Source organism: Phascolarctos cinereus, unplaced genomic scaffold (assembly GCF_003287225.1).
Source record: "Phascolarctos cinereus isolate Bilbo 61053 unplaced genomic scaffold, phaCin_HiC Scaffold_2;HRSCAF=192, whole genome shotgun sequence".
Lineage (NCBI taxonomy): Eukaryota > Metazoa > Chordata > Mammalia > Diprotodontia > Phascolarctidae > Phascolarctos > Phascolarctos cinereus.
The window spans coordinates 316,929,362-317,071,421 of record NW_027555625.1 but is presented as its reverse complement, the minus strand read 5'-3'; the positions used below and the strand labels follow the sequence as shown (position 1 = coordinate 317,071,421).

The 142,060-nt window shown below is 43.7% G+C and overlaps 1 protein-coding gene across 1 annotated transcript; it reads left to right on the top strand.

The window, feature by feature from the left end:
- The first annotated feature begins 52,262 nt into the window (after positions 1 to 52,262).
- Positions 52,263 to 135,393, top strand: VSTM2L (V-set and transmembrane domain containing 2 like). The gene is given in 5 exon segments (XM_020990758.2): positions 52,263 to 52,812; positions 105,017 to 105,186; positions 114,718 to 114,768; positions 133,298 to 133,492; positions 133,494 to 135,393. Coding segments are annotated over 5 exon segments (657 nt in total). The 5' UTR covers positions 52,263 to 52,694; the 3' UTR covers positions 133,617 to 135,393.
- The last annotated feature ends 6,667 nt before the right edge of the window (positions 135,394 to 142,060 follow it).

Here is a 142,060-nt window from a genome sequence, read left to right as displayed (position 1 = left end):
ATTTTTTAATGATGTTAACTAGCATTTATTAAGCTCCACCTCTTATGTGCCAGGCACTGTGCTAAGTGCTGCTTGAAGCTAGGAATTTATACCTGCAGAGTCAAGGAAGGAGGACAGTATGGAAAGTCTGGGCAAAAACCCAGAAATGAGAACTCTGATGCCAGACATGGGGGAATAGCAAGTAGACCAGACTTGCTGGAAGGCAGTCTGGAGTCAGCCTGTGAAAGGTCAAGCTTCAAAGGTCATGCAAAAAAGTCTCTATTTTATCTTAGAGGTAACAGGGACTCCCTGAGGCTTCTTGAGCAAGGAAGAAACATGGTCAGACCTATGCTTTAATGATTCCTTGGTCATTCTGCCATTTGTACACTTGTTTATCCATATTTCTATTTCCTCTGCTTATGATCCTTGGTCCAGACCGTGTAATTAGGTGTCCATGCGTGTTTATGACTCTGTCCTGTTAGAATTTGTCTTGCTTCATCTGTAAAAAATGACTGAGTCTGACAGACTCAAGATTGGAGCATATCAGTGTGCAAGGTGTGTGGATGGAATGGAAAAGATAAAGACTTAATGCAATTAGGAGGCTATTGCAATAATTCAATAAGAAGTGATAAGAACCTGAACAAAAGTAGTGTCTATGGGAGTGGAGAGGAGACAGGACAGATGTGAGAGAGGTTGTGGAGGTAGAGTTAGCAAGACTTAGCAACTGACTAGACAGGGAAGGTCCAGAGACTGAGGGGAAGGAGTCCACATTAACTCTGAGGCTGTGAACTTAAATGACTGGAAGGATGGTCTAGCCTTCTGAAAAACAGGGAAGTGAGGAGGAAGAGGAAGTGGAGTAGTGTGTGGTATAGTCATCAAATATTGAGGTACCATAGAGTATTTGTGACCTATTCTTTGTTAGGAGAGAAGATCCCAGCAGGAGAGTAGAAGGACTACTCACGGGGCAGCTAGGTGGCACAGTGGATAGAGCACCAGCCCTAAAGTCAGGAGGATCTGAGTTCAAATTCGGCCTCAGACTAAACACATGACACTTACTAGCTGTGTGACCCTGGGCAAGTCACTTAACCCCAATTGCCTAAAAAAAAAAAAAGGACCACTCACAAGTGAGAGGGGCAGCTAAGTGGCGCAGTGAACAGAGTGCTAGGCCTGGAGTCAGGAAGACTTCTCTTCCTGAGTTCAAATCTGGCCTCAGACACTCACTAGCTGTGTGACCTTGGGCACATCACTTAACCCTGTTTGCCTCAGTTTCCTCCTCTGTAAAATGAGCTGGAGAAGGAAATGGCAAACCACTCCAGTATCTTTGCCAAGACACCCCAAAAGGGGTCCCAAAGAGTCAGACGTGATTGAACAACAATAACAAACAAGTGAGAATGAACAAGCTTGGGATATGGGACTGCATGGACCCAAGTGTATTTCTGGTAAGTACTCCCACTTGAGTCATCCCATAAAAATCCTCACAAAAGAAAGAGAGGCAGGACAAGAATTAGTGTCCCCATTTTAGAGAACAAATAACTGAGGTCCAGCAAGTTGGAGTGAATTGATCAAACTCACAACTACTAAGTGGTAGAGTTAGGATCTGAACCCCCTGCTCCTTACTCCAGTGCTCCTCTCACTGTATTACACAGCCTCTTAGGAAGAAGAGAGTTAAATACAAGGTGGTAGCATTATTGTTTTGTTCTTAAATACAGTCTCAATAAATTATATTTTCTGTGATGAATCAATAAACATTTACTAAGCACCCACTATGTGCCAGGCATTGTACTAAGCACTGGGAATAAAAAAAAAAGGCAAAAGACATACCTGCCCTCAAAGAGCTTGCAATTTATTGAGGGGAGACAACAGGCAAACAACTACATACAAGGATTAATGGGAAATAATTAACAAGGGGAAGGCCTTGGAATTAAGAGAGGTTGAGGAAGGCTTTCTCAAGAAGGTAGAACTTTAGTTGAGACTTAAAAGAAGCCAGGATGGTCAATAGTTGGAGCAAAGGAGGGAGAGTTTTCCAGGCATGGGAGGACAGCTAGAGAAAATGCCTAGAGCCAAGAAATGGAGTATCTTATTTGCGGAAGGCCAGTGTCAATGGATGGAAGGGTATGTGCTGGGAGAGGGGGAGGGGGCAAGGTATGAGAAGACTAGAAAGGTAGGAGGGGGCTAGGTTATGAAGAGCTTTGAATGCCAAACAGAGCAATTTGTATTTGCTCCTGAATGCAATAGGAAGCCACTGGAGTTTATTGAGTGGGGAAGGTGGGGGTGTGTGTGACATGGTCAGACCTGAGCTTTAGGAAAATCACTTCAGTGACTGAATGGAGAATGGATTGGTGTGGGAGAAACTTGAGGCAGGGAAACTCACCAGTCTATTACGATAATCCAAGCATAAGGTGATGAGAGCTGCACCAGAATGGTGGCAATGTCAGAGGAGAGAAGGGGGCATATTTGAGAGATGTATAAAGATGAAATCAACAGGCCTTGGCAACCGATTGGATATGAGAGGGTGAGATATAGGGAGGGATCCAGGTGAGTCCCAGGTTGTAAGCTTTAGGGACCGTTACTAAGGTAAAATGGATAGGCCTTGGCAACAGATTGGATATGGCAGAGTGAGCAAGAATGAGGAGTCAGGGATGGCACCTAGGTTGTGAGCCTGGGTAATTGTGAGAATGGTGGAACCCTCAACGGTAATAACAAAGTTACAAAGGGGGGAGGACTTGGGAGCAAAGATAGTGAGTTTAGTTTGGGACATGTTAAGTTTGGGATGTTTATGGACTATTTCATTTGAGATGTCCAACAGGCAGCTGGAGATTTAAGACTGGAAATCAGGAGAGAGATTAGGGCTGGATAAGTAGATTTGAGAATCATCAGCTTGATAATAAAGAGAGTATCAGTTGATCACTGAAACCACGAGCTGATGAGATTATCAAATGAAATAGTATATAGAAAGAAAAGAACCCAGAACAGAGACCTATGGTATTACCTAGATGAGGATTCAGGAAAGGAGACTAAGAAGGAGTGGTCAGATAGGTATAAGGAGAACCAGGAGAGTGTGGTGGTGTCATGAAAATATAGGAGAGAATATGAAGGAGAAGAGGGTGGTCAACAGTTTCAAAGGCTGCAGAGAGGTAAAAGAAAAATGAGGAGTGAGAAAAGGTCACTTACTTTGGTAATTACAAGATTGTTGATAACTTTGGAGACAGCAATTTGGGTTGACTGATGAGGTCAGTACCCAAACTGTAGAGAATTAAGAAGTGATTGAGAGGAAAGGAAGTAGAAGCACCTGTCACAGACAGCTTTCTCAAGGAAGCCATCCACAAAAGAGAGAAATAGGATGACAGCTAACAGGCAGGGATAGAGTGACTGAATGAAGGTTTTTTTGAGAATAGGTGAGACATGGGCATGCTTATAGAAAGTAGGGGAGTAACCAATAGACAGGGAGAGACTGAAGGTGGATGAGAGAGTGGGAATGATAGAGGGTCAATCTGCTGGAAAAGAAGGGATGGAATGGGATCACTTGTGCATGTAGAGGGGTTTGCCTTGACAAGGAAAAGGTCATCTCTTCAGGTGAAACAGGTGTTAAGGTGAAGATAGTGGCAGAAGACATCTGGGACATGAGAGTTGAGGAGGAGGGGAAAAGAAGCTCTTAGTGAATACCCTTCATTTTTTTCAGTGAAATATGAGGAAAGGTTTTCAGTTGAGGAGGGGAGGGGTGAGTGACTGGAGGTTTGAGGAGGAATGAAAAGGTTTGGAAGCGATGATGTGGTGACTGAGAAAATGAGTCAATTAGGGAGAAGTAAAAAGATTGCCTTGCTGCAGTAGGACCTAGTTAAAATTATGTAACATAAATTTATAGTGGATCCGGTCAGCACAGTGTTGTGATTTCTCTTCAGCCTTGTTTGGCAGCATGGAAGTAGGAGGGAAGGCAGAGGATGGTGGAAGTAATCCAGAGATGATCAATTATTGCTGTTGGCATGGCAAGATTGGCAATAGGATAAGGGGGCAAGGGATTCAAGAGAAGAAAAGAGCATAGAGTCGAACTGATTCATGAAGATGGGGATGGAGTGTGTCCAGTGTAGGGATGACGACCTGGAAGATAACCAAGGGGTCAAGGGAATGAGGTCATGGTGAAGAAAAAGGACACGTTTTGGGGTTGCAAGACAGAGGGAGAAATGGAATGACAACAGATTGTGATCAGATAAGGAAATTTCAGAATTCATGAAGATGGAAAGGGAGAATTTGGGGGTGATGGCAAGATTAAGAGAAGGGCCATTTCTGCGTATAGCTGAGGTGGTGAGGAGGAGTATGTCATTGCTGAGGAACTGGGAGGTAAGGGTGTTTGAGGGAGTATCAGTATGTATGTTGATGTCCCCTAGTATGAGGGTAGGAGAGAAAGCCTGTGAGCCAGGCACTGAACTCATTGAGGAAAGAAGGGGAGTTTCCTAGAGGTTGGTAGATAACAGCTACCAGAATTTTGATTCTGTGGTAGATATAGATTGAGTGAATCTCAGAGGAAGAGAGGTTACTGATTAGTAGAGGGAGAGCCTACAAATGGCAATGGGGTACAAAGAGTATTCATACTCCCCCGCTCTAAAAAGTGAGTCAAGGGGAATGGATAAAGATGCAAACAGTGTCAAGAAGGGAGACGAGAGAGGCTGGGTCATTAGGCTGGGTCATTAGGAGGCAGTCAGCTCTGGACAACAACCCAAAGATGAAAGGAGTGGGAAAAGAAAAGATTTAAGATTATTATTAACTAATATTTGTATAGAAGTTATTATGTGACAGGCACTGTGTAAGTATATTACAAATATTACGATCCTCACAACAATCTTGGGAGGTAGGTGTTATTATTACTCCCATTTTACAGTGAAGAAACTGAAGCAAACCAAAGTTAAGTGACTTGCCTAGGGTCATAAAGTTTAGGAAGTGTCTGAGGTCAAATTTGAACTCAGGTCTTCCTAACTCCAGGCCCAGCACTTTATCCAGGGAGCCACCTAGCTGCCTTATGAAAAATACTCATTACCTACTGAGCACCGAATTCCAGTGGGCAGAGCAGAAGGGTTGGGTAGATTTAGAGAGGGGCATTGGAGGGGTTTGGATGGATGGACATGAGAATAAGGGAGCAGTAAATGCAGGGATGGATAATGGTGTCTCTTTAATGACAGCTGGCATTCAGGATCACTAAGACCGCAGAGTGTGCCTAGGTAAGAGTTTGATAATCATTGCCAAATGAGTCAGTAGTGCTTTCAGCATCACTAGGCCTAGGTTTGGGGTCAGGGTAATATTGTCTCAGAGTGTGAGGCTGCGCAGGCAAGGGGACCAGTTGAGGCAGCTGATGGAATAATCATCATCTCCTATTTGTGCAGGCAGTCCAGACCAAGAGATGGGCAGAAGGACCAGCAAGGAATGGTGTCTCTGTGTCTTCTGTGGGCAGGAGTCCCTGTCAGCGAGAAGAGGCAGCCCAAGGGACCCATGCCTGCTGGAATGGCATCTCTCCAACCTCCTGCAAGCAAGAATGTACTATAGCAGAAGTAACTGTTCCCCTCCCTCCCCATTCCCACCCACCCCACAGCTGATTCCTGGGCAACTCACACTGTGACCTCAGAGCTATCCCTCTCCAGACCAAGTCTCTTCACCAACAGAACTATCAATCTATCAATTAATCCACTAACATTATTAGGGGGGCCACCTCTAGTCATCCTGATCTATATCTCACCACTGGACCCAGATGGCCCTGGAGGAGAAAGTGAGGCTGGTGACTGCACAGCCCTGCCTCACTTAAATCCAATTCACTTGCATGTCATGGCATCAGCCTCCCTGAGTCACGGTCCTCTTCGAGAACAAAGGACAAACAACAGCAATGTTATTAAGTAACTCCCATGTGTTGAGCATCCTGCTAAGTGCTGGGGTTAAACTAATCAATCAAAATCAACAGGCCCTGCTCTCAAGCTCAATTTTATTAGGGAAAACAATATGTACACATAGAGGAGAGGAAGCATAGAACTGGGGAAAGTCATGGTTTTTGAATTGGAATGCCTGGGTTCAGATCCTACCTCTATTACTTTCTATCCACGTGACCTTGGGCAACTCATTAACCTCTCTGAGTCTCTGTTTCCTCACCTGTAAAATGAAGGGGCTGGACTCCATGGCCCCTAAGGGCCCTACCTAGCTCCGTGATAAGTAGAGACAACATATATACAAACCCATTTCTACAGAACTTTAAGGCTCATAAAACACTATTCCCTAAGTAGTCCTATGAGAGAGAAAATGCAAATATCTCCATTTTACAGATAAGGAAACTGAGGCCCAGAAGAAGGAAGTGACTGGCCCAAGGCTAATTAGTATACCTAGACCAATTCCAGCATACTAAGACTGATGCCAAATCCAAGGATCTTTCCACTACAGCCCTCTTCCTCAATATAAATAATGAGAACAGGAGTCTTGAGATATTTCCCCACAGGTTCCTGGGCTGATTGACAATGGCGGCAAGGTAGTATGGCTTCATGAGCCCTGGACTAGGAGTGCAGAGAGCTAGGTTCTGCTCTCAGCTCTTCCACGGCTCACTTTGTGGCCTTAGCCAAGTCTGGGTTGCAGTGTCTTCCTCTGGCGGAAGAGGGAGTTGACCTCTCAGTTTGGACATTTGCCTTGTCTCTGGGGGTAGCAGAGTATCTAAAAGCCCACAAGTTCTGGCAAGGACTATATGCTGTCACTGCCTCCTGGGTGGTTCTGGGCTACTCTCATTTTAGGCTGCCTCACCGGACAAAGCCAGGCCCCAGGTGACTCTGACCTTGAGGCTCTCCCTCATCCTTAGCTGTCTTTCTGGGCTGATTCTTGAAGCTTGAAGTTGTCCTGATCTTATGCTTCCCTTGCTATTTTCCAGATTGGGGAGGAGGGGCAGAGTGAGGAGGAGAGGGGAGATACGAAGGAACTTTTAAAATATATTTTATTTCCCCCCCCCAATTACATGTTAAAACATTTCTAAAATTTGGTTTTTTTGTTTTGAGTTCCAAATTCTATCCCTCCCCTCCCTACTCCCCTCTCTCCTTCCTGAGACAGTAAGCAATTAGATATAGATTATATATGTGCAAATCATGTAAAACATTACCATATTGGTAATTTTGTGTAAGAACATTCAAACAAAAGAAAAAGAATGAAAAAAGTGAAAAATAGCATGCATCAGTCTTCATTCAAACAATATCAGTTCTTTCTCTGGAGGGAGATAGTATGCTTCATCATGTGTCCTTTAGGATTGTCTTGGATCATTGTATTGCTGAGAATAGCTAAGTCATTTGCAATTCTTGATCAAACAGTATTGCTGTGACTGTGTACAATGTTCTCCTGGTTCTGTTCACTTCACATCAGTTCATGCAGGTCTTTCCAGATTTTTCTGAAATCATCATGCTTGTCATTTTTTATAGCACAATTATATTCCATTACAATCATATATTGCAACTTGTTCAGCCATTCCCCAATTGATGGGCATCCCTTGGATTTCCAGTTCTTAGCCACCACAAAAAGAACTGCTATAAATACTTTTGTACAAATAGGTCCTTTTCCCTTTTTCTGGATGTCTTTGGGATATAGACCTAGCTATTGCTGGATTTGCTGGATCAAAGGGTACGCATAGTTTTATAGCCCTTTGGGCATAGTTCCAAATTGCTCTCCAGAATGGTTGGATCAATTCACAACTCCAACAATTCGTTAGTGTCCCAGTTTTCCCACATCCAGAAAGGGGCTATCTTAAAGAGATAGTATAGTACAGTGGAAAGAGCCTCTAAGTCTGGAGTTAGAAGCCCTGGCTTTGACTCCTCACTCTGACATTAACCATGTCAACATATAAAAAGAGGGGCATTTCAGTAAATACCTTGCCATTATGTTGAAGTTTGAGTGTAGCTTTATTTGTCCTTTGCTTCTTAGATGCTTAGCACTGGTGAACTATGACCAGAGAAGCAAGGAGTAATAGGGCTTTCACAAAGAACCTTGGGAAGGCGGGAAGAAGGGGGCAGGAGATTAACATGCAAGCTCTCATCTCTCCTGCTGATCCCTGGACTGGGGACCCAATGCTGCCTATGCTTATCCTGACCCTGGGCTGACCATATTGCCCTAATATTGTAGTTGTGAGAGGGAGCCAAGTTCCTCCTCAACCAGTCACATCTTCCAGGACTGAAGACTCACTGGTCCTGTGAGGCTGGGCAGGTTTTTAGCACAACACACCACAGTCAGGCAGTCAGGCAGGGAGTCAACTGACATTTATTAAACACCTACTATGTACCAGCACTGTGCTAAGCTCTGGGGATGCAAAGAGAGACAAAAGACAGCCCTTACTCTCAAGGTGTCCACAGTCTAATAGGAAAGACAACAGGTGCCAACCATAATGTACAAAGCTATAAACAAGATAAATTAGAGATAACTAGCAGAAAGTCATTAGCATTAAGCATATTAAGTGGGATCAAGAAAGGCTTCTTGTAGAAGATAGAATTTTAGCTGGGACTTGAAGGAAGCCAGGAGATAGAGATGAGGAGGGAGAGAGTTCCAGGGATGGGGGACAGCCAGAGAAAATGCCCGGGAAGAGCAAGGAGGTTAGTGTCCCTATGTAGGGGTGTATCTATTCTCTCTTTATTGACTTCAGGGACAGGGGCAGTCAGAGGAGCTTCGGGCAAGGAGTCGTTAGGATCTCAACCCTGGGAACTGAGGGAAAAAGGGAGATGTCTTATTTGGGCCATGGGCATTTGGGAGTGTATGCTGCTGGGGTTCTTCCTTGAAATCCCTGTACTTTTACCAATTAAACTGTTTACTTTTTACTAACCTAGGAGTTGAGGTAATTTTTGGACAAAATTCTGTCTCTAAAAGGATAGAGTGTTGCCAGAAGGTAAGGGGCAAAAATGAGGTAAAGGAGTATCTGAGTAATACGGACCACTCTCAAGTCGAGGTGAAGGTGGGGCAATCTATTTCACCGTTCCAAGATCTTTAAAATGAGGATCGTAATCGGTTTTTAAATTATTGCCATATTTTGTTTTCACATTATCTTCATTTCCAAATATGTCCTTCCTCTCCCCATCCCTTGCAAAAAAGAATTAAAAGAAAAGGGGAGGAGGAGCAGTTTAGCAGACTCACCTACATTGGTTGAGCATAACAGCACATTCAATGTTCCATGACAGAGTCCTCCACCTCTGCAAAGATGAGAGGGAAGGGCGTTTTCTCCTCTCTCCTTGGTTATTATTATTACGTGATTCATTTTCTCTGTTGTTCATTCCTCTGACATTATTGTGATTATTTACATCCTAGATCTGCTTACTTCATGTTGTATCAGTTTATGAGTCTTCCCAGGCTTCTCTATTCTGCATATTTGTTATGTCTTAAGGCACAGTAATATTCCATTACAATTATGTTCCACGATTTGTTTGGCTATCCAGATAATCATATTTGCATCACGTGCCTCAGAGGTTTGCTATAAGGAAAACATTTTATAAACCTTCAGTCACCATGGAAATGAGAGCTCTTATATTCACCATGGCTCCCGGGACATTGCTTGGAAAGTATGGCACTAAGGCTATGGTGAAGGCTGGCAGCCTGAAGGTCAGGGTGCCCTCAGTGAAAGGCACTTTAGCTGGAATGCTGCCCCCACCTCCTCTCCCTAGCTAGTCCCTCCACCCCATCCCAACACCTCATTTGGTGGCCAGCAGGCCTCGAACCCCAGCTGGGTCCTGAAGGATAATGGGGAGGCGCCGGAGCGTGTGGGGAGCTTGAACACCAGCGCTATTGCATCTCATGCTGCTGCCGTGTTTTCTTGTCTCTGATTGTAAACAGATTTGACTAAAGAGGTAAATTAGAAGTTAATTAGAGGGAACATGATTGATGAGGTACTTTGCTGTGATTGGGAGGCGTGGAAAGCCTGGCTCCCAGCACAGAAAGAGAGGGATCTACTGAGTGAAGTGTTACATCCACAAGGGACAGGGCCCAGAGGTTTCAGGGCCTGAGATCTCCAGGCACTGGTGGGCCCGAAAGCATTCGGGTGGTGGCTGGAAGAAACGTTGTTGGGGTAGTTTTCCTTCCATATATTCTACGGTTAAATCTCCCAGCTCCATGGAGCCTCTATGGTCAGTTTCCCTAGGGGTGAGATAACCATGGGAGATCCAACATTCACTGCCCACCCTACGCTCCTAGAGCCTGCTCAGCAGCAGAAAGCCAGCTTCATGAGTGACAACAGGAAATGCAACTATGGATACCAACGTCTTGCAGCCTGTACATTCTCTTCCCAGGATGTGGAGAGAGGTAAGATGGCAGATGGGACAACCCTGATTCTTCTAATAACAATAAAAATAATAATTCCTATTTTGTAGCGTTTTACAATTCCTATGTGCCTTGCGTATGTCCTCATTTGATCCTCAGGCAAGGATTACTCTCCCCATTTTGCAAAAGACGAGTCAGAGAACCAGAGAGGGGAATAATAGATGTCAGAGCTTTCACATAAACTCAGGAGTCTTTTGATTCCCAGGTATGATGGTGCCGAATGTTAGAACAAATAGTATCTGAGCTAGGAGGTCTTTAGAACATAAAGTGTTACAGCTGGAGGGGACCTTAGAACAAAAAAAATATGTCCCAGCTGGGACTTTAATAGAGTGGAAAGGCGGATGGCTTTAGAGGCAGAGGACTTGGGTTTGAATCCCATCTCTAACACTGCCTGGGTGACCCTGGGTTGATTGTTTAACTTCTTTGGGCCTCAGTTTCCTCATCTATAAAATAAGGTGTTGAGTTAAATGGCTTCTGAGGGTCCCTTGCAGCTTTCTATGATGATATGACCTTCCGAGGTCATGTTGGTCTGATCAGCCACAATCAGACACCCTGTACCTTGACTCTAACATGGTAATGATATTTTGGTCCTTTTCGAAAATGAAGGACAACAATCAACCTTCTATTACAGATCATAGGTCATAATCTATGACCTTAGAACATAGATTACAAATTTAGATCTGGGATAAACCTTAAAGATGGACTCTAATGCTCTTCTTTTACAGAGAAGAAAAGAATTTCTCCAGATCCATCCCACTTCTGCTCCATCTGCAATGACAGGCAAGATTCCCTGGCCCCTGACCTGCCAAGGGACCCACCAGGATGCCCCCGGGCTACAAATGATTGTTTAAGTGGGGATGGTGGGAAGGAGGCCTCACTGGGGCAGCTGCTTAGGAAGGGAAGACTGGTGCTATTTAGAATCAGGTCCAGCCAAGCTATCTCCTGTCCCCACTGCCGCTTGCAGTGGAGACCTAGGGAGGTGCATGAATAATTATTGAATGTTTGATAGAAGGCTTTTCAGAGAGTCGGTGGCCTCACTGAGGCTCTAGTGCAGTAAATAAACCTGACTTGTGACTGGGGGAGGGGGTGCTTCAAGGAAAGGGGAAAGAGCTTTAGCCAGAGAAAGAACACATTCTTCTCCCACTTGGGACAAGGATAAGTGCCCTAGGTTGTGTGAAAGCCTTTATTTCTCAAATGGTTGATCAAGAGAATTCATGTTCACATATTCATTTTTTGTTTGTTAGTTTCTGTCAGAAGTGGGTCTGACCGGGCCTGCTCCTGTTTCTGCTGCCAGGGAGCCTGAGCTGTCAGCCCCGAGGGAAGAATAATCTCTGAGTCTACTGAACAGCATGAAAGAGTGGCAGAATGGGCAGTGGAAAGGGTCCTGGGCATGGGCAGACCTGGATTCCCATCCCAGCTCTGCATGACCTCGGGCAAATCACTTTCTCTCTCTGGGCCTCAGTATTCTCAATCTATAAAATGAAGCCATCTGGGTGTCCTCAGAGATCCTTTCCAGCTTCTGTTTTCCCTGGCTCTGGGTCAGCATAGGGAAAGATTAGACAAGAGGTGATAATCTTCATCCTGTAAATTAAAGCCAAGCTATCCCTTGATTTTTCCCTGAACTGGGAAAGGGACCTGATCTTACCTGGCAAGGGTGAGAAGCATGAAATGTCCTAGCTAGAAGGAGCATGGGTCATAGGACAGACTTCAGAGAACAGGTAGTGCAACTCCCTCATTTTATTAATGAGAAAACCAAGTCCAAAAGAGGTGATTCGACAGAAGGGGACTAGGACTTAGCTCTTCTCTCTTCTGGTGCAGGGGAATTTCTATTGTACCTCATTGTCTCCCTGTTGACCAAGAGGCAGGGCAGGAGGAGAACAGAATAGTACACATCTAAGATCTATGTTTAGGGGGAGAATTCGTAACCAAGCCAGAGCTTGGTTGATCATAAAAGATAAATTTAATCGCATAAAATTAAACTGCTTTTGCATAAACAATACAAATGTGCCTAGGATAGGAAAGGAAAGGTAGGTAGAAAATCTTTGCATCAAATATCTCTGATGAAAATTGTTTTTTGACTCTGAGTCAAGATACATAGAGAATTGAGAGAAAAATATGACAAGACCCATTTCCCTACAGAGAAATGGTGAAAGGGTATGCAGATTTCAGAAGAAATGAAAATTATCAAAAACCATATGAAAAAAAATGTTCCAAAGTCACTAATAATGAGGGAAATGTAAACTAAAACAACAGTGAAGCCTAGCTTCACATTCACAAAATGGACAAAGATGATAAATGAAAATAGAGAGTGTAGGAGAGGTCATGAGAAGGCAGGTGCACTAATGCACTGCTGGTAGTCCTGGAAAACAGTTTCAAAGTGTGGAGCAGCTAGGTAGTGCAGTGGATAGAGCACTGGCCCTGCAGTCAGGAGGACTTGAGTTCAAATCTGGACTCAGATACTTGACACGTTTTAGCTGTATGACCCTAGGTAAATCACTTAACCCTCATTGCCTCGCCTCCCAAAAAACAAAACGAAACAAAAAAAACCAATTTCAAATTGTTCTAGAAAAGTCACTAAGCCATCACTTAGCAACCCCACAACTGGGCATATGCCTCCAAGAAATCAATGACAGAAAGAAAGGTCTGATATATAATAAAATATTCATGGCAACACTTTGTGATGGGAAAAAAATGGAACTAAAGGGGATTCATCAACTGGGGGATGTCTACACAAAATTATGGTATTTTAATGTAATGGAATATTATTGTGTCATAAGAAATATCAAATGTAAAGAATTTGTGTTTATTATCTGATAACCTTTTTCTCAGTCCTCTTCCTTCGTGACCTTTCTGACACTGACACTGTCATCCAAATTCTCCTCCTGTATGTCTTGTTCAGTCGTTTCAGTTGTGTCTAACTCTTTGTGACCCCATTTGGGGTTTTCTGGGCAAAGATGCTGGAGTGGTTTGCCATTTCCTCCTCCAGCTCATTTTACATATGAGGAAACTGAGGCAAACAGGGTTAAGTGACTTGCCCAGGGTCACACAGGTAGTAAGTGTCTGAGGCTAGATTTGAACTCAGGAAGATGAGTCTTCCTGACTCCAGTCTTGGAATCCACTACAATCCACTACACCACCTAACTGCCCTTCTTCTCCCACACACTCTATGGCAGGGGTGGGGAACCTTTGGCCTCAAGGCCACGAGTGGCCCTCTAGGTCTTCAGGTTCAACCTTTTGACTGAATCCAAACTTCACAGAACAAATCTCCTTAATAAAAGGATTTGTTCTATAAAACTTGGACTCAGTCAAAAGGCTGCGCCCAAGGACCTGGAAGGCCACACGTGGCCTCGAGGCTGCAGGTTCCCCACCCCTGGATGGGTTTTTGTGGCACTTCTCTCTCCTCGTTTTCCTCTGACTTGTCTGACCACTACTTCTCAGTCTCCTTTGCTAGAGGATTAGATATGTTATACCCACTAACTGTGGGTGTAGCTCAAGGTTTTGTCCTTGGCCTTCTTTCTTTTCTCTCTACACACTTTCTTAGTGACATCATCTCAAAGCAGCTGACTCCCAAATTTATATATCTAGCCCTGGTCTCTTTGCTGAAGTCTAGTGGATTATCACCAACTTCCTATTGAGCGCTTTAAACTGGCTGTCCCATAGGCATCTCAAACTCAGTGTGTCACTACCTTTCCCCACCAACACTCATCCCTTTCCTAAACTTTCTATTTCTGTCAAGGACACCACCATCCTTCCGGTCGCTTAGGTTTCCTCACTTTTTATCACCCTTCATAGCCAATCAGTTGCCCAAATTTTGTTAATTCTAACTCCAGGACATCTCTGGTTATTCATTCCCTTCTCTCCACTTGCACAGCCACCACCCTAGCTCTGGCCCTTATTACATCTAACCTGGACTATTGCAATAGCCTCTTAATTAGTCTCCCTGCCTTCGGTGTCTCCTTACTCCAATCCAGCCTCTGCCTCCACAGAGTTGCCAAAATGATTGTGCAGGTCTGATGAGCTGCTAAAGGAAGGATTCACTATTCAACAAGAAATTGCTGGGAAAACTAGAGATGAATCTAGCAGAAGATGGATTTAGACCAACATGTCATATCATAAACAAATTAGAAGAGCAGAGAAGCATATAATTTTTAAAACTATGGATAGCAAACGAGTCCTTGGCTCAACAAAGGATTAAGAGGAGTATAGGAGGTAAAACAGACATTTGAAACACGTTTGCACAAATAAAATCAAAGCAGTTAAAAGAGAAATAGTTAACTGAGCAAAAAAAAAGCTTTATAGTCATTTCTCCAACAAAGGTCTCATATCCAAGTGAACTGAATAAAATAATAATGACAAAAACTGTTTCCCAATAGATTATGAACAAGAAGTTCTTAAAAGAAGGAAAAAATATCAACAGTCATAGGAAACAATGTTCCAAGTCACTAATAAGAGAAATGCAAATTTTAAAAATTCTGAGGTTTTACCTCACACCAGTCAGATTAGCAAAGGTGTGTGGAGATTAAAATTATCTAACCTACAATTAAAGAGACTGAGGCAGAGCTCTGAGCCAATGATACTTTATTAAAGGGTCCATGGTCCCCTCTAATAAAGTGAATCTTAGATCTTCATCATGATATGAGAACCCCCTTCTTCCAGTACTTTGTTTTTATAGGGTTCGACATTCGCATATGCAAAAGAGGCACTGTAAAAATACAGAATCTCATTGGTTGATAGACCTTGCTCTTCAGGGCCCAAAATGACATATTAGCGGGGGGGAGAGAGGGTGAAGCATGGAGCATCTTCACTAAGTGGTCATAAAATGGTCACCTGCTTGTGTTGGACAAGAAAGAATGGTCTGGAAGCACAAAAATAAGTTGGGGGACTTTCCAAAGTCAAAGCATTCCATCCATGCCAGGTTTGGATGTGGAACTTGAGTAAAACAGGATGGAGATATCTTTGTCAGCATTCTTGTGGTTGCACAAGTGAGCCTCAACTTGGTAAACAAGTAGTGAACATTACATTAAAGTTTGAGGCCCATTATAAGAACCTATCTATCCCTATATGATTCATGTAGAATATCAAACTGATTCATACTGATTGGAATAGAGTAAGTGTCTAAATGAATTATTTCTCACATATGAAAAATAAGAAAATGACAGTTGTTGGAGGGGATGGTCCTGGAAGCAATTTGGAACTATGTCCCCTCCTCGCCCCCAATCACTAAATTATATCTACCCTTTGAGCCAGTAATACTCCAAAGAGATCAAAGAAAGGGGGGAAGGATTCATATGTAGAAATATATTCATATCGTCGCTTTTTTGTTGTAACAAAGAACTAGAAACTCAAGGGATATCCATCAGTTGGAGAATGGCTAAATGGTATATGGATAGAATAGAATATTATTGCACTGCAAGATATGGCATAAGGGATAATTTCAAAGAAAGTTGGTAGGGCTTACATGAACTGATTCAGGATAAAGTGAACAGAATCATGTGTACAATTTATAAATGATTCCAACATTGCAAACGTAAGAAGGCTTTGTTGGAATAATTTTATAAATTGCACTCATTGTTTCGTTCATTTTATTCTGCATTGATTCATATAAGCCCTACCTTTCTTTGTGCATGCTCTGATCATCTGAGATTGGGGGCCTTGCTTCTGGGAAAAGACATTCTGGGATTCTCTACCATGTGGGTGGAAGCAGCCTCTTTCCGCTGTCTGGGTAGTCAAAACTAGTTGCATCTTTAAACTATTAGAATGGGACAGTCTCTCTGTCTCTGTCTCTGTCTCTCTCTGTCTCTGTGTCTCTGTCTCTTTCTGTCTCTCTGTGTGTGTCTCTCTCTCTGTCTCTGTGTCCCTGTCTCTCTCTCTCTCTCTCTCTCTCTCTCTCTCTCTCTCTCTCTCTCTCTCTCTCTCTCTCTCTCTCTCTCTGTGTCATTCTGTCTCTATCTCTAGCTGTGTCCACAGGGGTGAAGGCCCTATTCGCACACAGCATTGGCACCATGAACTGAGCTGGGTGAGGATGAGGCCAACTCATCCTTCTTCCCTTCCCTCTTTAGATCCTCTGGCTCCAGGAAACAGGCGTGGAGTTTTGGTCTGTTCTGTTTTGTTCGTCCTTTTAAGTTCGAGGTGCAGGCGACAACGTCCCAGGCCAGATGTTGCTGCTGGTCTAGCAAGGAAACCCTGAGAAGCCGGGATATCTGAGTCTTAAACCCAATGGGAGCTTTGGATTACAAATGTGTAGGACTATGCAATTTAGGAGCTAAGCTAAGCTGTGAACCTAATTCTGCTCTCCTCCTCTGAAAATGAGGTGGTATGGGGGGTTATGTCCTCCAGATGCTGGGGGAGGTGGTGATGGTGTTTTGTTTGTTATTGCTATACCTTTGAAATAAGTATTCCTTTGTGAAAGTTAATCCAACTGTTAAGTGGTTACTTGGAACTGGGGTGTCGGGGACCCCCTCTACAATTGGAAAGACACACTTGAGCCAATGCTACAGAAACTGGACACCCCACCCCCCGACCTCCTTAAGGGGATCAGAGAACCCTATGGGAGGGGTGAAATATAACATATACGGCTTTCAGGCAGTAAGAGCCAATGTAGGCACTGTCACATAAAGAAAAACACATTTGAAAGACTTAAGAACCCTAATCAAGGGAAAGACCCACCACAAATCTAAGGACTGATGATGAAGCATAGTACCCGCCTCCTGACAGAGGCGTGATGGATTAGAGGTGCTGAATGAAACATGTATTTTCAGACAAGGCCAAAGTGGGGATTTATCTCGCTTGACTACACATATCGATTACCAAGGAGGATGTTTCTTGGGGGAGGGGACAATTGGAGGGGATAGAAGGTATGACAGCGATGTAAAAAAGGAGAGCAAAGAGTAAGAATGGCAATGTGAAGTGGTTTGTTTTTTCTTAAAGACCCAGAAGAGGAGGTTTGGAGAGAAATACAGACAAGTAGGAAAGCTGTGCAACCAATGTGTTAAATGCATTGTATTCTTTAATGGAAAAAAAAAAGAGCCAAACTGTTTACGGTGGAACTTTGTAGTTTCATGTGTAACAATCCCATTTTGATGTTCTTCTTTGTATGTGCAAGTGTTCGTGTTTGCTGGTGTTTGGTAGCTTCCAAATATTAAAAAAAATTTAAGTGCAGATCTGACCATGTCTCCCCACCCCTGTATCTCTTACTCAACAAACTACAGTTTATTGGCTGCCCTGTTTCTTCATGGATGGAATATAAATTCCTCCATATGGCAGGTAAAGCCTTTTACAATCCGGCTTCCTTCCAGTTTTGTTACATGTCACTTCCCTTCCCGAACTCTACGGTCCAGCCAAACTGGTTTTCTTGCTATTCCTCACACATAACATCTCATCTCCCATCTCCTTGCCTTTTCACTGGCTGTTCCTCATGCCTGGTATGCACTCTCTCTTTACCTGCACCTCTTAGAATCTCTAGTTTCTTTCAATGCTCACCTCAAGCACCGCCTTCTATATGAAGGTTTCCTCGATTCCCCCTAGCTGCTAGATCCTTCCTTTCAAAATTAACTTTTATTTATTTTTAATATATGTACAAGTCATAGCTTGACTATAAGTTTCTTGAGGGCAGGGACATTTTCACTTTTGTCTTTGTAGCCTTAGCACTTGTCACAGTTCCTGGCACATAATAAAGTACTTAATAAATGCTGGCTTATTGACTGGTTGAATTCAGAGATACACGATGAGACTTGGACGAGTGCATAGTGAAGAAAATAGAACCAAGAGAACCCCATATACAACAACCACAATATTGTAAATTAAACCAACACTAAGTCAGCTTCACTTAATATTAATTGTAGTGAACCAGCTTGATTACAGAGTGGAGAGGATGTAACAGGTGGGGAATTCTGGGTGGGGAATACAGCATAGACTGTCTGATTCCAGGAGCTTTGTTGATGCGTTACACACAGCTCTTTTTCTTGATTGTAAGGGGGATTTCATTAGGTTGAGGAGAGTGTAATGGGAAGCTACTTTGGAAAGAAAAAAAGACATCAGTAAGAAATGGAGAAATGGAGAAAAAAGAGAGTAGGGAGTTTAGGAGAAAGAACATCTAACTTGGAACCAAAGGATGTGAATCTCAATCCTAGTTCTGGCCCTTGCTAGCTAGAACAATATGAGTTGCTTGAACTTTTAGCTTCATTTTCTTTCTCTGCAACACAGGAATAACAGCATCTATACCCCATATCTCAGAAGAAAATGTACCATAAGCTGCAAAGCTTTGTAACCATGGGAGCTTTTATTATTATTTTTGGAATCTGATCATGGTTGCTCTGGTGCTCCTTCTGTCCAAAAAGCTTGGAATTTTCCAAGGAGCAAAAAATTTTCCCTCAGAGGCCATAAAGTCCAGCCTATGCACACAGAGAGGCTGCTGACTTCTTAGAATAAACCACAGGCCTTTGACAGAAGAAGAAGTTTTCAGTAAAACTATCTGCTGCTACCTAGAGCTAGATGGCCTGCAATCAATGAATTAGTCAATGAATCTTTTTAAAAAATCTTATTTAATGTTTTTTATTTTAAACTTAAATACAAAATGAGAAAAGAAAAAAAAAACATTGCCATGTGCACAACAGACCATAAGAGAGAATTCAATATAAAACAATAAATTTCCATTTCAAGAAAACCTGTATAATAAATACTACATATTGTTTTCAAAGCTGCCCAGCTTTTCTTCACTTCCTTGTTGGTTTTCTTTTGTTCTCTGCTGTGCACTTTTTACTTTATTTTTTCCCTTTCCTCCCCCAACCCCTCACCCTAAAGAAGGCTACAACTAAGCATGGAGATGTATATACATATATACACACACAAACACACACACACTCATGCATTGATATCTATAAACACATACATATACACTCATACACATATATATCAGACCATACTATGCTTATTTCCATCTGTCATCTCTTTCTCTGGAGGTGGATAGTATCTTCCTTCATAAATTCAAGTCTTTCCATCTTTTTCTAAATCAACCAACTCATCATTTCCTACACCACAGCAGTATTCTACCCAATCACATCCTAAGAGACTGTCTATGAAAGGTTTTTCCCCCAATTTTCTGCATTCCTTCTGTTCTTGGCTATCTAGTTTTTATTTATACAAGAAAATTTTAATTTAAAATAATCAAAATTATCCTTTTTACACTTTAACAGTGATCTCCCTTATAATATAGTTTAATGTCTGATGCTGCTGAATCTAATTCCTTTATTTCTTTTTCTTGGTTTCTTTGAAGTTCCTGACCTTTTATTCTTCCAAATGAACTTTGTTATTTTTTTCTAACTCAGTAAAATAATTTTTTAGTGATTTAATTGGAATGACATTGAATAAATAGATTAGTTAGGTAAAATTGTCATTTAAAAATTGTATAGGCTTTACCTACCCATGAACAATACATATTACTTCAATTATTTAGAACTGAGTTTACTTGTACAAAAAGTATTTTATGTTTATATTTATATGGTTTCTATGTCTGTTTTGACAGGTATACACTCAGGTATTTTATACTGCCTAAGTATTTTAAATGGTCCAAAACAATATTGAATAATATTATTGACATATAGTGTAATTTTTCTATTTTTCACATTTGATTAAATCTATTATAACTTTGTCTGAGATCATGATTACTATCTCTGCTTTTTTTACATAATAAATTCTACTCCTACCCTTTATTTTATCTTTGTGTATATCTCTCATTTTTATAACGTTTCCTGAAAGCAACATATAGTTGAATTCAAATTTTTAATCTGCTATCCATTTCTGTTTTATGGGTAACTTCATTAGCACTCACATTCTAAACTACAATTACTTGTTGTGTATTTTCCTCCTTCCTATTTTTCCTCACTATCCTTCTCACCCCTATTTACCCTGTCCCTCCTCACTCCTCTGCTTCACTTCTACCCACTACCTTGCCTTCCTATTCCTTAACCTACCCACCCCTCTAAAAGTCTCTCCCTTATCCTCTCTCCCCCTTATTCTTTTGCCCTCTTATTTCTTTCTGAATTTAGAAGACTTTTATACATACATACACACATATATGTGTACATGCACACACACATGCACACATATGTAAAATCCCATTCCCTCTTTAACCCTAATTCCTAATGAAAGTAAGGTTCCAGCACCACCCAACTTTCCCCCACTAGCTTCTTCTGTATCCAGTTTTCCTTTTATTCCTCATTTGTTTGAGATAATTACTTCTTTTTATCTCTCTCTACATGTTTTTTTTAGAATCACCCCATCATACTTAGCTCAGCCCAAGCCTTTCTTTCAAACTTCCCAAGTAATGATGACAATCATAGCAAGCTTGCTAATATTTTCACATACACGAAGTAAACAATTTGACTTTATTGAGTCTCTTATAAATGGTCTTTAATGTTTACATTATATTTTGCCTGGATTTTATATGTCAAATTTTCCCTTAAGTTTTGGGGGTTTTGTCACAAAAACCTGGAAGTCTTTCAATTCATTTAATATACTTTCCCCCCCCCTTGCAGGATTATACTTAATTTTGCTGAGTTAAATTACCCTTGGTCATAATCCCAGCTCTTTTGCTCTACAGAGTATAGTATTCCAAGATCTGTGGTTCTTCAAGGTAGTAGCTGCTAGGTCTTGTGTAATCCTTATTGTAGCTCCATGATATTTAAATTGTCTTTTCCTTTTTGCTCCCAGTATTTTCCCCTTAACCTAGGAGCTTTGAAACTAGGCTATGCTATTCCTGTAAGTTTTCTTCCTGGGTTCTCTTTCAGATGGTGATCAGCAGATTTTTTTCTATTTCTGCTTTGCCTTCTTGTTCTAGAACCTCAGGGAAATTTTCCTCGATATTTTCTTGTAATATTGTATCAAGATTTTTTTATAGTATCATTCAGGTAGTCCAACTATTTTTATATTATTTCTCCTCAATGTGTTCTCCAGATCCATTGTTTTTCTGATGAGATGTTTTACTTTCTCTTCTATTATTTCATTCTTTTGATTTCATTTTATGATTTCTTAGCATCTTAGAATGTCACTAGCTTCCCCTTTCCCAGTTCTAGTTTTCAAGGAATTATTTTCTCCCTTAAGGTTTTGATTCTCTATTTCAAGTTAGTTGACTTTCTTTTCATAATTTTCTTGATTTTCTTGGATTGCTCTTATTTTTTTTTCAATTTTTCCTCAATCTCTTTTATTTGATTTTTTAAAAGTTCTTTTTAAGTTCTTCCAAGAATTCTTTTTGTGCTGGGGACCACTTGATGTTTCTCATTGAAAAAGAAGTGGCTGTTTTAGCTTCCTTATCTTCCTCTGAATATGAACTCAAATCTTCTCTATTCCCATAGTAACTATCTATGGTTGGGTTCTTTCTCCTTTGCTTACTCATTTTTATGTACTTATTTTTTGTTTTATTTTATTTTTAGCAGCTGTTAGTGTAATCGAGTTGTAGCCCTGAGGTATGAGGAATGATGTCCCAAGTCTCAGGTCCTTCTTACTGTTATTTTCTGAGGTCTGTCTCAGGGCCAACCTTGGGCTTTTCTCTCCACTCCTAAGGCATGTCTAGGGCCCACAGCCACACTGTCCTGCAAATGATCTTGCTCCCTGCCATCCCTCCAGCGGCTGCAAACTACAGCTGTCCTCTCTGCCCTGGAACTGAAATCAGGGACTCTGCTCCCTTGCAAGTGCCAATAGCCAGCAGGGTCTCTGTCCCTCGCTATTACACTCCCTGGGTGTGTGCTAGCTCCTTCTTCCAACACCCACAGTCTCAGGTTGCATCTGGTCAACACAGCTGTGTTTGGCATCCCTCAACAGTGGAAAGTCCTTCAATCTTCTCCCACTCAGTCATCAGACCCCCACATTACCCACAAAATGAAAGCTTCTAAGGCTGAAGCTGCATCCTGGAGGTGTTTGCATTTCACTCAAGCCAAATCTCCACCTTTGGAGGTCGGGTCTTTCCTGGGGTCTTCTCAGATTGTCTTAGAAGGACAATTGCCCCTTCTTTATTTCTGCTGCTCTGTGGCAATGTTCTGTCTTTTTTAGTGGAGGAGATTTGTAGAGCCGAAAGTTTTCTGACCTATTCCACCATCTTCCCAGAATTCCCTCCCCAGTAATTAATCAATCTTAAGAGCTTACTATGTGGGGCAGCTAGGTGGCACAGTGGATGGAGCACTGGCCCTGGAGTCAGGAAGATTTGAGTTCAAATCTGGCCTCAGATATTTACTAGCTATATGACCCTGGACAAGTTGCTTAACCCTGATTGACTTGAACAAACAACAACGAAAAGATCTTACAATGTGCCAGGTATTGGGCACAAATCAAGTACAAAGAACAAAATAATCTCCACTCACAATGAGGTCACATTCTAATGGGGGAGACTAAGGTGTGTTGCACAGCAAGCAGGTCTGGCCTGGGTCTGTCCTCTGCCTGGTAAGCTGGTGGAGTAGAACTGGACATTGGGGTGGTGGTAGTGGTGGTGGTGATGAACGGTGGTCCTTGGTAAGCAGAGAGCATCTGGGCCAGAGAGCGGATTTGGCCAGGACCTAGAGGGTCCACGTGCCCCTGTTTTCCTTCTCCAGAATGGCATTGCAGAGATTAGTATCTTTTGTCTCTCACTTGCACTTAGATATACTCCTGGCCATCCCAGGTGTCAAGGTCAGCCAGCTGGGGTTATCAAATATCTTAGCGCCCAAGCCTTACACCTTTAGCCCTGTACACTGCAGTGGCTCAGAAAATGTTGACTGCTGATTATACTGGGTGGGTTTCCATCTTCTTCAGTTCTCAGGAAAAATGATACCTTACACATATAGAATGTTCTCTCTCTCTCTCTCTCTCTCTCTCTCTCTCTCTCTCTCTCTCTCTCTCTCTCTCACACACACACACACACACACACACACACATACACGTGTGTGTGTGTGTGTGTGTGTGTGTGTGTGTGTCTGTATACAAGAGCAACTAGTTGGCACAGTAGATAGAGCACCAGCCCTGGAGTCAGGAAGACTCATCTTCCTTAGTTCAAATCTGTCCTCAGACACTTACTAGCTGTGTGATCCTGGGCAAGTCATTTAACCCTCTTTGCCTTAGTTTCTCATCTGTAAAATAAACTGGAGAAGAAAATGGTAAACCATTCTAGTATCTTTGCCAGGAAAACCCCAAATGGGGTCATGAACAGTTGGACACAACTGAAATGACTGAACAACAATACATACATCCATATACTTTATATATAGATACTAGAGATAAATACTTCGTATATACATCTACATGTACATACATAGAACAAAATAAACTCCACTCATAATGAGCTTATATTCTAATGGGGGAGAGCTGGGCCTGGCCTGAATCTGTCCTCTACCTGGTAAGCTGGTGGAGTAGAGCTGGACATTGGGGTGGTGGTGGTAGTGGTGGTGGTGGTGGTGGTTATGGTGGTGGTGAATGGTGGTCCTTGGTAGGCAGAGAGCATCTGGGCCTATGTCCAGATTTGGCCAGGACCTACAGTGTCCAGGTGTCCCTGTTCTCCTTCTCCAGAATGGCACAGGGGAGGCTTCCTTTGAACTGTCTTAGGAAGATTCTGATGATCACCAGGCAGGATAAGATACCAGACATTGAGGTCCTTTCTTGAACTAAACTGACAAGTATTCAAACTCTACTTCAGAGAGCACAACATGGGCTGGCCATGTTGTTCAAATGCAAAATGTACGCTTGTCAGGAAGACTATTTCATGGAGAACCCACAGAGGGCAAGGTGGTCAGAAGAAGCGATACAAGGACACCCTCAAGGTCTCTCTTAGGAACTTTGGAATTAATTGTGTGACATGGGAGACAATGGCATAGGATCAGCCAGCATGGTGTGCCCACATCAGAGAAGATGCTGTGCTGTATGAACAAAACAGAATTGAAATAGCTGAAAAGAAATTCAAGATGTGCAAATTTAGAGAATCCGCCCCAAATACTCACATGGACTATTTGTGCCAACCTGTGGTCTGATCAGTCACAGTCACACATGCTGAAACTTGACTTTAGCAGAGTGATGTCATTTTGGTCCTCTTTGAGAACAAAGGACACCAACCAACACACACATACACACACACACACACACACACACACACACACGCATGTATATAATTGAATTTGATTTTCACATCAGGCAAGACAGATGCTATTACAGAATGAGGTGGCTCACCTATAGTCACACAGCAAGTGTACAGGAGAGTCTGCACTCAAGCAATTTTTAGTACTTCCCACTATATCATGTTTATTTATGCATTTTTATAAGCAAGGTCAATGGGGCTTTAGGGTTACACAAAGAATTTAGCATCCATTTCTCCCTGGGGCCCAGGACAATCTTCTGAAATGAAGTGTGCCATCTTCACTGGGGAAAGAGAGCCCACCAAGTAGACTCTGGGCTCAGTGCAGATTCTTTTAAATATAAGGACTAATTCTCCCCAGCTGGGGACAGCATGATATAGGAGAAAAGATCACTAGCTCTAGAATCAGAGGGCTTGGGTTCAAATTCCCCCTCTGAGACTTACTACCTGTGTGACCTTGGGCAAAAATTTTAACTTCTCAGAGCCTCAGTTTCTTCATCTGTAAATTGAGGAGACTGGATCAAATAGCTTCTGAAGTCCCTTTTAGCTCTGGATTTATGGTTCTTTGATGCCTCATGTCCCAGGAAGTTGATGCCTCCTCTCCAGAGTATGTTTCCTGTGATAGAATTTGAATACGGTCAGATGTTGGGACATGTTTAATGACCCTTTCCTGGCTTCTCCTTGTGGATCAGGTGGGCCTCTTAAAGTGGGTGCTAGAGAAGGGGCTGGCAGACTTTAAAACTCCCATCTACCCTATGAGCACTCAGCATATGCTCAGTACGGGTGAGGGAGAGAGTGGGGAGGAGGAGGAGGGAGTGAGGAAGGGTCAGGTGGCGCTTGAACAAGGCTGCCTGTGGACAGTGTGGAACTCAGTGACTCTGAAATGAAATAGGCTCCTTTTAGGGACAGGCCCTGAGTTGCCTAGTGCCTTCCCTTCATATAGCAATTAATTTACCAATTATGTTCAGATTGGAATTTCCCTGAGAAAGAGGGACATTTTTATTATCATCTACAGTTGCTGACAAGGTTTTCAAAGCCTCCAGCTAGAAAGTTTGCATGGAAGTTTGAGCACAAAGTGACCTGGTTTTTGAAGTTGAAACGAGCGCTCCTGAAAATAGGACAGGAAATGGTGGCTAGACCTGTGATTTCATTATAGGGATCTCCCAGATCGAGCAACTCACTCTTCCAAAGCAGGTCAGCACTTTCTCTGCATTTTTATAATCTTAGAAAGTTAACTAGAGCATTGAGGGGTTAAGTGACTTGTCTAGGATCACACAGTCAGTAGACAAGACTTGAATCTAGGTATTCCTGGCTCCAAGACAGCCTCTCTATCCACTATATCTCTGGAAAAAGGAATAAATAAGACAGAGAAATAGTAATAGAGAACAGAGAGGTAAGTGCATCAGCCTAATTCTGGGGGATGTAGGGAAGGTCTTGAGGAAGAGGGATTGGGAGGGCCAGACATCAAATAATCTTTTTGGGTTAGGAAGCACTGCAGACACTCTTTATTTTCTCCATCACTGGGGGGCAGAGTAGTGGAGGAGAATGAGAAACTGTTTGATTATGAGGGTGGAGAAGAGTGTGGGAGAAGGCCTCTGGGTCTGTGTGCATGCTCTGAGAAACAACATTCAAGTGTAGCTCACATTCTTTAGGGATGCCCAAGTCTCCTTCACATCCCTCAAGGACATTCAAGCCCCTCACATTTCCTGGGCCTCTAAGACCTAGGGATCACCCCAGGCCTATCAATCCTTCTCAGAGATAGCCCCGGGGCCCTCTTTTCTCCCTAAGAATAGCACTATGCCACACAAATTCATAGGGGAACCCCAGCCTCTTTACATTCCCCTAGGGGAAGGCTGAGCTCAGGGGTTTTCAGTGTGTGTATGTGCATGTGTGTGTGTGTGTGTGTGTGTGTGTGTGTGTGTGTGTGTGTGTGTGATGGCAGCTTTTGGTAGTCAGTGTTTTGGACAGTGTTCAGAAAAAATTTTTAATGCATAAAATAAAATATGGTTTTACAGAGGAAGCCCATTATATTGAAATACAATTGCTGATATATAAGGAAAACAAGTTCATAGACTCCAAGTCAAGAACCCTTGCTCTAGAGACTCGATGGGCTCCCCACACTCCCTAAGGGGCAGTTGGGTCCCTTCACATACCCTAAGAAAAATCCTTGGTCCTTGGAAGTTTGGTTTCAGGCTGTCCTGGCCTGTCCTCCTGCTTCATTTGCCTTTAAGGTAAATCAGCCTTCCTGGATCCTTTCTGGACCTTTGGGTCTTTGGGGACAGGGGTATGTTGGCTGCTGAAAGCCCAATTGTTCAATTTTCAGTCCTAAGCTTTTATACCTCCAGCAGCCAAATGTTACAAATCTGGGCTTGATTTATTATTTTGTTGATTGCCTGGACTTAAACAAGTAATGGATAAAGTGTTAATAATGCATATTAAACTTAAAAGTGTGCCCTGCTTACATTTCCCCCCCAGAGAACCCAGTTGTTAAACATTTACCAGCACACCTCTTCTGGGGGGTAAGGGTAGAGGCTATAAAACCATCTGAACATGGAAATGCATTCAGATCATTCAGCTGGAGATGTTCCCGGATTAGAGGGAAATTTATCCCCTCCCTGCTCCGCCGTGGCATGATTTAAAGGCCTCTGAGTGTGCGATAAAAGACTGGAGCAGGTTTCAGCCATTTAAATATAATTATACGGCATCTCAATCCAGATTTCTCAGATAGATCATTAATATGAGCAGGACCCAGATAGTGCCTGGCTGTTGGAAAGATGGAGATAGCTGCTACTCAAGGGACCAGCCCACCTCAGGAGACAGGACCACCTAGGCTCAGGTTGCCGTTCTGCCTAAGCAGAGTAAGCAGCCACTTGGAAAATGGGGACAGGAGAATGCCGCTCCCCAAATGAATGAAGGAAAAGCATTTTAAAAGCACTTGACATGTGCTAGGCATTATGCTAAGTGCTGGCTAGTCAAATGCAAAAATGGAGATAGTCCTTGCCTCAAGAGGCTTACATTCTGATTAGAAGGTACACTATATGGGGGTGGTGGTGGCTAGGAAAGAGAGTTTGGGGTTGGAGATCCATAGGGACGGAAAGATGATCCATGGCATAGTCAATGAACGCATACTTTCTGGAAGCAGTAAGATTGATTTGACTACTATTCCTAGAGCAAAAGGAAGAGAGAGGGTTGATAACCAGGGAGATGACAAAATACTCTGAGCGTGTAGCTCAGTGGGATATGAAACATGGTCTAGTTTGGGGCCAGGATATGAAGTTAGACTGTAAAGCACCGTGGAGGTCATCTAGGTCATCCCCCTCATTTTACAAATGAGAAAACTGAGGCTCAGGGAAGTGACATGAGTGCCAAATGTCACACAGTACATGGCAGAGCCAATGGGCTCAGTAAATCAGACCTTCTTCAGTCTCCAATCAAGTGGCCCAGAGCCCAGGGTAAGAGCCCTAAAGCTGAGTGAAATAACTTCCCCAAGAAGTCACACAACTAGAGAGTAACAGAAATGTAGCCGCCGCCCGGCTGTTGCTTCCTAACTCCCTGTTAAAATTCAGATGCCTCTAAGAAGAGAAACACATTCAGTCTTTTCAGACAGTCTCTTCCTTCTCCAATCTATTCTTTACAAACTGCCCTTGTAAGCTTCCTAGAGCACCTCTTTTGTTCAGTAAGTGAGCTGCCCCTGACTCTTTGTGGTCTCATGGACCATAGCACTCAGGCCTATTTATCCTCCCCTAACTCCCAAAGTCTGTCCAAGCTCATGTCTGTTGCTTCCATGACACTGTCCATCCATCTCATCCTCTGCCATCTTCTTCTCCTTTTGCCTTTAATCTTTCCTAATGTCAGAGCCTTTTCCAATGAGTCCTGTCTTCCCATTATGTGGCCAAAATATTGAAGCTTCTGCTTCAGTATTTGTCCTTGCAAAGAATAGTCAGTTAATTTCTTTAAGTATTGACTGACTGGATCTCTTTGCTGTTCAAGGGACTTTCAAAAGTCTTCTCCAGCACAGCAGTTCAAAAGTGTTGATTCTGTGATGCTCAGCTTTCCTTATAGTCCAACAGCCATACCTTGCTACTGGAAACACCATAGTTTTGACTACACAGACATTTGTCAGCAAGGTGATGTCTCTGCTTTTTAGTGTGCTGTCCAGATTTGCCATTGTTTTCCTTCCAAGGAGCGTGTCTTTTAATTTCATGGCTGCAATCAACATCTGCAGTGATCTTTGAGCCCAAGAACACAAAATTTGAAACTGCTTCCATTTCTTCTCCCTCTATTTGCCAGGAAGTGATGGGGCCAGTAGCCATGATCCATTACAATCATGTAACTCCTCTACCCAAAAATCTTCAGGAGCTCTCCATAGCCTGATTCTGGAATTCAAGGCCTTCTGTAATCCAGTTCTGCTTTATTTCATGCTTCTCCCCTCTAGTCTTAGCCAAACTGGACCTCTTGTCCCAATCTTCATTCTGCCTTTTTCCACCTCTGTACCTTCATTTACAACACCCTTCATCCCTAGGATGGAATCATCCCTCCTCCCTATCTCTGTCTGTTGAAAACCCTCCCTTTCTCAGGCCCAGCTCATAAGCTTTTTCCTCCATGGAGCTTTCCCTTAACACCTCTCCCTGCCCCATCCATTTCAGAGGAAAGCGATCTTCAATTTTTTTCCTCTTCATATATCTAATAATACTCTGCCTGAACCTGTTATTTGCACTTATCTCACTGTCTTTTGTGTCACAGTCATTTGCATATTTGTCCTTTATCATAGTACATGAGATACTTGAGAGCAGTACCTGTTCCCTAACTGCTTTTGCATCCCTGGCATAGAGCACGAAGTTGGGCATACAGTAAAGGCTTACTGAATGCCTGTTGAATTGAATTGAATTTTAACTGAGTGTGAAAGGACAGCTCAGATCTTTCCCTGAGCACAGGTTTGGAGAGGGGAGGAGGGGAGTCCAAACATCTCTTGGCCAGGGCAGAGACACAGGAAAATATAGATGCCAAATACATCTATTCAAGATCACAGAATGTAAACTCAGTGAGGGCAGAGATCATGCCTTAGCATCTCCCAGCTTAGGACAGTGCTCTGGAAAACCTGAGTCCAAATCTGGCCTTACATACTTACTAGCTGTGACTTCACCTCAATTTCCTCAACTGTAAAATGGGGATAATAACAGTACCTACCTCCCAGATTGTTGTGTGGTTCAAATGAAATGTAAAGCATTTAGCACAGTGCCTAGCATATAACAGGCACTTAATAAATGCTTATTCCCTTTCCTTCCTCCTTCCCTCTGCACACAGTAGGCACTTAACACATATTTGTTGAATTGAATTGAATCAACCTTGACCTTGGCTCCTTCTTCATCCAGCCATGTTAGTGAAGAAGATGTGGATGGTCCCTTGAACATGTGGAATATTTTGTCTCAAAATACTTTCATACCCACTACATAACTGGGCCCACAATACAGCAGTATACATCCATCAGAGCAGGTTTATCACTCCCCTCCTTTTATGGACGAAAAAATTGAGGGCAAAAAAGGTTAAGTGAATTGTTTATTGTTGCATAAGTACTTAGGGGCAAGGATTCCTAATTATTAATCCAGTCTGTGTCAGCACAGGTGAAAACTGGCTCTTGAACCTCTGGATTTAGAAACAAAGGTCCTGAGTTCAAATCTCAGTTCTGCTGAGAAGTGATCATGTCATGGCAAACCCCAACTTTATATTACTTCCATCATCTGTATCCTTTCTTCCTGTTCATATGTTGATGAAAGGAGCTGGAGAACAATCACAAAGTCAAGGTGACTGGATCTACTACAAATGTATGTTATATATACTATATCAGCTAGCCTGGGCCCTCACTGCAGCAAAGCAATCCTCTTATGCCCCCCCAATTGATTTTAAAATTAATTTTATTTTCCCATTTTTACATGTGTTTACATGTAAAAATAATTAACATTCATTTCTTAAAACTTTGTGTTCTGAATTCTTTCCCTCCCACCCCAGCCCCTTCTTTGAGAAGGCAAGCAATTTGATATAGATTATACATGTGCAGTCATGCAAAACATATTTCCATACCAAACTAATTTTCTACCCCACTCACCACAGTGGCTGTTCCACATCTTTTCATACCTCCTCAATCTGCCCAAGGCACTGTTTTCTCTTACCTTCTCGACTGAGGACCTTGACTTAATTCACCAAAATGTTGAGGCCATTTTTAAAGAACTTAACTTTTCTTCCTTCTCCTTATTTAACATTGCTCAGCCATCTTTCTTCACTATCCCCTTTAATTCTGTCTTCTTGCTAAGGCAAACCTTTCTTAATCCTATTCCATCCCATCTTTTCCAGCAGATTGCCTCTATCATCCCTAATCTTTCTAATCTTCAATTGCCCACTCTCTACTAGTTCCTTCCCTGCTTCTTACAAACATGCCTAAGTCTCTAATCCTTTAAAAAAAAACAACCTTACTTGATACTACCATTGCTGCTGGTTATTATTCTATCTCTTCTCCCTTTCTCAGCTAAAATCCTCAAGAAATTGCCCTTCCTCTCCTCTCAATGGTTTATAAACCTTTTGTAACCTGGCTTCTGACCTCATAATCCAATTGAAACTGCATTCTCTAAAGTTATCAATGATCTCTTTATTGTGAAATCTAATGGATTTTTCTCCATCCTGATCCTCCTTGATCTCTGCAGTCTTTGACATTGTCTATTCCTGTTACCTCCATGATATTTCTCCCTTTCTAGGTCTTTGGGACTCTCTTCCCTCCTGCTTCTCCTCCTACTTCTCTGACTGCTACTTCTCAGTCTTCTTGGCTAGATCTTCATCCAGGACACACCCACTAACTGTAAATGTTCCCCAGAGCTCTGTCTGGGTCCTTCTTATCTTCTCCCTCCATATTTTCTCATTGGATGATCTCATTAGCTCCCATGGATTCAATAGGAGCTCAATGCACATGGTTCCCAAATCCATACAGGGGTATCAAAAATCTGAGGTAAAATTTTAAGCTCTAACAGTTTAAGATTGTACTTAGACTTTGGGGACATTCTGTATATTGAACCCCAATCTTTCTCTTGACCTGTAGTTTTTCATCACCAAGTAATTACCTTCTGCTCATCTCGAATTGGATGTTCTGCTGGCATCTCAAATTCAATATATCTTAATATATCTTAAACACAACTCACTGTCTTTCTGCCTAAGGCCTCCTCTGTTTCTAGCTTTCCTATTAATGTCAAGGGCACCATCATCTTCTCAGTCACCCAGGTCCACAACTTAGATATTATTCTTAATTCCTTGCTTACTCTCATCCCACATATACAATCTGTGACCAAAGTTTGTCATTCCTACAGTCAAATGTCTTTGTATACATGTTTTTATCTCCACTTACATAACCAACACCTAATAACCAGGCCCTCATCATCCTGTCACCTGAGCTATCGCAATAGCATTCTGAGTGCCTGATTCAAGTATCTTCTTCCTCTAATCATCCACTCAACCACCATAATGATTTTCCCAAAGCACACATCTGATCATGCCACTCCCCTACTCAACAAATTCCATTGACTCCCTATTATTTCTAAGATCAAAAATAAAATTCCCTAGTTGACTTTTAAAGTCCTGGCATCTTCTTACCTTTCCACCTTCTTATACTTTTTTGTTGTTGTTTAGTTGTTTTTCAGTCATGTCAGACTCTTCATGACCCCATTTGGGGCTTTCTTGGAAAAGATACTGGAGTTGTTTGCAATTTTCTTCTCTAACTCATTTTACAGATGAGGAAACAGGCAAACAGGGTAAAGTGACTTGCCCAGGGTCGCGTAGCTAGTAAGTGTCTAAGGCTAGATCTAAACTCAGGAAGATTAATCTTCCCGACTCCAGGCCTGACACTCTATCCACTGTGCCACCTAGCTGCCCCTGTCTTACATTTCACTCCACTATAAACAATCTATAATCCAAGCATACTGGCCTACTTACATTTCCTCAAATATGACACTCCCAACTCAGCATCCTTGAACTGGCTGCCTCCCATGCCTGGGATGCTCTCCTCCCTCACCTCCACTTCCTGGCTTCTTAGGGACAACTCAAATCTCACCTTCTATAGGAGGCCTTTCCCCATCCTCCTGTCATTACTGCCTTCTATCTAAGATTGTTGTTCAATCATTTTCAGTTGTGTCTGACTCTACATGACCCCATTTGGGGTTTTCCTGGCAGAGATACTGAAGTGGTTTGCCATTTCCTTCTCCAGCTCATTTTATAGAGGAGAAAACTGAGGCAAACAGGGTAAAGTGACTTGCACAAGGTCACACAGCTAATAAGTGTCTGAAGCCAGATTTGAACTTAGGTCTCCTTGACTCTATGCCTGGCATCACCTAGCTGCCCTTCCCGCTATAATCACCTTCCAGTAACGCTGGATAGATTTGCATGTACATAGCCATTTGCATGTTCTCTCCTATTAGAATGTGAGCTCCTTAAGGGGAGAGACCCAGCGGAGTTCTGTTAAATGTTTAACAACCAGCTGCAGGGCCAAAGGAATTGTACAGGTGGAGGGGGGACACAGAAAGGGGAGAGCAGGGAAAGTATGCCCAACACATCTTTAAGCTTAATCTGCATTATCAATATTTTCTCCATCACTTTTTTAAGGCCAGAAATCAACAAAGCAATAAATCAAAGACTAATTTGTTGCATTTGCTGATTTCTGAGGTATAAATGCTCACACAGAAAATTAATGATCAATGGCTTTCCACCATGGACTGGCTCCCCAACACCCCTGGCAAAGGTTGTGTTTTTGTCTCAGTAGTTAGTATTATGCCTGGCACACAGTATGAGCTTAACAAATGTTTGTTGGCTGACTAAATGATCTTGAATCATTGAATTGAGTCATTGAATCAACCTCTCTGGGCCTCAGTTTTCCCATCTATAAAAAGGGGCTGGAATGAATGAGTTCCAATATCTTTTCCAGTTCTACATTATGTGATCATATGAAGACAGAAATGCAGTCGTTCCTTCAACTTTGCCAGGCAAAGATCTTGGCTTGGATGAAGTGGGGGGGGGGCAGGGTAAATCCTGTTGTGATCGTCCATCAACACTTCGCTGGCTCCCTTTTCTAAACTTGCTGTGTGTCCCCACTGTATCCTTTCCCTCCATTCTTTTGTAATTGCTTTTCTCTCTGTGTATATTCAAGGAAGCAGACCCCAAGTTGGCAAGTGTGATCCATTATTAAACTTCCTTTCTCCTTTTTTTTTACTCCCTTTAACTCTAGAGGGAGCAATGAACCTCAGCAGAGATCAATGCTATCTGGGCTGCATTCTTCTGTGAACTTTATTTGACATGAGAGAAACACTACGGAACATAGAAGGTCCTTAAAACTGATTCTTCACATTGGCATGGACAATATTACATGGATCACAGCATATACTGCTCTTTCTAACTGTGAGGACTCTTCAGTGGATGGAAAATACTTGAAAAATTCTGCCAAAGGAAGGAACTCTAGAAAGTTTAGAAGACGTTTATGTATTTTCCCTCCAAACTGCCCTTCACCTGCTTCCAAGGCTCATCTTCCTCAAACACTTCTCTCATTGTGTTGCCGTCCTTTCAGGTTTAATGTTATTTTCCCCTAGGTGGGATGTTGGATTGTTGAGTTGTGGGGAACATTTTGACATTTTATTCCTGGTGCCTAGAACAGTGCCTGACACATGTTAGGTGACTAATAAATGTTTGTTGAATTGAATCAATCGAGAAACATTGGTTAAGTTCCTATTACATGCCAAGAAGTATGCTAGACACCGGAGATAAAAGTACAAAGACTGAAACAATCCAAGAAGTACATATATAAGTAATTGCAGCTTGAATACAAAGTGAATAAATGGAAAGAAATACAAGGGAGTTAAATGTTACTACTAGAGGCAGCTAAATGGGGCAGTGAATAGAGTTTTGTGACTTGGAGTCAGAAAGACTTGAGTTCAAGTCCAACCTCAAATGCTCATTAGCTGTGTAACCTTGGGCAAATCACTGAACTGCAATCTGCCTCAGTTTTCTCTTTCATAAAATGAGGCTAATAATAGTACCTACCTCCTAGGGTTCTTGTGAGGTTAAAATGAGATAATATGTGTACAACACTGCACAAATGCTAGCTTTTAGATACAAGGTAGTTAGAGGGAGAACACTTAGAATTGGGGGGATCAGGAGAGGCTTTATGTAGAAGACGGTGCTTGGGGGCAGCTAGGTGGTGCAGTGGATAGTGCACCACCCTGGAGTCAGGAGGACCTGGGTTCAAATCCAGCCTCAGACCCTTAACACTTACTAGCTGTGTGACCTTGGGCAAGTCACTTAACCCCATTGCCTAGCCAAGAAAACAAAACAAAAACAAAACAAAAACAAAAGAAAACACACACACACACACACAGAAGAACATGGTGGTTGAGCAGCATCTTAAAGGAGGTAAGGGACTCTATGATATGGAGGTAGTGCAAAAGCATGGATGCAGATGGGAGGTAAAGTGTTTGGTATACAGATGAGAGAAGGCTGGTTTGGTTTGGTTAGACGGATGAGTTCAGTTCAACGAGGCTGGAAAGATAATTTGGGGCCAGGTTGCAAAGGACTTTAAAAGCTAATCAGGAACAGGGATCCCCATTATCTATTTAATAAAGAGTAAACTCTCTTTTCTGGTATTCATGTCCCTTTAGAGTCTGGTACCAATTTACCTTTTATTGTTAGCAATAATAAAGTAGATGGCAGCTAGGTTGTGCAGTGGATAAAAGTGACAAACCTGGAGTTAGGAAGATCTGAGTTCAAATCTAGCCCCAGGTACTTACTAGCTGTGTGACCCTGGGCAAGTCACTTAACCCTGTTTGCCTCAGTTTCCTTATTTGTAAAATGAGCTGGAGAAGGAAATGGCAAACCACTCCAGGATCTATGCCAAGAAAATCCCAAATGCGGTCACAAAGAGTCAGACATGACTGGAACAACTGAGCAAACAAAACAAACAGTAGCACTTCAACACTTATAAAGCATTTCCCCCACAACCCTGTGAGTTAAATAGTACGAGTTATTATCTCCATTTTTCAGATATATAAAATTGAGATTCAGAGACTTACCCAGGAGTCAGAGCCAGGATTTGAACCTCAGTCCTACTCCCTTTTCAAGCTTATATCCCAAAACACTTGCTGAATTGTAACAAAAACTTCTGCATAATTGGGGGATGGGATTTTAAAATGAGTACCATGATTTTATAATGAAAGGACCACCACCACCACCACCACCAAACATAGTCCATGAGGCACTTCTTCCATTTGGGTCTACGTATCTTTGGGAGTATCTTTTTCAGCTATGGTAGCCATTAAACCAAGTATCAATTAAAATGAACTTAGAAACAAACCTTTGAATCACCATATCACAAAGCTTTTTGTTGTTGTTGTTATTTTGAGGTAATCAGAGTTAAGTGACTTGCCCAGGATCATATGGCTAGTATATCTCTTAGGCTGGATTTGAACTCAGCTCCTCCTGACTCCAGGGCTGGTGCTCTATCCACTGCAGGACACAGCTGCCCCTATATGATACAGTTTTAAACCAAGCATTAAAAAAAAAAATTACGATGCATATCTAATTACATTGCCTTCACTAAAAAAGTTTTGAACATATAATATGACTGGAGAGATGAGTTGGAATCAGTTTGTGAGGGGCTTTAAATGCCAAACAGGATTTATCTTTGACCTTACAGGTAATAGGAGTGCATTGACATTGTATGACACTGTCCTACCCTGTGTTTTAGGAAAATCATTTTGGCAGCTGAGTGGAATATGGTTTAGAGATGGGGAGCTACTCGACTTAGGGATTTTAATTAGAATGGCATTAAGTAAGAGACGATAAGAGCTAAATTCTTTGTGGAGCAAAAACTGGAAACAAATTGGGCAGTAGTAATAAAACATTTTGATCATACATCCCTATTAGCAAATGTTTTGGTCATGTATCCTCAATATATGTTTACTTAAGTGGCACAGCAGATACAGCACAGGAGGACCTAGGTTCAAATCCTGTCTCAGGGACTTGCTAACTGTGTAACCCTGAGCAAGTCATTTAACTTCTCTGTGCCTCAGTTCCTTCATCTGTAAAATGGGGATATAGGTTATACATGTGCAGTCATGCAAAATCTATTTCCATATTAGTTAAGTTGTGAAAGAAAACAGATACCCCCAAAAAAGAAAATACAAGAAAAATAAAGTTAAAAATATGCTTTAATCTGCCTTCAGACTCTATCAGTTCTGTCTCTGGAGGTGGACAACATCTTTCATCATAAGTTCTTTGGAATTGTCTTGGATCACTGTATTGCTGAAGACAGCTAAGTCATTCACAGTTGATCAATATTGCTCTTACTGTGTACGAAGTTCTTTGGGTTCTGCTCACTTCACTTTGCATCAGTTCATGTAAGTCTTTCCAGGTTTTTCTGAAAGCATCCTGCCTGTCATTTCTTATAGCACAATAGCATTCCATCACAATTATATACCACAGCCTGTTCGGTCATTCCCCAATTGATGGGAATCTCCTTAGTTTTTACTTCTTTGTCACCACAAAAAGCTGCTATAAATATAGGTCCTTTTCCTTTTTTAAAAAAAAAATCTCTTTGGGGATACAGACCTAGTAGTGGTATTTCTGGGTCAAAGGGCATAGTTCCAAATTGCCCTCCAGAATGGTTGGATCAGTTCACAACTCCAACAACAGTGCTTTAGTGTCCCAATTTTCCCACATTCCCCCCTCACAACATTTGTCATGTTCCTTTTTTTTTAATCATATTAGTCAATCTTATAGATGTGAAGTGGTACCTCAGAGTTGTTTAAATGTGCATTTCTCTAGTCAATGCTGATTTAAACCATTTTTTCTTGTGACCAAAGATAACTTTGATTTCTTCATCTGAAAACTGCCTATTCATATCCTTTGACCAATTATCAGTTGGGGAATGACTTGTATTCTTATAACTTTGACTTAATTCTCTGTATATTTGAGAAATGAGTCCTTTATCAGATAAACTTATTTTTTCCACTTACAATTACTAACTGTATATTTCCCTCCATCCTATTTTCCCCTGTTTATCCTTCTCTCTCTCTCCTTTCATCTTGTTCCTCCTGAAAAATGTTTTGCTTCTGACCATTGTCTCTCCCAATCCACCTTCCCTTCTATCAGCCCCCCTTCTCTTATCCCCTTCACTTCCTACTTCTCTTTAGGGTATGATAGATCTCTGTGCCTAAGTCATTGTGTATGGTAGTCCCTCTTTGAGCCAATTCCAATGACACTAAGTTTCAAGCATTCTTCCCTTTCACTGTAAAAACTCTTTTGCACTTCTTTTATGTGAGATAATTTACTTCATTCTATTTCCAGCTTCCCTGTTTTCCCAGTGGATTCCTCTTAATTTTATTTTTAAAGATATCATCCCATTATAGTAAATTCACAACCATCCCCTCTGTCTATGTATATTGATTCTAACTGCCCTAAAAATGAGAAAGTTCGTAGAAGTTACAAGTGTCATCTTCCCATGTAGGAATGTAAATAGTTTAACTTTATTGAGTCCTTCATGATTTATCTTTCCTGTTTACCTTTTTATGCTTCTCTTGAGTCTAGTATTTGAAAGTCAAATTTTCTATTCAGCTCTGGTCTTTTCATCAGGAAGTCTTGAAAGCCCTCTATTTCATTAAATATCCACTTTTGCCCTGAAGGTTTATACTCGGTTTTGCTGGGTAGGTGATTCTTGGTTGTAATCCTACTTCCTTTGCACTCCAGAATATCATATCCCAAGCCCTTTGATCTTTTAATGTAGAAGCTACTAAATCTTGTGTTATTCTGACTGTAGCTTCATGATATTTGAATTGTTTCTTTCTGGATGCTTGCAACACTTTCTCCTTGATCTAGGAATACTGGAATTTGGCTATAATATTCCTGGGAGTTTTTATTTGGGGAGTTCTTTCAGGAGGTGATTGGTGGTTTCTTTCAATCTCTATTCTACCCTCTGATTCTAGGATATCAAGGCAATTTTCCTTAATAATTTCTTGAAAGATGATGTCTACTCTCTTTTTTTGATCATGGTTTCAGGTAATATAATAATTCTTAAATCATCTCTCCAAAAACTATTTTCCATGTCAATTTTTTTTCCAATGAGTTATTTCACAATTTCTTCTATCTTTTCATTCATTTTATTTTGTTTGATTGTTTCTTGATTTCTCATGAAGAGCCTCTACTTCCCCATTCTAATTTTTAAGGAATTTTTCTGAGCTTTTGTACTTCCTTTTCCATTTGGCCAATTCTACTTTTTAAGGAGTTCTTTTCTTCAGTGAATTTTTGTACATTTCACCCCCCCCCCCCAACTTGGCCAATTTTGCTTTTTAAGGAGTTTTTCTCTTCAGTGGATTTTTGTACTTCTTTTACCATTTGATCTATTCTGGTTTTTTAGATCTTGTTTTCTTCAGCATTTGTGCTTCCTTGTCCAAGTTGTTGACTCTTCTTTCATCATTTTCTTGTATCCCTCTTGTTTCTTTTTCCAATTTTCCCTCTACCTGTCCTATTTTATTTTTCAAATCCTTTTTGAGCTCTTCCAGGAATTCTTTTTAAGCCTGAGACCAATTCAAGTTTTTTTTTTTGAGGCTTTGCATGTAGATGTTTTGACATCGTTGTCTTCTGAGTTTCTGTTTTGATCCTCTGTTACCATAGTAATTTTCTATGGTTGTGTTCTTTTTTGTTGTTGTTTGCTCATTTTCCAGCCTATTTCTCAACTTTTAACTTTATGTTAAAGTTGGGCTCTGCTTCTGGAGTAGAGGGGGTGCTGTCCCAAGCTTCTTTGTCTTTGTGCTGCTGTTTTCATAACTAGTCTGAAAGTTTTCAGTTCTTCCAAGATGGCATGATCTAAGAAGAGGTGTAGTCACTGCTTTCCTGGCCTGTGCTCTGGTTCATGAGTGACTATAAGCACTCTTTTCCATCCTGGAAATGTGATCAGGCTCCTTGCTTCCCAGCAGGTGCACACTCCAGTGTGCTAGTGCTCTTCTTCACCCTCAGACCGAGACCTAGAATTGCGTATGGGCAATGCAATAGAGTCCTGCACACAATGCCAGCCAGTTGTCTGAACCCCTTACCGTCTGTGGGCTGGAAACCACAGGTGCTGATTCAGTTTGCTCCCAAGGCCTGCTGCTGGCTTGTTGGCCTATGGTGGATTGTACTCCACTCTTAGCCCAGTGCAACAGACCTTTCCTGCTGACCTTCTAAGTTGTCTTGGGCTAGAAAATTGTTTTACCCTGTCCTTTGGTTGTTTCTGCCACTCCAAAATTCACTTTGAGGAGTTATTTTAAAGCTGTTTGGAGGGAAATTTGGGAGAGCTAAGAAGAGTTTCTGCCTTTACTCTACCATCTTGGCTCCATTTTCATTTTTATTAATTATTAAATGTTACTAATAATGATCAAAATATTCAGACTATTTTAGTGATAGCAAGATTTTATACCATCAACATAAACACTTTTAAAATATTTTAATTTCATCTTTCTCTCATTCTTTTAAAATGTTTGGGTCTTTGTATGTCTTATCATTATTAATAATATTTTAATGAGAGTAATTTTTGTCATTAATAAATCCTTTTCAAAATGTAAACTTTTTATTTCATAATCTTATCCATATAAAATGTCCATTTTTTTACATTTTACAATGTACACGTTTGTACAGTAGTATATGTACATAATTTATAAACATGTCGGGCATTGCACGGACAAACTTTTTTTACTGATGAGAGTGTATGATCAAAAACGTTTAGAGAACACTGTCTCGCCTGATCAGCACCCCTTTTGTTTCTAGTCCTTCTTGTGGTGGAGAATGCTGCTGTAAGAATTTTTTAAGATATGGGACCTTTCTGTCTGTTGTTGAACTCCCTGGGGTACATGCCCAGGACTGGGAAGTGGGTAAAAGGTTTTGAACAATTAGTTGAATTTTTCCAAACTGTTTTCCAAAACAACTACTGGATCAGCAATGCACCAAAAGGTACATTTATATTCCCGCAGCTCCTCCAGCTTCGTTTCCACTTCCTCCCATGGCAATCTTTGCCATTGCCAACATCTTCATCTTATAGTAGAGGAAACTGATGCCCCCATGTGGTGCCCAAGACTGCACACTGGTAAGTGGCAGTGCTGAAAATAGCTAGAAATAGATTTACAGAATTTGTTCCTTTCAACAATCCTGTGAGGTAGGTAGTGTGAGTGTTCTTATCCTCATTTTATGATGAAGAAACTGAGACTCAGAGATCTCCCCAGGGTCATACAGCTGATAAGTGCTCTAGAGGCAGGATCTGAACTCAGGTCTCTTGACTCCTAGTCCAGAGTTCTTTCCGCTGTACTAGGATCCATCTACTAACCGTAATTTTTCCCATAGAGGTATCTAACTAATTACTCACAAAGCATTAGGTATTTAGACTGGTATTAACCGTGCCATTAAAGTCATCTCAGGATTTTAAAAAATGCTGCTGACTAGCAGAGCCCCATAATTGGTATAGATCACACCATCCCATTGTGTTCAATAAATGCCCTGCACAGAGGGTGAAGGTCTCACCATTACGCATTTGCTGAAGTCAGAGATGTCCCGCCTCTCGAATGTAACTAATTGCCTCTGACAGAAATTTTCATTACGTTTCTTGCTGCTACAATAGGGGGGAAACATGCACATGTCTCGATTTGTTTGCAGAGCTTGATCCAGGGGCTTCCATCTGAATCAGGGGAGCAGCTGCCTGGAACGGGTTCCTCTGAGCTGGAGGAGCTGAAGTCATCCAGATGAGGACAGAGAATTGTCTCCTTTCCCATCGACTCACTCAGCTGCTGACTTCAGGCCCAGTAGTGCTAGAAATCATCAATTCAGTTCAGTTCAGTAACCATTTACCAACTTCCTACAAAATGCAAGGCCCTGAGTCTGGGGCTGGGGACACCAAATAGAGGAGATATGGGGCCTGCTCTTAGGGAACTTACAGTCTGAGTGGAAAAAGCAGGTGTTCAATCAATTGCCATGTCTAGATGATTCTACTTCCACATCCCCCACATCTGTCCCCTTCTTTCCTCTCTCATAATCTCTGCCCAACTCAGGCCTTTGTCCCCTCTCCCCTGGACTATTTCCTGGATGTAAGGCAGCTGGGGGTGCGGTGTATAAAATGCTGGGCCTAGAGTCAGGAAGATTTGAGTTCAAATTTAGCCAAAGATACTTACTAGCCATGTGACCCTGGGTAAGTCACTCAACTGCCTGTCTCCCTCAATTTCCTCATCTGTAAAATGGAGATAACAATAGCACCCTCCGCCCAGTGTTGTTGTGAGGATCAAATGAGATAAATATTTGTAAAGTCCTTAGTAAAGTACCTGGCACAAGGTAGGTGCTTAATAAATACTTATTACCTCCCTCCCTGTTCCAATAGCTTTCCAATTTGCTTCCTTGCTGCTTGTGTGTCCCCTTTCTAATCCATCTTCCACACAGCTAACACATTAATATCTGTAAGACACAGATCTGACCATGTCATGCCTCTTCCCCAAATCTTTCAATGACTCCTCATTGCCTCTGGAGAAAATACAAATTTTTGCCCTAACATTTAATTTCCTCTGTAGTCTCATCTCCTTTCTTACCTCCTTTTTCCCAGTCTTGGTTTATATTATCATCCTTTGTGTACTCTCCACTCTAATAAAGATGGCCTACTGTCTGGTTCCTCTTGTCTATACTCTGGAATGCACTTCTTTCTCGCCTCCACAGAATTTTCTCTCTGTGACTCTCTCTCTTGATGACCTCATCATCTCCTATGATTTTAATTATCATCTATGCCAATAGATGATATGACAATATATCAATATACAAAAATCTACCAGTACCATCTATGTCAATCATATCATCTGTGATTCCCAGATTCATATACCCAGCCCTAGGCTCAGTCTTGAGTTCCATATCTGCATCACCAATTGCTGATTGGTCATTTCTAACAAAATGTTCTGTAGTCAGATCAAACTCAATATCTCTAAAATAAAACTAATTATCTTTTCTCCCAAACCCACCAATCTTCTGAAACTTCCCTATTTTTGTCGAGGGTATAGTAACCCTTCCAGTCACCCACATTGGAAGCGCTGGAGTAATTCTCAAATTCTCATTCTCCCTAAACCCACACTTGTAATCAGTTTCTAGGTCTTATCACTCTACCCTTCATGATGTTTCTCGCATATGTGCCTTTTACGCTGTCCACATAGTTACCGCCTTAGTTCAGGCACCTCTTGCCTGGACTATGGCAATAGCCTCCTAATTGGGTCTCCCTAATTCAAATCTCTCCTCTTCAAACCCTCCTCTGCACAGCTGCCAAAGTGATTTTCCTAAAGCAGGAGCCTTATCACATCATTCCCCTATTCAATAAACCCCAGTGGTTCCCTATGACTTCTGGGGTCAAAACCAAAATCCTTTCTATGGCACTTTAAACCCTTCCCAACCTGATTCCTACTTGTCTTTCCAGCCATATTCCATAGTAATCCCTTTCACATACTCTGTGGTTCAGCCAATCTGGTTTTCTTGCTGTTCATCACATATGATATCTCATGTCCCATCTCTATAGCTTTGCACAGGCTATCCTCACCACTGCCTCTCGAGCCGGGAACCCCCTCCCCAACCTCCTCCCCCTGCCTCTTAGAATCCATAGCTTCCTTCAAAGGTTGGCTCGAACACTACCTCCCCCGTAAGTTTTTCCCTAATCTCTCAGATGCTGATGCCTCCTTCCCAATTACCTTGTACTTAATGGAGTACACACATTTACATGCACATCTCTTCTCTCTATACAGAATATAAATTCCTTGAGAAGAGGGGCTTTTTCATTCATGTTATCTGTATCCCAACTGCGTAGTGCAGTGCCTGACACACAGTAGGTACTTAACAAATGTTTGAAGATTGACTGGTAGAAAACCAAGCTTCCCTTCAAAACACAACTCAGGTGCTTGTTTCTTACATGGTGTCATTATTTGGGACTTCTCTGACTGCCTTATCCACCTCACATGCCCCCATATTGGGTACCTTCCCCGATCCAGTCTCAAATTCTCCACTTCTTTTTTGTTTTATCTTCCCCATTAGATTGTAAGCTCCCTGAAGGCTGGGAATCTTTTTTCTTTTTTTGTATTTGTATCTCCTTAAGTTAGCGTCTGGCACATAGTAAGAGTTTAATAAATGTTTACTGAGGGTGCTGTTTCCTATACAAGACCTTTCTTGACACCCCTCCCCAACCAGGGGTAGAATTCTTTCCATTTTGAAATTACTTTAGGACTTTGGATATATTTTCTATTCACTCATTTCTGTAAATGGTGTGTCTTCCCAGTTGGATATAAGTTCCCTCAGGACGGGAACTGATTTGTTTTTATTTTCATATTCCCAGCAACATGTGCATAGTAGGGGCCTAACACATTTTTATCAAATCGAATCTATTGTAAGGGACAGTTTGACAAGTGTAAAGGAGAGGTCTTATCAAAGTGCTATGAGAAGTAAGAGATCACTTTATTTCTTTTTTTTTTAAATTGATAGATTTTACTTTTTACATCTGAGTTCTGCCTCTTTCTTCCTATATAACCTTGGACAATCTAATTCTCTGGGTCTCAGTTCCTCATCTGTAAGATAAGAGGGTTGGGGTAGATGGCCTCCAAGATCTCTTCTATCTTCAGATCTAGGACTTTTAAAAATCTAGTACCTACACTGTAATTTTTGGGGGGGAGTGGGACAAGGAAGAAAGAGTATCAATAGTCCACGTGTCCCTGGCATCCATTCAGAGCAGTGTGCAGAATATAATGCTATTTTGTAAAAAATGTTTTATGATTTTTAAAATAACTTTAGTGAACCTAAAAAAAAATCTAGGACCTAGATGTCCAAATCTATCTCACATCCCTTTTAACAACACTGCTAGGATAGGGTGTTGAATATAGTCAATAAGATCTGAGTTCAAATCCTGCCTCAGACATTTACTTGCTGTATGACCCAATGAACTAGCAAAGTGATTAAAATGTTGATACCCTTTGACCCAGAGAACTTACTTTTTCAAGGATGCTTTCCAGAGTGGCTGAACCAACTCAAAGAACCACCCACAGCGCATTAGTCTGCCTGTCTTCTAGCAGTACCTCCAACATTGACTATTTTCCTCTTTTGCCATTTACTGGTGGTGGGGTGAAACCTCAAAGTTGTTTATATTTGGATTTGTCTCATTAGTGGTCTGGAACCATCTTTCATATGGTTGTTAATAATAGTGTGTAATTATTCTTTTGAGAACTGTTTGTTCATGTCCTTTGACACCTTATTCACTGAGGAATGGTTCTTGGCCTTATTGATTTGTGTTAATTCCCTACATGTTTTGGCTATCAAATCCTTATCTGGATATTTGACTAACTTTTTTAAATCAATAGGTCCTCTTCTCATCCTGGCCACATTGATTTTGTTTATGAAAAAGCTTTTCAACTTCACATAATTTATATGATCGACTTTATCTTTTGTGATCACCTCTATCCCGGCTCGTCTGGCTATCCCTTGTATGATTAAAAACAAGGAGAGATCACTTTCATCTGGAAGAGATTTCAGGGAAGGCTTCATAGAAATGGCGTTCGAAAGATGCTCATAGGCCTTGAATGAGCAGAGGAACTTCCAAAGACAGTGATGGTGAAGCAGGGAAGTCTACTCCTAGCATGTGGGGATGGCTTGAACAAAGAAATAGAGTTAGGAGAGGGCAGGACAAGAATAGGATGAAGAGAAGTTCAGATTATCTACACTGCAGCAGCATGGGTACCATCTAAGGACAAAGCCAGGGCCAGAACTCAATCCAGGTCTTGTTCCACTTCAGCACATGGATAGTTTCCTTGGCCTGAATTTCTAACCAGAGCTGACCTTTTTTTCCTGGGGGTTCTCCAACACAGGGTAACTTTTAATCAGTGGGTTCTTTACAATAGCACTAGGGAGTCCATGGCCAGAGCAGTAACGGTGATTAGAGGTAGCTGTAAGTCCTTCATTTTATACAAATGCTGGGTGATAATTTATGAAATTTAATTAAAGGGGAAAATGGAGATTCTCAAACACCCGTGTCTCCTGTTACAATGAATGAAATACACTCAGGCTGTAAAAGCCAGTGCTGTGGGAGATTCAGCCAGCATGCTTTATTGCTAAGTTTTATTTACTGATGTAAACCTAATCGCTGGGAACTGACATGCTATTAGCACACATGTTTTCCCACATCTGGTGCCCTGAGATTCCTGTTTCCCCCAATTTTCCTCCCCCAAGTTCTTTTTGATGAAACACCTCCGTATGCTAGATATCAAAATGTTCTGGGGTTTCCCACCCTAACCCCAGGTCCCTGAAGAGGGAGGTCTCTGTGCCAAACCACAATGTCTACATAGTCTCTTTAGGCTTTTCCAACACCAGCTTAATACCCTTATAGTGCAGATAAGACTTTAATAGAATTCCATAGCTCACCTCAGGCTGGGTAATGCATTTCCTGAAATTAGGTAGCTACATACTAAAGCAATTGTTTCCACTTATGAATAGTCTCTGTTTCAGCTAGTGACCCCTCCGTCTCCCGACTGCGATAAGCTGTTAGGGAGCAGTTGCTCCACATGTTATTGGTGTGTTAAAAGGTCTATCTATAGGCTTACATTGCTCATTGTTAGAAGCTGATACATTTAAGTAGTTTTCCCATGAATCAGCCTGCTTGGTTTTTTTCCCCCTCTTGGCATTGATAGATGAGCGAAAGGAAGCCGTTTAGACTGTTCTATATAGGGCCCCAGCCCACACAGTGAATGATTTCCAATGCCTAGTTTAATTTATTTTTAAATGAAATTTGTTATTGATTCTGGATTAAAAGAACAAATCTTCGGGCTGTTACCACTGACAGAGCCACGGCAGCGAAAGTGACACTCCTCTCATGATAGGGAGGCAGGATGGGCTTCCCTGGGGAGCTGGAGCCAGGGGCACGAGGACAGGGCTGAGACAGCATCCAGGAACGACCCCACATATTCTCCTTTTCCCTCCTCACCGGTACTGCTCTGACTTCCTACAGCCCTTACCATCACAGCTGCACAGATTAGCAGTTGATTTGATACCCTTTCATTTGGCTCTAATTAGAATCATGGAACGTAGGATTTCAGGGCTGGAAGGGCCATTAGAACACAGAGCACTGAATGTCAGATCTAGAAGTGACTTGAGAACACAGAATGTTGGAATTGGAAAGAACAAGGGAACAAAGGACACAGAATGTCAGAGAGGGAAGGGATCTCAGGAACAGAATTTCAAAGCTAGAAAACCCATAGGACATGGAGTATAGAATATATGAACTAAAAGAGATCTTAAAAATAAGAATTTTACAGCTGGAAGGGGAAATAAGATGTAGAAGATAGACTGTAAGAGCTGGAAAATATCTTAGTTGTGATCTAGCCCAGCCCCTTCGTTTTGCAGATGTTTCAGACTTGTGAATCTTGTGTCTCCAGCTAAACTATGAATTCCTTAAGGAATGCAACTGGACATTTTACTTCGGTAAAAAAAAATATGTTTATTTATTGAGAGTGTAATCCATACAGAGTCTTGTGCTCTTGCCTGTGGGGGACAGAGAGATGAATAAGAATTATCCTTGCTTTTGAGGAATGTATAGTTTAATTGGGGAGATGGGACACAGATGAAAAGATCATTAATAATGCCACCTAACATCCTTGTGAGGAAAGTGCTCTTAAAACTATAAAATGCTACAAAATCCAAAATGTTAATATAAGAAGTATTGAATGAGCGGTAAAAGGTGCAATAGGAGTCAGTGGAAGGAGAGATCATTTTGAGATGGGGTGATCTGAGGAAGTTACTGGAGTTGGACTTTGAAGGGTGTGTAGGATTTGATAAAGTAGAGAGAAGGGGGGAAGGCACTCTAAATGGAGGGGAATGACATGGGAAAGGTATGGGAAATCCCAAGGGACATTCAGGGTCAGTGAGAAAAAGATTTTGGCTAGAGGAGAAGGTTCAGGAAGAAGAACAATATGAGATAAACCTGGAAAAGTCATTTGGGAATATATAAAATAAAGCTTTGAATTCCATACCAAAAAATTTGGATTTTATTCATTCACACTAAGGTATAAATGACTGATAATAGCTTAAAGTATTATGCTTTTCAATAACATTTTACATTTTAATAGGAATCAGCTAGAAACTAAAGAAATGAATGGTTTGAATAATGGAATAGGAAGGAATTTTCAGCATCAGTCAGTTGATTGAGAGGTTTTTTGGGGGGAAGGAGGGTGGAGGGGAGTGTCTTTCTAGTGTTCTTCAAATCACACCAACAGCCAGACCGGTTTACATGCTGGGCACACAATGATTAGGAAACTAATAAATGTCAACTTAGCCTTCTGAAGTTCTGATTTTGGAAGGACTAAAGATAATGTAACTTGTTAGAGCTGGAAGGGCCCAGAGAAAGACAATGCTTTTACCCAAGTCTCTAAGTGAGTTAGAGGCAGAGCCAGGAGTAGAATTCAGGTCTCCTGACTTGTAAATCTAAAAGCTTCCTGAAATCTAAAGGTCTTTCATTAATTCAACAAACATTTGTGCAGGTGCTTTCTTTGTGCAATGTACTGTGCTACTATACCCCATCTAGTGACACCAAAGTTGCTGGTCACAAAGAATCCTATTCTAAAAGCCCAGCAGAAGTTCCAATTTTTCAATTACTCTCTCTTCTTATCCATCTTCTAATTCCTGTCCTCTCTGCTGCCACCCTACAAGGATTTTCTTGCCCTTTGGAATGAGAAAGATGACTGAACAAGGAAGAATGAGGCTAAAGATGGTTTTCAGCTGGATATGACCACTAGGTGAGGGGGAAATCCAGTCCAGCAAAACTGCACAGGGAAAGTTAGTTTTCTGTGTCCTTTTGTAGACTGTTTACTTCTTCTACCTTCAAGAGGCCTTAAAATAAGGAATTTTGCATCTGGAAGGGGAAATCAGATGTAGAAGATAGACTATAAGATCTGGAAAATATCTTAGTTATGATCTAGTTCAGCCCCTTCATTTTGCAGATGTTTCAGACATGAATCAGAGGTTGGTGTGACATAGAAGATAAAGTGCTGGAATTGAAATCAGGAAGACATAGTTTGAATCCTGCCTCAGAAGCTGCGACATTGGACAAGATTCTTAATTTCTCTAAGCATTAGTGTGCTCATCTATGAAAGCGAACAATAACGACCACCTCATGGAGTTCTATGAGGCTCAAATGAGGCAATATATGTAAAGTGCTCTGATAAGCTGCTCATCATAGAGATCATGGTCTGGGGAGAGGATGGACAATGGAAAGGACTTCACTAGGAGTCAGGCTACTCTGCCACCAGCTCAATCTGTCCCCTTGGGCTTCTCTGAGCCTAAAGTCTCCTCTCCTTTGTGAGTCCCAACCTTATTCTTCACTCAGATGGATGCCTTAAACAGAAAAACACCAATCCAATCCCAACTTCACCTCAATAGGAAAGAAAATATTTCTAATCAGGATAGTTCCTGATGAGGAAACATCATGTGATGGAAAAAACCATGGGACTAAGAATTAAGAAACCTGGGCTTTGGTATTGGCTTGGTGGAGGACTTATTGTGTAACTGATGTCAAGAAATTCCCTATCCTCGTCCAAGCTTCAGTTTCCTTAGCTGTAAAATGTGTACAACAAATCCTGCCCTGCCCTTCTTTTGAGGTTGATGTGAAGCTCAATGGAAAAATGGATATTAGAGAGTCATATTAACCTAAGGGGTTATTAGTTACAGTTAGTTATAATTATATAGTTATAATACCATCAAAATATAATAGACCTGAATAGGACCTTATCTTAATAATATCTGCATCACTCATAGCACCTAGCACAGGCTTAGGCACATAATTAGTGATAAATCACAGTGTGTCAGAGCTGGATGGCACCTTAGAAATCATCTAGTCCTCACTTCACAGAGGAGGAAATTGAAGCCCTCAGAGGGTGAAGTTGAAAGAACACAACAGAGGGGCAGCTAGGTGGATAGATCACTCACCCTGGAATCAGGAGGACCTGAGTTCAAATCCGGCCTCAGACACATGATACTCACTAGCTTTGTGACACTGGGCAAGTCACTTAACCCCTAGTGCCTCTCCAAAACAAAAAGAAAGAACACAACATAGAAATAAAGGATCTTGATTTTAATGTCAATTCTACCACTTATTACCTATGTCACTCAATCAACAAGTATTTATTATGTGTCAGGCACTGTGCTCAGTGCTAGGTATAGAAAAAAAAGTAAACAGTCCCTGTCTTCAAGAAGCATACATTCTAATTGGGGAAATAAACATTCAAATAACCCAAATGCATACAAGATGTATAGCAAGTGGATAGAATGAAATATGCCCCTAGCAACTGGGGGAAGAGGGGACCAGAAAAGGTCTCCTGTATACGGTGGGATTTGAATTGAATATCGAAGAAAGACAAGAAAAATAAGGGGCAGAAGTAAGGGGGAATAGGATTTCAGGTATGAGCATATAATCCAAAGGCATGGAGTTGGGAGACAGAATGTTGTGTTGAAGAAATTGGTCAGTATAGCTGGATTATAAAGTTCATAGAGGGAAGCAAAAGGTAGAAGATTGGAAAAGTAGGAAGAGGCCAGGTTGTGAATGGCTTTAAATGACAGATGATTTTATATTTGATGCTGGAAGTAATGGGGAGCCACCAATGCTCATTAAATCAGTGGGACGATAGATCTGTGCTTTAGGAAGATCACCTTCACAACTGAATGGAGAATGGATTAGAGAGGAAGACTTAAGATACAGATACCAATTAGAAGGTTATTACAATAGTCCAGGTTAGAGGTGATGAGGGACCAAACTAGGGTGGCTGTGTCTTGGAGAGAAGAGGACATATACAAGAGATGTTGTGAAGGTGGAAGTGACAAGATTTAGCAAAGGACTAGATATATGATGTGAGTGAGAGTGAGCAGTCAAGAGTAAGACTGAGGTTGCAGATTTGAGTGACTGGGAAGTTAGTGGTGACCTCAGCTAGGGCAGTTCAGGTAAGAGGAGGAGAGATATGTTACGGGAGACAGAATTAGGCTTATTTCAGACATGCTGAGTTTGAGATGTCTATGAGACATCCAATTTGAGATATCCAAAAGGCTGATATGTACTGAAGCTCAACAGAGAGACTAAGACTGGATGATTGGATCTGGGAATCTTCTGCATATACATGATAATTCAACACATGAGAGCTAATAAGCTCACCAAGCCAGGTGGTATAAAGTGGAAAGAGAAGAAGGACCAAGACAGAGCCTTAGGGACACCCGTGAAGAATCAGCAAAGGAGACTGAGTAGTCAGAAAGATGGGAGCAGAACCAAGAGAGACCAGTATCATGAAAACCTAGAAAGGAACATATATCCAGAAGGAGAAAGTAAACAATGGTGTCAAATGCTGCCAAGAGATCAAGAATTATCATGATGGAGAAAAGGCACTGAAATTGCACGGACTCTGGCAAAGCAGTTTGCCTAGCGTTTCTGCCTCTTCCCCTTCTCCATGTCTGCCCCCCCCTCCGCCGCCCCCCACACTCGTGGAGTGAGAGGTGCGACCAGTGAGAATCCTCTCTGTTCTCCTGACTCTCTTCGCCCTACTGTTGGGGTTCACTACTTATCGTACCCGCTTCACCTTCGCGAGGCCTGGGAAGGTGATGGCTAGTGGAAAGAATAGTAGTCTAGAGCCGTAAGACTCCTTCCACCAACAACTCTATGATCTTGGGGGAAGGGCGAGGTATCTTAACCTTTCTGAGCTTCAATGACTCCATTTATAAAAGGCAAAGAGGAAACAACGCCTGCTATGGAGAAACTAGTGAGATGAGGGCAGGTGGAAGCGTTTAGGACAATAGTAACGTAAAAATTTTGAAGGTGTAGTAATAAGTGTTCTAAATTTGCAATCAGAAGACCTATGTTTAAGTATCGATTCTGACACCTAAATCTGACACTTCGGCTAAGTCACGTCGCCTTTTAAAACCCGATTTTACCCCATCTACCTCGCTGGGTTATTGTGAGCTCAGTTCGTGGTGATAACTAAAACATTACATAGGTGTGATATCTATAATTCCTCAGGATTTCACAGAATGTCAGATCTGGAAGGGCCATTAGACACCATCTAGTCCAAGCCCCTCGTTTTACAAAGTGGGAAACTGAGGTCCAAGGAAGGAAAAAGACTCATTTTACACAGACAACAAATGTCAAGATCGGGATTCGAACCCAGGCTTCCTGACTGTTAGGGTAACGCTCTTTCCACTCAACCAGTCTTTTCTGTTCAGTGGTTTCCGCTCAGCTTGCACAGCTGACAGCCTGGAAACAGCCCCATCACTCCGCTCTGAGGCCGGATGACCCAGGGTCGGGGAGCGTGGCGGACGCTCAGAGATCCAGAGGCTGAAAGCCAGCGATGCTATGGGCGTGTCATTTTCCCTTCCTTCGAAAACTCTTCTCGAGGGACATAGCCTGAAGTTAGGGACTCCCTGTACTTGAGGAGATGGTAAAATGTGCTGTCTCTCTGGCCCGGTGCCAACCCCGATGCAGCAAAGCCAATAAAGTGGAAATCAAAGCCCCTTCACGGATCGCAAAGCGTAATTACAGAGCGTGCCAGGTCCCCGGGACAGCCCAGAGCGCGGAAGGTTTATTGCTTTGGTCGTGACCTGTTCGATTACATTTTACCCTTTTGAAACGAGTGTGTGCAGCGGGATGGAGTGAATGCTCTCCACTGCGGGGCTTAGGGAGACGCCCCTGAGTTTCCCTCCCTTTATTCTCTTCTCCCTTGCCTCCTCTCTCTACCCGCTGGAGGCCAACTAGGGGAAAGTTGTTGGTACCGCTTTAAAAATTACAGCCTTGGAAAAACTTTGATGATAAATCAAGCCCCAGATCCCTCCGCCGCCTCATTGGAGGCTCTAGGCGGGACGCGGCGCCGCCGCCCGAGAGCGGCGTGGCCTTCCGCTGGAGGGAAGAGTCCCGCAGTCTAAGGGGCGGCAGGCGGGCTGGGCGGACGGTCGGGCGCGCATCCCCAGAGCTGCTGGAGCTGCCAGAGGCGCGGAGGGTGTAGTGGGCTGGAGAAGCGGAGAGCACGGGGGCTGCTGTAGAGGCCAGGGAACCAAGCTGGCGGGGGCAGGGGGACCCCTCTCTGGGGTTTGGGGTTAGCTCTCTCTCTAAGTGGCTTGTCTGTCAACCATCCCCTCCCCCCCGCAGCCGCCGGTGGCTGCTGTCTCCGTGGTAGGTTAGGCTTGCTCCTGGAGCTCTTGCTCCCCCATGTGAGACGCCCGGAGCCGCCCCCCTTCCCCGAGCCCCCGCCCCCCTCCCGCCCTGGGAGCCAAGATGGGGGCATTCGTTGTGACCCTGGGGATTTTCCACTCCCTGGGACTTTACCTCCAACTCAGCGGCGCCACGAGGCCCGGGGGACAAGCTCCTTGGGACAACCACATATCGGGGAATGGTGAGTAGGTCTGCGCCGCACCCCCCACACACACACCCCGCTGTCCCTGTCCCGCCCTGCCCCGCCCCATCCCACTTCTTCCCTCCTTTCCCCTCCCCCTCTCCTGACTCCCCTCCTAGTACCCAGCTGAGCCCTGGGATCCCAGCCCTGGGCAGAGGAAAAGCTAGGCTGGGGGGGGGCAGGGAGCTCTAGGATTGGGGGTGTCACGCTCTCACGAGGGAGAGAGGACTACTGGGGTACCCCCTTCCCCAGCTCCCGACTGGACTAAGCTGCATGTCCGAGTCCGTGTCCGGACACATTCTCCTGCCCTGGGGAAAGGACGTAAGGACCAGGGCTTCCCCACCCTTCCCCCCTCCACATGTATCGTCCCTTAGCTCCCCGCTGTGCTCAAGACTCTGGGAGTGCCAGCTGAGCCGGGGTTCCCAGCCAGCACCTGCCCCTTTCCCACCCCACCCTCTGCTTGTATTCCCGTGCTCCGAAGAGTAAAGTGAGGGAAGGGGGGGGGGCAAGGTTCCTTTCCAAGCTCCCTGTCGCGTGCAGAGCTGGGCAAGGCGGAGCTGGAAAGGGGTGGGGGGCAGTCCCAGCTGGATCCAGCTCTCCTGTACCCCATGGAATATAGAGAGGGAGACCGGCCAGGGCTCCCCTCTTTCCCCAGCCTTCAGCTCTCTGGAATGTACAGCTTGGTGAGGGAGTACCGGTCTCGGAGGGCCGCAGTACTCCCTAACCCATGAGGGCGGGGGGGGGGGGGAGAGTCTGGTTTACATGTACCTCGGAGAGGAAGAGGAGATAGGTTTTCCCCGCCTTCCCTTCTGCCCGCCTTGCATGACTCCGGGACACGAAATGCTTCCCCCCCCCCTTGTGTCTTAAACTCAGTTCACAGGGGAGAGAGTGAGAGGCCAGGATGTCCCCATCCTTATCCCCAGGTCCAGTCGCAGAAGCCTAGAGCCCAAACTTGGTTTTCTGCCTTCCCCAAGGGCCACCCCAAGGCTGAGCTTTGGCTGGTTAGAAGGCGGAGTAGCAGCCGGGGCCTCTCCAGCCCCCTGAGGGGGCTGGGGTTGTTCCAGCCTCACCCCGGTCCTTCCTGATTTTGATCTCCCCTACCAGACCGCAGCCAGAGGGAAAGCTGCAGCTTAAAGACTGGAGAGGCTTCTCGTGAGTCTGACTTCACTCATCCTTTGCCTAATCCCTTTGTAATTTTGGGGAAATATGATCGCCACTCTTGACCAGGATGGCTCTGCAGGTATCTCTCCTGGTCTGGGGGCTTTGCCTAGGAGCTGGGACAAGAATACATTATGTGTAAACCTTCGAGCCCCTGTCAGAGTTGGGGAAAGAGACTGTGCCCCAGGCGATGCAGCCTACTGGAGGCTGATAAAGAAAGAGTGCCTGCCCAGTGTCTTTGTTTGCTGGAGGAGGACCCTGGGGATAAAGTGGATTTTTTCTCAATTTCTTCCCTCACCTCCAAGTCTAGCCTGAAAGAACCCTGGCTTAAAGCTGAGGGCAGAGGATACTGCTCATGCGATTCTGAAGACCCCTGAGGACCTGAGTCTGGAAACCCTCAATTCTTGGCTGTCCGAATGAATGTTTAGCGGCAAATAGATGTCACAGTGTTAGATAGTCTTATCCTGGCAGAAGAGAAACCCAAGTTAGCAACTGGAGTTAATCTATCTAGAGCAAGTTTATGAGACTGGATAGAACAAGGTTTGGGGGGGGTGACCTTCCTGAGCCACAACTCTTCAGTTCTTTATTTTAGGGACCCTGACACTGATGCATCCCTCCCACTTCTGTCCCTCCTCCCTCCCACCTCATTCCATAACTCGGCCATATCTCTGGTTACTTTCCCTTCAGCCAGAAACCCAATGAATGCAAACCTCTCTTTCCTGTTGCCTAGTTGCACTTTCACTTGAGGGTACTCCAAAGAAGGGCTTATCCTTCTATTCCCAAGTCCCCAAGAGGCATATGGAGCATGCCTCTGACATTTAGCACCCCTCCATCACTGGCAGATCCCCTGGAGATGAACAGTGAGGAGATGAAAGGAGTAAGAGAGCCAAACCATTGTGGGACTATGCTGGGCATTATGTTATTGTTGTTGTTGTTATTTGTGTTTGTTTTTTGATAAAGATCCAGAGCTACAATTGTTATTCTTGAGCCCATTACAGCCTCGGAGAAGAGTTGAGTTGGATTCAGAGCCCACATTTTGGAACAAAGTAGTTCTCTTATAAATTGCCTATTGGCCAGGAAGAAGAGTGGTGCTTTGGGTGGTAGTAAATGAGGAGGACAGATATCTGCATCTGCTAGATGGAATTTGCCCTCATCCTAAAAAAAGCTAATGCTGGCCATTGAAGTCATGAAATAGTTGTTGCAAAGGAGTGACCATAACCTGCCTCTACTAGGACTGGCAGTGCCCTGGGAGCCTTATGCCAGAGGAAGGGTTTATAGCCACTCACTTAATCACAAAAGAAACTGTTATTAATGGTACTGAGACGCTGCGAATAAGTGGGTCATGTCTAATAAGCCATTTGTGTTCAGGAGGAGAATACCAATTTGATAAAAGCTGTGTGTGCTGAAAAAGACCCAGAAATTGCTGTTTAGCAGATTGGAGCCTGACTATTTCATTATTCCTCTGCTCTGCTTGTCCTTAGCTGAATCAGGGAATGTGGAATAGCTGGTGGAGGGAAAGTGGCTTTAAAAGGCCATCCCAAGTTCCTAAAGCAATGTCAAATGGGGGCCTCTGGTGGAATCAGATTGATCATTAGTCCCTGGTATCCATGCCCCCCCCCCCACCAACCTGGCCTATAAATATATGTGCTTTGTATCCTGAGGTCTGACAGAGCTCTAAGCCCAGTCAAAAGGCCAGCAAACCAACCCTTCCTTCCCCATTGTGGAAGCTTGTAAGGAGAGAAAAGCTTCAGAAAACCCCATCTGTTCTTGGTGATCTGCTTATCCCTCCCTGCCCCACTAACTCCTTGGTATGGGGGAAAAGTCTGCCATGACTGCCTTATTGGATTACCTTTAAGAAAGGCTCTCCGTATGGGGTGAGAAGGATGTGTAAATGAATGAATGAAAACGCATTTATTAAGTGCTTACTATGTGCCAAGACAGAAACAGCTGGAAACTGATGGGCTTGCAGTTGGACTGTCACTGGATGGCTGACCCCAACAGTTTGGATAAAGTCAGCCTTGCCTGGGAGGAAAATATGGCTTTAAAATCATCTCCAAGAAACAGGGTGGGGAGGAGAGGGAAAAGAGTAATTCAGTCTCTTGCCTTTGAGCCAACTTGACTTTAGGTGCTTTAAGGCATAAAATATTAGAGCTGGAAGGGACCTCCGAGATCACCTAACACAACACTGTCATTTGAAAGAGGAGGGAGCGATCCAGCTGTCTTGGTTTGGATGGTGAAGTCCCTCAGAGGCACCCCACGAGGCACTGAAGTACCTCCATTGCAGCAAACATTCTTCTTCCACCTCGCTCTTCTGTCCACTCCCCCACCTCTTTCCTTAGGCCAGCACTTTCAATTATTCATGCACCCCTCTGCAGGCAGAATGGGAGCATCATTTGGCCAGGGCCCGATCTGTTCTCAACCTGTATCCTCTACTTGAAAATCCAGCCACTGATTCACAGCTCTCTGTGTGTGTGTGTGTGTGTGTGTGTGTGTGTGTGTGTGTGCGTGCGTGCGTGTGTGTGTGTGTGTGTGTGTTTTGTGTGTCTTGCCAGGGAGGGAGCAAGCCCTGAACAATTTGGTAAACAGCTTGTGCTGAAAGATGACTATCTAGGTTTCTTGTTTTCATTTGCAAAAATTTTTCTGTCTCACCATCAATAAGCCAGTTAGTTTGGTAGTTCAGAGATGAAGAAAATTGAGTTCTGTTTCCCTAAGGTTATGATGTTAAAAATCTGTTCTCCTTTGTCTCACACACTGATGATTATTCTATCAATTACATTCATAAACACTTTGCACTGGGCTGGATTTTTTCTAGCCCTCTGTAGGGAATTGGCCATCGGATGTGTTTTTCCTTAAGTCATTCACTGCAATTGTTTCTGACACCTTTCCTATCGTATAGCTCCATGGGCCTTTCCCCTAAAGAAGGTGGAGCGGCAGCCAGCAACACTTGGGGAATTATCACATTTCCAAAATGACAGTGAATTTTTATTTGAAAAGTCTTGCTGTGGCAGGCAGCAAGCCAGAGGGAGAGGCCACTGGGTTTCCAATTCACCAGTCAGGTGGGGGCTGGTTGCCTTATTGGCCCATGTCTGGCCTCAAAGCAGCCAAAACCAAACTTTCAAGGGACGCAATCAGCCTGGCAGGTAGCAGTGTCATTTCAAAAGCAGCTGGCTTTAAGGTAGGGAGGATGAAAGGATGTCTGGCTGAGCTGGTGATTTTGGGGGCTAGATTTTTCACAAAGTCCCTGTGTTCTAGAGAGATTTCACTCCATTTTGGTTATAGGAGTTTGACTTAATTCATGCTGATTCACCCAATGCTAAGGCCCCTGGGCACATTTTAAAGTTTGCAAACAACCGAAGAGGAGCGGGGAAGGGATTGTGAATAATTGTTATGAATAATCTACTTCTTGTCCTCTTGTTGAAAGAAGCAGACATTAGCCAGCTTCCCTTCCATCCACCCAGCTTAACGGCAGCTGTGCCTTGTACTGTCTCCTGACAGTGGAGAGAGGGTCACAGATGCAAAAACGGGTTAGTAGGGTCTCTTCCCATTGACAGGTTTGAAGCTGAGGGATAGCTTCAGGGAGAATTTTAGTTGTTGGACATGAATGATAGACTTTGATTGTAGTATTTCTAAAAACCAGCTAATGTCTGGCAAATTTGGGGAAAGATTTATTTCCTGCTTGGTGGAAACTTGTGTTTCACTCTTTGTATTTTGGCTGGGTTAGTTCAGAGGGTTAGCAATGGTGTTTATGGGATCCAACTTATATCTTGAGCCCTATACAGGTGATTAGCTTTCTGTTCCTTGGCTCCAAGCTACTCCAGAAGGAAGTATCTCTTGTTGATCACAAAGATGACTGGGCAGGAGAATAGTGATGGACCTATGTAGCTCATCCTCAGTGCTGGGGAAACAAAAGCATTTGCCCTATTGTGGGTAGGTCAGTAGGAACATTACTATTAATCTTGTGTCCCCTCCCCCTTTTTCCTAAAACATAGCCTATTTTTCAGTTTGAAAAATTCCTTTATAGCTGTTGGTCACTCTAATTCCTGATCTTTTGTAAACTCTCTGAACTCGCTTTTTGAAATAGCAAAGTCTACAGGCCAAGCTAGGGTAGAAGGCTAATTTGCAATTTTCTGAAGAGGGGTTCCAGTTTTTAACATAGTGCTGGGTTTTGGTACTTTGATGTAGTGATAAAAGTCAGAGGAGTTAGAAGATGTGGATTTGAATGCCAGCATCAAAGCTCCTCAGCAGTGTAACCTTGGGCAAGTCCTTTCTCCTCTGTGAGTCTGTTTCCTCATTTGTAAAATGAAGATAACAATGATAGCTTTAAGCTTTGTAAAGCACTTTCCATATATCATCTCATTTGATTCTCATACCAACCTTTTGAGAGAGGTACCATTATTAGCCTTGTTTTACAGATGAGGATGGTAGAGGTTAAGAGCCTTGCCCAGGGTCACACAGTTAGTAAATATCAGAGTCAGGATTAGAGTGCAGTCTGAGTCCAGGCATAGTGTATCAAATGAGATGGTATAGGTGAAAGTATTTTGTAATTACAAAACGCAATAGAAATAAAATCTTCCATCACTCTTGGGGGTTGTCAGGGAGAGAGGATGCTTTTATATTCCCCATTCACTTCATTGCTTGAGAGTGCATTTAGAAGGGATTTTTTCCTCTTCCTCAGAGGCTATTGAATTAGACCAAAGAAGACACATCTCGATGAAGGCATTTGCCTCTAAATCCCATACAAGTCTTGTCTTTCTAGTTTCATCATTGGAAGGGACTCCCATGAAAGAATCTCAGAAAATAGACTGTACTTCAGCATTCCCCTTCCTACCCCTGCCACTTGCCAGTCCTGTTCACCTACAGAAATGTTTCTGGAGAGAGAGATGAGAAAGAGAACCTGACCAGCCTACTTTCCCTATTCCTTGGATTGTTCCTACATTTTAGAGTGGGAAATGGAACCAGAAGGGAATTTCTGATTTCATCTCTACCACTGACCTTAGGGAAGTCATGTCTCCTCTCTGGGCCTTGGTTTCCCCATCTGTAAAATGAAGGGATTAGATCAGATGATCGCTAAGGTCGTTTTCAGCTCCAAGAGCCAGTGATTGAAACAAAGAAATACCCTCGGCAAAGATGCTAATCCAGGAGTCCAAACTCATAGGCATTTTGTAGATTTCAAGGTTAATTTTGGCTCCCTGATGAGCTGAGACCCAATTCCTCTCACAGTTTATGAATTAGTTCGTTTGGACTGGTAATTTACAGGGCAAATTTGAGCTGATTCCGCCACTAATATGACAGTAACGAGGGTCAGAGGAATTGTGTGCTCCAGTTCGTGTTCAAAAAGCGGTCATCGGCAGCTCTGCCTGTCAGTTCTGCATTCAGATGCACTTCAGGCATGGCACTTTCATCGGGAAAAGGGCAATTGCATAATTACGGGAAGAAGTCGACTCATCGGCCAGAACCCTGTCCAGTATCCAGAAGCCAAGCCGGGTGTGGGCCAGATGGTTTCTAGGTATTTGCAGTCCGCTCAGACAGCCAGCTTTTCATATTGTTGGCGATGAGCGTTTTGGAGATGAAATGTTAAGCCAAGGGAGGCTAAGAATAATTGTAGCTGGGGTGCAGGAGGATTGAGTGCAGAGGAGAGAGGCCAAAGGTATTAAAAACTCTGAGAAGACTTTTGGGGAGGTGGGAGAGACGGAGGGTGGAGAAGGAAGGACTGGAGAAGGCACAGCAGAGCTGTCTTCAGGAATTGGAAAGTCTTGAGTATAGAAGAGGTTTGTTTTCTTTGATTCCAGAAGGCAGAACCAGGTCCAATGGATGGAGGTTAGAGGGAGGCAAGTTTCAGCTCAGTAAAAGAAGAACTTTCCAACAGTCAGATGTGTCCATCAGTGGAAGAGCTGCCTTATAATGTATTGGACTCCTCATTCCTGAAAGTGATGAATAGAAACTGGATGACTGTGAGGTTATGAGAGGATTTTTGTAGTGGGTAGGAGATTGGACTAGAATCCCCTTCCTTTGTGCCTTTTCCAACTTTGAGATCTTGTAAGAGGAGGAGGCATGAAAACCAGAAAGGCAGCATAGAAGAGAAGGCCGGATAGGCAAGGGAGGCAAGCAGCCGAGGGCAACCATAATGGCTGCTGACAAGCAATTATTCTCTGAAGGTACTGACGATACCTGGTGGGTGCCTAAACCATGTTATCCCTATTAGCGTGATTAATTAATACTAGCAGTTTAATTATTAATGATACCTCTCTTTGCTGTTGACAGTACTTAACAAGACTCAGTTAAGCTATATTAATAATAATCCTATGCATTTGCCTCAGTGCTTTCCTTCTCAAATACTTTCCATTTTCTATCTTTCTGCAAATAGCGCAACGGGAAGAGAATGCAAGGGAGGCAGAGCAGGTATGAATATTACCATTTTACAGATGTAGGAACTGAGATCCAGGGTGGTGGAGTGCCTTAGCCAAGGTCATGTAAGTTGGATGCACGTGTCAACCGAAGTCTGACTCATCAGGGATCTAGGGAGCAATGCACCGGCACCCTCCAAGGTACTACTTCATTTTGTAAAAATGTTTAGGGACTGGGGACCTGAATCTCCACTAGGGGGACTGTGTGTATGTGTGTATACAGGCGTGGGTGTGTGCCTGTGCACACGTGCACAAGATGCTTGTATGACTTGGTTTGTATGTCTATATGGGTAGGTCTTTATGACTAGGAAGGAAGGGAGAAGTGAGATTATGTGGGTTTGTGTGGTTGGGTTTTCAAGTATGTTTTGTGCGTCTTGACTTGTTTGCCTGTGGGTTTGGACCTGTATGGCAGAATGTTTCAATTCAATTCAATGAGCTTATATTAAGTATTATGTTATACAAGGTACTGTGCTAGCTGAAAGAATGGAAAACACTCCCTGGCCTCAAGGAACTTACATTTTATCTGGGAATACAACATGTAAACAGTTATGAAAATATGAGATAATTTGAGGGATAGAGAATTATCAACTAAGTGGATAGTAATAGCTGATATTCACATAGTTCTTTATTTATGTTATCTCATTTGTACCTCAAAACCAGGTAAGTAATAGGAATCTATGCCCAATTTGTAGGTGAGGAAACTGCCTCTTAGAGCTTATATAGCCTAAGCTGGCCCAGGAGATGCCAATGATCCAGGTAGGCAGAAGTTCTTCTCTGAAGAAGTTCTGGGTCCAGGCTTTCCTAGTCAAAGCTCCCTGACTCCTTATCACAGCCCCATCCTTCCCTTCCAGAGGCTATTCCTACTGGACCCCCTTCCAGGGGTCCTGGGAACTTGACCCAGGTAACTCTGAGAAGGCTACTCTGTCCACACTCTGCACTTCCTCATTAACTCAAGTCCCTCAAATTACCTTTCCCGTGCTCTTTATTTTTATTTTTTCCCCAATCCAAAAAGCTTCCTTTCCTCCCCTCCCTCCTTCCCTTTCTTCTTTCATTCCTTCTTTCTTTCTTTTCCACCCACCCTCCATTCCTTTCTTCCTTCCTTCCTTTCAAGTAGAGACCTTCCCTTCCAACAAGCATTTATTTTCTATCCTTCCTACTCCTCCCCTTCCCACATTGAGGAGAAAATCCCCATTGTCACAAATATACATAGTCAAACCAAACAAACTCCTGTGTTGCCCAGGTCCAAAAATGTATGTTGCAGTCTGTACCCTGAAGCCATCCCCTCTCTGTCATGAGGTGGGTGGCATACTTTATCATCCGTCTTCTGTAAACCATGGTTGATTATTGTATTGATCAGAGTTCTTAAGTCTTTCAAAGTTGTCTTTACAATCTAACTAGTGTTTCTTAAGGACCTACTATGTATTGGGCACTGGCATCACTAAACAATCTCTGCTCTCAAGGAACTGACACTCCCTTGGGGGTGGGGATCCAACATGTGACAGATAAATATGTATATGTATACACACACACACACACACACACACACACACACACACACACACAAAATGATTTGAAGTGAAGAACCCTAACAACTTGAGAGTTCAAGAACAGCTTCTGTTAGGAGGTGGCACGTGAGCCCTTGAAGGATGTTAAAGAATCTAAGAGTTAGAGGGAATACATTCCAATCGCATTCCCCATACTCCTAGAATCTGGGAATGCAAAAGCTAGAAGGAAAGAGAGGCTTGGAGAACATCAGAGCAGAAAATGTCCTTACATACCAAGTCCAAAGTTTTCATTTTACAGATGAAGAACTGAGGCCAAGAGAGGGAAAATGACTTCACCAAGGTCCCATGGACCATTAACTAGACTGGAATTTTAGCCACATACCCTGTGTTCCATCTGGGATTCCTATAAAGGGGCCTACAACTTCATCCTCACCAAAGATATTCCTGTCCTCCTCCCACTTGCTGGTCCAAAGACAGGCTCAAACCACATGGCTCTGAATTAATCATCAGAACCGTACAGCAACAGATCAACAAGTCTGTTTCAGTCCTTTCGTGTGGGTATAAATATATAATTATCAAGGACTATACCCACAACCCTCCGCCTACCTCCGCCCTTGCACAAGCACAAATAAACACAATGCCCAACTACCAAGAGATACATGATATAGTTAAAAGAGTGCTAAATTTAGGGTCAGAAAGACCTGTACTTGCTAGCTGTGTGACTATGAGCAAATAACTCAAACTCAGTTTCTTTGTCTGTAAAATGGGGCTAATAGTAACACCTACTTCACAGGGTTGTTGTGAGGATCTAATGAGAGAACTTGTGTAAAGAGTTTTGTAAACCTTAAAGTGTTAGATCAGTGTTAACCATGATGATAATGATGATGTTGATGATGGTGATGATGATGACGACGACTGTGACGGCAAGGGTGATGTGTTCTGGACCCTTTTGGCATCTGATTGAAGCCTATGGAACCCTTCTTAGAAAAATGTTTTTAAATGCATAAAATAAAACATGGGATTACAGAAGAAACCAATCATATTGAAATGTAGCTCTCAAAACATTAACAAACAAAAATAAGTTAACCCCCCGACCTCGTACTAGATGATTGCTAAGAGCCCCTTCAGATTTAAAGCCTTTAACAACTTACAGCAGAAAATGGGAGACCTAGAAGGTTTACTTAGGGATCATTTAGTTCCCCATGTTCCAGAAGAAGAAAGGGAGGCCCTGAGAGAGAACTGGGTGGTGGCTTTAGAGTCTGAGAACCCCAGGTGTGAATTCTGCCTCTGCTTCTTACTACCTGAGTGACTTTAGGCAGGATGCTTAAGCACTCTGGGCCTGTTTCCTCATATATAAAATTATGAAGTCAACATCTTTAAAACCCCCGCTAGCTGTAGAACTGTGATTCTCAGTTAAGATAATAGATTTAGAGCTGAAAGGTACCTTAGAAGTCACCAAGTTCAACCTTGTCATTTTACAGACAGGGAAATTGAGGCAAGGAATCTTAAATGACCTGTTCAGTTATTTTCAGTCGTGTCCAGCTCTTTGTGACTCCATTTGGGATTGTCTTGGCAAAGATACTGGAGTGGTTTGCCATTTTCTTCTCCAGTTCATTTTACAGATGAAGAAAACTAAGGCAAACAGGGTCAAGTGACTTGCTAAGGGTCGCGAAGCTAATAAGTGAAGCTGAATTTGAACTCAGGAAGATGAGTCTTCCTGACTCCAGGCCTGGTATTCTATCTACTGCGTCACTTAGCTGCCAATTATGTGACTTACCCAGGTCATATAGCTAGTAAGTGTCTAAGGCAGGATTTGAACCCATGTCTTCCTGACTCCAAGTCCAGCCCTCTATCCAGTAAGCAATGTTGCTTTTTCAAGTCAGTGGCCAGTACTGTTTCCACCATCTTTCTCATGGCTACCTGGTTATACAGATTGGGAGAGGTGGGTAGAATAAGACAACACATACTGTGTTTTGCTTGAGATCTTATTAAAAGAGGAGGGGGAATACCACTCTTACCTACTCCTCCAAAATTGTTTCCTATTGTTTGGGGAAGAGAGTGCATTTCCCCATCTTCCAGCATCTTTTCAGGGTATAGTTGTGCCCCTCATGTGTCTGCCCTCCACACCTCCCACAGCTCCCTTCCAGAGCCTGGGGAGCTATGATGAGGGTGTGTGTATCTATTCTCTGGCTCATGGAATTGTGTGTCTGTGTCTAGGAGTGGGTGACCAGGTAGGCATGGCAACAGGGGTGGGAGTGTGGGAGTTTGTGTCATGTGTGGGTGTATGCCTATGTAATTGTATCTGGGTGTATGGGTGTTTCAGAGTGTGTGTATTTAGAGGTGTGTGAATATGAATGTGTGTGTGTGTGTGTATGTGTGTGATTAGAGGTGTGTGACTTCAGTGCCTGCATCTGTGTGATGGAAGAGTGGTGGTAGTGACTGAGGTGTGTGTTTCTGTCTATGCAAGCATTCTTTTGGGGTACTTAGCTCACTGGATCTTAGTGGCCATGTCTGGGGAGTATTCCTGGGTCCATATATTTAGAGTATGAGTACTCCTGAGTACATAGGTTGGAGCTGATTTTTATACTTTCTGCCAGCCTTTCTCACCACTGGCTTTCCCTGGGTACACTTGGCTTGAGCTTCATCACTGAGAGTGCACGAGGGGAGCAGCTGTGAGGTCAGTGCTTAGAGCGGAAAGGAACAGGCATTTTTCAAAGCTGTCAATTAGTGGAACTGGGGAGGCATCCAATCCTCAGGCCCTTAGCAAGCCATCAGTGGAATCTGTATCCATGTATGTATTTGTGTCTGTCGTGTCCTATGGGTGTATATCCTGTGTCACATGTTCTACATCTCTCTCTACATATATATGCATATATAGACACATATATCCTATATTTGTTCATTATTCATTCATTTGAAAAGTCTTTATCAAGCATCTGCTCTGTGCCCACTCCTGTGCTTAGCTACTATATGGGAGAGACAAAGACAGAAAGAAATGCTGGCAATTCATAATCCTTTAAGAGCCCATCCAGGAAAGATCTGAAAAGGTCACAAAATCTTAAAGTTTTTTAAGGGATACCACGCAATGACATCTAGTATAACCCATGCCTGAATGAAAATACCCTCTACTGTATTCTGACCAATGGTTATTTAGGATTTGGTCAGAGACCTCTTGTGAAAGAGAACCCATTCCCTTCTAAGGCAGCTGGCCATTCCAGTTTTAGACACCTTCTTGTGCACCAAGAAAACAAGAACTTGTTCCAGAAAAGCTCACTGTGTAGTTGGGGAGGCAGGACTAGTCCATAGGAAACATTTAGAATTCTGTTACTTAGATTGAAAATATTAATTTCCCAAGTATAGCACAGAGAAGAGAACCTTTAAAAAAAAATTATTGGATTGCAAACACCAAATGATTCAACAGTGTGATGTAGCAGCTTCAAAAGCTAATTTGATTTTAACGCTGCATTATTGGAAGCTTAGTGTCCAGAACCAAGAGGATATGTGTCATGCTCTACCTTGATCAGTTCATATTTAGGGTATTGGGTTCAGTTGTGGATAACATATTTTAGCGAGAGCCTGTAGAAAGGAGAATGAGCAGATTAGAGTTTGAAACCGTAGCCCGTAAGGATCATTTGAAAACAACTGGGATTATTTAACCTTGGAGAGGGGAGATAAAAATGCATGTGGGGAGAAGATACATGAGTGATGTCTTCACATATGTAAAGCATTATGTGAAAGAGAGATTAGATTTGTTCTACTTGGTTCTGGAAGGCAGAACTAGAATCAGTGGGGGGAAGTTACAGGAACATACATTTTAGCTTAATATAAAGAGAAATTACCCACCAATTTGAGTTGCCCCAAAATGGGATGAACAGTTATCTATAAGCTCAACGAGGTTGGCTTTTGTGTCATACATATCTTTGTGTCTCCAGCACCAGGCGTGGTAGAAATTTAATGAATCTATGTTGTGGTTGTTGAATTGTTTCAGTCGTGTCTGACTCTTTGTGACCCCATTTGGGATTTTCTTGGCAACGATGCTGGGGTGGTTTGCCATCTTCTTCTCCAGCTCATTTTACAGATGAGGAACTGAGGCCAACAGGGTTAAGTGACTTGGCCAGGGTCACACAGCTAGGAAGCATCTGAGGCCATATTTGAACTCATGGAGATGAGTCTTCCTGATTCCAAGCCCAGTGTTCTATCCACTATGCCACATAGCTGCCAAAATATCTATATACCTAGTACCAATCTTACCGCTGAACTCTAGTCTAACATATCTAGCTGCCTGGTCTACATCTTGTGAGTGTTGTGCCAGTATTTCACACTCAACATATCCTAAAAGGAGCTCATCATCTTTCCCATTAAATCACCAAATGGCCTCAACTTTCCAATTTCTATTGCTGGCACCATTATCTTCCCCAGGACCAGAGTCTTTCCTTCCCCTCACTTGCCACATCTAGTTAGATTCCAAATTCCACCAATTCTACCTCCAGAACATTTCTCTCATCTACACCCTCCTTTCTACTTCCACAGCCACCACCCTGCTTAAAGCACTAATCACTTCTCATCTGAACTATTGAATAGCCTTTAAACTGGTCTTCCTACCTCAAGTCTCTCCCTCTTGGGATTCAGCTTTCACACAGCTGCTGAAATAACCTTCCTATAGTACAAATATGACCACGTCACCGTCTTGCTTAAAAACCTTCATTGGCTCCTCATTACCTCTAGGATAAAATACAAATTCCTTGGCCTGACAGTTAAGGTTTCCTACTATCTTACTCTAGCCTGGTTTCATATTACTCCCCTTTACACTCTGTACAATCTAGCCAAGCTATAACTAGTAGCTCTCGCCCAAATGATATGCTGCTATCTTTTGCCTGCACAGCTTAATGCAGGCTATTCCCCATGCCTGGAATGTGCTTCTTCCTCATCCCTGCTTTTCAGAATCTGTATTTTCTTTCAAGGGCCAGCTTAGGTGTAACCTCTTCCGTAGAACCTTCTCTGGTCCCTATAGTGCCAAGTGTTCTTTCCTCAAGTTTTCCTATAGCTTTCATCAGAATCTCCTTTGACTCCAGTACTGCCTACCTTATGAGGGTTATTTGTGCATAAGCCATAGCTAGCTTTCTCCTCCATATAAACTCTTCCCCCCGCCGTGTGTGTGTATGTGTGTATATTTATGTGTATATATATATATATGTATGTGTATGTATGTATATATGTGTGTATACATATACATACATCCATATTTGTATCCTCAGGGATGTGGTAGATAGGATTCGTATTAAAGATAGGTTTTTATATTAGATGATAGCTATGGTGCCTTCCAACTCTGAGACTCTAGGATTTTATGGTCTGAAGAGCTGTACAAGACACCATGTGGTTGAAATCAATGAGCAGAATGGTACTAGGTATTATAGCAGGAACAGTACTAGGACCCTAAAGTAGTAGGTTCAGGAGGCTGGGTGCCTGGGACGTTGGTGGTGCCACTGACAGAGAAGGAAATCAAAAGGAGAAGGAGGTTTTTGGGGGGAAGATAGCAAATTAAGTATTGGACGTGCTGAATTGGAGGTGCCCTTTGGACATTGGTGGAGATGTCCCAAAGACAGCTGGAGATGGAGTCATCCATGCAGAGATGACAAGAGGGAGTTATGGAAAGGATGAAATTGTCTGAAGAAAGAAGACGTCATTGGGAAAGAACAGCCGTATTGCTGGTGCCCTCCCCACACAACTCCCCTCCCATGTGACACCCTCCCCCCATTGCTGGCCAATTACTTTGTATTTATTTGTATATATTATATTTATATTTATTCTGTATCTCTCATCTCCTCTTAGAATATAAGCTCCTTGCAAATAGGTATTATTTTGCATGTAGCCCCAGCCTCTAGTATGGTTCCTGACAATATAGTACATTGCAGAAATAAATGCTTGCTGATTGATTGAGATGACCTGGCTGAGACAGAAATGTGTGTGAATACATATACAGATATACAAAAGCTGTAATATTTCTCTGCCGTATTAAAGGCATCTTGCAAAACCTTTAACACTCCACTCTACCCCTGCCAACTATAGATTGGTAATCCAGTGAGATTCTGCTTTGCACAGGTTTTGCTGTTGAGAGGTGAGAGATGGAGTGTCTTGTTTGAGGAATAGCCAGGAGGCCAGGAATAATGGGTCGCTGAGAACATAGTGGGATATAAAGTGTAAGAAGACTGGCAAGGTGGGGGGGATGATTAGCCCAAGGTCACACAGGAAGTAACAAGAAGACTGAGAGCTCTTATGTCTCCTGACTCTCTCTGGGGGAGATATCTGTCCCTCTGTGGCAAATAGACATGAACACGCCCCCTACTTACAAACTAATTTCCCAACAAACATCAACATTTCAAACAGCTGGGTTGTAATGGTGCCTGATTCACAGTTAGAATTTCAGATGGGAGCTAGTGTGGGGCAGTAGAAAGAGCGCTGGATTTCTAGTCAGAAGAACTGTTTTCAAATTCTGGCTCTGCTGTTTCCTCCCTCTATGGCCTGAGGCAAATCACTTAAATCTCCCTGGGCCTCAGTTTCCCCATCTGAAAAACGAGGAGGTTGTTCTACATGACCTATAAGGTCCTTTTCAACTCTAAATCTATAATCCCACAGACTAGCTAATTTGAGATCAAATTGGGTCTGGAATCTGCTGTGGGATTTTTGTTTTCTTTCTTGTTTTCTTTTTTAAAATTCATTTCCAGCCTTTGCAGAGCAATTACTGACTGCATGAGCTGTTTGTTCAGACCCTGCCATCAGCTCCAGGAAAGGGTCTCTAATGGAAACCCTGACAGACCTTTAAATGGGAGCCGCCAGGCCCACGCGGCTGAAATAATGTTTATAATAAAGCTGAGAGCCAATCTCCCATCCTCCAGGGAGCCCCAAAGAGCTTTCTTTGGCTCTGATTCCTGTCTGGTGGTCAGAGGAGGGGGCAAAGGGCCCAGAGAGAAAGATGGGAGGGAGAGTGATGGCTTAGGGTGGGCCTGGTAGAAGGTAGTGGGGCTGCATGGAGGAGAGTGGCACTGCTGGTACGTGGCTGTCCCTTTTCTCCCAAGAAAAGGGGCCTTTTACGAGCACAGAAATACCCTCCTTGCCACAGAAGTCTAGGCTCAGGGCAGTGTGGAAACAGCTTAGCACAGTCGAAAGAGTGCTGGACTGTCTGTCTCTTTGTCTCTCTCTGGCTCTTCTCCCCTTTCTCTCTCCTCTCTGTCTCTGTCTCTTCATCTTTGGCTTTCTTTGTCTCTCTCTTCTCTATTTCTGTCTGTCCCTCCTCTCTCTCTTTCTCTCAGGCTCTCTGTCTCTCTCTCCCCTTTCTCTCTCTCTCTTTCTCTTTGTCTCTCTCTTCCCTCTCTGTTTCTGTCTGTCTCTCCTATCGCTTTCTCTCAGGCTCTCTGTCCCTTTCTCTGTCTCCTTTCCACTTCCCTCTTTTCATCTCTCCCCCTCCCTCTACTACTACTACTACTACTACTACTACTACTACTACTACACACACATATACATACATACATATTTATTTAAAAGAACACTGAACCTGAAATCAGAAAACCCTTGGGTTCAGTCTCAGATATGCCATTTCCTTTTTGACCTTGAGCAGGTCACTTTCCCATTGAACCTCAGTTTCCTCACCCATAAAATTAGGGGGTTTGGACAGATGACCCATAAGGTCCCTTCCAGCTCTATGAGTCTATGCCAGGAGCTGGTCTCAGCTGTAGATTAGGTAGCTAATGATAACATAGAAATCCAGGGACCTCAGAAGGCAGAGACTCACGGGGACTACCACTTCTCCATGTCCTCTCTTACCCTTCCCTTTAAGAGGGAACAAAATAATCTTATTCCTCAGTTAGATAAGAGGCAGAGAATGTAAATCCTTCTAACAAAGGAAATCCAGGGACATCCCCTAAGGTTGTAAATGATGAATCACAGAGGCTTTCCTCTGAGTGGGCATAGATAGAGGGAAGACAGCAAGAGATTCATCACTGTGTAGTGAGAAGAGAGCATTAGATTTCAAATCAGAGGACCTGGATTCAAATTCTACTTCTCCTGATTGCCACCTGTATGAATCTGTGTGTAGAATGAAGCAGTTAGACTAAGTGACTTCTGCTGGAAAGGCCAGCTCAGAATCTAAGATCCTTTAATCCCTGGCTACCCACAGCTAGGAGACAGTGTGGGGTAGGGAAGGGCCCAGAATAGGGAGACCTAGGAATCCTAAAATAATAGCTACATGTTGTTCAGTTGTCTTTCGGTCCTGTCTGGCTCTTCATGACCCTGTTTGGGGTTTCCTTGGCAAAGACACTGGAGTGGTTTTCTGTTTCCTTCTCCAGCTCATTTTACCAATGAGGAAACTGAGGCAAGCAAGATTAAGTGACTCTGTCAGGGTCACACAGCTAGTAGGTGTCGGAGGCTAAATTTGAGCACAGGAAGGTGAGTCTTCTTGACTCCAGGCCCAGCGCTCTATCCACTGTGCCACCTGGCTGTGTGTGTGTGTGTGTGTGTGTGTGTGTGTGTATACATACATACATACATACACATACACACATATACACACACAGAGGTTTGTAGTAAGCTTTCAGGCTACTTTCCTCTCTTCATTCTTGCTTGACTGAGCATCTCCATTGTGAGTTAGTAGGGCTTTTTAAACTGGGACCTGAGTGGAGTTAGGAGTAGGGAAGCTCCTGCTCCCAGTTTTAGGTCTGATGGACAGATCTCTTCTCCTCTGAACAGGAAGAAGGCTGCCTCTGGAGATGGAGTGCAAGCTGAGCCTTCTGCTCAGCTGCTCGGTTAGTTATGCCAACAGAGTCGGGCCTCTATTCTACACCCTTGAGTTCTGCTAAGTGTACAGGCAGCTAGGTGGCGCCATAGAGCGTGCTTGGCCTGGAGTCAGGAAGACTCATCTTCCTGAGTTCAAATCTGGTCTCAGACACTTGCTAGCTGTGTGACCCTGAGCAAGTCGCTTAACCCTGTTTGCCTCAGTTTCCTCATCTGTAAAATGAACTGGAGAAGGAAATGGCAAGCCACTCCAGTTTCTCTGCCAAAAAAAAAACCAAAAACCAACCAAAATGGAGTCATGAAGAGTTGGATATGACTGAAAAATGACTGAACAACAGCTACATAAACTATATAGTCACCTGGAATGGCAGAGTTGAACGGTCCTTAGAGATCTCATCTAGTCCAAGTCCTTTATTTTGCATCATAGGAAATTGAGACCCAATTTTCCTTAGAGAGAGGAAGAAGCCTGCCCAGGGTCAGAGCACCAGCTGCTGAGTCGGGAAGTTCCTAGAGTCAGGAAGACCTGAGTTCAAATGTGACCTCAGACACTTACTGGGAAAATCACTTAAGCCCAGTTTGCCTCAGTTTCCTCATGTGAAAATGAGGAGAATAATAGCACCTACCTCCCAGAGTTGTTGTGAGGATCAAATGAAATGACAATTGTAAAGCACTTAGCACAATGCCTGGCTAAGCACAATATAAATGTTTTGTATTATTATTATTTATTATTATTGTTATTATTACCCAAGAAGTCCGTGGCAGAGCCAGGACTAGGACCTGAGTCCTATTCATATTACTTTGAGCTTACTCTTTCTTACATGTCAATCTGCTCATGTTACTCCTCTGTTCAAAAATCTTCAGGGGCTCTCTATTGTCTCCCCAAAAAGTTTCAGACTTTTTTGCCTGGTACTAAAGACTTCCCCCACTCTGGTGCCTCCCCACCTTTCTAGTCTGTCCCTTGTATGTTGTACACTCCAGCCAAACTAGACCACTCCATCCAGGAACACAATTTGTGCCTCTCCCTTCGCTCTGTTCAGACACAATTCCTCGAGTTTTGAATCTTCCCCCTTCCCCTCCTCAACTGTTGAATTCTTTCCTATTCTTTAACTTAAAGCTCACTTCCTTCGCAGGACTGGGAGCCAGGAGTCGTGGGCTCAAGATCTGGCTCTGCCCCTTACTAACCATATGAATGACTAAATGAATGAAAGAATGACAAAGTGTTTTATCAAGCTCTAACCATGTGCCCAGCATTGTGCTAAGTGCTGAAGATTCAAGGAGGAAAAAAAAAGAGAGTCTCTGCTCTCAAGAAACTTGTGCTCTAATTGAGAAATTCAGTTTCAGGAAGGAAGGAGAGGCCTGGAAATCTTAAGGATGTATCCATGGGGCAGGTGTCAAGGCCCAGGGATCCCTAGGTTATAACAGTAGATCAGATAACAGCGTGGGGGTTGAGGAGGGGATCGTCTGGAAGATGTAGAGGCAGGGTAGATGGTAAGGCCTGGAGGACGTTAGGAGACTCTGTCAAGCTCTAAGGGTCCTGTATCTGTCCAGGAGGAGCAGAGATACTGAGTACCATCTCATCCAAGCTGTGTGAGCAGTCAGGAAGCCTGGGTGGGTTCCATGTACCTGGGACTAGGTGAAGGGACAGAGGAGGAAGATGGAGGGGGCAGAGGGGGAAGGGAAGGGCACCCCTAATGATGCTAAGTTTCTGCCTCCCAGCTGTTCTAGTTATTAAGTGAATTGGCCACGGTCACCCAGGTGGTAAGTAGCAGAGCTGGGAGGAAAAAAACTCCAACCAGATCCTTTGATTGCAATTCTGTGGTCTTTCCCTTATGCCCCCATCTTTGTGTGCCTTGCAGCACCCAGCATAGAGTAGGCACCCAATAAATATTTGTTGACAGATTTACTGTTCCACTGAGATGGTACACAAACCTTCCCATGTCCCTATTTTTCCTACTGAAATGAGACACAAAGCATCTCACCTTTTCCTTGATCTCTCTTCATGCCCTCTACCTGTGCCAGCCTTTCTTCCACCTTCTTCTCAATGTCACTTCCCAGCTCTCTCCCCATCCCTCCTGCACCTTTTGCTTTGACTCCCACTGGCTTCCTCTCCCCCTTCCCCCACCCAACTGGCCTTCATTCCCTATGCTTCTTCTCTGGTTCTTGGTTAAAAAAAAATCTCATCTTTCTTTCTCAATCACTCCCTTCCTTTCCCTTAGGCAAGTGAGAGTTGAGCTGCCTCAGATTTCCTTTGTGGCTGTGCCCTGCTAGAATCCTGGGTCTATTTTTTCCCCTGTGTTTGCAGTGGGCTTTTTGGGTATTTATTTCTCCTTCTCATTGTTTCCTGGCTTTGAGTCTCAGTCTCTCTCTCTTTCTCTCTTTCTCTCTCTCTCTCTCTCTCTCTCTCTCTCTCTCTCTCTCTCTCTCTCTCTCTCTCCTTTCCCTCTCTCCCTCTCTCTCTCCTCTTTCTATCTCTGTGTTGCTGTTTCTGTCTCAGTCTTGCTGTTTTGCCATCTTCTCTGTTTCTTTGTCCCTGTTTTTATTTCTCTATTCACCATTTTTTGGTATGTTTTCTGTTTTTGTATCCCCATTCCTGTCCCTTTCTCTGTGTACTTATTCCTTTGTCTTTGCAGTCTTTTCTGTCTGAGTTCCATTTCCTCTCTCTTTGCCTCAGTTTCTCTCTCTGTGCTTCACTTTCTCTCTGTCTCTCCATTACCTGTCCCTTCTTCTGTATCCTTCTCTTTCTCTGTCTCTCTCTTGTTCTATGGCTTACTGTATCCTTGCTCTCTCTTTGGTTTCTCTTTGTTTCTGTCTGTGTTTCTCTCTTTCTCTGTCCCTTGTCCTCCCCTTCCATCTTTCTTTGAGTATGCCCACTGTATCATTTTCTGTATCCCTCATCCCTTTGTCTCTTGTTTCTGTGTCCCCCTCTGTTGCTGTCTCTCCATATCCCTCTCATTTCTTTTTGTCTCTCTCTTTCTCTGATGTCTCTGTGTGTAGCTGTTTCCCCCTTTCTGCATCTCTGTTTCTCTCCTGTGTGTATCCTTCTTTTCCCTCTGTGTATATCTTCCTCCCCCACAACTCCCATCTCTGTGTGTCCCTCTGCCTCCCATCCTTTCTGCCCCCCTTCTTTCCTTCCTTCTCTCTGTGCACATCTTTCTTTCCATATGCCTTTCTTTGTGTGTCCTTTTAGCTCTCCTTGTGACCCTTTCTTTCTCTTTGTTTCTCTTCCTATATCTTTTCTTTCTCCTCCTTGTTTCTTTCTTTCTGTTTGTCCTTCTGTGTGTTTCTTTGTCCCTCTGTCCTCCTTTGTCTTTCTGTCTCTTTCTTTGTATTTCTTGTGCTCTGTATATCTGCCCTTTGTCCCTCTTTGTGTCTTCCATATCCCATCCCAACTGGTGTATCCCCAACATTGGATATTCCCCCCCATTCTCTGTGTATGCCTTTCCCTGACTTGCTGCATTTCTCTTTCTCTCTGCTCCTCTCCCTGTCTTTCTCTGTCTCCTGTCTCCATTCTCCATACCTCTGTCTTTCCTTCTGTCCCTCTCTTTCGATGTCCCTCTCTCACCCTCCCTCACTCTGTCTTCCTCTCTGTGTATAACATATATACATTCATACATTTCACTCCTACCAGTCTCTCCCTAGAGCCAAGTCCATTCAGTAAGAAGGTGGGAAATTCCACAGGGAAAACCAGTTCAACTCCCCAAACCCTGCATATGCCAGAAAATTTTCTTTCTCCTTAAATCTCCCTAGATTTGTAATTCCACTGCTGTCTTCCTCAATGTGCCTGCAGCCTCAGTGAGGGCCCCTCCTCCTCACCCTCCCTCTCCTTCCTGGTAACAGATGCAGGCCAGTACTCACAGGGAGCAAGAGAGCTATGGAATCTCCAGGAGGGAGATATGCATCCCCTCAGATATGGTGTCTGCCTTCCCATAGGACAAATAAGGTGTGGGTGGGGATGACAATTGTCCCAGGATACGGTGGGGGAATGGAGCTCATAGCCCAGTTTGAGGGCACCCTGTTGGCAAAATTTGTCTTCCCTTTTCTCCCCCTTCCCCTACCCTGGGCATTTGTCCCATTCTTATCTTGTCATAGTTGGAAAGATTGCTGTTGGTGAGAGGCGAAAAGCAAATAGGAATGGTGGTTTAGTGGAAAGAGCCCTGGTTTGGGTATCAGGAGACCTGCCACTGGCACTTCTAAGGAAGTTGCTTTAATCTGAGTTGGTTCCCTCATCTGTAAAATGGGTATAAAAATACATGGATTGCCCATAGTCTAGAACTTCATGGCAATGTTGGGCAAATCTTTTCGTGCTGTAGCCATGAGAGTTAATCTTGCTATTTCAGTGGATCTGTGATCTCTTAGATGTGGATTTTCTTCCAGTGATGCAGATCCCAGCCCACTTACCTTTTATTCATCTATGCAGCCACTCTTGTACTTGTCCCAGCCATAAATCCTCAGTGGGTTAGGGCTAGGGGAAGAGCTGCCCAACATGCTATGGGGGCAGGGGGCTTCCTCTAGATTTCTTGTTATTGCATAGATACTAGTGGAGCATGTGGGCTGTTCATCCATTTTTTTCTAGCTTATCACCATGACTGTCTCACTTCCTTCTCTGGTCACATATCTCCCTATCGACATCCTTGACACTGTTTCTTCTATGTTATTCTTTGTTGGTAACATGCTTCAGTCTCCTTGTGCTCATCATGGGCCTCTCTATTTCCTTTGAGTGATCTGCAACTTTCATCATTCAGAGATTGTGGGAGTCCATGGCTTGTACTCATGCAGTGTCACCAGAAGAATATTGATGCTAAAAAAAATTGGCTTTTATTTCAGGGAAAAGTTAGAGGTCATTAAAAGCATCGCGTAATTGCCCAAAGGCAGTCTCACCTGTTCATTCTTCTCCTGTTCATTTCTCAGTCAATTCATTGTTTATCCACTATAATTGTCCAACTTATGGGATGTCCTTCTAATTGTATATTTTGGTCTTGGCAACAGTTATTCTCCATCCACTTGGTTTTCCACATAGTTTGATTATAGGATATTTTTACTGAATGCTTTTAAATGATTATGAATTTTATTTAGGAGGCTCTCTAATGTTTCCAGGCTTGATTCAATCAACATGGTGTCTGTCATCTTCAAACAGGAACACCTGGACAACTTCACCATCTACAAGGAATCCATGTTGAATTTGGACTCTACATTGGACATCCTTCATGACAATAGTAAACCTCTTTGGCTATCATACATCTCCCTGTTTGATACCTCATTTGATGTTAATAATCAGAGGGTTGTTGAACAAGATTTCTTCGTTCAGGAAACTTCATATGAATTCAACCTATACATGGGAGACAAATTGGTGGAGAAGATTCTTTAAAGTAGCATTTTTCTGTATAGCATCAAATACCTTTTATGGTCAATAAACAGTAAGAATGGAAGGATCTTGTGTTCTTTACACCCTTTGGTCAGTTGTATGACTCTAGAGGTGAGATCTGTGGAATATTGTTTGCAGAAGGTTGCCTGTTCCTTTGTCTTGCCTTCAACGAGGATGTCCTTGTTATGTGTGTGGATTATTCTCGTAAAGATTTCATAGAGATGTAAAGTATATGTGTATGTGTGTGTGTGTGTATGTGTGTGTGTATGTATGTGTGTGTATGTATGTATGTATGTATGGGGGCAGTTACTGAAAGTTTCACAATCACTTTTTTCAGCAATAATAATTTGCTCCCATCCTTGTTGTTACTATCATTGCTATTATCATCATTAGTATTAGGTTAGCAGCTATCTATGGTGTTAGCTAATAACTTATCCTGTCACTTTACAACTGTAGAAGTTAGCAAGGTATAATAGGAAGAACACTGGTCTTTAATCTAAGACCACTGGTTGTCCTTGGAATCCAAAGTCCTGGGTTCAAGGCCCGGTTAGAATACGGATTAACTATGTAGTGTTGGTGACATCACTTCTCTCAGAGCCACAGTTTCCTCCGTGGTCGAATGAGGAATAATGGTACTTGTACTGAGGACTGCACAGGTGTACTGCAAGCAAAGTACTTTGCAATCTTTATAATGTCATAAAATATATACTAGTATGGGTATTATTCATGGAATCACAGTATCATAGTGGGGAGGGACCTCAGAGATAATTTAATTCATATTGTGCCTTAATAGAAATTTCCTCTTATAACATCCCCAGAGAGTAGTCATTCAGCCTGCTTTTGAAAACAGTCTGGTGGTGGGGACCCCACTATCTCCCAAGGACTTTTCCACTTTTGGAAAGGTCTAATTGTTAGGAAATTTTGCCTTACATTAAGCCAAAATCTGATTCCCTATAATGTCTATTTATTGCCCTTTGTTCATGCTTCTGAATAAGTCCAAGCTCTCTTCTAGGGGGATTCAGATACTTAAAGAAAGCTGTCATGTTCCCTCAGTTTTGTCTTCTCCAAAGTGAAATATTCCCTTCAGTTGATCCTGGTGTATCTTGGCTTCTAGACTAGTCATATGGTAGAATCCATGTCTGTTAACAAATACAGCTCATGTAGCAGTTGAGAGAAATGATTACTAATACCCAATGATTTGGGGAGATCCAGAGTTCCCACCCCCCTTTTCTAAAGTCCTGATTTAAAAAATTCAGTCCCTTGAAAGACATTGCTGATAATGAGATTGGACTAACTTTCCTGTTCAGACTCCACCCAGGTAGGGTAGCTATTGTGTTCTGCTCAGGTTTGAGCGGGGAGCATAAAGTCTTGGAATAGATTGCCCCAGGCTGGGGTTAATTTAAGAAACAAATGACTTAATCAACATTCTGGTCCAGCCTCTCATTGTAATAATATTCATTCTCTCATTAATTGTTAACTAATCTGGGTTGATTCCCATCCTGGGGAACACCTACTCTTTGAAGGGTATATAAACTTTGAGCCAACCGCCATACTTCTCTTTGGTCTAAGAGAGAGACAGCCAAATGACCATCCTTTTATTAAAATGCTGGCATTATTAATGAAATGATTAAATTACCCTGAAATTATGTCTCTTGGACCTTTTTAAATGCCACACAGTTTTATAAAACACCCCTTATACATTATCTCACGTCTCCTTTGATGCCACAGCAAGTAAGGAGCCTCGTTGGGTAAGGGGCCACCTTCTAACTACCTAAAAGAAGAAGATGGGCCTGAGGACACAGATTGAAAGTAATATATGTGAAATGTTTTGCAGACTTTAAAACATTATATAAATGTTAGCTATTGTTATTATCCCTGTTTTATTTTTGTTATTATTACCCTGAATTTACCTGAATGATACCCTGGGGCATCTAGGAACTGATGTGATAATATGAGTTTTACAATGGCATGATGCCAGCCAGCGCCCTTTCAGCTGTGTCTCAACTGCACTTGATTGGGGCTGCCCTGGGCACCAAAGTCTCCTTTTGTGGCCATCCACACCTCCTAATCCAGACTAAGCTGTCCCCCCACCCCAGCACATTCTTTTCTCTCATTAATTCTAGAGTCAAATGACCTTGGTTTGAATTCTAGCTAGGTTTCTTATGACTTTGGGCAAGTAATTTAACTCTCCAATCCTGTCTTTTCATTTGTTAAAAGAGAACATTGAGCTAGGTAATCTCTAAGGTCCATTTCAGGTCTAAATCCTGTGTTCCACCATGGTACCCCATACTGCTTCTGTGCCCAGAGCCCTTCTGCTCTCCCACAAAGAGGAGGGAGGTTGCAAGGGCCCTAGGATTCATATCCATAGGCACTTTGATCCCCTCAGAAAAACCCTTAGAGATCGTCTCATCAACCCCCGTTTTTTATGTTTAATTTTATTTTTTCAATTAACAAAGCTCTTTTTTCTCTTCCTTCCACCTCCCTCCTTATTAAAAGAAAAAAGAAAAACAAAACCCTTGCAACAAATATGCAGTCAATTTAAAAAATAAGTTTAAAACAAATAAAATAATATTGATAATAATAGCAACTATTTATATAGTACTTGCTGTGTCCCGGGTATTATGCTAAGCACTTTACAATTATTATCTTGCTTGATCCTCAGAACACCTGGGAGGGGCGCGGTGGTAAGTGCTATTATTATCCCCATTTTATAGATGAGAAAACTGAGGCAGAGGTTAGGTGATTGGCTCAGAGTCACACAGCAAATTAGTGACAGAGCCGGGATTGGACAAAATTCTAACTCTCAATGGAGTCTTCTTTTCACTAGTCTACTTTTGCTTTATATCATGGTGGTTTCTATATTTGCCTTACAACCCCCTCCTAGTCTGTGAGCTGCTTTTGGGCAGGGACCAGGTCTTATTCATCCTGGCTCCTCCCCAACCCATCAGTAAGTGTTTGTTGAGGCAGTGAGTGACCACTCCAATATAGCCCCTGGTCCAGTCCATGCAAGGAAACGTTAACCTCTCCTACAACGTGTGGGAAGCTTGTTGTACATGCCAGTTAGAGTTGAGCTAACTCATAAATAGCCGGTCTCTGTTTAATGCTTCAGCACTTCACGGTATGGGTCCTCCCACCATCCATCCATACCCTCTTATCCTGGACATGTCTTGTCCATATGTTTCCATAATTCCTCCAGAAAGGATCCACCCAAATGTGCTGCAGGCTTTTCTCCGGTTCTTTGAATATTTCATGGGTACCAGTGCAGCAGGCAGGCTGTTCATCTCTCTCTGCCGACACGACCAGCCCGCCTCCTTTTCTGGTCATACATGTCCTTGATGTCTCTCCTACCACTTTTCACGCACCAGCCATCCTTGGTAATGGGGCTGCAGCTGACTTACACCCACCCCAGGGTCTTTCCATTGCCCTGCAGGTCACCTGAAGTTGTGATTCTTCTAAGATCGTGGCATTTCATGATTCACAGCTATATAGCATCGCCAGGAGAATATTGGTGTTAAAAAAGCTGGGCTTCAGCGGCAGTGAGCAACATTACACCTGCGATGTCTTAATGGGCTTTTCTATGCTTTTCCTGTTGTTTCTCTTCCTCCCATTATCAAGCCCTGCCCCTTGGGTCACTGTTCTTTCTTATTTGATCATTCTAATTCTATTCCTACACTGAGGAGGAGTGCTTTCTGGGCTTTTAGTTCCCTGGGGAGGAGGGTTCCCTTCTGCTCAGGGTCCCAGGTACACTCCCCTCAGGTTCAAATTAAAAATACTTTCCTTCCAGCTTCCTGACCTGCTAAGGAGCTTGTTTCTGGGGCTCTGACCATAGTGATCCTTTGACTGGCATTCTTCCTAGTTCTGGCCATTTAAGCCCTTACTTCATTCTCCCAAATTGAATTGCCAGTATATGCTAGCTGGTCCTTGAAAGAAATTCTTGCTTATGCCTAGCAGCAAGAGAATTAGAATAGGAGCCAAAGGACCTGAGTTCAAACCCAGGGTCATGTATGAAGCCCTGTTTGATCATGGTAGCAAGAGATTTATATATGGAACCAGAGAACCTAGGTGCAAATCTAGGCTCATCTCTGAAAGCCCTGATTAATCACAGTGGCAAGGGAACTAGGTTAGGAGCCAAAGGATCTGGGTTCAAATCCAAGTTGGGCTGTTTATTACTTGTATGACTCTTGGCAAATCATTTCTCTCTGAGCTTCAGTTTCCTCTTCTGTAAAATGACACAAATGAACTAGCTGTTCTTCAGTCGTTTTTCAGTCATGTCTCACTCTTTGTGACCCCATTTGAGGTTTTCTTGGCAAACATATTGGAGTGGTTTGCCATTTCCCTCTCTAGCTCATATTACAGTGGAGGAAACGGAAGCCAACAGGGTTAAGTGACTTGCCCAGGGTTACACAGCTAGTAAGTATCTGAAGTCAGATTTGAATTTAGGAAGATAAGGCTTCCTGATTCCAGGCCCAGTCCTTAATCCACTGTGCCACCTCACTGCACTTAACTGGACAAGAGCAGGGGTTTTTAACCTGGGGTCTATGGACTAGTGGTTTTTTTTTTTAATATTTAATTGCTTTCTATTGTAATCTTATGTATTTTACTTTATGCACTTAAAAAACATTATTTTGAGAAGGAATCCATAGGCTTAGCCTAGCATAGGCTCGGGCAGTGTGCTTCCCTTTCCCAGAAATAATTAGTGGTAGTACATCACTGAAAAGTCATTGCCAAGGGGATTCATGACATAAAAAGGTTGAGCGTGGCTGCATGAGAGTATCCATGAGGTAGGTCTCTTTCACCTTAAACTATTTAAATATTTCTCCCATAAGTGAAGGATCTAGGTCATGGCCCATCACTGACTTAGCAGGCAGTGAATTCAGCATCCTGTATAGCTAAACCAATTAGCCTCTCTGCATTTAGCTAGGCTGTTCCTTGGACAGCTAACACACAGTCAGTCTGTCATCGGACTCGGCCTGTACTTGAAGCCATCCCAGCTTGATAAGACCTACCTTCTGCTGGCAAGAGCCTTCAAGAGCCCACAGTCAATGCCATGACATAATGAGGTATTGGAGGATGATTTTTAGGGGATGTTCAGCTCCAAATACAGTGACTCATGATGATAAGAGCACATGGAGGCTCCAGGACCACCTTGAGCATTCTCACCTCTGCAGGCTTGGTCTTAGCTTGGGTGCATTCTGGGATGCCTGCTCCCCTCATTCCTGCTGATCTGGCTTTGACGTTTGACTATTTAGCTCTAACTCTGCATTCTCTAGGCCTCCAGGTTTCTAGGTCAGCCTAGCTTCCATTCTCTGATTGCTTTCTGCCCCCTGCCCCCCTGTCTGGCACTGGCTCCTGCCCCAAAACCTGAGAAAAGCTATGCAAAGGCAGCCACTGTGCAAAGGCGAGCCCTGTCTCATCCCACCCCTCCTGGCTGGTCAGCAGTGGGGCTCTACTTAGTCATTCCATTTCCTCCCTCCTGCTGTTGGCATGTGACACTGTCCAGAAGCTTCTTCAGCCTCTCCTCATATCTATTTCCATTTCCTTTTTTGCCTCCAAGCTTTTATGTTATATATTAGCTGACAGCTTGTCCCAGCTACTGTCCTCGTCTTGAACATGTCCTAGGTTCTCTACCCAGTGCTTCTCCAACTTATTGGTCTCAGAACCCCTTTACACCTTTAAAAATTACTGAGAACCCCACCCCTGCAAAAGGGCTTTTTTGTTTATGTTTTATTTATGAGTTATATCTATGGATATTTGCCAGAGCAGAAATTAAAATGTCTTAGTATTATTATGAAAATAGTTTTGACCTCACAGATCCCCTGAAAGGATCTAGGAGATCCCCAGGGGTCCCCAGGCCATACTCTGAGAATTTCTGGTCTAATTTTCTTCATTTTATGTCTAAGGAAGGACACAAAGGCCTCAAGAGGTAAAATGACTCGTCCAAAGACATTGTAAGTAGTAAGCGGTGGACCCAGGAGACAGTGTGGTTTAATGAAAAGAGCACTAGATTTGGAGGCCAAATATTCAAATTTAAATTCTGATTTAATCACTTACTGCCTCTTTGACCTTAGGCAGACCTCTGCCTTTATGGGCCTTAGCTTTCTCATCTGTAAAATGGAAATAATAATAATAATACTTCCACTCTCTTCCTCATATGGTTGTGTGAGGAATGTGCCCAGAAGAATTTGAAACATCTTGTAAGTAAGTGATCTCATTATTTTCATATAGTCCCAGGTCCTGTGACTCCAAATCTTGTGCTCTTTCCACACCATCATGTCATGGTCTCTCCAGGACCTCGTAACCCCTTCCCTCCTTTTCTTCTTGATGCCATGACATCCAAAGTCAGCACCAGAGGTCACTAAAGCCCCCAAGATAATTTTCTCTTTTGACCCCTGGATAAAAAGGCAAAGGCCAGGATAGGCTTGGGGCACCTAGGCTTCCCCTGCCTGTAGACAATTACTTTTTTTTTTCCACCTCCTAGCCTGCTTCACCAGATTAGAGAGAAATTGTCCTCTCTTCAGATACGTATGCTCAGCTGCCAGCTGACTAGGTAAGAGGGAACAGAGGCATGGCCATGGATTGGAGCAGATGGCTCCTGAGCAGAGAAGTTTCAGGAAGGTCATTTAGTCTCTTCTCTGCCTCCAGGCAAGATGGTATTGAAACAGATGAGGAATCTGTAGTACTCTCAGTATTCCTTTGGGAGATGGGTTGGGACCTGGGTGGGAGGACAGAATTCACAGCCTCCCGTAGGGAAATCACAGCCCTTCTCCCATCTCCCTAGCTTCACTCTTTAGGTCCTTCAAAAAGAGATTCTGCTCTAGGATTTTATTTTACTATCTTTCTCTCCTTACTTCATTGATACAGTAAAAGAAGAAGACCTTGCTTGACCTTTCTTGGTCACCCATTCCAAGAGTGATACTACTCACACACCTATAGCTTTTTACAGTTTACAAGGCCCTTTCTGTACAACAGCTTATGAGGTATGTAGTATAAAGATTATTATCCCCATTTTACAGATAAGGAAACTGGGCCTCAGAGGAAGAAAAGCAGTAGAGTAGCAGTGCTACATTTAGAATTCAAAGGAGCTGGGTTTGAATATAGGTGATGCTACTTTCTAGCTCTATGATCTTGGGTAAGCCACTTTCTAAACCTCATTTTTTCCCCTTTGTAAAATGAAGATGGCTTAGATTAGGGATCCTCAACCTTTTCTGTGTGTCGTGGACCCCTTTGGCAGCCTAGAAAAACCTATAGACCACCCCCTCTCACAAGAATGTTTTTAAATAATTGAAGGAAATAGTAAATTTCAGTTAGAGATTAGTGAAAATAAAGATGTGACTTCTTTTCAGATCCAAGTTTATGGACCCCCTGAAACCTATGCACCTGTGGACCCCAGGTTAAGAATCCCTGACTTAGATGATCAAAGCAAGTCCCATTCAACTCAGAATCCTAAGGAATCACATGATCTTCCCATGGTTACTCAGGCAGGAAGCCTCAGTTGGGATCAGAATCCCAGCCTGATGCTTTTTTCCACAAGATTTTGTTCATCTGAAAAGTAATGACTCTCACTACTGGAAAATCCTTTATTAGTTCTAACAATAGTCTTTCCTGCTGTAGAGAAACCTGTCTCTACCTATTGCCTTAGGAGGAAGAAAGATTCATCTTGAGCTGAGAGGGGGATAGGGTTGAATCCGGTTTGGCCACTGGTTGAGAAGGAACATGGGTAGGTGGAGAGGATACCAGTCACCTGGAGAAATTTCAGCTCCACAGACAAATCAAGAAAAGAGTTCTCTCTGCTTCCTCTGCACTTCAAGCCAGAGCAAATGCTACAAGTATCTGGAGTACACTTAGAGAAGTGTAGCTAGGCTAAGATCTTGACATCTCCTGGGCACAACCCAACATTCCCTGGGTGGGGGGAGGAAAGAAAGCTCAGGTGCGGAGGCAGGGGAATGGATTGTCAGGATCCTTTGTGTCTGACAGGTGGGAGAATTTGTTCTGGAGAGATGGAGAATTCCCTTCTCCCTCTGCTGTTTGGAGGCTCATTTCAGGCTGGGATGCCTTCCCCAAGAGACTAGGCCATGAAGCTGAGTGTCTAGGGCATCTGAGTTAGAAGTCTCTTCCCCATCATCCAGTTCTTTATATTTTTGTTTTTCCCATTAGTGTAAAACTTCTGCATTAGACTTTATGAAGGTTATGGAAGTGATGGAAGTACCTTATCATAGAGTCATAGGGTCACATATGTAGAGCCCAAAGGGGAACTTGGAAACCATCTAGACCCTTTACTTTACAAATGAGAAAACTGAGGGCCAGAGAGGTGAAATCGTTTGCCCAAGGTCAAATAGGTGGTAAGCATCAGAGCTGGGATTTGAACCCAGGCCTTTCGACTTCAGATCTAGTACCCTTTCCCACTGCACTATACTGCCTTGTATATAGTGGATGCTTAATAATTGCATACTAAATTCAATTGGAGAGGGCTCTGTATTGGAGGATGGGATGCTTTTAACAAAAAAAGGCTTATTTCCACCCTGCTCTCTAATAGATTTTGATCTTGGGTTCTTTTCTATTGTCTCCCCTCCCCCTATCTTCTTCTCCTTCCAAATGAGGTGAGGGGTAGGTTGACTTAGTGGAAAGAAGACAAGATTTGGAACTAAAGACCTGGATCCAAAACCCAGCTCAGCCTTTTACTAGTTTCACACTTTTGAGTAAGTTAGTTAACCTAGGACCTTCAGTTTCTGTAAAATGGGCATAATACCGCCTGCATTATCTACCTCTTAGAACTGCATAGAGGATCAAATGAATAGTGTCTATACATATTAAAGTGCTTTATAAATGTCAGCTGCCATATCATATATGGACAGGGCCTAGTCCTAATATTGCATCTCTGGGCCTCAGTTTCCTCCTCTGCAAAATAAAGAGGTTGAACTGGATGATTGCTGAGGCCCCTCCTGGCTCAGGCATTCTATGGTTCATGCAGTTGGTGAGTCGGGATGCCTGCATGCCTGGTGTTCTGCTTCTGTACTGGCAGAGATGGAAGGAATGAGAAGAAAAAAAAAGAGAGTCTTTGGGTCTCTGCCTTGGGGGAGTTCACAGCCTGGCAAGGAAGACAAGACTGACATTTACTAACTGGTGAGATAAAAGTATATGCTGCAATGTCTGGTATGAGAAAGGGGAGGCAGAGATGGAGGTGATTTAGAAAGCCCTTCCAGAGGAGGTGTGATTGGGAATAGGTTTCTGGAAGCCAGATAGATCCTCAGTGGATGCTTTGAGATCCTGGTTATAGAGGTCCTGAGATCTACCCTGGAGCAGCAGGACCCAGGAGGCTGTCATTCCTCTCCTGGATTTAAGGAAGAAGGCACTTCTTCTCCAGAGAGGAGCCAGACAGGACCCATGCCCTCTCACCCCCTTCCGCCAGTCCACAAGTCAATACCCGTCTCACCTTGCCTCTCCTGGCACGTCGGCAGCCAGGGCTGCAGCCCGAGATAGCGAGACAAGCCCGTATATCTCCAGTTTACGAGGGTCCCGGGCGGTCCCAACAGGCGCTTTCCATTCCGTTTATCTGTGTTTTCCCCCATTGAGCTGGTTTTATTTCCCCTGATTTTTGTTTCCCAGCAAGATTTACTGTGCCTGGTTTGCTCGCTTTATGACAGGCACAATGCCGTAAAACACTCCCCTCCCCCAGTGGAGCGGAGCTGATGCCCGCCTGGCGCCTCACTCCCTGCTCCTCTCTTTGCCTTCAGAACCAGGCAGCAGTGGGAAGGCCATGGGGGAGAATGGCCGGCCCAGGCCTCCTCCTGTTATCTGGGAGATGACCCTTTCCATTCCAATACTGCCAGTATTTACTGAGAGCCTGCTGTATCTAACCCAGTGGTATTATAAAAATCATGAGAGCCTCTTTCTTCCTTCCTGCTCCTCCATCTGATGTATTCCTCGGTTGCTTCCAGCAATAATATTTTACAATTCGAACCCTCCTCAGTCTACAGAAGAAGAAACTGAGGCCCGAAATGGTGAATCAATTTGCCCATGGTCCCAGAGGGAGTCACTGGTAGAGCCAAGGCTAGAGCCCTCACTCCCAGGCCATTGGTCTCTCCATCACGTCACCAAGTCTATACCGTCAAGAAACAGTTGAACTGGGAGAATAAGGCTCTCACCTGGGAAGCTAGAAAGTAACAGTGCAGGGAATCTTCTAGAATTAAGCGTTAAAATGTGGTACCCAGAACAGCCCATAACTTTCCTGCGGTAATCTAATGAGGGAAGAGGACAATGGGACATGACCTCCCTTGTTAATAGAATAATTGAATTCTATTATGGAGCCTTATTTTGCCTACTGATATGTTTTATTGAAAATTCCACTTTCTAATTTAGAATCATAAAATCTAGAATACCAGAGCTGGAAGGGAGCTTAGAATCAGTCAACATGCATTTACTGAATACCCATTATGTACCAAGTATTGTATGAGATGCCAAGAATACAAGAAAGTGAGACAGTGTCTGTGCTCAAGGAGCTTATTGTATTCTAGTCATTGGAAACAACCTAGATGGATAGATAGGTAGATAGGTAGATAGACATGTAGACAGACAGACAGATAGATAGATAGACAGACAGACAGAGACAGACAGACAGACAGACAGACAGACAGATAGATAGATAGATAGATAGATAGATAGATAGATAGATAGATGACATAGATGAATAGGTAGATGGATGGGTGGATGGATAGGCAGATAGGTAGATAGATGGATAAGTAGATGGATGGATGGATAGATAGATGGATGGATAGGTAGGATAGCTAGCTAGCTAGCTAGATGGATAGATGTAAATAGAATATCTAAAACATATAAAGAATAAGGAGAGGTACTAGACCTATGATTTCATTGGTATAGATATTTTCATTGTTATATTCTCAGAGGAAGAAACTCCCTTTACAATGCAAGTTGGTACCTTCTCTGCAATTTATAATCCTAAAGAGTTACCCAGAGCAGAGGTGTCAAACATGGGTAGCAGGCTGCATTAAGACCTATAATACTCCCAAGTGGAGCCTGAATCAGATTAAAATGTAATTGGGAAATATTTTTAAGAAAGAAAATAAAAATACAGTAGAACATAGATGATGTTAATATGTGGTTTTCTAAGTCACGATGTGGCCCCCAGGAATCTTTAGATATGGTTTAGTGGACCCCATTTCTATTTTAGTTTGCTGCCGTTGTTCTAGAGCACTGAATGATTTGCCCAGTCACATAGCCTCTCTTCTGAATTTCCCCATTACTGTTAAGGATACCATCATCCTTCAGTTTTTCAGCTTTGCAACCTCAATGTCATGCTCAATTACTCTCACTCACCCCACATATCAGATCTATTTCCAAATCTTATAGTTTCTTTCTCTACATCTCTCACATACATCCTCTTCTCTCCACTCACATACTTACCACCTTAGTTCAGGCACCCATCACTGCTTGCTTAGACTATTGCAATCAGTTTCTATTCTTTTCTTTTTCTTTTTTTTGGTAGGCAATGGGGTTAAGTGACTTGCCTAAGGTCACACAGCTAGTAAGTGTCAAATGTCTGAGGCCAGATTTGAACTCAGGTCCTCCTGACTCCAGGGCCGGCGCCCTATCCACTTCACCACCTAGCTACCTCTGCAATTAATTTCTAATTGCCCTCACATTTTCCCCTGCTCCAATCCATCCTCCACTCATCTTCCAAAGTAATTTTTTTAGGGGCAGCATTTCTTTAAAATGTCTGTCTGATCATTTCATATCCCTGCTCAATAAGCTTCAGTGGCTCCCTTTTACCTCCAGGATCAAATATGAGATCTTTTCCCTGACATTTAATACTCTTTACTACGGACCTCTTCCTCCCTTTCTAATCTTTTTACATTCTACTGCCCTTCATATACTTTGTTATTTAGCCATACTGACCTATTTGCTGTTTCTTGAATACAGTGCCTTTCTATGGGATGTTCCCCGTGTCTGGAATGCTCCCCACCCTGACCTCTAACTCTTAGAATTTCTCGCTTCCTTAAGATCCAGCTCAAGTATCACTTCTTCTAGGGGGCCTGTCGTGGTTCCCCCCTGAGCTGCCAGTACCATCCCCTTAAAGTTAGCTTTCACCTACTCTGTATTTATCTTGCATGTCCTGATTTTTATATATTGGCTTCCTCATTAAGGTGTAAGCTCCTTGAGGGCAGGGACTTTTTTTTTTTGCTTTTTCTTCATCTCCTCAGGTTCCTGTTACATGGTAAGCATTTAGCAAATACTTTTTAATTGATTGCTTTATGGACGTGTTAGGACGAACCCAGGCTTTCCTGGTTCCAAGGCCAGCTATCTACCCGCTATGAAAAAATTGTCTCTTCAAAATAGATTCAGGGCAATTTGAGGGGAAAGCACTGGCAGCTGGGAGATCAGGAAAGGATTCCTATAAGTGATGGTGTTTGAACTAAGCTTTGAAGTAAATAAAGGCATCTAAGAAGAAGAGGTGAGGAGGCTATGCATTCAGGGCATGGGGGACAGCCGGTACCAAGACAAGGAGAGGGGAGATGGAGGGCTGTGTGGGAGGAGGAGAAAGAAGGCCAGTTTGGTTTGATAATAGAGCACACAAGAGGGGGGCAGGTAATGTATCTGAAGGTTGGGAAGCTAGGCTGGGGCCTGGTTGTGAAGGGTGAAAACAGAGAAGGTCCGTGCTAGCATGGACCTGGGAATATACAGTATTAGGAGGGATGGAGGGAAGGAGAGAGAAAGAGACAGAGACAGAGAGACAGACAGAGACAGAGGAAGAAGAAGAAGAGGGAGAGGAAGAGGAAGAAGAAGGAGGAGGAGAGGAAGAGGAAGAGGAAGAAGAGGAAGACGAGGAAGAAGAAGAAGGAGGAGGAGGAGGAGGGAGGAGGAGAGAGAAGAGAGAGGGAGGGAGGGAGAGAGAGAGCTCACAAGAGAGTGCCAGTGCATTTCTGAAGTGCTGTCTTTGTGCCAGGCCCTGGGCTAAGTTATGAGGATACAAACACAATAGTCCTTACCTTTAGGTAGCTTACATTCTAACAGAGGAAGGCAACACATATAGGGGAGTGAGGAACCAGAGGAAATGGGAAGGTAATGGAAACCATAGAGGGCAAGGTGGTAGGAGGGAAGGAGGAAGGAAAAAAGCTGTCCAGAGAGTGAGAGCCTGCCTGGAGTCCTTCCTGAAATGCTGGTCCAGGGGAGGGAGTCACCTCTCAGGAGGGGAGGGCCTCAGGACATTTCTGGAGGAGGGAGGGTTGGGGAGGGGGTTAAGGTGTCAGGCTGAGGGGGAGGAAAAAACTCCAGATAGCCTAGGTGAGAGATGCCCCAGGCAAGAAATAGAGGACAACACTTACGGCCTAGTGCTAAGGGGTTAGGAGTAAAGGAATTTGGAGAAGAGAGACACCAGGGAAGGCTTCCTGGAGAAGGTGCATTTTTTGAAGGATTAGGATTAGACAGAGGGTTGAGCTTACAGCTTTTCTCAAAAGGACAGGGACAAGGAATCTGTTCCTGTGGAGGTCAGTTGGCTTTGCTGTAGTTCATGGTCACGGATTACATGCCTCACCCTGTTTGGTTGCCTGAAAGTGAGTACCCCAGGGGAGGGGGAGGAGGAGGAGGCCCATGAAGTAGACTAGGTGAGACAATGCAGATGGCTCTGTGCACAGAATCCCCTTGGCCAATGAAGCAGCTCACCATGCATGTCCCAGTGACAGTGTAGACAAAGATTGTTATTTGTTGGGGTGGGGTAGGGAGGGGAGGTAGGATGGGGAAAGAGTTAGTTTCTCTAAGCTCCTAAAAGCACTGAAGGAGGAATAGTATGAGAGGCAGTATGCTGGACTTTGAGGCAAGGAGACCTGGGTTTAAGTCCTAGCTCTGACACTTAACTAGCTTCAGTGAAATCACTTCCCCTATCTGAATCTCATTTTCTTCATTTTTAAAGTGGGGATTATTACTATCATTGTATAATCTGGATATTATTATTAATAGATACTATAATTTCAAGTGATACTTTATTTTTCCCAATTACATGTAAAAAATAATTTTTAATATTCATTAATAAAAAATTTTTTTTAGTTTCAAATTCTTTCCTTCTTTCCTTTGCCTTCCCCTCCCTGAGCCAGTAAGCAATCTGCTATAGGGTTATACATGTAATGTAAAACACATTTCCATATTAGTCATTTGATATTATAATTAGTAACAAACTGGGGATATAATCATCATCATTGTCCTTCACCACCTACCTCTCAGGATTGTTGTGTAAAGCATTCTGGAAAACATGAGCTATAATGCAAGTAGCCACTCACTTAGGGTAAGGACTGTAATGATTTGCCGGCATTCATTTTCTCCCTGTGTTCCCCCAAGGGATGCTGGGTCAGTGTCTAATCCTGATGGCTGAAAATGGGGAAGATATCTGAGCCTGTGTGGGTTTGTGATTGGGCTGCCCTGTGCCTGGAACCCTAGCATGAAGGGCTGGGGCCTCTGGGACCACATTCTCTGTGGTCATGGTCATTGCTGCCCTCTCAGCTGGAGTTTCTCCCATTGTCTGTCAATTCATCCCTTAATCTATCATCGGCAGCATCCTCAGTCTCGCTTTCATCGCTAATCTATCAGTGGCAGCCCCGAGGTCTTCATCAATCACTAATCTCTCAGGTATGGTATTGCCTGTTGTCTGTCAACCTTAGACCTCTGAGATTGGCTGAAGGGAGGGGGAGTGCCGAAGGAAGGCAAATGAGGCCCTGCCAGCCTTAGCTTGGAAATTTGTGATATTGAAGGCCATCTGCATTCTCAGTTCCACCTGGCATGTTCTGAGGACTGGAGGCTATGGCTTCCTGAAGACATATAGGCAGCTGATAGGTTCTATCAAATCCCGTTTCTGCCCGCTTCAGCTAAACCTTCTAAATTTGCAGGTGATACCCACTGTCTGAGGCTCAGCTTATTATAGATGATGGGGCTGTGGTACGCATTTTCAAAAACCAAGGGAGAGCTAGGGGCTGGCTTCTGTCACCTATCATCTTATTCTTTCTCTCAATTCACGTGTGAAATAGGGTTTATATCATAAGAAGGAAGGGAAGGTGAATGATTTCTGTCATACCCACTGTGTGCCAGGCACTGGGCTAAGTGCTTTACAAATATTATCTCATTTGCTCAGTCCTGAGGTTGGTGCTGTTATTATCCTTATTTTATAGTTGAGGAAACCAAGGATAAGTGACTTGCCCAGGGTCACACAGCTAGGAAGTATCTGAGACCTGATGTGAATTCAGGGCTTCCTGGCTTTAGGCCCCATGAGCTATCCACTTCATCACCAGCTGCGGAACACAAAATTTAGAGATGGAAGGGACCTTATGAACCATCCAGTTCACTGAATGAGAGTCATCTAGTCCAACCTGTAATTGATTAAGAATATGCTCTCCAAAATAATCAATAGTACCTTGCATCATATACAAGGCATTTCATAAATGTATTGAATTGTGTCGAACGCTCTGCTCAAAGACCACCAATTGGAGTGAGGGGAGGGACCCCACTGGTGGCTCATTCCACTTTGAAATAGCTTTAATCATCAGGAAGTTTTTCCTTATATTAAGCAAAAATCTGTCTCTCTAGCTTCCATCCATTGCTTCTGGTTCTCTACTTAATGAATGCTTGTTGAATTGAATATCTTTCTTAATGAAGCCTTGGATAACATTAACTGGGTTATTTTGGCTACCATATATGTATCACACTGTTGATTCCTATTGAGCTTGAAGTCCACTTAGACCTCCAAATCTTTTTCAGATTAATTTTTTTTTTATTTTTAGGCAGTTGGGGTTAAGTGACTTGCCCAGGGTCACACAGCTAGGAAGTGTCAAGTGTTTGGTTTAAGGCCTGATCTGAACCCAGGTCCTCCTGACTTCAGGTCAATGCTCTATCCACTGCACCACCTAGCTACCCCTCAGATTAATTATTGTCTAGCCCTTTCTACTCCATCCTGTGTTGTGAAATTGAACCCTTACTATCTAAGGAATACAATTGTAGGGAGCAGAATAGGTAGATTTAAAGGTTTAACCTTCATCGTTTTATAAACAAGGATACTGAGGCCCAGAGAGGAGGAATAATTTGCCACCATCACAAATGTAGTAAGCAGCAGGATTCAGACCCAGGCTCAAGTCCAGAAGCAGTTCTCTGGCCAGGGGGGCACACTGCCTCTCTCTTGAAGACCAGAAGATGGGCAGGATTTCAAGGGCTCAGGAAACCCCAGTGCCATAAATATTCCTCCTCTTTTGTCTCATTGGTGTCTGAAGTTCTTTTAACAGGGCTTCGTTGTCTCTCTCTCTCTCTCTTTTCCCTCCCTCTTTCCATGTTTTTTCAATTTCTGAAGATCCCCGCTTAGGCTTCTTTATGTGCTAGGAATAGGAGTAGATGCTGAGGGCTCACCAGAAAGAGAGGGACCACTTCCTTGGAGACCCAAGCCAAAGCCTGAAGGTGAGGGCACAGATTGGTGGGGGGTGGGGTGCGGCAGGTAGAGTGGAGGGGACACAGTGAAGGTCCAGAAGGGAAAAGAAAAGGGAGGGACAAATATGTTAGCACATCTCTGTCAGGGATATATTGTCCCAGGAAACCCCAATGTCATAAATATTCCTCCCTTTTCAGCTGATTGGTGTTTGAAAGCCCTTCAATAAAGCATTCTCTCTCTCTCTCTCTCTCTCCCCCTCCCTCTCCCTTCTTCCCTTTCTTTCTCCTTTTCTCTCTCTCCTTCCCTCCCTCCTTCTCTCTCTCCCTCTCTTTCCTCTCTCCCTCTCTCTTTCTGTCCTTCCCTCCCTCTCTTCCTCTCTCTCTGCTTCCTTCCTTCCCCTCCCCTCTCCTTCCCTTCCCTCCCCTTTCTTTCTCTTTCTCTCTCTCCCCCTCGTCTTCCACAACCTCACTCCCACCCACCCCACCCACCCCAGTCAGAGACTAGGCTTACTGAAAATCTCAAAGTACTTTCTGACAGCAGAGGTCACCCCAAACCTGATGGTATCAAAGTAATGAAGGGAGAATGAGGCCACAGACAGGCTGGGCGCATGGAAGGCAAATCTCATGAGTAGGCTAGTCCTGATTGGCAACCTGGACTGTACATCCCAGACAGGGGTGTGCTAAGATACTTGCCCTTCTCCATTCTTTACGCTGCTGGGCCTTCTCTGTGTCCCCTCCACTCCATCCTCCACCCCAAAGCTGTCGTCTCACCCTCAGGCTTTGGCCTGGATCTCTAAGGAAGTGACCCTTCTCTCTTGTGAGGCCTCAGCATCTACCCCTATTCCTATTTCTAGCATATAAAGAAGCCTAAGTGGGGGTCTTTAGAGGTTGAAATGGGATTTCCTTTATTAATCAGGATTTCTCCCAGAAATCTTCCCAATTTTTGAAAAATTTTGTTGTTTTAATACCACAGTTAATTCCCCTTAAATCTGCTCATGCCTTTGCATTGAACTTTGCCCTTTTCATAAAGGCATTTAGGCTGAACCAACCGATAATAGCAATTGTGTCTAATAGCGTATGCCACGTTCTACACCCATAGTTCCCCACCCCTCTCCTGATATCTCTTTTGGTGTCTTTCTGGAAGTAACACGATGCCTCTGAAGTCTTGGAGACAGGAGACCTAAGTATCTGATCACTAGTGCCCTTACTTAATCATGACACCCAGCGTTGAATATAAATCCTGTGCAGTCTGACCAAGGACTTGGACTTGACACTGCTTGACCTAGACCCCAGACTTCTGATGAAAGGAACAGTGACCTGAGTGGCAGTCAGGATGACAGAGTCCTCTTTCTGGATGTGTCACTAACTTGCTGTGTGACCTAGAACTAGACACAACCTCTCTGAACCTCAGTTGTCTCCTCTGTAAAATGGAAGGGTTGAGTTACAAGATCTCTGAGGTCCCTTTTAGTGCTCAAGTTCTGTGATTAATGCAGCCACAGATCCCATTAGCATTTTTGGCTGCCCATGTCACCGTGTGGACTCATATTGACTTTGTGAGTAGCTCAGACTTAATAATGAGATTAAGATTCGGATTTAATCTCATGGTTCCTGCCCAGGGGAGCTCACATCCTGACAGAATACACACAGAGAAGCTTACAGTCCAGTGGTGACAGGGAACACCACACACACACACACACACACACACACACACACACACACACACACACACAAAGAATATTCATGAAGTAGCAAGGACCAAAGAAAAAGGAAGATTTACACAACGCAGGCTGAGTTTACTGGTGCCAAGGGGACCCAAAGCACAAAATGGCTTAGAGCTGAGCAAGGCTAATCCAAAGAGGCTTCCTAGGGGAGGGAGCTCTAACAGAATTCTGAAGGAACAGAAGACTGTGGGGTCAGGGGGTGGGAGGCAGGCATGGACAAAAGGCACAGAGGAAACAGACAGGAGAACCATAGTTGAGAAAAATAGGCTTTCATCTCTGTGATTGCAAGGCTAAGTAGGAGATAGAACAGTCTATTATGACTCCACCTTGTAAAGTTGGGGTCATGCTGGAGCAGAAAGTCTGGGGTACAGAGGAGAGAGGAGGCTGGCTGGTGAGAGACAGGGTTGAGAATGGGAGGGGCGAATGGGAGGAATGGCCTTCAAAGCCAGGATGAAGAAAACCTCAAGAAATGAGAGAGATTTCTTTTTCAGAAAGGCTTTGTAAGGTGATTGTATCATTTTGTCTTCTTTGAAGGACAGCTCATAGGATCACAGAGATGTCTTGTGCACCAGGTCCCTCTAGGTCATTTTACAAACCAAGAAGCCGAGACTAGGAAGGATCACCTGATTTGTCCAAGGTCACACAGGGCAGCTAGGTGGCACAGTGGATAGAGTGCCAGGCCTGGAGTCAGGAAGACTCATCTTCTTGAGTTGAAATCTGGCCTCAGACACTTGCTAGCTGTGTAACCCTGGGCAAGTCACTTAACCCTGTTTGCCTCAGTTTCCTCATCTGTAAAATGAACTGGAGAAGAAAACCACTACAGTATCTTTGCCAAGGAGAACCCAAATGGGGTCATGAAGAGTTGGACGTGACAAAAAATGACTGAAGCAACAACATGGAGGACGTTAGGAAATAGGTGGAGGGAAGACTGGATGGGACAAATTGTGGGAGAATCCTGAATGTCTGGCCAAAGAGCTTAGAGTTACTATTGTTATTACTTTATCATTACTATTGTTGTTCATGAAGGGGTCTAAGAGTCTGGATGGCTCCATGTAGTTCTCCTCTACCAATAGAACTAAAGGTCAAAGAGTGCATCCTGCTGACTGGTGGGTCAGAAAGAGCATCAACACTGTACGTGAAGGATGGATGGATGGATGGAAGGAAGGGAGGTTGGATCATTAGAAAAAGATGAGGAAGAGGAAGGGGTAGGAACTTGCTAATACACAATACTGCATGTCTGAGCCTTGGTGTTAGCTTGTCCCCATGCCTGGAACATTCTCCCTCCTCTCCTGTACCTTTTAGAATGCCTAGCTTCCTTTAAGCTTCAACTCAAGTGCCTCCTACTGCATGACACTCTTCCAGGTCCTTCCATCACTGGTGCCTTTTCCTGAAAGGTTTCCTTGTATCTGCCCTCAATGTGTTTTTGTAGATATCTGTGTAGGTACATCAAGTTCTTTGAGGTCAGGGACTGTTACAATTTGTGTTTGTATTCCCAGAAAATAAATGAGACTACTGTGGAACATTTTATAAGATTCTCTGGGTGTTCCTCCTGTCCTGGTGATATTAGAATCATTGAGTGTCAGAATTGAAAAGAATTTTGGAGACCAATCCCTTCATTTTGCAGAAGAGGAAACTGAGGCTTAGAATGGATGAACCCACCAAAGTTACACATAAAATTAGTGACAGACCCCAGGACTAGATGTCAGATCTACTGACTCCCTGGTCTGTGTCTTTGCCACTACACTGTGCAATACTTGCTTGGCAAGACAAGGGTCCTCAAAGTCTTTGTAAAGTCTAAATAGCTTAAAACTACACAAAGACTTTTGGGATGCCCTGTATTTGTAGAATTATAGGGTTTTTATAGTTAAAAGTGACCTTAGAGATCATTCAATGTAACACTTATTTTTCAGATAAGGAAACTGAGGCCCAGAGAGGTTGAGTGATTTTCTTAAGGCCACATAGTTAATAGGCGACAGAGTTGGCATCTGAGTCCAGGTTTTCTGTCTCCAAATTCAATTTCTTCCCATGACTCCATTTTATCTATTGCACTGGAAATGGACAAGGAGATGGTGGCTGTGATATTGGAAAAGCAGGAACAAGAGGTTACATTGAGATCTGGGGATCCCGGGCCCCCAAAAAGCATCAGGCACATCCCTTTGCTTATCAGTGGAGCCAGTTTCCTTTTTTAAAGCCCCAAATTAGATGAGGTCGGGGTTCACACAAAGAGCAGGCTCCTGTGGCTGACCATTGCAATGGCTCAGCTCCAAGGTTAATTAATACATCGCTCCCCCAATTAAAAGCTGAAAGGAAGATGTTTGATTCAATCAAGTTCCTCTCCGGTTCCTCTGCAGAATCCTAATTTTGTGGGAGCAGATTTTAATTGTGTTCCCAGCAATTTAGATACAAACCTGGGCCCTCTAGCTAAAGAACACAATTGTATCCTTCTCAAAAATCTATAATTACATGTGTCTCTTGGGGAAAGACTGCGAGGAATATCACCTAGGAAATTCAGGATGAAGGTTTGTCAGGGGGTAGGGGAATGTCAAAGAAAGGTGGTGATATTTATATTCAGAGCTCAGTTCCCAAAATGATAGTTGATATTTAGTGTGTTTTGGACAGGAATGGAGGTAGGGAAGTGGTTTACAGTTAGGCCAAAAGTTCTTAACCTAGATAAGATATCTTTACTCAGGTCTTTCCACCTCCATTTTTTCCAGTCCACCTTTCATACTGCTTCCAGATCTTTCTTTTATACAATTCTATATATTCTATATTATACAATCCAGATCGAATCTTTCTTTTATACAATTCTAATCCTGTCTTTTCTCAGAAATCTTCAGTGGCACCCCATTGTCTTCCAAGTAAATTTCAAAATCTCTTGGTATTCCAGACTCTTCACAATCTGGCCCCACTATATCTTTCCAGCTCCATAAGTCTATTACTTCCCTTTAAGTATGGTGCTTTGCCCAAATGAATCACTACCTGCGTGATCCTGGGCAAGTCATTTTACCTCATTGGGCCTCTGTTGTCCAACCTCTTTGGGGACACCTTGTGTTTATTTGTAGAATATCTGTTGCCTTTTCTTTAAAATAAGGGGTGTGAACTAGATGTCTGAGGTTACTTCCAAGTCTAAATCACAACCCTGGCCTTATCTCTTCTGTCCTCCAAACATGTTTTGACTTGTGTTATTCCTTGGGCCAGAAATGCCCTCCCTCCTCTTCTCCTCTTGGATTCCTTGTTATTCCTTAAAGCCCAATCTTTATGTTATGTGATCTTGGAACACTCTCCAGTCAATCTGAGTGACTTCCCCAAACATACTGTTTCTTCTCTCCTAGTGTTTACTCATATCATTCTTTCCTACCTCCGGCTCTTCAATGCTACCCATCCTTCTGATACCGGGTCAAATGCAGTCTTCGTGAAGCCTTCACTGATTCTTCCTGCCCTGGAAGTGATGTCTTTGACATCCAGATCTCCATAGCATTCATTCAATTTGTATCTCTCTTATGACATTAATCATAGCGTACTTTGTACTATAGTTATTTCATTCATTCATCCAACAAATATTTTCTGAGCAACTATTATGTGCTTAACCAGGCTCTGGTTGGCACTGAAGGAGATTTTTTTAAAAAGTAAGATATAATTTCTGCCCCCAGAGAGTTTATAGCTTAATAATATTTTGAGGCAGCTAGGTGGCTCAGTGGATAGAGTGCTGGACCTGGAGTCAAGAAGATCTGAGTTCCGCTCTGGCCTCTGACACTTACTGGCCATGAGACCCTGGGCAGGTCACTTAATTTCTGCCTTAATTCTCTGGAGAAGGAAATGGCAAACCACTCCAATGTCTTTGCCAAGAAAACCCCATATGGCATTATGAACAGTCCATGTTCAGTCAGATATGACTAAACAACAACATTTGGGTACGTGTTTATCTTACTTACAAACTGTAAACTCCTAAGGAGATAGTCCTTAGGAGACGTCTGTTTTCCAGTCCCTGTTCTGCCTCTTACTGTGTGGCTTGGAACAGATCATTTCTCCTCTCAGGGCCTCAGCTTCTTTGTCTCTAAAATGAGGGTTTTGGACTGTGTGATCTCTAAAATCCCTTCAATTCTAATATTCTACGACTAAGAATTAATTGACATGTGAATAACTTTGGTTGAACTGATTATTGCCTAGGCCTCAGTTTTCTTCTCTGTCAAATGGAAATAAAAATATTTGCCTTATTTACCTTGAAGAGTATAATGAGCTATACTTACACAGAAGCCGGGATTTGAGTTCCCATCATTGCTGCTTTCTTCTATGTGCTCTTACGCACATTATTAACCCCCTCCCCCATCAACCTCTGGACCTCATTCTTTTCATCTGTTAAACAAAACGGCTGGACTAGATAACATCTTAAGGTTCTTTCTACTTCTGAAACCTCTCGATGTCTATTAAATAAACCCTCTGAATGCAAGAGATGAATGATAAAGAATTTCACCCCTTACAGGGTAAAATATTTGCCCTCATTTCCCTCCCATCTCAGCAGATTCCTTGCAGTAGCGAGGAGACCCAGGGCTCCAAACTTGGGGATACAAGAATCTCTTGGGTAATTGATGTGACTCTTCCAGGGCAGGGCTAGAGCCCAGAGACTGGGCATTGGGAAGCTGGTAGTCAGCCTGGCAGGTAATTAGACAAGCAGGGACTGTCTCCAGGGACTGTCAATCAGTATTGTTCATTGCCCCAGAATTCACATTTTTTGACAAAAGAGAGAGGGATGAGGAGGCCTGAGTGAGCCACATTCTCTCATTAAAAAGCCACAGTTAAGCACTTCATTTTATGGACCCTGGGTAGGAGTGATTTATTTTTTCCTCCTAAATTATACATTCCCTTCCACTCCCCATCAACCTCCCTCCTCTCTTTCTCCCCTGGAATGTAAACTCAGGGACTTTGCTTCACTATTCCTGGGTGGGCAGGTGTCCAGGAATGGGTTTCACAGGATTTAGACCTGGAACAGACCTTAGAGCTCATCGAATACAAAGTCTCTCATTTTACATGTAGGGCAACTGAGGCCCAGAGAGGGAAAAAAAATGACTTGCATGGTAGTAGATAGCCAAACTGGGATTTAAACCTAGGTTTCCTGATTCCAAATTCAGGGCTGTTTCCATTACATCACACTTCCTTTGCTCTCTCCCCAGATAGTTTTTATAGCTAGAGATCCTGGGTCCACAGTTTCCTAACAGGAGCTCCAGGCAAGAGTGGGAGGGAGTCCCTGGGGGTCTGGATTAGCAAGGTCCTCCACCTTTCCTTCCCGCCCCTTTTCCATGCCTTTTTCTACCATCTTTTCTGTTTCTGTCTCCTGCTCATGTCCCCTCTCTTCCCGATCCCTCACCTTCTCCCTTCTTTTCTTCTTCCCTTTCCTCCTTCCCTTACTCACTCTTCCCCTTCCTTTCCTCTCCCCACCTCATTTCCCTCCTCTTTCAGTTCTGCTCTCCCAGAGCTTCTCTTCGTTTTCTTTATTCCTGTTGTCATCGCCTTTGTCCAGGCCCCTAGCCCCTCACATCTGTCCCTCTGGGAGAGGAAACAGGACCTTTGTGGAGGTGCAGGCATGTTGCCGTGTCCCTCCGTTGTTGGTTGTGAACCTACAGGAAACACCAGGACCACCAGTGATGGGAGCAGGGGGTGCTCTGGGTAAGAAAACAGCAGTGTCTGACGTTGGCCAGAGATGGAAATTTGTGTCGGCGATTGGCAAGCTAAGTAGGATCCAGGTAATTATAGAATGTGGTTAGGAGCAGGTGTGTGACAAATATTGGCCCAAATGTAAGAAACAGCACTAATTGAATCCATTTATTCAACAAATATTTATTGAACACTGACTGTAATAATCCCTGACACGTTCACAGTGCTTCACACTTTCTTAAGTGCTTTCAAATCTGTTATTTTGTTTGATCTCAGGACAGCTCAGGGAGGGAGAGAGGAAGGGAATGGAAGGGATTATTATCCCCATTTTATAGATTAGGAGAGTGAGGCCCAGAGGCTAAATGATTTGTCCAAGGTCACACAGTTAGTAAGCATAAAGACTCGAGTTGATTAATTGGCTTAGGGGAGGGAAGGGAAGGAGAGGAATCAGACATATGACAGGCGAGTATGACAAGCTGGGTTAAGTCTCCAAAAGGCAACTGTTAATTGCCTTCACAGCATAGCTGACACCCAGGAGGTGACAATGTAAATCTGTTACTTTGAACAGTAAGAGGCAAACCTGAAAGACTTGGAGGCTATTAGCCTCAGATGTAGGGTGGGACGATGTGAGCTGTCCCATTTGGGAGGCCTGGGTGCCCTCTGGTTAGGGTACAGACCATGGAGTACCTCCCCCCAAGACCTCCCTGAAGCTCTCTTCTCCCATTGGTCATCCAGCTATGTTTGTGAATCACTGTCTGGGCACCATATTGTTGGGCAATGAGGATGCCCTCTGGTCATAGATCAACAGTCTCCTTACTAGATTTAATTCATAGACAGCAGAGCTGGAAGATGCTTTAGAATAGAGAATTTCAGGGGGTGGGAGGGGCCTGAGAACATAAAATGTCAGAGCTAGGAGGGAGCTTAGAACATGGAATGTTAGAGTTGGGAGAGGCCTTGGAACAGAGAACACAGCCGAGCCAGGAGGGACTTAATTTGTCTGTAGTCAAGTCTCCTCATAAAATAATCTGATTTTCTTCTCCCTCCCATCAGCCTCCATTTCAAACTAGACAAACCACTTGACATTCTTATTTCTGAAATGTTATACATATTGTCACGCTTCCATGTTCCTTCCATTCAGATAAGTCCTTCTACCTTCTCATTTCTCCCCCTTCACTAACCGTAAGACCTGCTTTTTCAGAGTCCCTTCCTGCCCCGTAGTCTCATAGTCCAATCACTAGTATTCTGATTTGGGGCCACCTTCTCTAGAGAGGAGAGGGTTAACCCAGAGACTAGGAACCGGGCTCAGATAAATGGGGAAGTTGAGGCGTCTCCTTTTTTCTTCCTGTGTTTGAAAAGGGCTTTTCCTCTGCCGCCAGCTTCAGTTACTAATCTTAATTAGGTTTTCTTTGTGCTGGAAGGTTATGGAAAGGCAGAAAGCATGAAGAGAAACCAAATACCTGTGTGAGACGAAGGATGGAGTATCTCTGATTAATCCTGGGCCCTTCCTGGGGATCAGGTTTCAGGTTTTTACCATTAGCTACTGTGTGGGTTTGTAAAAGCTTCTGAGCTAGACGTTTGGAGGCATTATTTGTGCTATGCCTCGATGGTATTTAGAGATGGGGGGCCAGCAGGGGACAAAGTCCTAAGAAAGGCATAATACAGCTAGAGAAATTTCTTACAGTCCCAAATGAATCAATCTGGCTGCCTCGAACTGAGTCTTTGCTGACTTCTTCCTGCTTAGGAGGACATCTCTCCTAAGAGGCTTCAAGGTAGAATAATGGACCAGACTTTAGATCCTAGCTCATTCACTTGCTAGCTGTATGACTTTAGGCAAGTCACTTGACCTTTGTGAAAACGTTCTCTCCCCTGTAAAATGAGGGGTTTGGCTTGCTTAGGTTCTTTCTGGCTCTTTCATTCAGTCCAGGCCAAGTAACATCTGAAAGAGGTTTGTTGAGGGAAGGGGCTGGGGGTGGGGTTGAGGATGGTGGCATAGATTGCCATACTACGCCTGGGAAGAAGACAGTCCCCTTGTTTTACCCCCTGTATGACTTGTGCATTTGGGGAAGGGGAAGGGTGTTTTTATTTTTATTTTTGTTTGTTTTCCCAGCAGTGGGAATGAGGCTATACTTCACCACTTGTGCCTTCTCAGTTGGTCCTAGGATATACATTTAGAGTTCTAAGAGACCTTAAAGGACCTTTGTGTTACAGATGAGGAAACTGAGGCTTAGAAAGGTTGAATAATTTACCCAGGGGCAAATAGCTAGGAAGGGGCTGAGGCAGGATTTTGACTCAGGCCTTGTTGCCTCCAAGTCCAGTGCTGTATCTACTGCACCACCTACCTGCCTCAAGGGAAACACACATTTCCAAAACGGCAGGCCAGTGTTAACAATGCACAGGGTATAGTTGGGAAAGATGGGAGACGTGATAAAGTAAGCAGATAGAAGCCACACGAAGTGGACTAGATGTCAGGACATCTGGGTTCTAGTTGTCCTTCTAACACTTGACTGCTAACGCATGTCCAGGAATGATATAGGTACACTGTCTTCTCAATATTCCTCCATCCCCCTTTGAGTAACCAATTTCAAGAAGCTGACCCTTTAGGGGGCAGCTAGGTGGCACAGTGGATAGAGCACCAGCCCTGCAGTTAGGAGGACTTGAGTTCAAATCTGGCCTCAGACCAAACACTTGACACATACTAGCTGTGTGACCCTGGGCAAGTCACTTAACCCCAATTGCAGAAGAAGAAGAGAAGAAGAAGAAGAAGAAGAAGAAGAAGAAGAAGAAGAAGAAGAAGAAGAAGGAGAAGAAGAAGAAGAGAAGGAGAAGAAGGAGAAGAAGAAGAAGAAGAAGAAGAAGGAGAAGAAGAAGAAGAAGAAGAAGAAGAAGAAGAAGAAGAAGAAGAAGAAGAAGAAGAAGATGATGATGATGATGATGATGATGATGATGATGATGGTGGTGGCTCTTTACCTGCCAAAAGCCCTCTTTCACTTGGTGCCCTTGGCCCACAGTGACCCTTCCCTGAGGGTCCAGAATTCCCAGAGAGGAAGGGGAGGGTCCAGTGGTAATGCCTGTCTGGAGAGGTGCCAATATGCCCAGGCACAACTGCCTCAGGTTCTATGCAAGCCTATGCCTGATGCCTGGACCCATGTCTCTTCACTGTCTCTGGTAATCATCACCATTATCATCCCTCATGTGTATCCCTCACTTTGTAATTTAATTCAATTCAACCAACATTTATTAAGCACCATGTAAGGCAATTTCATACCCATTATCTCCTTTCAAGGAATCATAGAAAGTCCAAGCTGGAGAAGACCTTAGGAATCTAATCTGCCTCCCTAATTTGGGAGTGGGAAGAGGCTGGGCCCCAGAGAGGTTAGGCGCCTTGCTCCAGATCACACTGCTAATTAGAAGGCAGGGCCAGTAAAATGTAAGCTGCTGAAAGAAAGGAAAAGTTTTGTTTTTGTCCCTGTCTCCCCAGCACAGGGACTTGAGCAGATGCTTAATCAGTGCAAATTGAATTGAATTGAGCTAAGCAAGGCCTGGAACACTGGGTCTTCTTCTTCTTCTTTCTTCTTCTTCTCTTCTTCTTCTTCTTCTTCTTCTTCTTCTTCTTCTTCTTCTTCTTCTTTTTAGGCAGTTGGGGTTAAGTGACTTGCCCAGGGTCACACAGCTAGTAAGTGTGTCAAGTGTTTGGTCTGAGGCGGCATTTGAACTCAGGTCCTCCAGACTTCAGGGCCAGTGCTCAGTTTACTTCGCCACCTAACTGCACCACCTAGCTGCCCCTCAACCCTGGGGTCTTCTTGATCCTTCATCTTGAGCTTTGGGTAGTGGAAATGTAGGCAGGGCAGGTAGCATCTCAATTTCACAGGAGAGGAAACTGAGGCTGAGAGAGGCTCATTCCCTTAGCAAATGGATATGGTGTTCCCCTTAGGCACAAGCTCTTCTGCTTCAGGCTGTGAGGGAGATAAAAATGAATATAAATGGAAGCCTTGCCCTCAGGGATACTTCTTTGCTAGACCACAAACCGAAAGAGCTGAATGTAATCCGGGGCAGTATGATATGGTAGGAGGAAGACCAGCTTTGGAGTCAGAGGATCTGGGTTTAACAGCCTAGTCCTGCTGCTTGCTAGTTGAGCTTTGCTTTTCTGGGCCTCAGTTTCCTCTTTGTAAAATGAGGCATTGGGCTAGATGATCTCTGAGCCCTTTCTGGCTCTTAATGTTGTAATTAGGGAAGAGTGACTGCCCAGAGGGCGGGTGGGGAAGGGAGCAGCTGGCTGCTGAATGCAACATTTCCTTGGTGACCCACATGTCCCCAGCCATCTTTCTAGGACGAGATAATCTCTCTGGAGAAGATGAAAAGAATTCTACTTACGTCTTTGAATAATATTTGTTTTGAGAGAAGAAAAACAAACCATATGGTGTGGAAGGAGGGTTTGGGGGCTGCATTAAACGGGGATTTGTTTTCCATTTAGATATCCAGGCAGGAGGTGATCTGACTGGGGGTGGGGTGGGGATTATTTGTGTTGGGGTTGAATGTGGAAAGGGACTGATGGTACCTGCCTCATGCTGTGCAAGCTTCAGGCCTCCTTTGTTCCCATGTTTGCTCAGAAGCAGGAGAGGGCCTGCGGAGGATGTGAGCGGGGTAGACTTAGCCACAACCTAGATCCCCAGGGGTTGTAGGGGTGGCGGTGGGGAACAGATAATTGGCTTCTAGGTAATGATAAAGGGGAGCTGGCCCTGAAGGAGACCACTATTGGATGATGAAGCACCTGCTTGGAGGAAGAGGAGGGAGATCCTCCCACATGAGCAGAGCAAGAAGACTTGGGCCCCAGAAGCTGCGTCTAGTCCTAGGGAGGCCCTTTGTATTGCTCTTGGCTGTATCAGCCAGAATCCTGGCTGGCCACTGTTTCCTGACAGGTGGCTATTTCCTGGACTATTCCGTGATAGGCTAGGAACTGAGTGGGGATTATTTCCTGACAGGCAGCTGTTTTCTCCCTGTTGATTATTCTGGACAGGCAGCTGTTTCCCGGACTCTTCCCCAGCCAGCCATCATTTCTGGACAGGGAACTGAACATCCCCTGACAGGAGTGACTGTTTCCCTAACTGGTCACTGTTCTTAGAGAACTGTTCCCCGACTGGGGTAACTATTCCCTTACCAGTGACTGTCTCCTAACAGATGGCAGGTCTCTTATTGATTCCTTTCTCTCTGCAGCCTTGTTCACAGAGACTCCCCATGACATGACTGCCCGGAGTGGTGAGGATGTGGAGATGGCTTGCTCCTTCCGGGGCAGTGGCTCCCCTTCTTACTCCCTGGAGATCCAGTGGTGGTACGTCCGAAATCACAAGGACTGGACAGACAAACAGACATGGGCATCTAACCAGGTAACCTCTTACAACGCCCAACAGCATACTTGTTCTCATCCTTCCCTGGGGACTGCCTGGTCCTTCCTGTTGGCCTGGGGTCCTTGTTGCTTAGACATCAGCTTCTACTACTCAGTTGGGTCATAGGATCATAGGGTGTGGAGCTGAAAAGGATCCTAGAGCTAACCTAATCCCAGAGTGGCAAACAAGGTATATAAGGATCCCTGTGGTCTGCATTCCTGCCATTTTGGAAATGTGTGTTACCCTTGAAGCAAGTAGGTGGTGCAGTAGATAGAGCACTGGACTTAGAGGCAACAAGGCCCAAGTCAGAATCCTGTCTGAGTTCCTTCCTAGCTATTTGACCCTAGGTAAATTATTCAACCTTTCTAAGCCTCAGTTTCCTCATCTGTAAAATGAAGGGGTTGGACTCAATGGCCTTTAAGGTCCCTTAGAGCTCTTAAATTTAGTATCCCATGACCCACCTATTAACATTACCTATGTTTTATTATATATTTTTATTTACTTTGTCAAATATTTGCCAATTACATTTTAATCTGGTTCCCCACTAGGGAGTGTTGGCACCTGCAAAATGGTCCCACCTCTGATCTAATTCAACCCTCTTAGTTTACAATTAAGGAATCTGAGGTTAAAGAAGGGTGAAGGGACTTGTCTGAGGTAACACAGGCGGAAAGTAGCAGATTTGAGCCCAGGTTTTTTGTTTCCAAATCCATTGCCTTTCTACCTTTCTCTTTTGTGGAGGTCTGACTTCCAAAGGGGCTGAACTGGGAAGTATGTGAAGGGTTCTCTCTGACCACCTTCCTAGGGGTCAGTCCCTCTGCTCTGTGATCCCAATAATCTTCTCCTTTAGAATCAGGGGGGATTTGGGCTGAAGCATCACCAGCCTAATGGTTCAGAGGTCAACTCATTAGGCATTTACTGAGCAGCTTTGGGGGAAATAAGGGAAAGAGAAGACATAGTCCCTTCTCTCAAGGAACTCAATGTATTTTGGGAGTGACAAGGTGTGAGACAGGATAGTAGAGGATCAAGTGCTCAATATGCTTTGAGCAGCTACTCAGATGACTGAAAGTACGCTGGTCCTCAGGAAGCAGGGGGATCATTGTGACTTGTGATATCCGGACAGAAGCCCTCCCGAAGGGGAGGAGCAAGGCAATGGAAAAGCAGCATTCTCTTCCCTTGGGAACTGCTAGACCATGAACATATAATGGTCAGCTTATCTGTGAGGTTCCAGGAGGAGGCAGGATGAACTGGACCCTGATGGTTGGAGGTGGATAATGAAGTAATGAGGGGAGGCATTCTAGGCCAGGAGAGGAATGTGGACAGAGCTATGGAGGGAGGAGAAAGCCAGGGGTATTCAGAGAGCAGTGACTACTTGTCTGGAACAGAACAGTTATGAAAAACTTTGATAAATTCATTCAATAAATACTAAGTGCCTACTGTCTATACTTTGCTAAGTTCTGAACAAGGTAGGGACTGGGTTCTATGATTTTATGATACAGAGAAACCCCAGATGAGGAAACACTCCTATCCCAGGCAAGCCTGCCTTTTCTCTTCAACTGATAAATTTGCGAAAGGCTCTGGAAGTCAAACCAGTTGCCCAGAGTTATATCACCAATATGTGTCAGGGGCAAGACCTGAACCCAGGGCTGCCCAGCTCGGGGGCCAACTTGCTTTTCAGTCTCATAGGAAAAAAAACCCTATAAACACAGATAACTAATTTACAATAACATGTGGATAAGGGCAGTAGGGAGTTACAAAACAAAAGGCTATATGAAGACCAAGGGAGAAGGAAATGAAGAAGGCTTTATCAACAGGCAATCACAACCTCATGAAACTTAGGTGAAAACTAGGTTTATTACAAGAGAAATGAACATGCATTTGGAACCCAAAGAGTTGACAATCCATACAGAAGTTTGCATATTTATGACAGTACAACGAAGGGAGGAGGAGAAAACACAAATCTCCACCTAATTGGCATAGGAGGGGAAAAGGTCCAGTAAAGGTGGGAAAAGGACAGAAGCCCTTCCAAAGGGGAGGAGCAAGGAGATGCAGAAGCAGCATTCTTTTCCCTTGGGAACTGCTAGACTGTGCAGATAGGATGGTCAGCTTATCTGCGAGGTTCCAGCTGCACAAGCAGTTTCTCAGCCTAGTGCAGACTGACTGGCGCCTGTCTTGACTCCCAAGGACACACAGGGAGTCCAGCTTGGGGTGCAAACAACACATTATGTCAGCTGGGTGGGGGGCTTCATCCTTGACACACTCAGGGCCTCCTGCATACTCTATTTCTGGAAAATATGGCAACTTAAAAGGGCAAGTCCAGGGGACCCCTTAACATTACTTAACAGTTTCCTGGCAGAGATGGTCTTTAAACTAGACTTTCAAGAATAGGTGGGAATGCAGAAGTGAAGCGGGAACAGTGCAAGGAAAGACACAAAACTGGAAAGACCACAAGGCATATTCAGGGGACAGAGCTTCATCCAGAATGGCTGAATAATAATAGCAGCTAACATTTATATAGCCCTTTAAGGTTTGTGAAGCACTTTATATTTATTATTTCATTTGATCCCCACAAAAACCCTCTGAGGTAGGTGCTATTATTATCCCCGTTTTATATAGGAGGAAACAGACTGAGAGAAAAGGGACTTGCCTCAGTAGTAAGTATAGAAGCAGGATTCCAACAGCAGGTCTTCCAGCTGGGTGTGATGGCCCATGCCCGGGACTCCTGCCACTCTGGAGGCTGAGGCTGGTGAGTTCAGGAGTTCTAAACTGCAGTGGGCTAAGCCAATCAGGTGTCTGCTCTGTTAAGCACTGATATGGTGACACCCCCTGCGTTCCAGGAGAGGTGGGATGGGAGGGGCGTTACTAGGTAGCCTAAGGATGGGGGAACTCACTGAGGCTGGAAACAGCAGTGAAAGTTCCTGTGATGATCAGAGTAGGATTGGGCCTGGATCAGTCTGTAAGAAACCAAACCAAACCAAAACCTTAAACAAAGCATTTGGTCTTCCTGACTTCAAATCGTGTGTTCTACCCACCATACCACCTAGCTGCCTATTAGGGAGGAAATGGGCATTTGTGAAGTCCCTACTATGTACCAGGTACTGTGCTGTTTTACAAATATTATCTCATTTGATCCTCATAACAACCCTGGGAGGTGGGTGTTTTTATTATCCCCATTTTACATCTGAGGAAACTGAGGCAAACAGGAGTTAAGTGAATTACCCAAGGTCACACAGCCAGTGCCTGAGGATGGATTTGAACTCAAGTCTTACCAACTCCAGGCCCAGTGCTCTAGCTACTTTGCCACCTAGCTGTCTCCAGTTACCTACCCTATGGTTATCAATAGGGTAGAGAGTGTGGAAGGGAGTCCTGAAAGAGGTGGGAAAGGAAGATTAGTGATCCCATCCTCACGGGTGGACCCTCCATTGATTCAGATGGAAAGCCCTCCGTGTTTTCTCATCCTTCTTGCCAGTAAAATCCATAATAAAAAATCCATCCAGTACACTTGTGTCCTTCCCTAGGCTCTTATACTAGCTCCGGGCTATGAGGATAGTACTTGAATTGTCAATGGAACAGACGCTTAGTAGACATTGACTTTGTGTTCCATGATGGCGATGTGGCCAAAGAGAGGAAACAGACCCTATGCTCAGGGAGCTTACAATCTGATGGGTGGGGGGAGGAGGAGGACAAGAGCATAAATGCTGTGAAATGGGAGTGGAAGAAGTGAAGAAGTCTAGGCCTGGTGCCCAGAGCTGCCATCTGTTGTCTTTCCTCTGAGTTAAAGGATCATAGGAGATAGAACCGGAGATCATTTAGTACAGGAGATGGCAAACAGTGGCCTGTGGCCATATCCAGCCCTCCACCACATTTTGTAAAAGCCATTCTTGGCTCTCGGGCCGTATACAAACAACTAGTGGAAATGACCTCCTTAAGATCAATCATGTAGGGAGTAGATGGTAGAGGTTCCGTTTACATGTATCCTGGATAATGCTGCAAGGAAAATGTTTTGTTGGGTATAAAATGTGACTTATCATTGACAGTTTGCTGGGGAACTATGGTGGGAGAAGCGGGTTCATAGATGAGAGCCGATAAACCAGGGGTGGGGAACCTTCAGCCTTGAGGCCACGTGTGGCTCTCTAGGTCCTCAAGTGGGGCCCTTTGGCTGAATCCAAACTTCACAGAACAAATCCTCTTAATAAAAAGATTTGTTCTGTAAAACTTGGACTCAAAGGGCCCCACTCAAGGACCTAGAAGGCCACATGTGGCCTCGAGGCTGCAGGTTCCTCACCCTGGGGATAGATAGTTGGGAGCCATGTCTTTGTGTTTAGGAAAATGCATTTCCATCCTTTGGGAACTGCAGGTATGTTCAGAGAATTCAGTTACTTTTCCCACCTCTGGGACTCCCCAAACCACGACCCCAAACTGGGGCTTGGGAACGAGGCAGGAAATCTTGGTCACTCGTGCCTAGACTGGAAGCCTGACTCTGAGATTCCACTGGCCTTGAGGGTTAGGCAATAAGAGAAGGAAAGAAACCAGTCAGCCCAACTTTGCCTAGACAATACCCTCTTTCGGCTCTGGGCCCCAGAGGTCAGGTCTTTTAGTTCATTCTCGGGGACAAGAGGTAGCTGAGAATAACATAGCTGGTCGTGGCATCAAGGTGGCTCGGTGGATAGAGTGTAAGACTTGGAGTCAGGAAGACCTGAGTTCAAATCCTGCCTCAGACATTTAACTAGCTGTGTGACCCTGGACAAGTCACTTAACCTCTCTATGCCTCAGTTTCCTTACCAAATTGCACAGGGTTAGAGTGTGGATCAAATGAGTCAACATACATAAAGCGCTTTGCAAGCCTAGGGAAGGGTGAGAAATGATATTCCACATTTCTTTAATATTCTGGAAGTTTTCCTGGCAACAACCCTGTGAGGTAGGAAGTACCAGTGTTATAACCTTCATTTATAGATGAGGAAACTCATGAGGCTCAGAGATATTAGCTGACTTACCTATGATCATGAAGTTAGTAAGAATCAGAGCCAGGACTCAAACTAGGGGAGGCCTCTTCTAAATTTTTTGCATTACATGATTGCTCTCCCGATGGCCAAGAGTGGAGCAATTTCCTCCCCACGTTAACTCTTTCAATTTTCAGTCTTGTAATTATTTCCCATCTGTGCCGTATATAGCTTTCTTTGTTTATATTTGTCTGCATATTGTCTCCCCCGTTAGATTGTAAGCTCCTTGGGGGCAGGGACTGTCTTTTGCCAATTTGTGTGTCCCCAAAGCTTAGCACAGTGCTGACACATAGGAGGTGCATAACAAACATTTATTGAATTGAATCAAACTCTTCCAAAGCCAATCAACTCCATTGATTGAGGAAAGAGGGGGAGGGAAAGAGGATGGCAAGCCATCTGTGAGATAGAAAGAGCTAGGTTGGTATGTTGGTCTCAGGATTCAGATCCAGGGGTTACCTGCATGGAACAGTGGAAAGAGTACTGGATTTGGACTCGGAGGACCTGAGTTCAAAACCTTTGTGACCTTGAGCAAATTGTGTAACCTTCTTCATTCGAGTAAATGATCACTTGGGTCCCTTCTAGCTCTAAATCTGCAAGCCGATGAGAAGTCACTGTGGTCTGTGTCTGCAGTTTTTCTATTCTTCCTGCCCACCTCTCCCCTATGGGACGTTGATTTGGGAATGTTTTCAACTAGGTCTCTTTCTTTACTCCCCTTATCCCCAACACTGACATCTTCTCACGGGGAATTTTGATAACATCAGCAACAGGATTTGTGGCCCTATCCAGATGTTCCTCTAAGTAATCCAGAGCTTATCTTCCCTGTTATCCCCTCCTCCATCTTCTTCCTTCCCTCTTTCCCCTGACCCTGTCCCTCTTTGCTCTCAGCCTCCCTCCCCCTGTGTTGGATACAGAGCTGAGGTTTCTCTCTTCTTTTCTGTTTCTGCTCACGTAGCAATAAGGCCTCTGCAACAGTAAGCAGGAAGCTTTGGTATCTTCATGCAGGTTTATTTTTGTGATGATAGTTGACCATACAGGGAGAGAGATGGTTGTGCGTGGGCTGGGCCTTATGCTAGTGGGAAGAATGATGTTAACCTCCCACCGTGAAACTCTGGAGTGAGAAAACTGGAAGGATTCCCCAAGGTAGCCCTGACTCTCTACATTTCTGAGTAGCATGGTGTTGTGGAAGGAGACTTGAGGTTCCAATTCAAATCCCAGCTCTGCTATCTCTGTGACCTTGGACAAGTCACTTCCCTTCTCTGGGGTCTCGGTTTCATCCTCTGTAAAATAAGGGGGTTGGATTAGACAATCTCCAGGGCCCCTTCCAGCTCCAAATCCCATAATCCTATAATAATAATAATAATTAGTAATAGTAATCCCTTATGTTTGTACAGCACTTTCAGCTTCTCAAAGTGCTTTCCCATGAATTATCTCTATTGATCCTTGCAATGGCTCCATAAGCCAGGCAGTACAGATGCTACCTCTCCTCCCCTACTCTCCCACCCTTCCTCACTCCAGTTTTGCAGGCAGAAAGAATGAGGCTCAGATGATTTGTCTAAAGGGATTCCTCAAATTCCTAGTCCAATAGACCTTAGAGGAATTACAAAAATAACTAAGATATGGTCCTTGCTTTTTAGGAGGTTTTAGTCTCATGATGAAAGAGAGGTAAGGTTGTGGGCCAGTTTCTTAAGCTCATACAGCATAGATTTAGTGCTAGAGAGAATCTCAGAGATCATCCAAGCCCAGGCCCCTCATTTTATACAGATGAGGAAACTAAGGCAAAAAAGTGATTTGCCTCTCTTCCCACAAGTAGTTAAGTAGCAAAGCCAGGATTCAAACCCAGGTCTTCTGACCTCTAATCCAGAGATTCTGCTCCTACACTGCCTTCCCTCTCTCTGAGCCTGTTTCCTCATCTGTAAAATCCAGGTAATGATATTTACACTGCTTACCTCCCAGGATGGTTGTGCTATAGAAATGTGTGCCATTAAGCTGATAATGGAATACAAATTAGAATATAAATTCATAAGAGGAACCTAAATGGCTATGGATCAGAGGCAGAAGGGATTGCGTCCAGCTGGGGAAATCAGGGGAAGCTTCATGGAGGGGGTGGCGTTCAAGCTAGACATCTCCAAAGGCCCATTTCCAGCTAGTGTTGTTGTGTCCTGCAGCTTGCTGGGCTGAGCCAGTACCCATGGCTGAGGGAGAGTCAGAGTGAGTTTCCCACCCCTGCCCCCTCCCCAATCTAACCAGCTCATTCACAGATCTGAGACACACTGCCCACCCAGCCCAACCTTTGTGTTCAGATATAGGCACATTCCTACTCAGATATGTGCACAGACACACACAAATATACACACAGACAGAAATATATACTTATGTTCAAAAGAGCCATAATCACATTGAGATGGGGCAGGAAGCAGGGCACAGTGGAAGGAATGCTGACCATGGATTCAAATCCTGCCTCTGACACTGATTAGCTGTGTGAACTTAGGGAAGTTCCTGAGCCTTCTTGAGCCTCAGTTTCCATCTGTAAAGCGAGAGAGTTGGCCTATGAGGCAGTTTTAGGTCCAGGAGTCTATCCTCCATATATAGGTATGATTATACTCAGCTGGGTATAGAACACACACACACACACACACACACACACACACACCACACACACACACACACACACACACACAGAGATATATTTATGCTTGAAAGAGCCATGATCTCATCTGGGTGGGAAAGTAATGTAGTTTGGTGGAAAGGACATTAGCTCTGGAAAGGACATGGCTTCAAATCCCTGCTCTGATGCTGATTAGCCATGTTCCCTTGGGCAAGCCATTTGAATTCCCTTGACCTCAGTTTACCAATTTGTAATATGAGGGGGTTGGGCTGGATGGACTTTGAGGACTCTTTTATCTCTAGATCTACGATCCTGTCATCCTTCATTGACAGGGCACCACCACTCGCACCTTAATGTTGATGGTTTCATAAATTACTATGGCCCAAAATATTCATCTTTGGGGTCTAGCCCTCTGGTGGTAACCTCTCCACACTCAGAAGAACTAGTTCTGTGATGTCTCTCTTTCTCTCTCTCTCTCTCTCTCTCTCTCTCTCTCTCTCTCTCTCTCTCTCTCTCACACACACACACACACACACACACACACACACAGACACACACACACACACACACACACATACATTCTGTCATCAGTGCCATACTCAGCCTTTCCAGCTGGGTGGAACCTGCCAGCTGCTAGCAGAGCTTCCAAGAACCCAGGGTCACCTCCATGCCACAGTGAAGCACCCACTGGCACGGTTCTGACATGGAAGATAAATCTATATGCTTACAGAAGGATGTGCAGGTACACACACATGCAACAAAGACAGCAGCATCCATGCCTACAGCATTTAGAATTTTCAGACTGCTGTCTTTGCCACCACCAAGGTAGGCACTAAAAGGATGATTTCCCCTGTTTTGTAGATGAAGAATCAGAGACCCAGAGAGTGTTGATTGATTGACTTGGCCTACCACCATCATTTAGTCGAGGGGTTCCTCACCTTTTTTTGGTGCCCTGGACTCCTTTGGAGGTCTGGTGAAGCCCATGGATCCCATCTTACATTAAGTATTTAAATGTATAAAATAAAATACATAGAAGTAAAAAGAAGACCAGTTATGTTAAATATAGTTATCAAATTATTCTTAAAAAATCCTAAAAAAAGAAAGTTTGTGGACTCCAGGTTATGAATCCTTCCTCTAGTTGGACTCCTTCATTTGACAGAGGAAGAATGGAGACCCAGAGAATTGGGCCCAAAGTGGCACCATGTGAGCGTCAGAGCTGGCGTTCAAAACTCTGTCCAGTGCCCTTTCTCATATGCCGTCCTGCATTTGATTCACATGTGTATGAACGCAAATATGCACATTTACAGATATTTGTATGGGTATACACTGACATAAACAGATATATTTATGTGCATATACATACATGTATTTTAAATTTTATTTATTTTAAAATTGGTAGGGACCTTAGATATCACTCACCTCTCTCCTCTCTTCTCCCTACCGCCCTTTTTATAGATAAGGAAGCTAAAGTCTATCCAGGTAAAATTACTTGCCCAAGGTTACAGAGGTACACACACACACACACACACACACACACACACACAGAGCTGATTCCCCCTTAAATCTCACTTGACCCTTTCCCCTGCATCTCTCTAATACATTCATCATGCACTATTTATTATGTAGTCTATTGCTCTAGAATACATTGTCTCGCCCCCCCCCCTTCTAGACTGAGCTTCACAAGGGCAGGCACCATGTCTTATCACAGCTTTCTCTCTCAGCCCCCACCCCAGCCCTAGAGGCAGACAGTAGGCTCCTAATAAATGTTTGCTGGGTGAGTGGATGATTGAATGAATAAATGAATATTTTTCTGTGAAGCTCTGTGCAAATTGAAATATGTGAGTTAATGTGACAGGTGTCGCTCTCCCCTCCCTATCCCCCTCTCCTACCTTCCAGCCAAACTAATGTTTTCTCTCTCTCTTTCCTCAGCTGAAGGCATCTCAGCAGGAGGAAGCTGGAAAGGAGGCCACAAAAATAAGCGTGAGTTCTGATCCTGCTTTGCACACGGGCTTTTGCCTTGGACACAGCTGTAAACTTTGCTTTCCTTGACTCAGCAGGGAGCTTGGGGGAGGAGCAGCAGAAGAAGAAAAAATTGAACCATTGTCATTTTTAAAGGCCAGAGATTTTTCAACCCTGTTGAATGACAACAACAAATGATAGGGAGAAGGAGGAGGAGCTGGGGAGAAAATCCATTCTCCATGGAAGGGCCAAGGTTGTGTGAGGCCTGATGTTTTTCACTGGGCTTCCCAGTGGCATTTTTTATTTGGGGGAATGAGGAATCTAATGGAGCAGAATCTCTGGTATTTTTTTTTTCTATGACAATTGTGCACAAAGCTTCTTGCGCTGAACAGGTGATCTGGTGGGTAGTCTTTTTTTTTTTTTTGCCAGGAAAGAATAAGGAGACAGCATTACAGAATCCTAGACTGTCAGAGCTAGGAAGGGCTTTAGAACATGGAATGTCAGAGCTGGAAAGGATCATAGAATATAAAATGTCAGAGCTGGGAGTGATCATCAAATCTAGTATGCCAGGCCTGGGAGGGCCCTTAGAACATATAATGTTAGAGCTGTAAGGGATGTTTGAATACAGAATGCCATGGTTGGAAGGGTCCTTAGAACATGGAATATCCGAGCTAGAAGGGATCATAGAATATAGAATGCTAGGTCCAGGAGGGCCCTTAGAACATGGAATGTCTGAGCCAGAAGGGATCATAGATTCTAGATCTTCAGGACTTAGGAGGGTAGCACACAGAAAGTCAGAGTTAAAAGGGACCTTAGAAGCTGTAATATAATCTAATGCCTTTATTTTATATATGAGAAAGCTGAGGCCCAGAGAGGGGGAAGTAACTTGTCAGAGGTTACACAGGGAGTTAGTATTAGGTCTTCAGACTCCCAGGGTAAGTTTGATGCCATGAACACAGTGGCATTCATTCAACAAATATTTGTTATCTGCTGTGTGTCTACTATCCCTGTGCTTGGAACTTGGGGAAGTTTGGACCACAGTCTCGTCCTTCTAGTTTACATTGGTTCCCAAACTTATTTGGCCTACTACCCCCTTTCAAAAAAATTACTTAGCGCCCCCCTGGAAATCTTACAAACTAGGAAAGAAGTCTCAGATTACGTGTACAATTGCACCCAAACCTACCACTGCTTCCCCCCTCATCGTGCCAGCGCCCCCCAGGGAGTCATCCCCATTTTACAGATGAGGAAACTGAGACTCCAAGAGGGAAAGAGCCTTACCCAGCATCACACAGGTAGGAAGGGTTGGGGCTGGGCCTTTTGGTTCCAGCAGCAATGTTCTTCTTGTCCCTCTGTGGGATTTGCAACGCAGAAATCCAAAGCGTCTCTTCTGCCTAGTCATTGGCCTTTCTTTGTCTTCAAAATGCTGGAACCATCCGGAGTGTCATTTGACCTTCTCTGAAGTAACGTTTGCAAACCAGAAATGTTTTCAGCTCAGTGAGCGCCTTCCTTTCCCCCTCCCCAAGGAGTGCCTTTTAGGTCTTGAATGACCCATTTGCTGCCTGAGCACAGATCGCTTAAGCCCAAGCAGGTGGCTGCATTCTTTTTGTAAAAAACTGAGGCTCCCTCTTTTGATGCTGTTTGGGGTTTAAGGAAGAGGGAGTGCAGGCCAAGGAGAGACTAATCTAATTGACTTAGCGGATTAGAATTCCGAGGCTGCTTAGCCCCACGTGAGGGGAATGTGAAGGCGCTAATTAGTTAAATATAATAATCATGCTTAGCCCTGGTTGCTCCTGCCTGCCGCCTTTGCCCACCCCTCTATTTGTCCCCCTTCATCCAGGGCTCCCCCTGAGAGACTGACACTGCTTTAAGCTTTTCTTTTGCATCGTGCTGCAGGATTGGGGTCTCTGGGAAAGTACCCAGTGTTAAATAGATAAATGCACACATATTGGAGAGAAAGCAGGGCGGTGTCGGAGAAAGCCTTGAGTTGGGAGTGCTAGTTCCAGCTCTGCTATTAACTCTTGATCGATCCATTAATCAATCAACAAGCAATGCTTGTTAAGCACTGTGCCTAGCACTGTGTTAAGAAGTGGGGATTCAGAGTTGAAAGGGAAATGGTGCCTGCCCTCAAGGAACTTACATTCTCTTAGAGAAGCTAATTTGTTGTTGTTCATTTGTGTCAGACTGTTCATGACTCCAACTGGGATTTTCTTAGCAAAGATCCTGGGTTGGTTTGCCATTTCCTTCTCCAGCTCATCTTACAGGTGAGGAAACTGAGGCAAACAGGGTTAAGTGACTTGCCCAGGGTCACACAGCTAATGTCTGAGGCTAGATTTGAACTCAGGTCTTTCTGACTCTAGGCCTGGCACTCTATCCACTGTGTCACCTACTTGCACAAAGAGAAGCTAATAATAATGTGTTAATGGACCCTGGATCAAGTCTTATCTCCTTGCTTGCAAGCAATTCTCCCACCTCTACAATGAATGATTTTGATTAGATCATTAAGGTTCCTTCTATCTCTGATAGTCTATGTTCATTGATTTGATATACATAATATACTGATAGAGAACTGGCCTTAGAGTCGGGAAGACCTGGGTTCAGGTCTTACCTCTAACACATACTGGATATAGGAACCTTGGCAAAGTCCTTAATCTAGCAGTGCTCTGGCCCATTCTCTAAGATTGTAAACTGCAGGAGGCCACTAAATCAATGAAATCGTGGATTCAGTCCATATCCTTGTCCCTGTAATGTAAAGATACAGAGAGGCTGGCCTCAACTTAATAACAGGTTTTAAACAATACAGAGGTATCTAGGTGGTACAGTGGATAAGAGCACTGGTTCTAGAATCAGGGAGTCCTGAGTTCAAATTCAGCCTCAGACACTTAGTAGCTGTGTGACCCTGGACAAGTCATTTAACCTCAGTTTGTCTCAGTTTCCTCATCTGTAAAATGAGGATAACAATAGCACCTACCTCCCAGGATTGTTGTGAGGATTGAATGAGATATTATCTGTAAAGTACCTTACTAACCTTAAGGTGCTATATGAATACTGGCTATTGTTATTTTCCCCCTTAGAAATTCGTGTGTAAATGGGTTGTTTGGAACTCAGAACATTGAGAACAAATGGTGTCATAACTCATGGTGGCTGGGGGTCACTTCGGCAGCAGTGCAGCTGAAGTACTTTGTTCTTTCACCTACACCCAGCCCCCATGTGTAAGTAAGATTATTTCTGCAGGATCGTGCTTTCCAAGTTCTAACTGGAGAGACCAGGTACCACCTCCACCCTCCTTTGCCACCCGTTTGGGCCTGCAGCTCAGTCATGAATGAAGGGACTCAGTGTGGGACAGTAGAAGAGAACGCTAGATTTGGAGTCGGAGGACTCCGGCTCAAATTCACTGCTTGTGTGACATTGGGCAAATTGTTTAGCCCCTCCGGGTCTCCGTTTCCTCACCTGTAAAATGAATGGTTTGGACTAGATGACCCCTTTAAAATCCCTTCCAGGTCTAAGTCTATGATCCTGTAATTAAAATGTTCTTAAGTCTGAGACTGCTTACACATACAGAGATATAGATACACATGCACCAGATTGGTCCAGGTGTGGGCTGTCCCCAGTGCAGGCTGCATCCCTAAAGTGAAATCTTTGAAAGGAGAACACATAGGTATCCACTGAAAAACAACACTGATTGGAATCAGTTCAGTTCAATCCAACAAGGATTTATTGTGCACCTACTGTGTGCCAGGTTCAGTGCTAGGCACTGGATATTCAAAGGCAAACACTAACAGTGCTTGCCCTTGAGTAGCTGACATTGAAATTTTGTTTTCTACAAGCTGGCATTGGTGAAGAGTTTGTCCTGTTCTTGGACCAACCCACACATGGGCATGTATACACATGTATAGACACACTAAGCCCACCCCTAGTTCAGGTGGGCAGTTGAGCCAGTGAGGGGCAACATGAGCTGGAGAACAGAGAGGAGCAGGAATTGCTGTGGACATAGGGAACACTGTAACACTTAGGGAAGGAGGGAGGGGTGCGGGTGGGACTGCTTCACCTGTACCCAGGCCCAGCCTCCTCAGATGCTGACATTGCCAGCTCTGTGTAGACCCGTGCATATGTAGACGTGCGAATACATAGACACATATTTGTACGTGTACATAGGCATATATACGCGTGTCTATACTCCCACACAGCAGAATGCATCTGCATGTGTCTATATATAAACACAGAGACATGCATACAAATGTTCACCTACCAAAGCACAAAAGCAGTCGTTTTTGTACACAGTACACCTGTTCTGTCCATAACGTCTAAAACAGCAGATTCAGGGTCTCCATCACTTGGAGCCCTTGGAACATGGCTCTTCTTTCCCCAGGCACAGCGCCCCTGCTTCAGAGAACAATGGACCCCAGGAACTGTGGTGGGTGTAGGTGCCCGTTAGAGTGAAGGCCAGAATTTCTGCCCTTTGGAGTCAGAAGTCCCCAGGGTTAAGGGTGGGGAGGCTCCCGTGGGAGTTTGGGCTCAGGATGACAGGAAACAGGTTGGATGTACATGGCTGTGTACAGTAATGAATTTAGAGTCAGCAGACTTGGGGTTTGAATCTGGCTCTGCTGCTTTCTCCCTATGTAACCCTGGGTAAATAATTTTTCTTCTATGGGCCTCAGTTTCCTCATTTGTAAAATGAAGGGCTTTGATTGGGTGATTGGTATCTAAGGACATTTCCAGCTCTCAGTCCTATGCTACCTCTCATAAGAGAAGCATCAATTCTGAGCTGAGACCCCTCAGGACTGACCATTGGGCCTTGTAGAGAGAGAGGGGCTTCAGTCACCATTCATTGACTTAAATTGGAGCTGATGAGTTCATACAGTGCTGGAGGAATGGTTGGTAAAATCAGTAGACCAGCCTTTTGATTTCAGTTCCGGTTGAGACAGGAAATAAAAGCAGACAAGTCTTCGAGCCTCTGCCCTGTGTCCTGGCCGACTCAGCCATCTCTCTAGCCCAGGCCTCAGCAGGGGCTGGAGCAGCCCCACAGAGCTGTGACCACATGACTTCCATAAACTAGTCGCAGCAGTACATCTCCTGCCCACTTCCCCGGCGTCACCATCAATAATTAAGAGGCAGCTGCATTTGTCAAAGAAAACGCACGAAGGGGGCCTGTGACTCTGAGGCCCTGCCCACACAGCCTGGTTCTCTGCATCCTGGCTGATCTACCTGAGCCTGGCTGCCTACATCCATGCCACCATTGTGGGGAGGGGGTGGGTCCCATGGGGGGGGGTAAACAGGAAGATGATGGCGCTCATCATCACTAAATATCAAAGTATCTTAGAGATCATCAAACCCAATCCCATCATTTTATAGCTGGGGATGAGGCCCAGAGAGATTGTGACTTAGCCAAGGTTAATCAGTCAATGATATAACTTGGACTCAAACTCGGGTCTTCTAACTACAAATACAGTGCTTGTCATATGCACATACATACATTCATACCACATGCATACATGTATACATGTAATATATGTGTGTATATTTGCATACATACATAACATACTTTTTTGTCTGTCTGGGGTACAAAGATGCCCGAGAGAGAATACATAATTGGGAATATTATCCTTGCACATGTCCAGAACAATATTATAAATCACAAGATCATAGACCATTAGTGCTAGAAACAACCTTCGAAAGAATCTAGTCCATTTTACAGAGGAGGAGCCTCAGCTGTAGAGAGAAAAATGATTTCTGTAAATCATGAAGCTAGGAAATGGCAGCTGGGATCTGAGCCCAGGTCCCATCACTCCAAGTCCAGGATTCTTTCCATTATATTGTGTTTCCTTATGTGACTTGCCCAAGGTCGCACAGCTAATAAGTGTCTGGGGCTGGATTTGAACTCAGATCTTCTTGACTGCAGAGTTGGTACTCTATCCAGCATACCCTGGTAAAGCTTTCTAATTCTTAAAGACTTCCCTCACTGTTATCTCCCCAGATCTCACTCCCCTTCCTTGAAGGAGGTTGAGCAGAGATCCTTACCTTAAGTTTGCAGAAACTTAGGAAGCTGATGCAAGCTGGCCCTATTGAAGCCTTCCTCTGATGCCTTGCCATGACCAGAAGGTAGCCCTGGCCTCTTTAAGGTTCTGATGGCACAGGGAAACTTCTGGCAGGTCCTCTTAAGCTGGACAGACTGCGACCTTGGTTCCCTTTTGGAATTGTTTCCCTAGAGCCCAGCACAGTGCCTGCCACAGAGTAGACACCTGATAAACACCTGCTGGTTGATCGGGTACAGTCCTGAGGATGGGCTATCTGTTACCTGAGTACAAGCCCATCACCTGAAGGTCGGTTCCTATGAAATAGATTTTTTTTCACTCCAGAAACTCTTCAAACCGTCTGCTAGGAGTGCAGGAGGGCTGTCATCTATGTTGGCGGAGGAGGCACCCAAATGGTTGGTCATGGGAATATAAACTTAGAGCCAGAAGACACCTTAGAAGTTATCTAGTCCAACCCAAACATTTGACAGATGAGGAAACTGAGGCCTACGGCAGTGAAGTGGAAGCATGAAGTGCATTCTGGGCAGAGGGAACAGCATGAACAGAGGCATGGAGGTGGGAAAACAGTGGATATGTACAGGAAACAAGAGGTTAGGGAGTCTGTGGCAAGTTGGAGGAAATTATGGAGGGGTTTCAGTAATAGGCTAAGGAGTTTATACTTTGGCCTTTAGGCAATGGAGAGTCACTAAAGGGTTTTTTAAGTAAGAGAATGATGTGGTCCAAGTGGGCCATTGGGAAGATCTGCTCTTAATCACCTAATTAAAAAGCATGGTGAAAAGCAAACTAACACATACTTGCTGAGTATCTACCATGGGCCAGGGCAGTTTCAATGATGAGATTTAGTCTCAGGTCTGAAGTTCTGAGGAGAGGGGTGACAAAATGAAGGGGCTACAGGAATAGAGGCCTGGAAATATCCATACTTGGATTGCAAGGGAGAATCTAGCTCCTTTGACTAGGGGTTAGAAGACTTGCGTTCAGGGCTCAGTTCTACTAATTTGCTGTGCAACCTTGGGTACATGTCTTTGCTTCTTGGAGCTTCCGCTTCTCCATCTTTAATGCTGAGATAACAGTCTCTTCTTCCACAGTGTACCCTATTGCCAGCTGCCTCCGAAGTGATCTTATTGCACCCCTACAATCATGCCTCCCCTGTATTAGGCCAAACACAACAAAACCCAAGCCTTCAGCAGCACAGTATTTCCTACTGAATAAAACATAAACTCCTGCCTGACTTTCAAGATCTTCCCCAGCCTGGCTGTATTCTTCCTTTCTGACCTTCTCTCACAGCTATCCCCTTTAACTAGTCTGTGCTCCCATGTGACCTGGACTGCTCTCTAACCCACACTCCTAGCCTGGCCTCTTCCTATGCCCTTACTTACATTGGTCCCCAGTAGATTCTACCCCCTCATTTCTCCCCTTCCTTCAAGTTTAAATTCAGGAGTGAATGCTATGAATCCTTTTCTGATCCCTGACACCCCCCCCCCCCATATTCATACCTACCAGAGTGATTTTCTTTCCTTACATTTCTCACTACTTTTCCTGGATCTTTCCTTTGTGTTTTTCTCATTCTCAATTGTATCAGCTATTTGCATACTCTTCTCTTCCTGGCCCATTCAATTGCAGGTTTATTGAGAATAGGGCCTCTGGTGTATGTAACTCTATGTCCCCAATGCCTAGCACAGACTATTAGAATTACAGGAAAAGGCCTTAGGGATCAATAATTATTTGTGGTTCACTGAATCGAATATCAAGGACCAGTCAAGACACTGACTGACCTATCCAGGGCCTATCTACTGAGGCCCTGTGAGAGACTGCTGGCTACATTCCCCTCCACTGTACCTGTGACCCCTTCCTATGGAGAGTTCTTATTGAAGAAGTAACAACCGGAACACAGTACCCAATGGTGGGTCAGCATTAGTATGGACACATCCTAAAGGAAGGGGTTGGACTAAAACACTTCAAGGGGTCCCTTCTAGTCTTAGGAACATATGCTCCAAAGGATGAGACTGTGGGTCTCTTGCCCTGAGGCAGCCACCAAAATGTTTTACAGTTTCTCTGACAAGGTTTAGCAACACAGCCCTGGTTTCCCCAAAAATCAGAGGAAAGGGAATATGTGGCAAAGTCTCTCTTAGAAAGAAGAAGCCCCAGGCTTGGTCATGCCATAATGGGCTTTGTGTCTTTCAGCATAATTAGGTGCCTAATTGCACAGCTAAACCATGTCAATGCATCTGCACGAGGAAATCATTATGATTTACGGGCAAACCTTTGTTTATTAACATTCTCTTCTCCATTTGCCACCAGTTAGATTCCTGTTGGAAGGGCTCAATTTTGGGAAGCATTTTGGAATCAGAGGGTTTGTCAGCATGGTCTTAAGCAAGATTTGCTTTAAATTTCAGAAGCTTTAAAGTGAATTAAATAGGAAACAAAACCCCCAGATAGCTCCATTTGGGGACGCACCAATTCATTCTGCAAAGGCAGGAGTTCTAACAAAGATTTGGTTTCCTTGCTCACTCATTAACTGTGTGATTTTGGGCCCTCTCTGGGCTGGTTTGGTTTGCTCATTTGTAAAATGAAATAATTGAACTTGGATGGCTTTCAGACAAAAATATCCTATGATATTCTGTGAAGAAGCCTGAGCTCTGGGTTCAGATCCTTTCCTAATATTGAGTCATTGACTAGCTGTGTGACCGTGGGTGAGTCAGTGAGCTTCCACATGCACGTCCTCAATGTAGCACCGGGCTGTTGTGAGGAAACTGGTCCGTCAACCTTAAAGTGCTGTAGAAATAGGAGCCATTATTATTAGCCTCAGCACATCTACTTCCTCTCAGCTCTGTTACTTGTATACCGCCCCACCCCCCCTTCATCCCCCTGGAGGATAAGTACCATGTTCACTGTGCACACTGAACAAATACAGAGAAACTGCCAGCCCCGTGGCAATGAATCCTAATTACCTCATCAAAGGCACAGACCCTGATGGGTAGAATAAGGAAGGAGCACTGTTCCTTGGGAGCCTTTTGCAAAGGCTAGGAGGGGAAGGGCCCTTTAAGATGCCAGAGCTATGGGGGAGGGAAGAGGGGAGTTTGGGTCAGAGCACAAGGGTGGGATGCTCCTCTAGAACTGCCCAAAGATCTGAAGGAGATGGGGTGAAACAAGTCCTAGCCAAGAAGGGAGAAGGCCTGGGTTCCAGCCCTGCCCCCATTCAATGTGTGATCTTGGGCAAATCACTTTAACTTTTCCTAACTTCATTTTTCCCATCTGAAACAATAATACCACCCCTGGGTAACTGTGGTACCCAAGCTCAGATCTTATTTATACCCTTACTAGCTATGTGACTCTGGACAAGTCACTAAATCTTTCTGTCTCAGTTTCCTCATCTGTAAAATGAGGATAGTAATAGTACCTGCCTCAAAGCATTATGAGGATAAAAGAGCTTTACAAGAACCTTCATGTACTGTTTTAATGGTATCTATCTATTTATCAGAGAGAAGCTATGTGGTGCAGTGGATAGAGTACCAGGCCTAGAGTCAGAGAGACTCATCTTCATGAGTTCAAATCCAGCTTCAGACACCTACCAGCCACATGACCCTGAGTAAATCACTTCACTCTGTTTGCCTTGTTTTCCTCATCTGGAAAATGAGCTAGAAAAGGAAATGGAAAACTACTCCAGTATCTCTGCCAAGAAAACCTCACGTGGGGTCATGAAGGGCTAGACCGACTGAACGACAACAATGAAAATCTATTTATCCTCCTCCTCCTCCTCCTCCTCCTCCTCATCATCATCATCATCATCATGATGTGATGTGGGAGAATAGGTGGGAGAGTGCTTTGACAATTATAAAGCAACATGTAAGTAGGAGGAATGATAGCTTGGCCACTGGAATGAGTACAGTCCAAGAAGGAATTGAGTGGGGTTGGAGCCTTTAAAGGTGACGTGCCAAGTCTCCATTCCTAGCCAACAGGGTGAAGGGGGAACAGTAAGAGTGGCACTACTTATACACGTAATATTACCATCATCCCTTTCAACTAATCAACCAACAAGCATTTTTCAGGGCCTGCAGTGTGTCAGACATGGTGCTAGGTACTTAATAAATACTTCTCAACAATTCCTCATCCCTTTATCCCTTTCCCTTTAACTTAACTGAAACGGGAAGCAAAGAAATCAGGTTGTCATGGGGAAGGGGTCACCAGCCAGTACCATCTGGGAACCTCTGGCCAGTGCGGAGACTGAGGCTGTCCTATTGCCCTTGTGCACACTTCCTTATCTTCACTAAGCAGAGGACCAAAGCAGTGATGCAGATAATCAAAATACCATAGAGAGTCCCCCTTCCTCCTCCTCTCCCCCACAAAGTGCCTAGGATTTAGTCGCCGATACTCTATAGCACTTTAAGGTTTACAAAGCTTTTTACATATCTCTCTAAACAGCCCTGGGACGTAGGTGCTTCAGGTCTTATTACCCATCATGCTCATGTAATACAACATGCTACCTGCTGTTTTGGTGGTAATGGCCTGCTAGAACAGGCCCACCTTGCACAACCTTACCATTTTGCCAATGAAGAAACCGAGGCCCAGAGAGGGAGAGGGACTTTGCCCAAGGTCGCCCAGCAAATAAGTGGCAGTGCCATTTTCTGCTGCACCAGATGATGTCTTTGATGGTGAGATGCTTTGGATCCCTGAGGCATAGGGAGGCTGCCTGGCTGGTAGGAGACAAGGTTGGGGCATTAGGGAGGTGGCAGTGATCTGGGGGGTAGGTGTGCTCTCCGCAGGTTTCTGGGGGGAGTTGAATTAAGGTGACAGAATGATTGGTAACAATACTAACATTTCAAAGTTTTGGGCAAGCCAGGTTGAATTTGACTAGACTTTTGTTTCCCCCTCTAAGAAATGGGAGTGTAAACGTCTATTCTCTTCCCCCCGTACAACTGAGATCAGGAGGAGGAGGAGGGCGGTATGCAGAGCACATGGCACTCCCGAGGAGCAGGTCCTCTCTGAGCTCAAAGCATTATTACTCCATTAGTGGCTCGTAGGGTTGACAAATGAAGGATAATTAATATCCGTGAGGGAAACAGATGTTGAGGTAATTCACTCCCTGCTGTGCATCTGAAAAAGCATTTCCTTGGATTCCTCTAAGGTCAGGGACTTCGGGTGGGAGACTAGGCCCAAGAGCTTGGCAAGAATGCTTCAGTTCCTCATTTAGAGGGAATGGAGGGGTCAGGAAGCCAATATAGCTCATCTGATTATCTGGGCTTCCAGCCGATTCCAGGTCCTGGTGTCTCAGAGGAAACCCATCACCCTATGCCTCCCAGCTAAGAGAAACATGGGATTCTCAGATGCAAGGGTCACCCAGGGATCTTCTTATCTACCCCCGTTTCCTGGTGGGATGATACTTCACTTCTAAGGAAAAATGATTATTTCTCATCTGTAAAACAGGAATAATAACATACTCCTCATCTCAGAGGGTTCTTGTAAGGACAGTGACTTACAAACAGTGAAGCACCGTAGAAATATGTGCTAGTATTATTATTCTTTTACTAGAACCCCAATCTGATGCCATAATTATGGATTTTCTAAGGCTGTGGAAGTAGATTTCCTGCTCTCTCAGGTCCTACCATGTTGGAAAGGCTTAGAGTACAGACCCTGAAGTGGTCTGTGTATGTCAGCCAAGAACACGCCTTCCTAAGTGTGGAGAAGCTCAGAATCTGGAAGGGTGGCCGCTAGGTCATGCTTTTGACCCGGGCCCCTCACAAAAGCACCTCACAAAAAGAGGGGCTGCAACTTGTGTTGGTGGACTAAGCACGCACCCGAAGGAAGCAGTCGGTCCTTCAAGCATAATCATCAACTCCATCCTCACTGCTATTTTGTTCTCATCTTGTTTGATGGGATTCAGCTAGAAACGGTTTGAGGACAAGTAGCTATCTTGCTATTATTCATTTATATTTAATGTCCCGTGGACTGTTGTGTGGGTGGATAACAATGACTGCTTCTTCAGAACTGAATAGAAGTATTAGGATTTAATATCTTTCTCATGGGCTTTAGTGCTGGAAGGGACCTTCAGGATTATCAGTCCAACTGTCCCATTTTGTATCTGAGGAAATTGACAGAGAAGTCATAGGAAGATTAAGAGGTGACCAAGGTCCTAAAAGTAGTAATTAGCAGAGGCAGGATTCAAACCCAAGTCTTCTGATCCCAAATCTAGTGTGATTTTTCATTTACATTATACTGCTTTTCAGATGCAAGTTCCTTTACCTTAGAATTTTCTTAATTTTTGTGTGTGTCTTAAGATAGTTTGACAGCCTGCTGAAGTCTTAATGTTTTTAAATGCTAAAAATAAAATATGTAGGATTACAAAGGAAGCTAATTATATTAAAATGCAATTATCAAAACATAAAAAAAGACAGATTCAGAATCCTCAGGTTAAGAATGTCTGCTCTAAACCCCAAGCCAGCCAGCTTTCTTTCGTCTTTACTGTTCCAGCTCTTAGACCTCTCCTTAGCACAACCTCCCATCCCTTTTACTGGGAAAGATCTCCAAGGCCCAAAGGCAGTTCAAAGACAAAGGTATCTCTCCTTTCTTCAAGGGACAAGGCCTTGGCAACTGTTCTAAGATACTAACTTTTCCTGAATCAATCCTCTCCAAAGCCAAGGGGATCCTAAAGTTGTATCCCCACGGAGATATCCTTGGATGCCAGCCAGTTCTTGCCCACACCTATCCACTCACATCATCAACTCCCTCATACTCTAGCCAGATTAACTCTTTGGCTGCCATAAAAATAGGACTTGCTCTAGTCTATAATTCCCTTGTGGCTGGGAATTTCTTACCTCTTAACTAATGCAGATCCATCCTGTTGCATTGTTAAATTCAGTTCTTTCATTCATGTAAACAGAGTCTGGCTGGTGCACTTACTCTGGATTGTGCCAATACACATGAAACTCCACTGTTCCTAGAGACCCAGGCACATGGCCCATTAACAATGGCACCCACCTGTGCTCAAAGTTGAGGAAGAAGGAGAATGACGATGGCTGCCAGGCCACTTCTTTTTATGACCCCAAGAAGCTGACCCACTGCCCTGCATTGATCCCATGGCCAAGTAACTCAAGGGTTAAGATTTTTGGGATTTTTGAGGGCAAGGCCATGGGATGTGATCTGAGTGTAGACTGATTGGGTGGCTTTGCTCTGTTCTGCTGGCCAGAGCCATACTCCAATGATGAGCCACAGTCTCCACCTCTCAGAATCTTTGTCTTCTTTCAGGACTCAGCTCAGGTTCTACTTCTTCTGTGAAGCGTTCCTTGACTTCCCCGGTCTGTCTGTACTAGTTTATCTAGTATTATTTTTATTTAGGTACAAGCTGATTACTCCCAGTAGGATATATATTTCTTGAGAGCAAGGACTGCTTTTTTTTTCTTTTATCCATAGGCCTAGAACAACACCTAGCACATGTAAGACACTTAATACATGTTTGGTGAATTTAATTGAGTTATATACAAATACAGTTGTGTGTCTTTGGTTACAGGGAGACTACAGAATTCTGGAAGAGACCAACAAATCTGTAGGTCATCCTTCTGCTGGAAGGAAAAAAAGATAGCTGGGCATGGTAGTGCATTACTGTAATCTCTGCTTCTAGGGAGGCTGAGGTTGGTGGATCACATGAGCTTGGGAGTTGTGAGTTGTCATCACTTTGGGTGTCTGCAACAAGTCTGATGCCAATATGCTGAGCCCCGGGAATGGTGCTGCCTTAGGAGGTATAAAGGGCCCAGGTTGGAATAGGAGTATGTTGAAACTTTAGCTCTGATCAGTAGTGGGATTGGGCTCATGAGTGGCCACTATACTTCCCGAATAAGAAGGATAGAAAGACCTAGTCTCAGAAAGAAAGAAAGAGGGAAAAGAAAAAAAAGAAACAATCCATGGTGCATGTCCTAACATGTAAATTGGAAATCCCTATTTTGTTATTATTATTGATGATAGTTGAGTTTTATCATCAATAATACAGAATGTTAGAGATGAAAAAGACTTTGGAGACCACCAAATTCAACCTCATCCCTTTACAGAAGAGAAAACTGAGACCCAGAGAGGAGTGAATTATCCAAGGTCACAGAGTTAGTGGCAGAACCAGGACAACAATGTAGGTCTTCTAATCCAATACCCTTTCCATATTTCACTGGACTATCACAGCACAGAGACAGTACATATTTGCTGGAATGCATCTCTAGAAAGCTCAAATTAAAATACATCTTACCTGGAAATGTTAAATGTTAAAATGTTACCTGGAAGTTTACTCTCCAACCCTCTCCCATAAGCACAGGCAGCAATAGGGGCTGGAAGATCAGATTATCTGCCAAGGAACAAGACCTGGAGCAGAGCAATCTCAGTGGGGAGAGATTCAGAGACAAGCCTTTAGTGTGGCAGTAATGATGATGATGATGATAATAATGGTAAATTGGCATTTACATAGCTCTTTAAGGTTTTCAAAGTATGTTTCAAATAGGTATTATCACATTTGAGCCTCACAGAAGCCCTGTGAAGTAGGAGGCATATTAACTATCGAGTGACTTGCCTGTGGCCAGTAAAAATAGACAAGGTTTGAACCCAGGCTGTGATATTCATGAGGGCCCTCAATAGGACCACTCCTAAATTATAGGAAAGCCCAGCTAGCCAGGTCCACTACAGGGTGAACAGTAGCAGCCACTTCCTGCTGGGTTCTCATCTTTTCCTTCCCCTCTGGCACAGAGCCAGGGCCCCAGGGTGGGCTATAAATCGGATTTATTGACCCAACCTGAAAGCTGCACCCACTCAGGCCGTGAGTAAGTCTTAAATTTCATCGGGTGATAAATACCAGGGGAGAATCAATTTGGTATGAAAGCTAATTAGCTGGCGAGCTGTGGCATCTATCTTAGCCTGATGCTTCTTAGAGGGGACTAGGTCGTTCAGTTATGAAGAAAGGGGGAAGCCAGGGATGAATGGGTCAGTCATCTGGCCTTTTCCAGAGAGCTGGGAGGGGAGAAAGGGAAAGGCCTCAAGATAAATTCTGCATTCCTTATCTGGATTTTATTCTTCAGAGAGGGGAGGGATTAAAGGAAAAGCCTAGGTTACTGGGAGAGGGTGTTTGAAGTTAAAGAAACAAAGTTAGTTAGCCTCAACATAATTTCATTTGTAGAAATAAGGAAATGGGATAAGCTGCATTGTTTTAATAGGAAAAATAGGCTTGCTTCCTCTTCTGTAGAGAGGAGTGGATTAGATTGATTCTAATGTCCCATCCAGTTCTAAATCCTACAAAATAAGGAAGTAAGGAGTCTAGGGTTATTTTTTGGAGAAATAAAGATGTGGAATAGTCCTCACAAGTCCTTCTCCTAGTCAAGCTTTGGTGATGATGGAAAACCTGGAGATGTGCTAGTTCCTTCTGTCTACTCCAGCGTCCCTACCTAGCATTTCTCTGAAGAAGAGATGGGATGGAGTGCTCCACAGAAAAAGCACCCAGCCCCTGGAAGGCCTGGCGAGTAGTGAGGTGGCCCTATGTTGATCTCTTCTCTACTATCTGGATGCAGCAGGCCAACATGGGGAATTTAGCATGTTAGTATTGAAAGATGATAAAGATAGAGTGGAATCAAAAATAAAATGCTAATTGATATTTGGATATAGGATCTTAGGTCTCCTTTTGCTATTCTTGTTCTTCAGAAAGATTCTTTTTCCTCCTGCTTCTGCTCCTTCTCCTCTTCCTTCATTCAGTTTAACTCAGCAAGAATTTTTATGCACCTGCTATGTGTATATATATATATATATATATATATATATATATATATATATATATATATATATATATATATATATATATACACACATATATATGTATATATGTATATGCAAAGCCCTGGAAATACAAAGACAAAAATTAAAAATGGCCCTTGCCTTCAAGTTGCTTATGTTACACTGGAAGATAAAACATGTGAATATATAAATAAGTAAAAGATAATTTGAGGAGGGAGAGAGAGCTAACAACCAGGAGTTTCAAGGAAAGCTTTCCCAGGAGATGGGACATGAATTGAACTCTGAAGGAAATGAGTGCTTCTGTGAGGTGAAAGTGAGGGTGGAATGCATCATAAATTTCTAATAACAATGATTTAGCCAGTTAATTAGATGTACTTATTAGGCACCTTACTTCAAGGACCCATGATTCCATAGTTGTGGCCTCTCTCTCCACTGATGCATATCATAGCCCTTCTATGGTTTATGAGTTAACATGATGCAAGTGGAAAAAGCAGTCAATCTGGAGTTGGAAGACCTGGCTTCAGATCTCAGCTCTGCCACTTACTGTCTCTGTGACTTTGGGCAAGTCACTTAACTTCTCTCAGTTTCCTCAGTTAACTTCAGCCTCAGTTTCCTCATCTGTAAAATGAGGGGGCTGGACTAGGTAACTCTAAACTCTTGTCACTCTAAGTACATACTAGAAGGCAATAAGTTGTTTCAATCACAATAATTCATTATCCAGTGGCCAGCCTTCTAGTGCTAAGCTTTTCCACACTTGATTCAATTGCCCTTCAGATAACAAGACCCACAGGTAGGCCAAACTCTAGGTCCACAATGAAACTTTCCCAACTTGGAAGGATCTGCTAGAGGTTGCAGTTCACTAGTACAGACTTTATGACCCTACAGCCATTGTTACCAGGCTATGGTGAGACATCAGATGACATAAAATATTTCCCATTTGTCTAGCTTTGCAAGGTATAACATTGTGAGATTGTTAGTATAGGGATTATTGTCTCCATTCTATATGTTGGGAAAATGTGACTCAAAGTGGTGAACTGTCTTGTCCATGATGACATGGCTACTGTCAGAACTGGGATTTAAACAGATTTTCTAAGTCCAAATCTAATGCTTTTTTCAGTACACCATGGTGCCTTTGCGCGCACGCACGCACACACACACACACACACAGACTTCCACTTATATCACACTTGAAGGTTTACAGATTGTTTGTAATTCAACAATAATTCAATACTAATAATCTCCAGTATTTGTATAGCAGTTTAGGCTTTTTGAGTCTGAAAGAGGAATCCAAACATATTTTCTAAAGTGAGATCAAAGGTAGCTGATACTCAGACTGGAAGCGTGCATTTCCTGCACCTGCTTTTGGGTCTCTTCATAGTGATAACTTAAATGGTCACTCAGGACTACATGAGACTGTCCAGATTATAGCATGAGGGTACAGTAGCAGCCGGCTGACCTGATCTGAATAGGACAGTTCACAGTGGTAACATCTCAATTCACAGGGGACCAGAAATAGGAGGATTCTTCAGGGGGGAAAGTATTCAGTTATCACAGCAGCTTGCATGATAGTCCAAGAATATAGGAAATAAAGGGAGGAGACAGGTCTGGAGTCCAGAAGAATAGGTCAGGAGCATGGAAATGATGGGATCCAAGGAGCAAACAGGAAAACATGGTGTGAGGTCAAGTAGGTTCCAGAAACCATGTGTTTAAACAGGCTTGATGTTTTACTGGGAGTTCATATACAATTTGATTCAACAGGGGGAAGGTACCGGGGTCCTTTTCTCATGCAGTACAAACTCTGCTCTTCTGTATTAGCTTCAAATGGTGGATGGCTTCCAGAATTGTGGACAGCTCTCAGGACTCTGGATAGATCTCAGCACTGTGGACAGTTCCCAGAGGCTAGTGTTTCCTACATGGAAAATAGCTCCATCTGAGCTTACTGACAGTGGAAAGATTTGGCCCAGTCTTGTCCCCAGAGGCTCCTAGGGGGAAGTCTAAAGCCTGAGGGTACCTCAGAGCCATCAGATGCCTGTTATCGTCAATCGGTCAACAAATATTTGGGCAGCACCTTCTTCATAGAATGATAAAGTGGAGAAAACACTGGTCTGGGACTTAGAAAACTATCCTCTCCTCTGTCACTCATTCACTATACATTAAGCAATTCTCTTTTCCCTCTCTGGAGCTCTGTTTTCTCTGTAAAATGAGGGGTATAGGTGGTCCTGAAGGTCCCTTACAAGAGTGTCATTTTGTGTTTTAAGTTCTAAGGGCCTTTCCAAATCTTATATTCTATGTTCTGTGTTATAAAGATCCTACCAGACCCAACATCCCAACTCAGTGTTCAAAGGACCATCCCAAATTTGTCATATTCTGTGCTTAGGACCCTTTTAGCTCAAACAGTCTGTATATTCCTAGGGCCTTCCCAGCTTCATCATTTTTTGTTCTGTGTTATTTTACAGCTCTAATATCTATTTTGTGTCTCTCATTTCACATGCTTAGTATCGTATGAGTAGTGTAGACAATAAGAGCTCTGAGGAGAGAAAGAAGTCAATTCCACTAGATTTTAAATCCATTTTAGCCCCAGGCCTTGATTTTTGGGTGTGTGTATGGATTTTGTGGAAATATACATTGAGAGTGGAGGATAAGAAACTCCATCTCTTCTGGATTCACGTCTCATTGGACTGATACTTGATGCATTGGTTCTGACCCATATGTAGTACTTCTCCAGTCTGTCACTCTGGGTCTCCTATCCCCCTTCTCTCCTCTTTCTTTAGGTGGTCAAGGTGGTTGGCAGCAACATCTCTCACAAGCTCCGCCTATCCCGAGTGAAGCCCACAGATGAGGGGACCTACGAGTGCAGAGTGATTGATTTCAGTGATGGCAAGGCCCGGCACCACAAGGTCAAAGCCTACCTTCGGGTGGACCCTGGCGAGAACTCCGTCCTTCATCACCATGGTCATGGCCCCTCCCCTCCACTTGCAGGATACCCCGCTATTGGGGGGGCAGCCTGCAGCTCCTGCCCCACCCCCACCACCCCCCAAGCCAGGCAAGGAGCTGAAGAAGCGGTCAGTAGATGCTGCCTGTGCTCTGTAGACTGACACTCCTTCATTCCCCTCACCCACCCACCCTACCCTGGTGGCTCAGTGAGAGTGGGAGGGTCACTCCTTCCCCAGTCTCTCTGCCTTTCTTTCTTCCCTTCCCTCCTCCCTCCACTGTACAGAGTGCATGAGGAGCAGGGTCTGGGCAGAGAAGTGCCCTGGATCCAGACGCCACTGAATTGATGTTGGCCCAATTGGGCCCTTGTGTGTCCCCCAGCAGTGGCCCTTGTTGCTCTCCCCATGCTCAGCATGTGAGCCCCCGTATCCTTCCTTCAGCCAGTTTCCTCCTCTATAAAATGACGCAGTTGGACTAAATGATCTCCAAGGTCCCTTTCTGCTCTAAACCCTGTTCTCCTATGGCCATCGCTTTTTCAGGTTCTTCTAGGAGTGGAGAGGGGTGAGTGGGTGGTATGGGACTGGGGGCTTTGGAGGCTGGCAAGAAAAAGACATTATAGGAATTCTGAAGCTGTGGCCATCAGAAATTGGGGGTGGGGTGGGAGTAGGCTGTTCCTATGCCACAAGGTCTAATCTCTCCACACCTAGGGGTCCATGCAATGCGCTGTCACATTGCCAGCTTTGGTGAAGTCCTGTGTTTTGCTCCTCTCTTTGGGCCTAGGCCCAAAGATCTAGCTCACTCTTGCTTTGATCATTGCCCCGGGCACACTCTATTCCCCTTACCATCCAGTTTCATTGCTGTGCCAGGATCTGGCCATGCTAAACAAGCAGCTGGTCCCACTACCCACATTTGTATATTGTAAATAGCCCAGATGAATGTTCTTTCCTTTGATGTGTATGTGTGTGTAGGGAGGTCAGGGGAGAGGGGGCAGCAGGAGAGGAGAGGTTATTATGAAAAGTCTCCCCCTTCAGTAGGGCTAGAACAGGTTTGAAGGGACCCCAAACTGGGAACCCCTGGCTCCTATAGAATTGCAGACCCCTCTGAAAGCCTGGCCCCAGCAAGGAAGATCCCTGCTGTCTAGATGGGCCCAGGACTGAGGTGGGTGGGAAAGGGCTGTGAACAGTCTTTATATCTTTATAGTTTGTATTTCTGTGGTTCCTTTCATCCCAAGCCTTCCAAGTAAGCTATTATTCCCTTTCTTATTCTTGGAAGAACCTAGAATCAAACCCCAGGAGCCCCCTTATTTTTCAGGGCTCATTTCTGGACCCTCCTCCCTTTGCCACCTTCCTCTCCCCTCCATGCAAAGTTTTGCACCAGCAGGGGCCCCACCTTCCCAACCTCACTTCACTTCACCCTGAGGTTTCTCCCAGAAGGCCCCCCCCCCTCTTCCTGTCAACCTCACAAACTCCAGGGCCTGTTCTGATCCAATGCAGCTGAGTCCACCTCTCTGAGGGGATCCTCTAGGGCCCAGTGACAACTCTGCCCAAGGCCCGATCCCTTTCTCATACCCACACTTGCATCATCTTGTCCTTTTTACCCCTCTGCCCCACAAGGATTTGTAAATATTTCTAATGGGCCAAACCCTCCTCCCCCACTCCTCCCATAGACACACACACACACACACACACACAACACACACACACACACACACGGTTCTGCCCTGGCCACTGCCTGACTGAAGCGGGAACATAGTGAGAAGGGAGTGGGCAAAGGTTCCTTGGGTAGATACCCTCACAAGTCTTTTGCATCAATACAGAAGGGTGTGACCACAGGTTATAACACTGGGGGCTTAGCAACTGTTGGGCCCTCTTCATATCCACATGATCCAATCTGTGATTATCAGCCTTGCTGAAGTGAATAAAGCTGTTTAAATGAACTTCTGGTTGAGTGTCTTTCTGTGATAGGAGCCAATCATTCATTCATTCAGTCAGTCAGTCAATCAGCAAACATTTTAAATCGCCCACTAAGTGCCAGGTGCTGGGAATGCAAAGCCAAAAGCTACACAGATAGGAAATACCCCTCATTTTCTACCCTGCCACTGGGAGTTAAACTTGACTTCATTCACTCATTCAAGGCCCACTAGACTTTGGAGTTGACAAGAGAAGGAACAGTCTCTCTGCTTTGGGAGCTCAAGAGTCTGGATAGAGAGAAAGAACTCAAGTTTTTACAGGGACAATACAGTAGATTATACTACAAACACTTATTCAACACCTACTGTACACAGATCATTATGCCTAGTTCTGCAGAAAATTGAAAATTTATACAAGACAAGGTCTCTGCCCATCATTCACAGATCACTACTTTTCTGTTATCTAAGATGAATTGTACTAAGATGAATTGTACTAACTGGAAGCCCTATTAGATAAATCATTCTTTTGTGATGTGCAGTTTGAGCTAGACTTTGGATGGGAAATTGGGAGTGGATCATTAGTGTTGGGAACAAGTGGGACATGAGGTTGGAAAAGTAAGTTGGGGCCAGGGCACAGAGGACCATGGACCTTTATTCTGCAAGCAGTGAGGAGTCACTGGATTTGGGGTCCTAGGACCTGGCTCATGTGATCATGTGATCTTAAACAAGTCACTTGACTCTATGGGCCACAGTTTTCTCATCTGTGAAAATAAAGGGCTTGGACTAGAGGATGTCCAGGGGGCTCATTCAGGTCTAGAACCTATATTCCTTAGGGTCTTGAGCAAGGGAGAGATGTGATAAGAATTGTCCAACTATCTGTTGGACCTGTACAGGGTAGATTGAGGAAGATATAGGAAATCAGTTGGGGAAGTGTCATAATAGTTTGGGTATCAGGTATTAATTGATGGCTTGGTGACTGGAGGCTTCGTGGGGTATTTGAGTTGAGAGATAGCTAAGAGAATGGAGGCAGCTCATGAGAAACTTTCAGTGGAGGCTGAAGGACCACTTTTCAGGAAGCTTCACAGAAGAGTCCCTGTGATAAGGGTTGGACTAGATCACCTCTGAGGGTCTCTCTCATGGACCTAACAACAAGGCTTCTGAAAAGCAAGGTCTAGAGGGAGGAAGTAGCAGGACATTCAGATGAACCCTAACCCCACTCATTTTTCCTTAGATTTGGAGTCAAAGCACTTGGGTTTGAATTCTGACTGCTGTTTTTTCCCTTTGTGACCTTGTGCAAATCATCTCTCTCTCTTCTGGAATTTAGTTTTCTCATCTGGAAAAAAAGGGAAAAGGAAAGGGTTGAACTAGATAATTTCTAAGGTTCCTAGAAACCTTACAGTTTCTCTGCTAATGAGCCTATATATCCAACTGTTGGGAAATGAAGGATGGAGGCTACCAGCCTGGGCCAGGACTGTAAGGGATTTTGAGTCTGCTAGCCCTCCTGGCCTTGGAGTGGTATCCCCTTCTGTCTCCTAGGTTGGGTTTAAAAAAAAAAAGGATTTTATCAGAAGCTATGGGAAAGAAGGGAAAATAGGACAAACCCAGGGCTTTAAATTTCCAATTTACAGAGCTCAGGGACCCAACACTAAAATGTTCTCAATCTAGCCATGGAAGGGAGGGGTGTGGTTTCTAGGTTAACCAGTCTTGCTTCTGGATGACCCCAACACGACTGCCTCTTGTGCAAGAAGAAGGCTCTGTGATTGGCCAAACCCAACTCCTCCATCACCTACTTTAAAGCTGATGTCCTTTCTGGCTTCTTCACTGGCTCTCATCTAACTGGCAGGGCTGAGATGAACTGGATGTGTTTAGATTAGAGAATAGGAGATTCAAAGCGTGTATAGATAGAATCTTTGGATTTTAGAGCCAGAAGGAATCTTAAAGATCACCTCATCCCACTATCTCATTTGACAAAGGAGAAAAATGAGACCCAGAAATGAGAAATGACTTCTCAGTCACACAGCTATTAAGTGGCAGAGGTGTTAAAAGTCTCTTACTCCGAATCCACTAAGCCAGAGATATCAAACACCCCACCTGTGGGCCCACAACACTTCCAAGTGCCGTGAGAAGCAGATGGAAATGTAATTGGGAAATATTTAACAAAATAAATAAAAATACAATAAAACATAGATAACATTACATTTTAAAAACATGTCAGTGTGCAGCCTGGAAAAGACCCTTATGTTCAGATTAGTGGCCCTATTTCTATTTGAGTTTGACACCACTGATCCACACCACAGCACCATTCCCTGGCCAGTGCCTTGCCTTCTGCTTGCTCCCCCTTTCTTGTGAGCCCTGGGACGGTGGGGGAGACACTGTATTGAGCCGGGGCCTATGGCCCAGGGTGCTGCTGCTCAGGTTCCAGACATAAGAGTATTGACAATTCATGTGCCTCTATTACAGTAGAATGTAAGTTTTTTGAGGTCAAATAATGACCACTGGGGCTTTGTCATCCCCAGTGTCTGGCAGAGCTCTTGGCCACATAATGAGCACTCAAAAATGCTTAGTGAATTGATGTGAAGGTTTATAGAACACTTTCCTTATAATTGCCTGGGGAGGCAGGTCATGCAAGGATTACTTTTTTTTTCCATAAGAGGATTATTATTCCCATTTTTCAGTGGAAGAAACTGAGGCACAGAGATGAATGGCTTGCCCCAAATCACCCAGCTAGTGAGTGTCTCCCAGGTCTCTTCACGCCAAGTCCAGAACACTTTCTGTCCCACCCCATGTCCAGACTCTGTTAGATCCTAGTAAGGGTTGTTAGCTTGTCATCTAACCTCAATTTACTGATGAAAAATCTGAGGTCCCAAAGAGCGAAGGTCACACTACTAAGTGACCCATCCCTTATCTTCTATTCCTTCCTCTATTCCTCTCTCTTTCTAGAAATAGCCAATCCAAACCTTGGATATTTCTACCTCTGCACCTTTGTTTTAGAGGCAATTCATGGATAGGGCTCTGGATTTAAGTCACAAAGACCTGAGTTCAGATCTGACCCCAAGACAAGGCACTAGCAGTGTGACTCTGGGCAAGTCACTTAACCTCAGTTTCCTCAGATGTAAAATGGACTTAATAATAGCACCTACCTCCCAGGGTTGTTGTAAGTATCAAAAGAGATAATATTTGTAATGTACCTAGCACAGTGCCTGGCACAAAGCAGGTGCTTACTAAATATTTGTTTCTTTCCTTCCTTTGCCCTCCTCCTCCTCCTCAGCCTATTGCAATCTTCCCTGTCCATCCTTCGAGGCCTAGGTTATTCATCTGCAAACTAGTTATTTTAAATGCTTTATGATACTCTTTTTTATGCCCCCAATGGCTGCCCAATAACCTCCTCCAGCCATCCCTCATTGCAAAGAGAAACAATAAAACAAAACCAATGATAAAGGGATTTCATCTGAAAGGATGGTCAGTGTTGGCACCCTTCCTAATCTGACTCTCATCTTCCAGTCCCTCCCTTGTCCAATCCTCCATACAGACACCAAATTGATATTCCTAAAGCACTGGTCTGACCATGGCACTTCCCAGCTCAAGGAGCTTCTGAGGCTCCCTATTACCATTAGGATAAAATATAAACTCATTAGTTTGGCACTTCCGGCCTTTCGTAATCTGGCCCCAGCCTATCTTTCTGAGCTTTCTGTTACACCTCTCTCCTGCATACGCTTGGTGTTCCAGCCCAACGCTCCCACTTAATTGTTTCATTCATCACTGAACCTCATCCTCCAGGCCTTTTACATGGTCTGCCACAACTGACTATCATGCCCTTCTCACTTATACCACTGAGAATCTCTAGCCTCCTGCTAAGACAGATGGGGAGTTTGGGTTTCATTTTGAAATGCCCTGTGGCCTTTGAATCTTTAGAACCTTGGATCTTGTTTGGAGCACCCTGACCCCTGTCTGGTCTACGAAAGAGTTTAAAGGGTGGAAGGTTAAAATCGGGGCTATTTTCACTGTAACCTCTACATGGAACTTCCAATTTAATCAACAAAGGTACTGGGAATAATTCTGAAAGTCTGGCATCTTTCTAGTTATGGTGGTTATTGTGTTGATTTTCCACCAGCCTCGTGACAAATAATTTTGTTAAGCAGCCTTAGTTTTTAATCTTCTGTCATCCTCAGGCATCTTTTGCTTTTTTGCATTATCGAAGCGATGCAGGGGTAAAGATTTGGTTAATTAGTAATCCATCCTTGCGTGAGCTTTCCTTGAAAACATTCTGGATCTGGATGGACAAAAGGCTTCCTGAGCCCAAAGCTAAGATGTGTAGGGAGAAGGAAGTGGAGCGAGTGATTAGGGTTTTCTGTTCTGATTAAGTATTGATTCTTGGAGAGGTCAAATCTAGAAACTAATCTGCCTTCAGTTTGATGGGGGCTGTGGTCTCTGACCTTAGCCTGATGAAACTGACACATCCTATCCCAGTGAAGCTGACCCTCAAGCTAGGAGGAGGACCACAGAATTTAGAGTGTCAAAGAATCTTTGAGGTTGCCGAGACCAGACCCTTCACTTTACAGAGGGTTGGAACTAAGGCTTAGAAAGAAAAAGTGACTAACCCAAGGGGACACAGGTAATAAGAAATGGGGATGAAATTTAAACCCGGGCACTCTGACTTCACATACAACACTCTTGAATGGCTCAGCCCTAAAACTTCACTGGTGAAGGATATTGGAGTTTTTTTGCTTTAATTATAGAATGCTGGCCCTAGAGGAAATTGTATTGAGACAGTGAGGTGGTGCAGTGGATAGGGCACTGGGCCTGGAGACAGTATGAGCTAGTTCGAATCTGGCCTTATGCCCTTGTGGGACCTTGGGCATCACTTAATCTCTGTCTGCACAAGTTTCCTTAGATGTGAAATGGGGGTTAATAATGACACTTACCTCCTAGGCTTGTTGTGAGGATTAAAGACATGATATTTGTAAAGCATATGACACATAGTAGGCACTATGAAATGCTATTATTGTTGCTGTAGAAAGATCGCTGGATTGTGGTGTGTGTGTGTGTGTGTGTGTGTGTGTGTGTGTGTGTGTGTGTGTGTGTAAATGGAATAAGTATTGCACCATTCAAGACCTGAATTCAAATACTTGCTCTGCAGTTCACTAGCTATACAACTGTGGGCAAAACTCTTCAGTTTCCTCCTCTGTAAAACGAGGACTTTGGACTAGGAGAATCTCTAAGGTCTGAGTGTGTATGTGTGTTTTAAAGGTAATTCTCAATTTATTTTGTCCTTTTACAAAACTACATAGGATCATTATGTTCATGATTGTGTATGTGAAAAGGGGTCTCACCTCTTTCTTTAAAAATCAGTTATTTCAAACCAGTATCTCCTGATACTGAATGTGAAGACAGAAGACCTTGGTTTGAATCCTGGCTCTGGCATTTATTATCTGTGTGATGCTGGGAAAAATTACTTAGCTTCTCTGACTCTTGGTATCCTCTTCTGTAAAATGAGAGGCTTGGCCAAGATGAACTCTGAGGTCCCCTCCCACTCAGAATAGATGATCCTGTGATTCTAAATGTCCTCCATTAATCACAGAAAAAACCCCATGATAAATATAAATGAAAATATAAGTTAGAAATATGAATGAAAAATATGATAAATATAAATAAATATGAATAAAAGCTCTTTGAAAACTATGAGGTACTAGAAAGGTGCAAGGTGTAATTATTTTCCTTGGCCTTCGGGCCATAGATTTCAAGAATTGGGCTGAAACTAAAATGTTAAGATTATGGAATATCAAAACTCTAAGCACTTTAGAACACTAAATGTCATAACTGGATAGGACCTCATAACATCATTTTCCTAATTCCAAGTCTACTATGACAATCTATATCCCTGAGCTATTATATACATTCCCTTGGGATCATAGACCATAGTCCCAGGAAGGGACCTCAGAAGCCATCCCAGCTCCTCTCCTTATACAGATTAGGAAACTGAGGCCCTAATCATTAACACAACTAATTAGGAGTTGACTGTGACTGCCATTTACCCATCCTGCCCTGGGTTCCTGATGGGAGAGAGTTCTCAATCTCTAGTCCATACTTAGACCTAGAATGTTGCTCTCCTCCCATCTTCATGTGGTATCATCCCATGTACACCTGTCTCCCAACTCCCCGTCTCCCTTTCTACTTCTAGCTCTAGGAATAGTAATCAAATCAACACTAGTCCTCCTGGGAAGAACATAGCAACTACTTGGCTCCACTTGCCATCCCAGTGACTTCCTGGACCAACTCCCCTTCCTCATCTATTACTCCTCTATATGTATCATTTTATCCTTTTAGAATGCAAACTCCTTAAGGCTCTACTTGCATTCCCAGTGCTTAGCACAGAACCTAGCACACAGTAAGTACTTCAAAAATGGCTTTTCATTCATTTATTCACTTACCCCTCCCCCCAAACAGAGGTGAACAAAATCAACAAACAGGTATGAAGGGTTTACTGTGTGCGGGGTCTTGGGCTAAATACCCTAAGCTCTTTGGACTAAATGTATTAATAGCACATGAATAATGCATGTTTGATATATTACATTAAATGTAATAAATGTATTATATAATAATATGTAAGAAAAAGTATTAATTAGAACTGCTCCAAAATGGAAAGAGCAGGAATGGGTAGTGAGTTCCCCATCATTGGGTATCTACAAGCAGAGGC